The sequence below is a fragment of the Acartia tonsa genome, chromosome 2 (genome assembly GCF_053477335.1).
Source record: "Acartia tonsa isolate MP-2025a chromosome 2, ASM5347733v1, whole genome shotgun sequence".
Lineage (NCBI taxonomy): Eukaryota > Metazoa > Arthropoda > Copepoda > Calanoida > Acartiidae > Acartia > Acartia tonsa.
The window spans coordinates 51,541,915-51,686,093 of NC_137261.1; the positions used below are offsets into that span (position 1 = coordinate 51,541,915).

General features: G+C 32.8%; 5 protein-coding genes across 5 annotated transcripts in view; 2 read left to right on the top strand and 3 right to left on the bottom strand.

The window, feature by feature from the left end:
• Nucleotides 1–14,019: 14,019 nt before the first annotated feature.
• LOC145312602 (uncharacterized) lies at nt 14,020–17,156 on the top strand. The gene is made up of 3 exons (XM_080151859.1): nt 14,020–14,116; nt 14,754–16,774; nt 16,815–17,156. Exons 1-3 carry the CDS (start codon nt 14,020–14,022, stop codon nt 17,154–17,156), a joined length of 2,460 nt encoding a protein of 819 aa, XP_080007985.1.
• Nucleotides 17,157–22,958: 5,802 nt separating this feature from the next.
• Nucleotides 22,959–24,188, top strand: LOC145312603 (uncharacterized). The gene is made up of 2 exons (XM_080151860.1): nt 22,959–23,609; nt 23,976–24,188. Exons 1-2 carry the CDS (start codon nt 22,959–22,961, stop codon nt 24,186–24,188), a joined length of 864 nt encoding a protein of 287 aa, XP_080007986.1.
• An 18,239-nt stretch (nt 24,189–42,427) lies between these two features.
• Nucleotides 42,428–86,330, bottom strand: Rap2l (Ras-associated protein 2-like). The gene is made up of 6 exons (XM_080151264.1): nt 86,226–86,330; nt 84,501–85,637; nt 45,311–45,412; nt 44,505–44,627; nt 43,329–43,409; nt 42,428–42,899 (listed from the first exon to the last, which is right to left on the bottom strand). The coding sequence occupies exons 2-6, from the start codon at nt 84,624–84,626 to the stop codon at nt 42,780–42,782; spliced, it is 552 nt and encodes a 183-aa protein (XP_080007390.1). The 5' UTR covers nt 84,627–85,637; nt 86,226–86,330; the 3' UTR covers nt 42,428–42,779.
• A 1,548-nt stretch (nt 86,331–87,878) lies between these two features.
• Nucleotides 87,879–111,118, bottom strand: LOC145312115 (uncharacterized). The gene is made up of 19 exons (XM_080151259.1): nt 111,046–111,118; nt 109,321–109,407; nt 108,999–109,068; nt 108,510–108,556; nt 107,500–107,549; nt 106,995–107,118; nt 103,929–104,001; nt 103,144–103,215; nt 102,783–102,865; nt 102,266–102,330; nt 101,906–101,962; nt 101,315–101,372; nt 99,968–100,032; nt 96,293–96,445; nt 95,177–95,280; nt 94,581–94,671; nt 90,557–90,620; nt 90,072–90,132; nt 87,879–89,379 (listed from the first exon to the last, which is right to left on the bottom strand). The coding sequence occupies exons 3-19, from the start codon at nt 109,063–109,065 to the stop codon at nt 89,264–89,266; spliced, it is 1,350 nt and encodes a 449-aa protein (XP_080007385.1). The 5' UTR covers nt 109,066–109,068; nt 109,321–109,407; nt 111,046–111,118; the 3' UTR covers nt 87,879–89,263.
• A 5,476-nt stretch (nt 111,119–116,594) lies between these two features.
• The window catches only part of LOC145312112 (serine/threonine-protein kinase DCLK1), a 37,450-nt gene continuing 9,865 nt past the window's right edge, over nt 116,595–144,179 (bottom strand). Inside the window, exons 7-23 of the mRNA XM_080151256.1 lie at nt 141,941–142,136; nt 134,813–134,878; nt 133,877–134,000; nt 129,337–129,413; nt 128,693–128,773; nt 127,995–128,187; nt 127,410–127,496; nt 126,496–126,633; nt 126,017–126,109; nt 125,474–125,671; nt 124,589–124,669; nt 123,144–123,224; nt 122,656–122,807; nt 121,779–122,355; nt 121,149–121,560; nt 117,419–120,865; nt 116,595–116,659 (exon numbers count right to left, since the gene is read on the bottom strand). Of these exons, the coding sequence (XP_080007382.1) occupies nt 122,658–122,807; nt 123,144–123,224; nt 124,589–124,669; nt 125,474–125,671; nt 126,017–126,109; nt 126,496–126,633; nt 127,410–127,496; nt 127,995–128,187; nt 128,693–128,773; nt 129,337–129,413; nt 133,877–134,000; nt 134,813–134,878; nt 141,941–142,136 (1,565 nt within the window). The 3' untranslated portion in view covers nt 116,595–116,659; nt 117,419–120,865; nt 121,149–121,560; nt 121,779–122,355; nt 122,656–122,657. The remainder of the gene's footprint in view (nt 116,660–117,418; nt 120,866–121,148; nt 121,561–121,778; nt 122,356–122,655; nt 122,808–123,143; nt 123,225–124,588; nt 124,670–125,473; nt 125,672–126,016; nt 126,110–126,495; nt 126,634–127,409; nt 127,497–127,994; nt 128,188–128,692; nt 128,774–129,336; nt 129,414–133,876; nt 134,001–134,812; nt 134,879–141,940; nt 142,137–144,179) is intronic.

Consider the following 144,179-nt stretch of genomic DNA (forward strand, 5'->3'; position numbering starts at 1 on the left):
CCTAAAACATTAATTTTGACACTAAATATATATTTTTTCATCAATTTATATAAAGGACCGATTTCTTATATATCAATTACATAGAAATCATTTCATAAAGAGCTAAAACACAAATTTAGTTTTCAGGCTTATTTTTTTATTACATTTACATTCCAGATTATGCCTTATTGTTGCAGAAATTGTATATTACCACAAACTAAGTTTTTGAGAAAACGATATATGGAATTTATATGCTTATTTTAGGTTCGAGTCCCCAACAGGAGTTAGAATCACCCGACCGTTTGATACATATAGTTTATTTATTTGATATATTGTTAGTTTATGCATGTTAGAATTGTGCTATTGATTTCAAACTTGGTACGATATTTTCTTTAGGTACAATTTAGAAAGCAAAGCAACTATATACTTATTACCAGAAAATCAGTCAGGCCATTTAAATCTTTTTGGACTATATTTTAATAATGTTCGTTTGCCTTACCGTTAAATTTGTTTAGCTTCGTTTGCATGGATATTGTCAACCTTGTTTTCTTAAAATTAAGAGCAACCTCTTACGGAAAACGATCGTCTTAAACACTTGATTGGTGTAATTTAAGAAAATTATAGAAAATATGATACTATTATTATATCTTCATTTTATAGCATTTTTAAAAAGCGAACCATTTCTACATTAAGTGTTAGTTCGTCCTTTTGTTACCAAACTTTGCCTGGTTATTCACTTTACCCCTCTCCCCAATCCAAGCCTCAAGTGCCCCTAGAGGCCTTTAGTGGCGTATTCGCTGGTATCTAGATAATGAAATGAAAATTAACAATTTGCCCATAATACGCTTGAGCAAAGGTACCAAAATATTGTTATTTATACATTTGTACATTCTTTGCATGCTTAAAACTTTTTCAACAAATGCTAAGGGGCGCAGCTGCTAGCTATTTAAAATTTTCCACTTAAATAGAGAAATAAATAGATAGATAGATAAATGTAGAGATTGATAAACAAATCGATTGATAATTAGCTAAATTTATAAGTAGATAGATTTATAAATAGATACATATATTGATAAATAGATAGATTGAGAAACAGATAGATTTATAAATAGATAGATTGATAAATACAGGGTGCGGCAAATCAGGGATAAGGGATGGGAAACGTAAGAAAATATTATTCCAGGCCTATTTTCCAACTAGGCCTAAAAAACTAGTTTCGGGATGACGCAGTAGTTAGATTTGAAAGCTATGAACAATGATGAAATAGCTATTATATGAATGCAAAGAAAAAAAGTATAGAATAGAATTCAGGTAGTTGATTTCACCTATCATAAAATATAATAAAAACTTTTCAAAGAACCAATATGTTAGTGGCTTTAAGTAGAATCCCGTTATTACTTCGCCAACCCCCCCCCCCCCCCATTTAAAAAAAAGGTTTTTTTTGAGATGGTTAAATCTGATTTATTTTCAAACATTTTAAGGGGGGATCTACTTCACCCCAAAATTTGTATATAGAAATAAACACCGCTTTAGCTCCCCAGCTTTAATAAATAAATCAAGTAGAATTGAATAAGTACATGGGTAACATTCTATCAACTAATTGTTCCATAGCTAACATACAAATTAAGAATTTAAAAAAAAAAATTATTTTACGTTAAATATTAACAGAAAAGTTCAATTAAGTGTGCAATAATTTTTACCAAAATTAGTTAAATTTTTTTTTTAACAAAACACAGTACACTTTTATTTACATATTGAACTAGTTTTGTATTTGTGTTCATTTAGATGGGTTATCAATTCCACATGAAATGTAACTTTTAAATTGTCTAAAGACATGAGTTTTTCACATTGTTCTAAAGTATAAAATGTTGAATCCTACTCGGCACCATCCCAGTTGAGGAGTGAGATTCTACCCCATCTGAAAAAATAACCCCCCCCCCCCCCCGCCATCTGTCAAAATAAACCCCCCCCCCCCCGGCATCATGTGATTTGTACCCCATCTTAAATTTTGGTCCCTGTAATTTTCAATGTATAAAACAAAGCTTGGTGGTAATAAACTATGAGTTATAGGGATAAAATATTACATATGGGGTAAGTATATAAAATATGGGGAACAAAAATCACACATGGAGGTCCAAAAATTAATATGGGGTCATTTTTTCATGATGGGGTAGCTTCAAGTGCTTATATCTGGAGAACCGTAAGAGATAGAGGCCTAGTTGCTTGACTGTGGTAACTCAGATTTACACAAGGAAGCCATTTATGCACATGGGGTGTCAAAATTTGATATGGGGTATTTTTTTCATGATGGGGTGTCAAAATTTCATATGGGGTATTTTTTTTTCATGATGGGGTAGTTTCAAGTGCTTATATCTGGAGAACCGTAAGAGATAGAGGCCTAGTTGCTTGACTGTGGTAACTCAGATTTACATAAGGAAGCCATTTATGCACATGGGGGACCAAAATTTGATATGGGGTATTTTTTTCATGATGGGGGTAGTTTTAAGTGCTTATATCTGGAGAACCGTAAGAGATAGAGGCCTAGTTGCTTGACTGTGGTAACTCAGATTTACATAAGGAAGCCATTTATGCACATGGGGGACCAAAATTTGCTATGGGGTATTTTTTTCATGATGGGGGTAGTTTCAAGTGCTTATATCTTGAGAACCGTAAGAGATAGAGGCCTAGTTGCTTGACTGTGGTAACTCAGATTTACACAAGGAAGCCATTTATGCACATGGGGGACCAAAATTTGATATGGGGTATTTTTTTCATGATGGGGGTAGTTTCAAGTGCTTATATCTTGAGAACCGTAAGAGATAGAGGCCTAGTTGCTTGACTGTGGTAACTCAGATTTACACAAGGAAGCCATTTATGCACATGGGGGACCAAAATTTGATATGGGGTATTTTTTTCATGATGGGGGTAGTTTCAAGTGCTTATATCTTGAGAACCGTAAGAGATAGAGGCCTAGTTGCTTGACTGTGGTAACTCAGATTTACACAAGGAAGCCATTTATGCACATGGGGGACCAAAATTCGATATGGGGTATTTTTTTCATGATGGGGGTAGTTTCAAGTGCTTATATCTGGAGAACCGTAAGAGATAGAGGCCTAGTTGCTTGACTGTGGTAACTCAGATTTACATATGGAAGCCATTTATGCACATGGGGGACCAAAATTTGATATGGGGTATTTTTTTCATGATGGGGGTAGTTTCAAGTGCTTATATCTTGAGAACCGTAAGAGATAGAGGCCTAGTTGCTTGACTGTGGTAACACAGATTTACACAAGGAGGCCATTTATGCACATGGGGGACCAAAATTTGATATGGGGTATTTTTTTCATGATGGGGGTAGTTTCAAGTGCTTATATCTGGAGAACCGTAAGAGATAGAGGCCTAGTTGCTTGACTGTGGTAACTCAGATTTACACAAGGAAGCCATTTATGCACATGGGGGACCAAAATTTGCTATGGGGTATTTTTTTCATGATGGGGGTAGTTTCAAGTGCTTATATCTGAAGAACCGTAAGAGATAGAGGCCTAGTTGCTTGACTGTGGTAACTCAGATTTACATAAGGAAGCCATTTATGCACATGAGGGACCAAAATTTGATATGGGGTATTTTTTTCATGATGGGGGTAGTTTCAAGTGCTTATATCTTGAGAACTATAAGAGATAGAGGCCTAGTTGCTTGACTGTGGTAACTCAGATTTACATAAGGAAGCCATTTATGCACATGGGGGACCAAAATTTGATATGGGGTATTTTTTTCATGATGGGGGTAGTTTCAAGTGCTTTTATCTGGAGAACCGTAAGAGATAGAGGCCTAGTTGCTTGGCTGTGGTAACTCAGATTAAATTAAGGAAGCCATTTATGCACATGGGGATACATAAATTAATATGGGGTCATTTTTCTCTGATGGTGGGTAAAAATTGAATATAGGGGCCAATTTTTTATGATGCAGTTGGGGGGTGAAATCAGGTTAGGTTAGGTCAGATCAGGTCATGTTAGGTAAAGTAATATTAAGGGAAAGGGAAAGGCCCCCTTGCAGGGGTTGGGTTAGGTTGAAATGGGTCAGGTTAGGTTAAGTTAGGTTAGGTTAGGTTAAAATGGGTTAGGTTAGGTTAAGATGGGTTAGGTTAGGTTAAGATGGGTTAGGTTAGGTTAAGATGGGTTAGGTTAGGTTAAGTTAGGTTAGGTTAGGTTAAAATGGGTTAGGTTAGGTTTAGTTGGTTTAGGTTAGTTTAAAATTGGTTAGGTTAGGTTTGGTTGGGTTAGGTTAGGTTAAGTTAGGTTAGTTTAAGATTGAGTAGCCCTGCAGGGCTACTCAATATTACCTAACCTAACCTAATTACCTAGGTTGGGTTTGGTTCGGTTAGGTTAGGTTAGATCAAGTTAGGTTAGTTTAAGATTGAGTAGCCCTATTAAATTTCAATACCCCATGTGCATAAATGGCTTCCTTATGTAAATCTGACTTACCACAGTCAAGCAACTAGGCCTCTATCTCTCACGGTTCTCCAGATATAAGCACTTGAAACTACCCCCACCATGAAAAAAATACCCCATATCAAATTTTGGTCCCCCATGTGCATAAATGGCCTCCTTGTGTAAATCTGTGTTACCACAGTCAAGCAACTAGGCCTCTATCTCTTACGGTTCTCAAGATATAAGCACTTGAAACTACCCCCATCATGAAAAAAATACCCCATATCAAATTTTGGTCCCCCATGTGCATAAATGACTTCCATATGTAAATCTGAGTTACCACAGTCAAGCAACTAGGCCTCTATCTCTTATGGTTCTCCAGATATAAGCACTTGAAACTACCCCCATCATGAAAAAAATACCCCATATCAAATTTTGGTCCCCCATGTGCATAAATGGCCTCCTTATGTAAATCTGAGTTACCACAGTCAAGCAACTAGGCCTCTATCTCTTACGGTTCTCCAGATATAAGCACTTGAAACTACCCCCATCATGAAAAAAATACCCCATATCAAATTTTGGTCCCCCATGTGCATAAATGGCTTCCTTGTGTAAATCTGAGTTACCACAGTCAAGCAACTAGGCCTCTATCTCTTACGGTTCTCCAGATATAAGCACTTGAAACTACCCCCATCATGAAAAAAATACCCCATATCGAATTTTGGTCCCCCATGTGCATAAATGGCTTCCTTGTGTAAATCTGAGTTACCACAGTCAAGCAACTAGGCCTCTATCTCTTACGGTTCTCCAGATATAAGCACTTGAAACTACCCCCATCATGAAAAAAATACCCCATAGCAAATTTTGGTCCCCCATGTGCATAAATGGCTTCCTTTTGTAAATCTGAGTTACCACAGTCAAGCAACTAGGCCTCTATCTCTTACGGTTCTCAAGATATAAGCACTTGAAACTACCCCCATCATGAAAAAAATACCCCATAGCAAATTTTGGTCCCCCATGTGCATAAATGGCTTCCTTATGTAAATCTGAGTTACCACAGTCAAGCAACTAGGCCTCTATCTCTTATAGTTCTCCAGATATAAGCACTTAAAACTACCCCCATCATGAAAAAAATACCCCATATCAAATTTTGGTCCCCCATGTGCATAAATGGCTTCCTTATGTAAATCTGAGTTACCACAGTCAAGCAACTAGGCCTCTATCTCTTACGGTTCTCCAGATATAAGCACTTGAAACTACCCCATCATGAAAAAAAATACCCCATATGAAATTTTGACACCCCATCATGAAAAAAATACCCCATATCAAATTTTGACACCCCATGTGCATAAATGGCTTCCTTGTGTAAATCTGAGTTACCACAGTCAAGCAACTAGGCCTCTATCTCTTACGGTTCTCCAGATATAAGCTCTTGAAGCTACCCCATCATGAAAAAATGACCCCATATTAATTTTTTGACCTCCATGTGTGAGTTTTAACCCCTTGCTTCGATGTTAATATCATAGCATTGTTTGCTACCCCATCTGTGTTTCTCAACCACTAATTATGTTTGATGACATCCAGAAAAATGTATTTTATGTAGTTCAATAATCTGCCACTAGATGTTCCTATTTCAAACAAACTATTGTTTTTTTTTCTTCAATGGAGCCAAATTTTTATCTTAAAATATTAGGTAAAGTAAAGTATTAGAATATGTTGGTGATTTAGTATAAAAAAAGTCTTAAAAGAGAAATAAAAAAAATAAATAGAGGCATTTTTAAATTTTATTCAAAATATAGGAAAATATAGAAGAGTGAAAGGCATAGCTTCACTACAGTGGAGCATGGTAGCTTTTGCTACCCTAATATAAATTCTTTCGCGCGAGGCTCACCTCGCAAACCCCTCTAGACTCTCCCCCCCCCCACCCAGATTTTATTTCCCCTTCTGCCAAACATGCCCCCATCTATCAAATCAGACCCCACCTTCCAATTCTGGCCTCATCTTCAAATTTAGACCCCATCCTTCATTTTTGTCCCCTGTTCAATAATTTATCCCTTCTCTAACATTATTTTGTTTCTCTTGGAGAGGAACAAAATATGAAGATGGGGATCAAATTACATGATGGGGACAAAATCACACGATGGGGTATAAATTTCATGATGCTGGGGGGGGGGGGTTTATTTTGATAGATGGCGGGGGGGGGGGGGTTTATTTTTTCAGATGGGGTAGAATCTCACTCCTCAACTGGGAAATTGCCATCCTACTCAGTCTTCAAAAAACGATCTCTCAATTTATGTTTTGCTATATGGACATTTATTAATGTGTAGATTTAATAATAAGTTGATGTGATTGAACATCATATATATTGTTGTCATTCTAATAGCAGAAAGTTTCCATTGTTGTTTTTCTAATAGCAGAAATTTATGTTTGGTTGAATTAATTTAGCCAATAATGAACTGGGGGACGCGTTTGTTATTAATTAATTGGTTAATGCTAAAAGCAAGTTTCAGGCTATTGGATATTGGCCTACAGCCAATGAGGAACTGGGGGAAATGAGTTGATTTTATAGGCAAAAAAGAAAAGTTGCCCCATCACTTTTAAAAGGAGGCTGAGACCTAATTTTCGGTCAGGTTTCCCATCCCTTATCTCTGGCGGCAAATAAATCGGGACATTTTTTAAACGGCCATGGCGCGAAAACTACTTGACCAATCAGGACGTTTGACCCCACTATAGAAAGCTTAGATAATGACCTTTTAGCACAAAAAATTCTTTGGGCGAAGATGGGCTTGTACTCCGAGCTGGCCGCGCATATGTTCAACATGGCAGATTCCAAATGCGCCGTTGGTTTAATCTGAGCTTGATCTTTAAATCATTTTAGTGGTGATTTAAAGATCAAGCTCTGGATTCTCGACTAGGGCCCACTAAATCTAACCTCAGCCCATCTGTAGGTGAGGTAGAGTTATGCAACTTGCTGGGGATACTGTTAGATACATAAGTAAGACACTAGAAAAGACTAGAGCTCTCTATCTGAAATGGCTTGGCCGTAATACTCCAGCAAAGTGAAACGGGGCAGATTTTGAGATATAAAAAACGTCAAAAACCGTGAAAATTCGTGAAAATTTCTCGGTTCTTGACTTCAGGGACCCATATTGGACTTTAAAACTCATTTTAGACTATGGGTTGCGCTTACAACCCTAGCTAAAACTTCATGCCATTTCCAAAAATGTAAAGAACGTCGTTCTTGCTCAACTGTGGTCCAAATAAGAGCCTCCGTGTCTAAGGGTAGCTTGAAAGTTGGGCGAATTTGGATCCTGCGGTTACTCATGTTCCTAAGGAAATGTGGCCTCCCAGCAGCCCGATTTTAATTCAATGGACTTTTGGGCCTAGGGCTACTTTGAAACATGCACCAATAGACGTGCCCATACCACAAAGACCTCCCTCATTGCCATTATCAAGGAGAACTACGCTAGCGTGGACAGGTACATTTTGATCTGGAACTGCCGGCGGTTGAGGAGGCGGGTAGAGGCGATGATTGAGGCTAGCGGCGATTTTATTGAATAATCTACTAGTAATATACCTATTTTGCTTCCCAGTTTTAAAATCCAATAAAATCTTTAAAATTGACGATTTTATGTTCATTTCTTTAAAGATTACAAAATGTCCCGATTTATGTGCCGCACCAACCCTGTAGATAGATTGAAAAATAAATAGATTGATTAATAAATAGATAGATTTATAAATAGATAGATTGATAAATAGATAGATTGCTAAATAGACATATTGATAAATAGCTAGATAGATAAATAAATAGATTGCTAAATATATAGATTGATAAATAGAAAGATAAATAATTAGGTAGTTAGATCGATAGATAAATTAACGATTGAATTATAGTTAAATAAATAGATAGTGAGCTAGATGAATAAGATTTTATAAATATGCTTCTCTTTTTTGTTTCATTAAATGAATTAATCCAAATTAAAGCATAAATCCTATTAATTAAAACAAGTCATTTAAAGGGACAAACATAAATTTAAATTTTTGTGAAAATCTTTGCCATTTAAAAACTATGTAATGCTTCAAAACCGATTAATATTTGCTGAATTCTCAGCCATACTGAAAAATCATGTATAGAATATAATTTCAGATTATTTCAACGAATCATAAGAATAATACTATTTTTGTTAACCTGGGCTTTCTGCCGTTCGGGGCTAACAAAACAGGTTTTAATCTTATATTTTTTATGCCTGAGGAAAGCTGTCTGTAATACGATGCAATAAACAACTATTATATATTTGTCAATATCTCACTAACCACTGAACCGATAGAGTTCTTAATTTTAAAGAAGCTTCATATATGTTAAATAAAAGTAATCGCAAATATACTTAGTAAATAAAAGAGTTTCTTTTTGAATTAGAAAAAACACAACGTTTTCTTTGTACCGTCTTTTAAGATGCCTCAAGATAAAAATATATCATTATGTAATAGCAAATCATCTCTAAAATCATCTAGGGGCTCTGTAGCCTAAAAACATCCCAGGACCTATGTCAATCCTCCCTATATTTGAAAATTCAATTGGTTCAGAAGTTATCGAAATTTTAGGCTACTTTATTTTAGATAATTAAGTATTATTAGCCTAGTTACTCTACATAAAGCAGGGTATACAATACATACGTCTGTACAAACCACAGCTTCGGAAAAATAACTGATTTTTCATTCAATTTTTTTTTAAGGGTGTGCATTTTTTTCTTTAGGTGGTTAGGGTAAAATAGCTTAAAAACCTCCGCACGGCCAAATTGTTTATTTTTACATGCCCACCGTTAGTTCATTTTGCCACTTAAGATTTTTTTCGTGCTTCGCTACTTTGGATATTGCCATCCTTCCTTGTTTTACAAACAATTATTTTTGTCTCTTCTTTGTAAATTCAATCAATTAATATCTTAACTAAAAATCAATATATGGTCAAATTTTAATCAATTTACAGTTAATGTTAATGTTTTTAAAATTTTAGGAGGGAAGGGGACATTTTAGACTGTAAAATATACTGATTCCCAAAGTAGATGTCTGTCTAAAGCTTAAGATCTCGGTATCCGCTGAACCGATTAGACTCTACTCTCTACCTGTATAATTTACAATTAAATAGCCGGTTTCTCTCCTTAAATATGACATCATTTTAATATCCTAAATTTTAAATAATGAATTACCTACTGACATAAATTATGATTTTATTTAAGACTTACAATTTATAATTTTAAGATTAACAAAATATTTTTGAAGTGGCCGATTAGACGCCTACTGAAAAATACAAAGTAGAACAATGTCCGTCTGTCTGTACCTCCGTTTTTCCCTTAAAATTCCTCAAACCGCTAAACTGATTATTACAAAATCTGTATATAAGAACTAGATACACATTAGGTGGATTATAACATCCCACACCCAACTAGGAGCTTTGTCCCTAGAAGCTATGGGCAAAGCTACAAGTATATTTTAATATTCTGTTTATTTTTTTTTCTCAGTAAGGCTTCGAAAACGATTAATATCCGCTGGAGTAGAATAGGTTCTAAGACACACTGAAAAATAATGTATCGTTTTATATTCAGTTTTCTCATTTTTACCTCATGCGTTTTCTACGAATATAAAAATATATATATCCATAGAAAACTGTTTATAATACACTGCGATAAATAACTATTATTTCATGAATAACGATATAACAAGAAAGATTAATTTTTCGACAGCAAAACATCTAAGTTTTTGGTCGAGTAATACATCCTTATTTTACAGTAACAGGATGTCTCTATTTGTGTGTCTATCTGTTCTGAAGATTCTCGCTAGCCGCTGGACTGATATGGACCTCCTTCACAGTGAAGTTTTTTCATTTAATACTATTTTGGGGGAGGTTATTTCCATTCCTATAATAAAAATTGGCCCTGGAAAAATATCCTCTAAAAAAACTTTTTCTTTAAATTTTAAATAAAAATATTTTAAAATTTATGTTTAATAAGACACACTTAAATAAAAATTTTAATATTTTAAATATGTTTCATTAAAATGTACAGTATAACATAAAACAATTAACACAAGACATTTTGTGATAGACTATGAAAATATAATCGATTGATTTTTTTTGTAGAGGTTCGGAGATTATTTTGATACATAAAAAAACATGATTATATATACACATACAGTAGGGTGGGTCGATTTTGGACATTTTTTTTCTGAGGCCAAAGCGGGGATCTGCACTCAATTTATATAGATATAATACACCTCTGGATGATTTAAAATTTATCCTAAGTCTTAAAACCGCTGACGACCAGACATTCAATTGTAAAGCTATTTGTAAATGGGAGTCAAAAATTTATTGAATCAGAACTATGGCTTCATGGTGCTCCCTGGTAAGGCCTTGAGGAGCTGAGTCAGGAACTTTTGTCCGTTTCAAAAAATCTCGTTCCTAGCCTGAGAAAATCTAAAAAACCTCTACAAATTGGACAATTCTCAATAAACCTTAAAAAATTGTGGTTTTTTAGTGATTTCTAAGGCTAGGAACGAGATATTTTTAAACGGACAAAAGTTCCTGATTCAGCTCCTCAAGGCCTTTCCAGGGAGCACCATGAAGGCATAGTTCTGATTCAAAAAATTTTTTGAATGTCGTCTTTGCATATTAATAAGTAACGAATTATATTTTTAAGTGGTCGTGTTCTAAAACTCAATTTTTTTAAATTCTTTTTCGGTCAGAAATGTTTTCAGGGTTAATTTTATCTGTTGCATATCCCCGCTTTGTCTAATTCCGATATGAACCCGCCCTAACATACAGGTAGGGAGAAGACAATGAACGGGAAATTACAAAGTTTTTAAAAACATTCTCGTTGGAATGAAACAACTGGGGACTCAGTATGGGTAATTTTGTTCATCAATATCGGGGGTGTACATTAATTTATCGTCCATTGTCTTATCCTTTAAGATACCAGATATTTGATTAGGCAGAAGGATTATTTCTTACTCTGGCATCTGAAACATAAAAATCTATATAGGACATGTAGGAATATATTGACAGGACAAAATTAGTCGTTAATTCAGCTTGCTAATATGGACCTCATTTATTGGTCAGTTCATTCTTCCGGTAGAAGGGGAGAGAATGGGGCTAAGGGAGTGGATGAGAAGTCGCGTTATTTTAGCCAGCTACGAGCATATATATATTAGGGTGGGTCGATTTTGGACATTTTTTTTTCTGAGGCCAAAGCGGGGATCTGCAAATGATTTGTATGAGTATAATACACCTCTGGATGATTTAAAATTTATCCTAAGTCTTAAAACCGCTGACGACCAGACATTCAATTGTATAGCTATTTGTAAATGGGAGTAAAAAATTTATTGAATCAGAACTATGGCTTCATGGTGCTCCCAGGAAAGGCATTGAGGAGTAGAATCAGGAACTTTTGACCGTTTCAAAAAATCTCGTTCCTAGCCTGAGAAAATCTAAAAAAAACTCTACAAATTGGACAATTCTCAATAAACCTTTTAAAAATGTGTTTTGTAAGTGATTTCTAAGGCTAGGAACGAGATATTTTGAAACGGACAAAAGTTCCTGATTCAGCTCCTCGAGGCCTTTCCAGGGAGCACCATGAAGCCATAGTTCTGATTCAAAAAAAAATTTGAATGTCGTCTTTGCATATTAATAAGTAATCAAATATATTTTTTAGTGGTCGCGTTCTAAAACTCAATTTTTTAAAATTCTTTTTCGGTCAGAAATGTTTTAAAGGTTAATTTTATTTGTTGCATATCCCCTCTTTGTCTAATTCAGATATGAACCCGCCCTAATATATATATATATACCCCTTATATCTATAATACAAAGTAATAAGATGTCTATCTGTCCGTTTGATGCTTTGAATCTCGTTAACGGTTGAACCAACCAGGTTATGCTTTAATTTTTTTTAAAGGGATAATCTCAAGGGAGGGAGGGGACATTGGGCTATTTATTACACAAGTCCTCAATGTTTTACAATAAAGGCTTCTAATTCGTTAGAATTATAACTTTAGAGACTCTTAATTCAATTTTGATTGGTTGGTTCATTTAGTTGTCCATACGTTTCAACCACTAATTGTAATCTACAGAAGGACAAATTTTGTGTATCATCATTGGGGATGTACATCTATTTTTCGACCATTGTCGTATCTCTTTAGATCCCTGGATAACCCCCTTAATTCACAAATTTATACCTGATTTCAACACAACATATTTGGATATGAACCCAACTAGCTTTCGTTTAGCATAAGCCTTGGAATGATCCTTTCTCAGTAGGAAATACAGGGGGAGGGAGGCTCCAAATGCCCGCTCAATTGCCAGATGCAACCAATCATACAGAAATGCTACAACAGTCTTCCAATTTTCTTCCAAATCCATATTTTTCAGAAATCTAATTATCCCCATAAAGAATATAGATACTATGATGACACAGAGACCGACAGCATCTAGGTTATAGTTGGCAGCTTCCACATGATCGTGATCATTTCTAACATCTTCAGTGTTGTTATCATTAGCAGCTGTAGCGTCACTTGCTGGTCTAACGTGTATAATTCTACTAGTAGGGGCAGCAGCTTGATTCATATTGTCATTCCTTCGTTCTAATTCAAAATTATCTCGGTCACGTGAAGATGACTGAATAAATGCTCCAATTTTGTTGTTTCGCCTCCAGACAGTTATCTGAACCTGTTGTCGGTGCTTTCACATAAACTGCCTGTTGAGCACTGATAACTATTCCCCCCCCCCCCCCTTATTTTTAAATAAAAATTTTTCCCAAGTCTAGCCCCTGCGAGGAACCCTTAATATAAACTGACCTAAAGTAATAAACAAACAAACTTCACCCCTACCTCCTTTTATTTATATAAAATAAAGGTTATGGAGGTGATTATCAATTATAAAGGTACTTTATGTGAAAGCCCCCCTTTTTCTTTCTGTAGCAGATGATAGTTTTGGATATAAGAACGGATAAAAGTGCCATTACACACAGGACCAGTGAGTGTAGGGCACCCCCTATGTTGGTTATGAGTAAATGGAAAAGAAAAATTGGTAAATTTTCAAAATTTTCTTAGAGGTACAGATACATGGTACTACGTCAAACACTAGATACATCAAACAGTAGATGCGACAAACGCTAGACAGACAAACAGTAGATGCGTCAAACGCCAAACACACAAACAATAGATGCGCCAAACACTAGACTGCAACAAACAGTAGAATTTTCAATTTCGCGACAAACGATAGAATTTCTAAAGTGCGACAAACACTAGAAGCAACATACGCTAGAATTTAAACTTATAAAATATTCATAGATATTTTCGTTCATAAATACTAAATTCAAAAATCTATCAATGCAGGTATCTAAAAGGATAATATAATTGCCGAAAAATCTATGTACATACTGTAAAATTAGTGGTTGAAACGTTTGAACACTCAAATTTTTTAACCAACCAATCAAAATAAATTCACGTAACACAAGTTTTTTAGTCAATGAATAAAAAAACGTTCGCAAAAAACTTTGAGGACTAGTGTAATAAACAGCCCATTGTCCCTTCTCGCTCTGGATGGCATGGTGCATAGGGGACTTGTGGAATGGTTTCGCCTCCCAGGGGCACAAGTGGGGAACACCGATGGCGTGGCAAAGAGAACCAGGAGGCCGGAGAGGCAAGTGTGGACGGGTACTGCGAGAGCAAGAACTTCCAGACGCCTCTTTTTTAGGCAGCAGAGGGGGGAGGGATCAGCCACCCCTGTCCTCTCTATAAAAATCTATTGGCGAAGGCCCAACAGGGCTGGCAAGGAGAAGGAGTCGGAGTCGGATAGAAGTAGGAGGGCTTACATATTGTCTAAACTATGGACAATACACCCAAACCCAGGACCGGGGATTAGGAACAAAACGGAGGAAGGAAAAAGAGCAAGACGTGAAAGAAGATATGAGAAAAGGAGAAGAAAAAGAGAACAGAGAGAAGACACAGACAACAATGGACAGAAAAGAAAATATACAATAGTCACCTGGAATGTACAGAGAAGGTCACTTAGAGACAGACAGAAAAGAAAAGCAAGACGAGTAGCAGAATATACATCAAGACAGAATTGGGACGCAGTTTTACTCAGTGAAATTAAAGCAGACAGACCTGGAGTAGCATGGCTGGGGGAAGGAGAAAATTTAGCAGCTATTGTTCACTCAGAGAGAGCAGGAATACTACTGAGAGGAGACCTACTTACAGGATAGAACAAGGAAGGACAGAAATGCAAAGTATCAGAACGTTCGGTGTCAGTCAAGACAAGAGGACTAGCTCTAACTGCAACATATTTACCTGTTTGGAAAGGAAACAATGACGAGGAGATTGAAAATACCAAAGATAAATTAACAGAACACTTAGGATGGGCGAGGAAAGAGGAAATAGTAATACTGGGCGGAGATTTTAATGCACATATTGGCGGCAACAATGAAATACCTGGAATATGTGGAAAATATGGCCTCAGAGAGTCAAATGAGAAAGGAATGCAACTAGCTCAATGGTGCGAAGAAAATAACTTGGCATATTTAAACAGCTTTTATAACCACAAAAAACGTGGAACTTGGTTCAACATAATGAATGGGCAATGGTATGAGTTAGATGGTTTTATGATGCAGAAGGAGAGGAGACACAGACATGTAAGAAAATTAAACACCGTAGGAGAGATGACTATTTCAGACCACAAACCAAAGAAACTGGTTATTGAAATAAAGAAATGGCACTGGGACACAGAACAGAAAAAGAGAATTCCTAAAATAAGATGGGAAAGGCTTAGAAACCCTGAGACAGCAGAGCAGTTCAAGATAAAGGTTAATGAGCTGTTTGAAGAGAATGAAGACAGAGAAAGAGGAGAAAATGAGACAGGTTGGACAGAGATTGTCAATACTTCAATAGCCGCAGCAAAGGAAGTATGTGGAGAGGAGGAAAAAAGATTGGAGAACCCATGGATGGTTGGAAAGGAGGACAGATTACAAGAACTAAGTAGCAGAGTCAGTGGAGCAGTGAACAGGAGAAACGAGATCAGAGAAAGAGTAAATGAAGGAGCAGAACTTGACAGAGCCAGAGAAGAACTTAAGTCAGCAAGAAAGGAGATGAAAAGAGAACTCAAGACTTGGGAGAGACAGTGGTGGGAGGACATCATAAGTAAATGTAAAGAAGCTGGAGAGAAAGGAGAGTTTGGCACTGTATACAAAACCTTAAAAGAACTTGGAAAACGTGACTGGAAAGGACCTGAACAGACAACAAAAATAACTACAGCTGAATTTAAGACATACTTTGAAAAAGTTTCAAAGGACAGATTTGAAAACACTCCTGAAGAGATAAACGAAGTTGTTGAAGAGGTCATTGACATTAGCCAGACAGAGAAAGCCAGAGAATGGAGAGAGATGCTTGATGCAGTTCCAGACAGAGAAGAAATAATTACACAGATGAAGAAAATGAGAGAGTCGGCACCAGGAGGAGATGGAGTTCGGTTGATATACCTGATGAGAGGAGGAGAGAGAATGATAGATAAGGTCATAGAGACAGTACAATATATGTTTATGAATGGACAAGAGAATTGGGAAACAGACCTAAAGACTGGACTGGTGATACCACTGCACAAGAAAGGCGACAGAGACGATCCCAACAAATACAGAGGTGTGGTGCTGCTGGCAATGGCCAGTAGGATTGTAGCTCGTATCATGGCTGAGAGGATCAGGATTTGGTCAGAGGAAATGGACTTACTAGATGATGATCAGTGTGGATTCAGAAAAGGACGTTCAACGTGTGATGTAACACAGATGATGGTGAGAATGAGAGAGGATACAGTTGACTTGAGAAGGAGAATGGAGGAAAATGAGACACCACTTGACAGAGAGGATGAACCAGTGGCCAAACTTCTGGACTTACGAAAGGCCTATCCCAGAGTAAACAGGCCTGCACTCTGGGGAATACTCCAGAAGTATGGGATTGGACCAAGAGCCCTTAGAATTCTTAAAGACCTACATGAAGCAACGATGTATAGAGTGAGAGGAAGAGAAGGAGAAAGTGAAGCTTGGGTACCTGAAAGAGGTCTCCGGGAGGGTTGCCCATCTTCACCTGGTCTTTTCAATATATATCATCAAGCAGTGATGAGATCAGCAGGAAAAGCCAGAAAGAGAAAAGCGGACGAGATGGACATGGAGCCAGGACTAGCCTTTAATTGGGTACCAGGATCTTCATTCCCAGGAGGCAGCACCTGGGAGAAATACAACTCAGAGTCTAAGAGAATCAGAATGGACCAAGGACTGTTTGCTGACGACACAACTGTGATTGGAAAGAGGAAGGAGCTGACAGTTGGACTAGCAGAGGTAAAGAAAGAGATGGAGATTTGAGGAAAGGAACAACGAGGATAAAGAGGAGGAGTTGGTGTTTGGAACGGATGAAGGAGACAAAATCAGAGTCCTAGGGAGCTACCTGGGACCAGCAGAGGACGTGAGACAGAGAATCAAGAGAGCAGGAGCAGCTTGGAGCAAGGTAAAGGCCCGACTAAAAGGCTCAAAGCTGTCCAAAAAGACACAAGCACGGGTGGTGGAGGCTTGTTGTGAAAGCACTATGCTGTTTGATTGTCAAGCTAGAACTTGGCAGGTCAGAGAGGTCAAGAAACTACAGAGTACAATGGACCGAATGTACAGACATGTTTGGAGCAGAAAACACAAACAGCCACTCAGACAAATGCAAGAGGAGAACTAGAATATGCAGGATTTAAGGAATGAGCTTGGAGTGAAGTCTGTCAGGTATAAAATAGAAAAGAGGTGTCTGGAGAGAATTGGTCATGTCATGAGAATGAGTGATGACAGAAAGGTCAAGGCTGTGACACTTGGATGGCTTGAAGACCTTGAGAGTGCGCCTAAGATGAAAGGAAAGAAGAGAAAGACTGTATTATACTGGAAGAAGCTATTGAAGGAAGGAGGAATAGACTACACAACTATCGGAAAGGAGACTTTGAACCGAAAAGAGTGGAAAAGCAGAGTCATGACCAGGATGAAGCATCTAGAGAAGTGGGAGAGGAGAGGAGGAAAGAGAAACACAGAAGAGAGAGGAGAGAGAAACCAGCTCCGAGAGGAACCAGAGACATACACTTGCTCTTGGGAAGATTGTAGGAAGGTGTGTATGTCAAAAGCTGGACTAGTCAACCACACCAAACGTATCCATGAAAAATCTAGTCAAAAAGTAACATTTGAGTGCAATTTATGTAACCAAGTCTTTCAATTTGAAACCAACTTAATAAACCACAAAAAGTCATGTAATGGGAAAATGGAAGAGAATCAGGATTTAAGAAAATGTGATAACTGTAACAAGTCAATAAGTCGCAGCAATTATGCAAGACACAGAAGAAACTGTGGAGAGGGGCAGGAGGAGAGGGAGGTCAGAGCCCCGAGAAAATACAGAGCCGAACGAGGAAGGTGTAGCTTCTGTAACGGAGAATTTGCAAAAACCAATATGGCCCGACACCAGAAAACTTGCCAGTCCAGGAGGGGGGCAAACCTCTAGCGGAGGTGAACGCCCTGGAGAGAGAGAGAGAGAGAGGTGCATAGGGGTTGGATATTTCAGGAAAGATTAGTGCATTGTATTGTAACGGGTTTTCCTTACCACTTACACCTTCCCTATAAAAGTTTATGTATATACAAATACTAGAGTTGGCTCGATATAATTATCTCCCTATTGGCTAGTTTTCTATATGCATATCTATTTCTCAATAAATCTATTTTCCTCACCCGGCATTACTAACTAAAAGAAAGTAAATATTTAATAATTTAAATGATTTTAAAAAGATTTTTTAAATTATATTTTTTTCTTTACATTACCATCACCAAAGGGTTAATAATGATGATTACAATTTTAGTTTAATATTTGAACACACAAAATGTCGCCACAATCGAATTCTTTTAAAACAGAATTTTCTTAAATTTATTATATTATAAGTTAAAATTTTCTTTTTTATTATTAGAAATTAAATACATCAATATAAGGTAAATAGCAACATGAAATTAAAAAAAGGAATTTATTTTTAATAAAGTAAAATAATGGGTCTTATAGTTCTGGGCAATGAGAGTTTATTATGGATTATTGGAGCACTATGAGTTTTAAACAAATATTCCTTGGAAAATTTGAGCTCGTTTATAGACATTTATTTCCTATATAGATCTAACGTGGATCTTGAAGCAATTAAGCAGGCCGTTTTGTACATGTTAAAAATTGGAAGATTTCATTAAATAAAAGTTATCGCAAATATACTTAGTAAATACCTATCATCCAATTTTTAAATCCATTCACCCTTTACCTTTGTAAAGAACAATATCCACCTCAAGTTTCAGTTTTTTAGTCAGCTGCGAATTCAAAATCTTTCCACAAAACGACTCAGTCCACTTCTCCAATGCAAACAGGACCAAACAAACAAGGTTGAAAATATAAATTACGATCTTTAGAACATTTTCATTCCAGTTGAGAAATGTGCTGGGATAAGCAGTAAAGCAGGCATGCAGCATTATTATCAGGATAATATTAATCAGAAACAGCCAATGGGGAAAATCCGCATCAAGAATAAAACAAACCGCTGACGGATAGCTCTCCAGCATTCCCAGGCTCCAGGTGGTCATCAGGTTAAAAAATATTGATGTAAACCAATGCGAGAGGAAGATGAATCCATAACAGACAGTTAAAACTTTCATCAGAAAGTTGAGGACAGTTTTGTGAGACATTGGGATAGAGTTATGATATTTGAAGAGGAGGAGACAGAATACTTCTGTGATGGAGAATTCAAGTGTGTCTATGAAGACGTTGTAAATGCTGGGCTGCAAGGGGGTCACCAGGATGGCCATCATGTACAGGAGGTACAGCATCACCCAGGTAAACTTCATTGTAGTTGGAATTTTTTTTCTTTTGATATCTTAAGCTTTCATTTTGATCTAAATCAAAATGTGTGTGCGAATGGGGCGTTTGTCCATATTTAGGTATGGAGACCGCTCTTCTATGAGTACTACTAAAACCTAATTTTACTGCAATACACATAGACATTCTCATCGTCGGTTCGCTTGTTTAGAATGCTTAACCTTCTATTCCCACAAGTATAATACGAATTTGGTTGAGCTGGTGGAAGCTCAACAAAAGACCCACGCGAAGTATTATGTTGCTTTAACCTAAGAATAAATGGTTGGTTTTGATATTCGATTAGAATTATATAAGCATATTAAGTATTAAGGAAGGAAAATGTTTTTATAAAGTGTATTTATATCACAAGTGCATAAGTTAAGTATGGAAATATTTACAGGATAAGTGTTAAAATTATAAGTAGAGTAGGACAGAAATGTGCCCTAAGTCCCAAGCAGTGAATTGTGCTAAGTGTTAGAGTTCTAACATAAGGCCTGAGCTCAATTCATGCTAAGTACTAAGGGGCCTAAATTTAAACTACAATGCATGCCAAACAACTAAGTCATTACCTTTTAAAGCCAGAAAGAGAAGTTGATAGTAGGAGAGTTAGTAAATAACTGAATAAATTCAAGAGGTACATGCTATAACATTAGCTCTGGACCAGGATTTTAGTGTTTGTCTGTGCAATTAAATATCTGTGTGTTAATATGTGACGTAAATCAGGCATGGTTGTAGGCATACATATATGTACTGGTTGTTTATATGATTACATTAACTATAAACATAATATCTTTAATAAACATATACTATTAGCAAATCACATACAGATTACCATGAATAGGCTGTCGTTACCTGTATATGGTGTCATATAGGTAGAGACAGGCCTATGAATGCATAAATTGATACAAATAATGCCTTGGGCCTAGCTAAAGTAATTGTATCTTGCCCCTGAGTGCTACTAGTTAATTGCAGGGCACGTGTCAATCAAAGGTTCATAATATGATCTATAAAGTGTTGATTTTATATCAAGCGTAGATAGATAGTTGTGGATGCGAAGCATTTCTATAAAAGTCTCATATGTACGTTCAAAGAATTTGAAAATTGAGGATCGCATCTCCAATGGGGGTAAGTTGTTAAAAAAGAAAAAAGAGAAAAAGAAAAAGTTTAGTAGTCCCAGTATATAGGCATATATAATAAACTATAATGTATTCCAAGCTAAGTTAAATACGCTTTCCATTAAGAAAGTATGATTTGCGTAGTTTCATAGCTGGGTATACAAGATGATAAACCTCCCAAATAGAATACATTCTTTTCTTGAGGGGTTTAGTTTTATCTAACATTGTCACATCAATAAATGTTTTTGCGTTGGTTGTTCTGGATAGTTCAGCTTCTTCTGATGATGAACTAGGTGGTGAAGTGCTCTCGTTCGAAGTGTAGGTTGAGGTTGGGGGTGAGGTAGATATGTAGCCAAGGGCGTCCACTTGTGCTACCTCGTTTCCATTCTCGTCCAAGGTGATTGAGTGATTTTCCAGGTCATAGTAGAGTTGGTTGAGGTCATTGGTAGAGAGGGACAGTGTGCTGCTGGAGCTAGTGTCACTATCGGTCTCCACTCTACTATCTTCTCTGGTAGTCAGGGCTGTATTTAACAAGAAATTCCTGATGGTGATGGACAGGTTCTCTGAGAATCCATCGTACTCTGGTGTGGTGATGATGTTGTTGTTCTCGTCTATAGTGTCAAGGTGTTGACAGGAACACAACCGCAATCCGTCCAAGGTAGGGTGGTGGTAGGGCTCCAATACTCCATGATCATCTAGGTTATCTCCAGGCTGGTCCATGGTAGATCCTAAAAAGAGTTAGTGCGCGTGCTCCAACCGGTTCCTTGGGGTATCCTGGCTATGGTAATCTAAACAAAAGAAGTTTTAATAATCTTTTATTAATCCTTTTATCCCTGGGATATTCTAGAAATTCTTTCGTTACAGATAGACCTATAATGGATTGGTTAGTTATCTCTATTTCTGTTAAATATAACTGTTTCCTGAATATAAACAATATTTTATATAAAAATGTATAAGTACAATTAGTATTTACATATCGTATTATTTTCTTTGGTTACATTACTCGTATGTATGTAAAAATATAAGATTTTACTAACAATAGTTGGTAACCCTTTGTTTGTATATTTTGTATATGTACATATGGTTTATACCATTGTTGGTATTAGCTGTATTTATGTTATTTTTAATCATGAATAAATTTTAATCATTTTAAAGACTAATATCTTACATTACGTCGCTATCAAGTGTACCTTTTAGACTTAATATCTATAAAATATATCGTTCGACGTCCGTAATTAAATTTTACGTAACAATAAGTTGTCAACCCTTTGTTTATGTTTGGGCGGTCAAAAGTGATAGGGTTTGGATTTGAGCGAGGTTATAAAAAGCTGGCGGCCCAGTAATTATGCTCATTTATATAATAATTGTCTTTGCGAGCGGAGCTTGCGTTCGAGTGTTTAATTTTACCGCTAAATTCCAAGAGAATTTATATAAAAGTGATAAAATATAGTAACCCGTTTGTTTTATATGAATGTTTTTATGTTATAGATTGTTGATATGCCCATTATTGCATTCGTTAGCCGCTATTTAAGACTCAAGAATCTTATTTTCTTCGTCGATAAGGCCTTTATCACTGTGTTTTTAAACGAAAGTGGGTTAGAAGCAATATGGGTACATCTTCAATATATGACAATTTTATTCTATATAATATTTGTAGTTTTGATAGGACATATCTGAGTCATCAGGTAAATTGACGTACCTTGTTTTGTTTACGTTTTCCGTCTGCAAAAGTTAAATTCGTTCATCGTAAACAAAACTTATATTGACACAGATATGTTCCATCATTCTATTCGTTTTAACTTTTGATTACAGCGTTCCCTTTTTATAATCAAAACTTATTGAGTCCTGATTCAAATCTTCTAAAACAATTTTACTATAGGTTTAAAAATAAGATTTTCTTTTTACTTAATTCAATTATAATGACGTTAATTGATAGGTTATTTATGTTACGAGTAACTCAACCATATTATAAAAAAAAATGGTCGCTTACAAAAATTATATTTAGCTAGCTTTATCGAAAGTGTTTTTAAAACATCAGTGAAGATACTCAGATTTAGCTAGTATATAAGTTTTTAATTGCTTAATACATCATAATGAATATGTTTTTTGATAGCTCAGCGATAGCTATTTTTAAGCATTGAATCATGTAAAATTAATTACGTATTCTTTAACTTAATTGAATCTAATAAAACAAAGTTTTAATGTTTGAATAGCTTAACGATAGCTATTTTCAAGCGTTGAATCATGTAAAATTAATTACATATTCTTTAACTTAAAGAATTTTACTTTTAGATGATAAATCAAAGTTTAATGGTTAGGAGGTTCAACCATAGTTGCTTAAAATACAAAAAAAAACATTCGTGTGTACAGTCTTTTTCATAAAATTAACTTTACTATATTGCCTTTCAGAATCACTAGTCCTCTATTTTTAAATTTACATTTGCTCATAATGTATGTGCCTGACAGCCTGGACGCGCATCAGAATATTAAGGAAAGATTCGAGGAATCAATGAGGGCGGCTGCGGCCACTCTTTCCAATTCCTCGTTTCTTGAAAACTCCTTAGACGACTCGAGTTCAGTGTACAGCGACCAGTCTGGGATGCCAAGCCTTGCTGATGTCGATGACTATGGGGGTACAAGTACTGTAGAGTCCGAAAGGGATCAAGGGGAGATGTTCGGCAACGAGCATCTCTCACTGATGCTTAGTAGAACGATACAAATCATCTGGTCTCTCCTCAATTCGGTGATGCAGAACTCCTGCGGTGACATTGGTGACGATGTTGCCGGAGGCGATTCTGGGTCTGCCGAGTTGGGGAGAGACCAGAAGACGAGTCTGGACACATTCAACATGGATGGCTTAATTAACATGTTGTTGGGTTTAGGCTTGTTTTCATGTGCTCTTATAGTGGTCTTCTTCGGCGCTGTAGGGCTTGAGACTCTTACACGTATTGACAACACCTCAGACAGGTCGCTGGCTTGCTGGATAAGAGATGTATGTACGCGCCTCCGAAACATAGGCGTCAGGACCATTGAGCTTCTTCACTGCAGTAACAGGACCAACAGGACTAGATCTGGGGCTATGTCGCCAACTGCGGAGCCGTCGGACACCATGTATGAAGCCGCGTCCTCTGAGATTGATGATATTCTGTCGGATACACAGGTGAGTTTTCTTCTGTTGTATATTTTCTTTTTTTTTGTTTTGTATAATTTTTTTTTCTAGCCACCCGTTTTGTCTAATAAAGCATCATGTTGTTGCAGGGTTGTTCTGTCCTATTCTCACTTCCTCAACGTTGACTTTCGGCTCTTCCATATATATCGCTCACCGTTTGTCGTCGTTTTATGTCGCCAGAGAAATCTGCTCGGTTACCGCAATTAAGTTGAGATACCAGTTAACATTTACTAAAATCTTAAGTAGCAACCTAATATTATTTCCCTCTGGGAAGGTTAAGAGTTTGCTCGTGCCGTACGTTTCTCATTGGGGGTTTAAATGTTAGATCAAGACTTTAATGTTTTCCTTTTGTTTTAGGCTCCCTCTGCTAGTCCATCGACTCCAGCAGAAGTAAGGTCCAGAATTGGCCTGTTTGCCGTACACTGTTTGTCTGCCACTGAGGATCGGGTTACTGGAAGAAATGTGCCTGCGGGCTTGGAAACCTCGACGGGAAGTCCTGGCTTCCGTCCGTTGATCGTTGATCAAACAGAGCGTTTACATGTAAGTATCCATGCTTTAGTTTTCTATTAATTTTTAGAAAGAGGCTGTATATTTGTACACGTATCTAGAGGTATTTGCAACTAAAATTCTTTTATTGGTAGAATATTAATCTTAAGATGTATGGTTGCATAAGCATTTTTGAACCGATCTAGGATTTTAATTCTAGTATAAAGTGGGTTGAATTGCTACCTAATCATATAGCTTTACAGGATTTTAGGCATTCTCATTTCCTGATTTTCCTAGATTCTTTTGTTGGCATTGCGATTAAACTAATAAGATTTATTATATTTTAGGCGACCAACTCAGTCAATCTGGAGGAACACTATACAAACATGCTAAGGTTTAGCCCACCCGGTTCTGGAGGGTCTGCAGAAGGATCCAGCTATAGTTCATCCCTATGCTTGAGTCGAATTGATTCCCCATCTGCAGCGGACCTTTCAGCGGTAAGTTTGCTACCTTCGTTTAATATTATTAGTCGCCAAAACTACGTGACGTGAGGTAAAGAAGTTGGTGACTTTAGCTATGCGTATATACAATAAGTTATTTTAATCATGGTGCTATTCCCGTTCCATTGGTTAGCATCATGACTTTAGCGGAGTTAATAAAAATTTTCTAAAAGTATCAAGGCTGCTCAATTATCTATATGGGTAAACATTATTATACTTCTCCCTGATTATTTGTTAAGATTTTCTATTTTAACTAATATTTACTTCCCTATTTTAGGAAGCGGAAAATACCCTTCCTCTGGTGAACGTGTTCGAGATCGATATACCATCCAGCCAGTTTGGTTCCATGGGTAGTGAGATTCGGTTCCCATTGCCAGAGAGAATGGTTGGAGGTTTAGAGCGGCTGCGTCTTACAGTCGAGACTCCCACCCCATCTCTTCCACCAGAGACTGCCTCAGAGACTGCTAGCCTGACCTCAGTTGCGCGTTCGTCGGACAACAGCAGAGAGGAGTCCGATGCTGAAGGTGTCCCTCGGCGACGGGGTTCTGCCGGCCCTAAGCGTACGCGTTGAAGTGGCGAATGTTAGCTTGGTCATAGACATTGTAAATTTTATTAGACAAAGACTGCTCAGACACGTGTGACAAAATTCTTAATCTATGTAACTAGTCAAAATAGTGATTACTATTCAGTAAAATATTAGACGTTATGACTTTCATACTGTACAAGACCAAATAATTTACACCATTGTTATTTTGTTATACCATTACATGTTAGCTTGTAAGGAACCTAGTATGTAAGGAAATAATGGTATAAGGTTGTATTTTCTTTCCCCTAATTTAAAACTTCGTGTAATCTCAATCACCTTCGTCATAGTTGAACTAAATTTCTTTTCTCAATATTATATTAACAATTTTAATTTCAGCCTTATATCACAATTTATTCAATCTTGTTAGCTTTAAGGGTTATGTATATAGATATTTAATCGAACTTGCGCCTCAGTACCTTTTCTCTGATCTTTCATTTATATCCATCCCTGTGCATTAATCGTGAATTTTAATTGTGCTGTGATATATATAGAGGACCTGTAAATAGCGTATATTTTTTGTAACCAATATCTAAGTAGACTGAAGGACTGACGTTAGACAAAGCTATTCAAATATGCTTTATTCAAGTACTTATAAGAGAGATATGTAAAGACTGTTTGTAAATTTTAATATTTGAGCAATTAGAGTAGTTTCATTGATCGGGTAATTTTATTGAGGAAGATTATTTAACTTATTAAGGTTTAGAATATATATCATTCCTCTTCAAACTATAGAACTTTACATCCCTTTAATTCTTACTACAATAGCCGTAAAACTTAAGTTTCGGGGTAAAATTTTCTTAGGCCTGTCATTAAAGTTAAATCTAAATTTTTATTTCCACCAAATAGAATTTTCCTAATTCAAGTAGAGTCGTTGATAGGCTGTGTGCCTATATATATATATAAGTTTTTGCATTTATTGCTCAATTATTTTTAATGATCTCGGAATTTTTCTTATGTGCCAATATACAGCTTAAGTCCAAAAAAATATTAACTAAATTTGTTAAAACTTGTCAGAAATCTTTCTTATTATCACAATTTTGTTTTCCAACGATTTTGTTAAATGAAAGTTTATATTCTGTTTTCGAAATTGTCTTAACTTTATAATTTTCACCAAAGAGAAATATTTGTCAAATTTTTATACCTTTTCTAAAGATTATCTACTTTTGTTAAAAATAAATATAGAGATTTTTAAGTAACATACATACTTTGTTAATTATTGGTTTAACATATGTTGTGTAATATTACGTAGCTTACTCTATAAGCGTTACTTGTTTGTTTGTCACATTAGTAGTGATAATAATTAAATTAAATTGTTACTTTTATGAAGCGTTTAGCCTAGTTTTAAAGTTTGCTTATTTTATAACAATTAAAATGAGTAATAATATTACCTACTATGTTCTTTTGGTATCATAGTTACTATATATGTGGTTTATTTTCTTACCGTTTCTATCATTACCCTTTTAGATAACTCATATAATAATAACGTGGAGATTTTTATAAGAAACGTACAAGAATACAAGTACAATATTGTATAGGTAACTACGAGAGTATTATATTTTCCGTTTGGCAAGGTCTTTTATATCATTGGGAATGTCCGTTAGTCTTTCCATCTGGATGCATTAGAAGTTAAGTCATAGGAATCATGTTAACTTGTATATTTATCTAACTATTCTGTTTGAGTTTCTAGGTCGATAACTAGCGGTAGTCGCGGCGGGGTGACCTCTCCTGCCGTAGATTACCGTTAGGTTATGATGATGTGCATCTGGTCGTTGAGGGACAAGCGTTCTACCGCGTATACGCAAACTCCTCTGAAATACTCTTAATATTCTTTTCAAGAGTCTGACTAGGAATGTAGTGATCCTGTCTAATATTATGACCATGATAATTGTTATTGACACGTATATAGCTATTTCTTCTATATGAGCGAAGATAATTCTAATGGTCAATGGTTCTTTAGGTTTTGGTGGGCACAGTGCTTCTGACGCAAATGGTAAAGTTCGTGCCGTGGACTGTCGGTCATATCCTAATGCGAACTGTGCAATCGTATCTCCCAATGTGAGATTATATGATCCTCCTGTTATAATAAAAGGAGTGGATGTAATAGTTATTGATGCATTCTCTAAACTGCGATTAGTATTTTCGCTCAAGCTAGTAAAGACAATTCCATCTTGCACATGAGCGTAGGGATAAGTCTGTTTTGCCAAAGGGCAGTGCTTGGTTATCAATGTTTCATTAACGCTAAGTAGTCCCTTAAGGCACTGGTCAGCTTCAACCGGTAGATAAGCGTTATAGTAAGATTGTCTGTAAACTCTTTTGGTTTTATCCAAGTAATAAATGGAATCGATATAGCACTCATCAAAAGGGATTGGTGCGTATCTGTAGATTTTTATTGGCTCAGAACTTAATTCCATGGATAGGATAGTGGTGAATGATGTGGTACCACCACTTAAACGACTTTGGACTTCCAATCCAAGATTGTGAGTATAGTCCAAGTTAAGTTCTTGCCTTACAAAAGTCTTAATAGAGTCTGTGATGTCTGTCTTTGCAAGATCTTGAATTAGAGTAAGTCTGAAGTTTAAGTCTGCTTTAAGCTCTTCTAAGTTCGTGATGGCTAAGTTGCTCAAGCTATCAACATAAGAGTATTCTGCTGTTTGTACAAAGTTAGCTGCTTTGGCATGAAGAATTATACCACTTACAATTTGTGGTACTATCTCCGCAAGCAATAACTGTGTAAAATCAAACTTATCATGATCTAGCTTATAAGAAAGTTTATTTACGTTATTAGTCACTTCAATGCGGTTAGAACTTATTAAAGGAGTTACTGTTTCAATAGCTTCCTTGATTTTGCGGATAAGTTTTATTACTTCATTAAGCAAGTCCTTAATCTTTTTGGTATATAACTTGCCTATAAGTTTAGTTTGTGCTGAAGTGAATGTGCGTCCATCGTAGCTAATGTCTAATTGAGTCTTCAGGCCATCATAGATTGCTATTTCAGGCGCTGTATTGTCTACAGATATATCAACTTGAATGGATCGAATTGCTACAGCTGTGTAGCCTATATATTCTCCACTTTGATAGTGAGTGGGTATCAAGTCTGTCATTGTGTCCGCTGTTGTACTATAGTAGTACGTACTTAGTATTATTAATATTATCTTAGAATACATTGTTAAACAGTTAAGTTTATTTAATAGATGCTTATATCCACAATCAAAAGTTACTTTTCTGACTGGTACACTTACACTAATAGTTAAGGTCTTCACTGCTTGGAGTTCTATGATAAACTAACTTATTTTTCCAAAATCTATTTATTATCCCACTTTCGCTACTGCTAGATCCTGAGTGGGCGTTTCCGGTTTCTAACTATAATTAAAGTTTTTGACATATTTTTTTTGTATGTAGATTGGTTATAAGCTTAATAACTAATCAAGTTCATCTCAATTCAAGGCATTTATATATAGGTTGTCTAATAATATTTTTATGCTTGTGTGATTTACATAGAAGTATTAGATATTTTAACTTTTAACTCAATTTTGTATATATTGGGTTACGCAGTGACATGCGTATATTTGTACAGTTTGTATTACTCGTTTGACTCTGTTTAGATTATACAGATTCAAAACTTATACATATACAATTTTCCTTTTATATATTTTTGTGTATAAATATTTTTGAAGGGATCGACTTATTTAGTCGACATGTATTGTATATGGTTGGTCTCCCCCTGTCAAGAGAGAAGACGTAAATTTTACCACTGGATATATAACCTTGAGTGGGAAAATTCTACATAAATTATGATATCTCTGTTATCAGATTAGAATAACATACTATTATATTGTTCCCGAGTTTACAGGGTAAACGGAAATGCAAGTGATTGTTATTGGATTTGATTTATATTTCTCGAAATTTGATATTATAATTTATGTTTAATGTTTTATAGATATGAATTCTGTACGTGTGCAGAATTATAGGCTTTGTATTAACTAAATTTGCGTTTTGTTATAATGATAGTCATTATGCTGCTTATTTGTGCATAAAGGGATGACTGTGCACATATTTTTAGTCGCAGATTTTGCTTTGGCCAAACTTATAAGCGGAAGCGTCTCGTTTAGTTAATTATCTTTTAGTCCATGACTTTATTGTAAGACTTTATAATTACTCTTTTGTATTCTCTGTGAAAGTGTCAAAATATTAGCCAATTGGTTTGAAACTCTTTGATTTTGAAAGGGTATTTAACTTGTCTGTATTTATATCAGATCTCCTTTCAACCATGTTTATTTTGAAAACTTGCAATTTATTAATACTGTGAGAGGGTTTGGTGATATTAGGATTGGTCTTACGTGGAAAATATTTAGTTAATTCCATGAATTTTCTGTAAGTTTACCTTTATAATTTTTCTTGTGATTTTTAGTTATAATCTTATCTTTAATTAGCAATTAAAACAGGTTTTGGCATCTTTTAAAATAGATATAGGGGAGTTTTATTATTTAAACTTTTAAATATCCCTGTTTTATCAAAAATTGCGTACAGCATATAATATTGTGTAAGGAAAGAAGAGCAATCGTGTTCCCTTCTTATAGTATGAGCTATAATTAGTTCATATGGTTTATAACTTAAATATTTTATGGCACCATTATTAGTTGTGTTGTTGTTATAGCAGTTCAAATCTAATTTGGTTAGTATTGTAATATATCTGTTAATCATTTGTTGACAAGATGCATTGGTATTTGGGTTATATTATAGTTCTGAAGTTTTAAGTTTTAAAGAAGTCTGAGTACAATATGCAAGAAAGAAAACTTAATCTTGTTTGATTGAAATTTTCTTTGAGGGTAGGCAATGGTTTTTGCTTAATTACTAGATTTTTAAATAAAATCATTGATGGGTGAAATTGTGGCATATCACAATATATACTGTTGCTGTGTTCTTAAATAAGAGCATTAAAGATATAGTTTTTGTCTGTATCACAATTATATACAAATTAGATGCACTTTTGCCACAGCATGGTTTTGGGTACATGTTTCAGGCATTATTAAAGGCTGATGGGTTAAGTATCCGAGATGTGTTTCTTAGACTTAATGTTAACTGCAAGGTTACTTGGGAATTATAATTCATAGGGTTTTCGAGATAATCAAAGTTTAAATTCAAGCGATTCAATACTGTTTTCCCTTGCTTGCAAATGCAACGATAAGCTTGGTATCTTATCACCAGGAGTGATATAGTATTGTATGCTTATATAAAGATTAGATCAGGTGGTAAAAGTGGTCTGTGAGTTCTAATAATGCAGTTTTATAATAAGACTATTACATAAAAGCTAGAGGTGGTACTAGCTTTATTTGACAGGGTTATTTTACATGTCAATGTGCTAGTTAATTCTACCAAAATTGGTCCAATTGCCAAACTTTCATAGTGTCCTCTAAGTTTCACCGTTGTGCTAGGATTGAGACAAAAGTTCATCCAACCCGAAGGTATAAGTGAGATCGAATGTGCTATTGGTTCATTTATGCCTATTGTTGTGAATATGCGCATAAGAAGTTTTTTTTGTAAAATCTGTAAGTCCATATATCTTTTGAAAACTGCTATGCTTGTTTTCAATTTATACTGCAATAGACATGTAAATCTAGAATTAAGGAAAAGTTACAACTTTTCAAGGTAAGTGTAATTTTCTCAAACTAAATTTTCTATCTTTTATGTGCGTATTCTCCACAACTTTCTTCAGAATATTCAAAATATATGTTTCAGTAATTCTGACTTCGTTTTTAGATAGTTCAATCAAGTTAATGATACTCCCTAAGTATACTGGGCTCCTGGGGTGGAGTGTACTATCTAGGTCATGTCCTTAATATATATTTTTGTTTTACAATTTTGTCTTGTCTGTCTTAGGATGAGTTTTAGTGTAAAGTTTGCTTCACAAGTAATGATAGTCTTTTAGACAAAGTCCCAGTGGTATTTTGGCACTGTTGATTGTTCAGGACCTTTTCTTTTGTCTACACGTAAATGTATGAAGATTTTAGAATTATGCCATAAAATATTAGCTATATTACTATTCAAGTTTCTCTCTCTTTTTTTTTTGGAATAGTAGTGTGTGAGATTTTCAATTTTGACCATACACCTTAACCTAATTTCTACATCATCATCTATATGTTCAATGAATTTACTGTATTCAGGAGTAGATGAGACTGGAGTTTTTATTTAGCATTAAGATGATAATCAGATTAAGATCACTCATGATATGTGAGTGCCCTGTTTGATAGCTGTATGAATTAAAGTGTATCTATCAGCTTAATAAGTTAATCAATGTAATAATTGATTTTGTGTTTCAGATTGGTATAAGAGTATTATTGGGTTGGCTACTAGTAACTAGAGTGATCTAATTAATAGCTGGCGTGTTTCGTGCTATGGCAAGTTGATCCAATTCGTCATCAGATTCGTCTACTTCTGGTAGCATAGGTAGTCCATATATGAATGATCCTGAGAAGTCAAAATCAACGACTACCTCTCTGACAATAGATTGGTCGCTGGACTCTATGTAACCAGTGATAACTGTGTTGGTGATAGTGTGATCGGAGTTGTTGATTATTAAAGCTCTGCCACTGAGTTGTCCATCATCATTGATAATGAGTTGTGTTTGTCCAGGTAAGATTTTGATTCCTGCATTTTCGTTTGAAATATGATCGTCGCTGAGGATTACTTGTGTTCCAGGTGCTAGGTTGAAAAAGTGGTTGATATTCATTACTATCACTTGGGTTTCTTTAGCTTTGATCTTTTTAACTACTCCTGTACAGAGCTGGAGCTCAAGTTCAGAACAGAAGATACTGCTCAGCGGTCCTTCAGGGTGAAGAATAGAATACAAACACGGTGCTAGCCGGTATTTGTCTGTGACAGGCGTCCATGTTAGCTGTAGGCTTCTAATACCATTTAGTCCAATTATCATAGGTGCGACATCCTCATGGCCTTCAGCTACAATTGAGAAGGGAATTGGGTAATGACGGCTTGAGAATGATGTGGGGCGAATCATGAGAGTTACTTCTCTGGGTTCGGGGATCTTGTGATCTGCACGTGTAACTGGTAGATCATGACTTTCTTCCAGCTGATTTTCATCATCGTTCATTACTATGCCGAACAACTTGCTATAGTATCTGGCTGATATGATGTTTTTATCTGTTGCTGAGTCAAGTAAAGCTGTCATGCGTACATCATAGTCATATTTACAATCTATTTCTTCTGGCATACAACCAGAGCAATGAAGGTACAATTTTCTTTCTTCCTCCTTTGCTGGTGTAATGTTATCTCTTACTTGATCTTTAGGCTCATTGGGGACTATTTCTGCTGTGGCAGTTGTGATTCCACTGAGGTTACAATCTCTAGATGATTCCTCAGCATTGGCTTTAGCCCAGTCTTCATATGTTTGCCTGAAGATACCACTAGGTTTCACCTTACCACTATGGTATAATTCCATCATGGCTGGCCTTCCAGGACATAAGTGTCGAGAATGGTATAACTCTTTACCATATGTCTTATAACAGTTTGTACAGAAAGCTGATGTCAATACAGTTGGGTATAATCGCCCTGTATCATCACATAATAATCTACATCCATCAGATATGTTGTGAGAATATTGTCCACATGCTACACAGTAGCGTCCAGGTGATAACCTATAAGAAGCCTGATAATCCCGTTTGGTATTCCTCTGAAAATGCCTGTCCCTGTTATCCCTGTGATGAGGTTTGGGATTGGGTGACTTTGTAGCCATTTCTTTAACGGTGGATTTTCTTCTATGATAATTTGAGATGGCCTCTATTTTGGCAATTTGTCTGTCTCTGTAGTTAGCTCTTCTCTCTTTAGATTTCGAAGTGTTGGTGGTGTGGATTCTCTTGTGTTCTATACTCGTTGTACAGTTTGTGCAGAGATGCCTTCCAACTTCAAGTGAACCACTCGTGTTAGGTCTACCAAGTTGTATTGTGTTCAGTTTCTGCGAGAGTAGAAGTTCTTCTGCTGGTTCTGCTACTTTTGTCCGCCTGTGGGAAACAGTTTTCCATGAGTCTGATAAGTTAGCTTGTGTTGATAGTGAGACCAGAGATATCGCATTCACTTCAGGGCTCATATTCCTCTTGCCAATTTGTTCTGATTCTTCTAAATTGGATATTTGTATTTCCTCATAAGCATCGGAGTCTCTAATGTCTGTATTAGCTGAAGGGGTGTTTATACCAGGTGTTGTCGAGCGTCCCCGACAAGGAGTGGTTTCCTTACCAGCTTCATCATCCTGCTGGCCTTGCTTGCGGGCAGATGACATGATAATAGTTGTAAAGTCTTAGAACTAATTGTAAGTTCTTTTAGATGCCAGTGGAATGTTGTACTATTTTTATGATAAAAATAGCGGAAGTTCGAGAGGATTACAAATAATGGGTATAGTTTAAAACAATCAAGAATCTGTTTAAGTTAACAATTCTTTGCTTTAAATTGTGTTTAGCTATAGATGGGTATGATATATGCTTCACCTATAGTTGTTTCTACGTCGTATATACGTACGTGTGAGCTTTTGATTGATATTCTAAAGATGTGCGCTAATGCACCCTTATCCTTAATTAGGCTCAACTGTAGAAACACTCCTACTTAACTTTTATATAGTTTTATTTATGGAGTCAATTTGAGCTAGTTAGCTATTCAAATTGGTTATTAAGTTAAGTAATGTTTGCAGCGGAGTTAATTTGGGTATGCTTATATACTATCGCAAATTAACTTTATTTTGCTCAGGAGTCGACTTTCCTAGCAAATTATGGTTGTCGAGAAAAGAAACAGCAATTTATAATCCTTGTTGAACTCTTACTTCACTCTAAGGATATGTGTTTATAGCCTACGATCTACTTATTCCTGTAAGGCTATTATGAATATAACTTACTAAGGTTCACTCCCAAAGGATCGTCTATATTCTAATAATATTGCAACAATTTTGCCTGAATGTCAAAGATCTCGCCACCTCTTACTTATAGTTGTATTAGGGGTTTCCTTCCAATCCTATAACGTAATTTGCGCAAAATTGGGGCTTCACTTATGACTTCAATTCTTATAACTGTAGTGGGATATACAATTTAGATATACCTATATTTATATATGTAAAGATTGTTTTCAAAATTATCCAACCGGATGTAATCTAATTATAATTAGTAGTAATACAGTATTCAAGTGCAAGTTTACTCTGAGGAAGTGTGAGATCCTACACTAGGTGGCCAACCTATAATGTGGAGGTTGTCAATCAAACTTCAAAGGAACCTATCAACTTTGAATTAAGCAATACTTATACTTTTTTTCTGAAAACTAATCTTACTGATTTTAGTGCACTTTTTTTTTTTTTTACTTATCTAAAAGTAATTTATTAGGTTATAAAAATTCTGGGCTATATGTAGACACACTTTTATGTTACTTGGTTATAGTCTATGTGCTAGTAAGCCTAAGTAAACATATGTTTCTCGATATAAAAGGTTTATGATTCCGGATATTTAAAGACAGTAGGGTACTTTTTCCGTAGTACTTCTGCTACTTCTTTTTAGAGACGTCCTACTCTCCCAAGGTAGGCTGCTGCAACCTCCTGCTGCGTTTGGTGTATAGAACTTTGTCTCTTAAAGTGTGCTATTCAGTACATATAGGGCCTATATTGTTGACTATACTTTTATATCACTAATGGTCACTATCACTAGTAATTAACTTGTCTTCACTTTCACTGCTGAATCCTGGTGGTACATGAAATAGAAATGTTAGCATTAGCAAAGCAAGTAAAAATTTAGTTTTCATGTCCTACTTATTGTTGAGTGAACTGCTTATTGTATTTATATATGTGTTTGTAAGGAGCATACAAACAAAAAGATTTTCTAAGTTAAGATTGAATTAAAAACTTTCTAAGTCAAAATAAAATAGAATCACTCTAAGTCCAAAGTTGGAAAATTTTGACTAAGTCCAAAAAGTTTCTAATGAAATTATTCTAAGTACAAAATCAATAAATTTTGGCTTAGGAAAAAGAAATCTAAAATTATCTTAAGTACAAAAAGTTAGCAAATGTTGACTAAGTCAAAAAAAATTTTCTTATTGAAATTATACTAAGTACAAAATTAGTGAATTTTGACTAAGTCCAAAATCTTTCAATGAAATTATGCTAAGTACAAGATTAGTGAATTTTGACTAAGTCCAAAACCTTTCAATGAAATTATGCTAAGTACAAAAATAGTGAATTTTTCTTGAGACAAAAGAAATAGAATTACTTTAAGTCCAGACGTGGAGTATTTTGTCCGAGAAGAAATTTCCTAACAGTTCAATCACAAAGCTACTTTAAAGATTGCCTATAAGTCAAAAGAAATAGAATCACTCTAAGTCCACTGTTGGAATATTTTGACTAAATGCAAATCTCGCTAAGTTAAGGATTTTAAAATTATAAAGTATTAGAGTGTTAGAATTATCCTTCACCAAAAGAAATAGAATCTCTCTAAGTCCATAATTGGAATATTTTGGCTAAGACAAAAATACTCTAAGACAAAATTTTCTTTTAAGTGTGGAAAATGAAATTTGTTAATCTAGTTGGAAAAAACCGTAATTATTACAAGTCCGAATTTTGGTTAAATTTCCAACCAAATTCACAATTTTATAAAAATTACTATAAGTCCAGAGATTCGAGATTCTCTCTGTAACAAAAGAAATAGAAACGGTGCTAAGTCCAAAAGTGGAATATTTTGCTCAGAGTCTCAGGAAGTCTCTGGAGTTATTTCTCTGATTGCATACAGCAATTTGTCTACACTTATATCATTCCAACCGGTCGATGTTGAGAATATCTTTGAGACTTTGAAATATTTTGTTTAACTCAAAATTTTAGAGGCTATAGTTATTTTGATACATCCGCATATAAATCAGAATTGCATTAAGAATATAAGTCCTAGGCATGTATAAGTAAGTGCAAATCTCAGAAAATCGGTTCTAACGGCACCAAAGTATTAGTACAGTTTAACTTGAGTAAAAATGCTACAAGTTTGTAATAATCTTTTGGCCCTTTACTACGACTCAAGAGTACTAACTGCTTTCGGCATATTGTTTCAGAAACATGGCTCCAAAGACAATATGTATCCCAACTAACAGTGTTTCCCGTGTTCTATAGGATTTGCTCCTAAGTTTTCATTTAATAAGGCAGTTCAAAATGGTCCTTTACAAATAGTATTTTGATAGCTTATAAATGAAAAGTTACTCCATGCTTGATTCTTAATAAGTTCTGGTTTAAGTATCAAAGATTCAAGTATTTCAACACTTAGAGAATTTCCGAATAAGTAAAAATCATACTAAGTCCGAAGATTTATATATATACTCCGCCACCTAGCACAACTCCTAAATTTCAAAATTCTGACTAAGTCCAGAAATCAAAATTTTGCACATAGCTCAATCATAGATTATTCCAAATCAAGTGTTTTTACTAAAGAGAGGCGGACATGGAGGTGCCGGTGTGCTGGTATTCTCTAGGGCCTCTAGAGTGTCAACCAGTGCGAGTGTCCTTATAGGGCGGCGACCAATGGCCACAAATATGCTAGCATTCTCTAGGGCCTCTAGAGTGTCATCTAGTGCAACTGCTCGTACACGAGGCTCTCAATTGCATTTGTGTCGTGCCTTTCAGTCCCTATCTCTTCAAACGCCTCATAGTCCTAACCTTGCTCTCAAATAGTATCACAGGTTTTGGTAAATCCGATTTTGCCATAGCTACAATTATTCGATTTTGGTAAAAATACCTGCCTTAGGCGGTTCGGGTACGGTAAGGAAAAAAGAAAAAAAATTTATGAAGTAAAATTTTTCTAAGATACAACCGGTAAGTTGCACCATTGTGTGTGCGAATGGGGCGTTTGTCCATATTTAGGTATGGAGACCGCTCTTCTATGAGTACTACTAAAACCTAATTTTACTGCAATACACATAGACATTCTCATCGTCGGTTCGCTTGTTTAGAATGCTTAACCTTCTATTCCCACAAGTATAATACGAATTTGGTTGAGCTGGTGGAAGCTCAACAAAAGACCCACGCGAAGTATTATGTTGCTTTAACCTAAGAATAAATGGTTGGTTTTGATATTCGATTAGAATTATATAAGCATATTAAGTATTAAGGAAGGAAAATGTTTTTATAAAGTGTATTTATATCACAAGTGCATAAGTTAAGTATGGAAATATTTACAGGATAAGTGTTAAAATTATAAGTAGAGTAGGACAGAAATGTGCCCTAAGTCCCAAGCAGTGAATTGTGCTAAGTGTTAGAGTTCTAACATAAGGCCTGAGCTCAATTCATGCTAAGTACTAAGGGGCCTAAATTTAAACTACAATGCATGCCAAACAACTAAGTCATTACCTTTTAAAGCCAGAAAGAGAAGTTGATGGTAGGAGAGTTAGTAAATAACTGAATAAATTCAAGAGGTACATGCTATAACATTAGCTCTGGACCAGGATTTTAGTGTTTGTCTGTGCAATTAAATATCTGTGTGTTAATATGTGACGTAAATCAGGCATGGTTGTAGGCATACATATATGTACTGGTTGTTTATATGATTACATTAACTATAAACATAATATCTTTAATAAACATATACTATTAGCAAATCACATACAGATTACCATGAATAGGCTGTCGTTACCTGTATATGGTGTCATATAGGTAGAGACAGGCCTATGAATGCATAAATTGATACAAATAATGCCTTGGGCCTAGCTAAAGTAATTGTATCTTGCCCCTGAGTGCTACTAGTTAATTGCAGGGCACGTGTCAATCAAAGGTTCATAATATGATCTATAAAGTGTTGATTTTATATCAAGCGTAGATAGATAGTTGTGGATGCGAAGCATTTCTGTAAAAGTCTCATATGTACGTTCAAAGAATTTGAAAATTGAGGATCGCATCTCCAAAAATATTATGACATAAAACTTAACCACAAGAGGTTTCCTCAGGGACCAGAGTCGCCGACCTTTTTTTCGAAAAAAAGGAACGAGGGTGGGTTTCTTAAATTAGTGTTTTACTTTAGGTTGGGTTAGGATATTTTATATTAGGAACAGGGTAGCTCCTCAGTATTAAGGCACCGCAGTAAAAGGCCCAGCAGGGTCAGGGCTTCTACATGCATAACCCCCCCCCCCCCCTCCTAGTTAGTATTCCTTGTTTAATTAATAATCAATATCATAGAAAATCTTTTCTTATTGAAGTAAAATAAAGAATATTTTATTTTAATTAAAATTAAAGAAATGGTAACTAATTAAGATTTTTATATATCCTCACTCATTGCATTTTAACTACTAACCTAATATTTCACAAAATTTTTAAATAAAACAGTATTAGAAAATATTAGGAAATATAACTTTTAAATCTCTTTATAAAACTATCAAGATCTGTGTCTGTCTGTACCTAAGTAGCTCGCTAACCGCTGAACCGAAAATTTTCTTCTATGCAAATTAGGTTCTCATAGGTCATAGAAAAAAATTACTCCCCTAAAGGATTTTTAAAAATTGACGTAGAGACCTTCTAGTAACTAAAATAAAGTCGCTACGCTTTCTCAATCGTACCTTTTTGTTACAGCAATCATAATCTAAAGTTTGAATTCGATGGGTCAGTTCTAACATGCCTAAATTAAGGAAAAGAGCTTACCGTTACACAAAGACAGATGTTCAGTCAATTTTTGCAGAAAGATTCGCTTTAAAAAAAATAGATATTTTTTTCAACAATTTATTGATAATAGCACGGGTTTCTTGGTACATGGTTCAAGGTTGACAAAATATAAAAAAAGGGGGCACTGTGGAATATTTTCATCAGGTTAAAAGTCGTGTCATTTGAATAAAAGTAAAATTCAATTCTCCAAAATTCACTTATTATTATATTTTCGATGACAAGCAAAATCAAGGTCCGATTTTGAACAGTATATATTCTGTACTTCTAATTTTTTAGTTTTACAAATATTAAAATGTAAAAAATTACTAAGAGATACTTAAAAAACAAATTAATTTTATTATTAGAAGCAGTATTGTAGTGGTTATATTTGTACTTGTACTTTTAAAATTGCGTACATTCTCTAACCTACTGGTTATCTGTCACCGAATTATGAAAATACTTTAATCTAAATGACACAGCTGAAAACCTGGTGGTCAAGCCCACAGTTAGACAGGGATCTGCAGGGATGAGACAATGGACGATAAATTGATGTAATTACCCAATGATTAACAACGAAATCTCCTATCTGTAGATTTTTTTGTTGTAGAAAAGTTTGGGCACCGCTAATAAGTGAACCAACTAATTAAAATTTAATAAAAGTACCCAAAGATTTAGAGCCATTGATTAAGATAACATGGTTATAATACTTTTAGGTACCAGTAATATTTACAGTCCAATGTCCCCTCCCTCCCTTTGGGCAGAGTTAGCAGTTGTATATTATAAGTGGATTGTTCAAGGCATCAAGTTTTTATAATTATTTGCATATATAGGTTTCTTATTTGGGTTTCAATTGCAATACTTTTAAATTGCATAAATTTTAACAATGAAATAAGTTTAAATAAGGAAAAATACCAAAGATGGATTCTTAAAAAAAATTTGCCCCACTAATCGCATAGTGGGAAAAAATTGTTTTCGTGAAAAATCCACCAACATTAAAAATCTATAAATATTTTTTAAAAATTATAGAAGAGTTATTAACATAAGATTTTATTTAATTTTTGTAGATTTTTTATGTGACTTTGGAGGATTTTTCACGAAAACAATTTGGCCCCTCTAAGCGATTAGTGGGACAATTTTTTTTTAAGAATCCACCTCAGGGTTCTTAGGGGATAAGACATCTTGTTAATTTTATATTGGGATACACCAAAAGCCCAAAACAAATAAAAAGTGAAAATAATACATACAAATTCTTTCAATATTATAAGAACAATCATAATTTTTATAAATTAAGCTGGTTTTACTAACCATTTTTAACAATAATAAACGTAATGAAATTCACTAAATTGATACATTTTTTGTAGAAAAATTAGTTGAAAATTAGTTCTATTAGCCTTTTTTTTATTTGTAGTATTACTTGACTAATAAACTATTGACTATATAACATACTAGCGGATACGCCCCCTAGAGGCCTCTAGGGGCACTTGAGGGCAAGGGGTAAGTTGATCCTGCTTACTTTAAATTTTCCTTTGAAAAATTTTTTGAATAATTTTTAGGGGCGATTTCTCTAAGGAGCGATTGTGATACCCTTTCCAAAAATAGTTTTGTACCTTCCCAGGAGAGCTACACAGTAAAGAAAAACACATGGGTTCAGCGGTTAGCGAGATCCTTCGGTACGGACACGACAGGCAGACAAAGATCCTGTTACTTTTATATAATGATTACCTACATTATTTCAATTAGTAAAATCATTGAATTTAAACATTTTAAAGTTAGATTCAATTTTATCTTTTACAATTTTTCTTATATTAATAAAATCTTAATAAAATACAATAACGGAAGAACTCTTATTTTGAATTATAATATCTGTTAAAAATATAAATATAAGTTTTTTTTTATTTTATTATCCATTGATTTGTTATTTCAAAAGCTCCGTAAAAATAACATTTTTTTCTTATCAGATAAATATATTTTTTTCTCAAAATTTCAAAGGGATAGTTAGAGTTAAGACAATGGAATTCATTTCCCCAATGATTATAAACAAAAAAGCCCCTTCTGTATTTTAATATCCTTGATTGAAATGTTTGGATAATGCTTGTTAGTGAAAAAAATAAAGTACCCAAAGTTTTTAAGCCAGCATATAAGAAATGTGATTTAAAACTTTGGATACCAGTGTAAAGTCTAATGTCCCCTCCAATCCCATCGAAATCTGGATAAAATATAACATTTTTGTATTAAAAAATTAATTGTTCAAAGTTTGTAGGTATTGAATTTTATATAATCCAAATTTTTCCAATTTTGAGCTTGAATAGGTATACAATGTAAAAATATAAATTTGACTTTAAAAAAATATAAATAATAATAATAATAAAAGATGTAGTAGTGTAGGTAGATAAGCAAATGCAAAAAATAAATCTAAATATCAAATAGAATTTTAAAATAAGGACAACTATATCAATAATTAGCGCAGCAAAAACATAAAATAAAAGTTATGTTAAAATTTCTTGGATTTTAAACAACGATAAATAAATGTACGTCCCCAATGATGAAAGACAAAATTACCCCTTCTGTAGATTAACAATATTAGTTGAAACGTTTAAAAGGTTTTGAAGCCAACAAATATGAAAGCGTGATAATAAAACTTGGGGTACTAGGTAATTATCAGTCCAATTTACCCTCCCTCTCTGGGTATAACTATGCTTTACAATCACTCATATTACTTCAACATGCGGACTGACGTATAAACAAATGTTAATTATAGAGTAGCTGCGTTACTTCTGGAAAAATATCATTCTTTGTTACTTTCGTTGTAATAATTCCTTAATAGTTCACGTTAAGCTCCTTATAACAAAGGTCTAAAAATTACAATTTACAAACATAATCTAAACTGTTCTCTAAATATCAACGTAGATTAATTTTAAAGAAGGGGAGGGGGAGGATTTACTTAAGAGATCCCGTAAAAACAAAGTGTTTGGTACATTAAAAAACACCATAAAAAGGAAAAATTCATGTATAGCTTCTAATAAACAGATATTACAAGATCTGTTTAGCTTTTTAATGCTTTTGATGTTATGTTAAGAAATTGTTAAAATTGAACACATATTACAATCAAAAATATTTTTTGACTTAAAAAAAAAAAGATAAAAATATATTTTTGGTTGTCTAGGATGTTTGGAAGTATACTAAACATTTTGTTTTACGGTATATAATATATCCAACCCCCCCTTAACATTATAATATCTATTTTAAAATAATATCCTTAGCAATCTATAATATCTCGTAAGATTATTTTTAATAAACAATACCTAGGTAATAAACATCTGTAATCGATAATTCTTCAAAATACTGGAGCTTAAGTGTTGAAATAATTCTTTATTAGATTTATTAAGTTGGATGAGTGGTGGGTATGATATGAAATTTTAATACAACTTTTATTTAGGTCTCATACAAATACACAAAAAATCATTTTTTTAAAGATCACGTAAAAAGGGTTTTTAAAGTATTTTTATCATTATTACGTATTATTAGAAAACAATTTGTATATCTATATAAGACCTAAACATTATTAATGTTATATGAAACAAATATTTTTTTTATAAAAAAAGTTTTTTATTCATAAAAAATGCTTTTTAAGTACAGCTTTAAATAATATTTGTAGCTGTACAATAAGCAATTTACAAGATGACTTTTGAATAAATCCGCCAATTAATATATTATTAATCCACGAATTTTTATTTGCCGTTTACAACAGCTTTAACAGCTCAATTAGCAACAGTTTCTCGAGAGATAGAGAGAGTATGTCATAAACAACTTTTAAGAATGAATATCAAAATTTATAACAGAGTTTCTTTTTTGTGCTTCATGTTTCAAAATGTTTAAACACAATAATAACCACTTGGGTAAAGAAAACCGCCGCAGCCACCGAAGTCCACATTGGAGGAGGGCGGTGGTTATAATATCGTGCAGCAGGTGCAGATGATCTCTCTGTCCTTAGTGTCAGGTCTCATGTTCATCTCGCGGACAGTCTCCGCAAACACCTCGTTCACGTTCATTCGATTCTTTGCGGAGGCCTGAAATTGTTAGAAATTTCCTTTAATTATAATTCTAAGCGACTAGTTAATGGAAGATAAATTGATTATATACCTACCCAATTATGATAAACAAAAGTAAACTTTTGGTCAAAAAGTTTAGAAACTTAAGGTTTAGACAGTCTAATTAAATTTGTAAGTCCCATTACCCCCCAAGCAAATTTTACCCCAGGAAAAATATTTTTTAGGGGGGGGGGGCAGAACTTTTCGCGTACCATTTCCGTCCAATCCCTAAATAAAAAAGATTGGACGTCCTTGAAGTAAGGGTTAATATTATTTTCTTTATTTCATGGGGATAAACAAATTTATCGTCCATGTCTTATCCCTTAAGATTTCGAGGGAAAACCCAATCAATATTTAATAAAAGTTAGAAAGTAATTTTTCAAAGTTTGCACCCTCCAAGAAAGTTACCTCTACGAAAGGGCAGCTCCATTGTTGGGCAAGGGCCATGGCTTCCACCGTTGACACCTCTCGTTGACTTTCCAAATCCACCTGCAAACAAAAAATTAATCATTGAGAAACGGGGGGGGGGGGGGGGCGTAATCTCATTTCTGTATGTAAAATACAGAGGGATTAATAACTGAATTTTAAAATCTGGTTATTAAACTGAGAGTTGAAATTCCCCATTCTGGAGTGCAGAATTGCCGACAAACCTGGCAGGATATTCTACGCACATCTCCCTTCCATCCTACCCGACCAAAAAATTAATAAAATCTATAAATCATTAAAATAAATTTTGGGTCATGGAAAGAAAATGAAGTTGCGGGTTTCGTCGCATTTTCACAGTAGCTTTTGAAAGGTTATTTTAGGTTAGGTAAGTGTTAATGATTGTCCTACAGGGTTAACAAATAGGCTTTGCAGGGTTAGAGCCCTCCCACAGGGGCTAGAAATAGGAGAACAGCTACTTTGAAAATGCAACGAAACCCGAAACTTGGTTTTAATAAACATCCAAATTACTAATTCAATAACGAACCAAATTTGGTCATCAATATCTTGCTAATATTGTAAAAAATGTATTAATGGAAAAAGTAAAAGCAATACTCTTGTTACAAAGGCATGTCTTATTCATTTTAACTTATGTATAATCATAAAATCCAGCTACTTAAAATAATCTACAATATAATAAAATAATTCGGTTTAATACAATAGGATTAACTAATTGTAAATTTAAAATATGATATTTGACTTATTAGTAAATTAGGTAAGTTGTTATTAAACTAAGAGAGTTTTTATTTAAAATGAAATATGATTTTAGTTTTCCAGTTAGGTTAGATTTTGAATTTATGTTGAAGACGACGGTATAAAATTCAGCATAATTCAGTATAAAATTTGATTTCAGAGAAGCTTAATGCAATGGCCGATAAATGGATGTTTATCTCCAATGATGATGCACAAAATTACCCCCTTCTGCAGATTACAATTAGTAGTTGAAACGTTTGAACACTCAACTTAAAAACCAATCAACAAATTTCAATAGAAGTCCCCAAAGTTTTTAAGCTAACGAATAATAAAACATTAGTATAAAACTTTGGGGACTAGTTTAATAAAGAGCCCATGGTTCCTTTCTTTACTGGAGCAAAATCCTACCTTATTTCCGACAAGGAGGATAGGTACCCGGTCTGTTCCCTTGACTCTGACAATCTGGTCCCGCATTGTCTTGATATCCTGGAAGGTCTGGTGATTTGTTAAACTGTACACTACCACGAACCCCTGCAACATGTCATAATATCAACTTACATTCTATATCCATTACTAGCGGCTACGCCCCTAGAGGCCTCTAGGGGCACTTGAGGAGGGGGGAGTCGAATTTGATAACCCAATTTCTTATTTTAGATTTTAAAAGAAAAATTTTTATAATTATTTTGGGGGGTTGAAATTTTTTTTTTTTTTTTGGGGGGGGGTTGCCCCCCATCATTTTTTATTTAAGTTAAGAAACGAAAAAAAAAATTTTTTTTTTTTTTGGGGGGGTATTTTTCATTTTTTGGGGGGGTTGGGGGTGTCCCGACCCCCAAAAAAATAGTTATAAACCTTCCCGGGACTTATGAGAAGCTACCCTGTTAAGGAGAACCCGATCGGTTCAGCGGTTAGCGAGATCCTTCGGTACAGACACACAGACAGACACACAGACAGGATTATCTTAAAAAAAATTACCTAGCTGTCTTTCCCTAATAACATGTGAGTAATTCACAGTTTATAAATAGAATTGCAATGTCTTTGAGAGCTTGACCGACAAACCGAAAGACCATAATGGATTGCATAGGCAAGGGAAATTTTCAAATAAAAATTTCTGCCCTCTATCTTAATTAGCAGACGAGTAGTTTACATTTCCCTTATAGCAATTTAAACAGAGTTAGAATATGATAATTTTAAAGGTTTAAAAAATGTTTGTTCACCTGTCCGTTTTTAATATATAAATCTCTCATACTGGCAAACTGTTCTGTGCCCGCAGTATCCAGGATCTCCAGAACACAAGGGTTGCTGTCCACCTCAATTTCCTGTAGAAAAATAAACATTAGGTATTAATTTAAAATAGATTGGAAAAAATTCACGAAACCTAACATATATTTGTAATAATGAAAAAAAATCACGAAACCTATGACACCAAAAAATCTCCCAACCTTTAATTTTCAATAAATAAATTGATGAGACATTATTTTTATGTGATTAACATTAACAACCTTATTGGTAAAAAACGTTTGTACTACTGAATCTAGACCCTCCTTCTCTGGCAATATATCCATAAAATCTACACATAAAATACGTATAATCAAATCGTTTAAATTCGCTTCGTTTTCACTAGGGAAAGAAATTATGTTCTGAAAACTAACTCTAGTATATTTATCACATTAATTTACTAAGATTTTAATGTAACAAAGCTTCTCCTTAATTCACTTTGCCCGTCAGTTAGTGAGTAATGTGAATTTCTCGGCTACGATTTGCACATTTAGCCTATACATTATTTTGTCTGTCTGTCTGTCTATCAGTCATGCATCAAAAGACATAATCCTTTGAAATTTTGAATATTCTCTCTTTTTTTTCCTTGTTATGACAACTGAACAATTGGCTTATGACATACTTTGTCCGTTTGTCAATTATATAGTTTCTTGTGCTTCGCTACTTGTGTATGTTGTCATCCTTGTTAAATATTTTATCAAGATTTAATATAATGGTAAACGATACTAATAGATATAGTAGATCTAAATATCTAATCAGTAAATTTGACCAATAGGATAAAAGTGTAGACCAGTTATTTTTCATTTCATCTATCCTATTATTTAAATAGTAAGCTTTTTTGTCTGTAGCAAAGGATCTCGAAAACCACTGAACCGATATGGTTCTCTTTTACAGTAACCTTAGGTCCTGAGATGGTTTTAGGCCATTTTATTTTTGTAAATAAGTCTTGCTATGGTTTTAGGCTGTTTTTCTGCCCTTCTATATCCCTTCTAAAAAATTAGCTATGAAAAGTTGATTTTCTTAGGAAAAAGCTAGCTGACGGGGAATTAATTTCTTTGCTCGTATCTTTGCATTGAATGACTAAATATAAACAAAAATTATAATCTGCTTAAAGATCCCTTTAAAGTTGGACGGATTATTGTGGTTGACAGACCATCTAAGGTAATAAACCTATTATGATACTATTTAAAAACAGGTTAAACCAATTTCAAAGTGCACTTTTAAAAGCATTTACATCTTAATATCTCATAAAAAACGCATTGAATTTCAACCGTTTTGAGTTAATCATTTAAAGCTTTTTTTGGTATCAAATTAAATATTATATCTTTCAGCGACTTACTAAAAAGGTCTTCATAAAGTTTATTTTACTCGGGGAGGGATAGGACATTAAATTGTAACTTATACTAGTACCCAAAGCTTTTACACAAACAAGCAGATGACAAACCATTAATTTTAAAGAAGTAATTTTGTTTATCTGAATATATGTAGAGCATATTTAAATATTTCTTTAAAAAATACTTATTCTTAAGTTAATTTATTTTTACGTTTTTTATTTCAGAAGGCTACACCCCAAAGTTTTATCCGTTGAATCAAAAATAAAGAAGAGGTAATTTTGTTCATCATTATTGGGAATATACACAAATGTATCCATTGTCTTATCCCTTAAGATCCCTATATCTAGCCCCCACTGTTAGCCAACTAAATATTCATCTATGCCTTGGATCATATGTTATCTCTGGTTTTAATCTATTTTATGAACCGAGATCATTGTCACGGTCAAAGCTCGAAATTTACAGGGATTAAAAGGGATAGGACAATGGCTGATAAGTTGATGTAGACATCAAACTATGATAAGCAAAACTACCCTTTCTGTAGATTAAAATTATTGATGGGAGAGTTTGGACACTGCTAGGTTGAACAACCCTATTATGATCTAATAAAAGTATAAATATATCATATAAATATTAAGTACTAGTAATATTTACAGTCTAATGTCCCCTTCCTCTCTGGTAATCGTATCATTTCAAAATTATTCTTTTTTTTGCTTTGTACTTTAAGGAATAAGTCAATGTTAGATACCCCAATGATGTTAAACCAAATTAAGTACCCAATGTTGTCAAGCCAAATTAAGAGATATCGTGTGCATATAAACTTTAAGGTCCTTCCCTGCCCATAGACGTCCAAGGGTGGGTTTAAAGGGGCGTTTACCTCCCTCAAAACTATGAAACCCCCTACAAAATTTTTTAAAATACACTAGATTACCTCTCTCAAACCATTGAAACCCCTCATTTTATCCCCAAAAATGCAAAGCTTGGACGTCCATGTCCTTGTTTATTACTAAAAAACATGAACACACAAATATTGTGTTTAAAACCGAAAAATCATCCTGAATTTATTCTCTTTCTGTGGTTTTTACGGTTTCCTCTGGGAACTTTCTGTGTGTATTTTATGTGTAGTTTGTGTGTGTGTGTGTGTGTGTTTGTGTGTGTGTGTATGTGTGTGTGTGTGTGTGTATGAATGTTTTTTTATGTTTAGTTTGTGTGTATGTGTTTCAATTATATTTATGTGTGTAAGTTTATGTTTATCAGGCCTAAAGAAAAAGTCTTCTTGCCTACGCCCCTAGAGGCCTCTAAGGACACTTAAACCTCCCCTAATTGTAGTTTTAAAATAAAGAATTTTTAGGGGCGATTTCTCTTTGTAAAATTGTTATCATCCACTAAAATAATTATTAGCCTTCCCTTGACCTATGAAAGCTTCACTGTAAAAGAAAACCATACCTATCGTTCAGCCGTAAGCGAAATTCTCTGATACAGACAGACAGACAAACATCCTGACCGATGTTTTTTTGTGTGCAAATTTTGATAATTTACTTTTTCCTATCCATGATGTTAATGGATCATAAAAATGTAGATCATGTGCAGACAAAAGAAAAGTCAAGTTGGTAGGTAAATAGGTTAACCCTTGTGTAATAACCAGGGAGGGAGGGGATATAAAGTTGAAGGTAAATATGTTAACTCTTGAGTAATAACCAGGGTATATAGGAGGGGGTATTGCATTGGAAAATATACTGGTATTCAGGGAGGGAAGGGACAACGGGATGTTTATTACACTAGTCCCTAAAGTTTTATAATAACGTTTTCTTATTCGTGGGGTAATTTTGATTATTATCATTAGGGATTGATATCTATTATCTATAAGATACCAGTAAGATCTATAAGTAAATTAGACCGACAGACATTCTACAACTGTTGTATTAGAATGAGATAATTTAATTTTGATATAAAAGAATTATAACAATTTTCTTGACATGAAAATAATATAGTTTTATCTGGGGTGAGTTATGTTGAGACGCGGCAATCATAAGCATATGGTATATTTCAGGGATCTTAAGGCCAAGGGATAAGACAATGAAGGTTAAATTGATAATTTACGTGTTTTATTGTAGCTGTTCATGTAAACAACATTAATCCACCTTTAAATCCTATTATATAAAGAAGTTATGTTTTTTGTTTTTCTTTACTGAACCGTTTGAATTTTCCATTTTAATCCGGGGGGAAGGGAGAAAATTTGTATAATAAAATTCTTTAGCTAAAAACTTTTTTAACCATGTTATCTTAATCTTTGGCTTACAAACTTTGGGTAGTATTTTTGAAATTTGATTGGTTGGTTTCAAACTATAGTGACCATACTTCTTACAAATAATATTAATTCACAGATGAAAAAAATTTGTTTATCATCATTGGGGATGTTAATCAATTTATCGTCCATTGTCTTATCCCATAAGATCATGGTATTTAGGTTTTTTGTTCTCTTACTAACCACTAGACCGATTTATTTCCCATTTTATTTTTAAGGGAGCTTCAAAAGGGTCCTCGGATGTTTTTAGGCTATTTTCAAGTCCTCGGATAGTTCCCCCTCCACCCCCTAAATGCCAGGGGTACAGAGTTGCTAGTATTAATATTAAGAGATGGATAGATGAAAACCCCAAATGAGATACATTACAATGTAGATTTTTAATACATTAGCTTGTCTGTAACAATTACACATGTGGGCATGTAAAAAAAATGGGGTAAAAAGTAAAATCAATTGCTTAATTTTTTCATGGTTTAACGCACAATTAACTTTGATAAAAAAGGAGTAAAATTTTATAATTTAAAATTGTATTCAGATTATATTTAGCCCTTTAGTTTGCATATTATACGGGGCGAGGGGTCAATTCCCTCTTTCTTTCAACCATCATTATTAAACATTACTAATAGACTGACCATCAATATTTTTATATGCCAGATGTTGGCCTATATTTTTGACTTTAGCAAAATTACCAAGGATAAGACAATGGCCGATAAATTGATGTACATCGCTAATAATGATAAAAATTACCCCTGTAGATTACAATTAGTGGTTGAAACGTTTAGACACTCTAACAAAAAAATGAACCAACCAACCAAAATTAAATGAAAATCCCAAAATGTTCAGCCAATGAATAAGAAAACGTTATTATAAGATTTTAGGGACTAGTGTAATAAACATCCCATTGTCCTCTCCCTCCCTGAAAATTACTCCCTTTGTAGACTAAAAATATTGTTGGAAAAAGTTTATACACTGCTAGTTTGTCCCCTTAGTTTTAGGTCTAAATGATTGGTAATTTTGTTTATGTTGATAGGGGAAGTACATTAAATGGTCGTCCATTATCTTATCCTTTTAAGATCAGAAGCAATAAAACTTAAAAAAACAAGGATGACAACATCCATAAGTAGCGAAGCATAAAAATATGTATAAGAATTTAAAGATTAGTTGTCAAAAGCATGTATTGTATATTAGGAAATAAATCACGAAACCTTTTCAAAATTTGTTTTAATTTCATAATATTTATATTTCAGTAATACGACTAACAGACTGACGGTCAAAGTAAATTACATACTGGATGCTCAAAACAACAGGAAATTTAATTTTGATATTTTTTAACTACAAAAATTTTAAAAATCGGACCATAAACACCAAAGATATGAGGAAAAATGTGAAAAATATAAAAATAGCCAAAAACCTGCAAAAAGGCAGTCTGACCACCATTGATGTTTTCTTGAAACGACAGGAAATTTAATTTTGATATCTATAACTGAAAAAAATTTGGAAATCGGACCATAAACACCGAAGATATGGAGAAAAATGTGAAAAATACAAAAATAGCCTCAAACCTGCTAAAAAGCGGTCCTATCGCTATTGATGTTTTATAGTTAATTGTGCTCCTTAATAATGGGAATGTTGTCAAAAAATTTCAGCCTTTTATCTTTTATAGGAGCCGAGAAAATCACGTTTCCCCCAAACTAAGACATACGGACATACGGACATACAGACAGACGGACATTTCAAATTATAGAGTAGCTTCGCTACTAAAAACATTTAACTTGTTTTAAAAGAGAAAAATGTGAAGTCTATCATAACTCTAAAATCCAACTAACCAAAACTCATCCAGACGTTCGCTCAATGGTTTTTCTAGCTCATTAGTTTTGACCCCCCTCCCCCCCCCCCCAGTAATACTCATTTTCCATTTGAATCAAGAATAAATGTATGGTTATATACTAAAAACTGTAGTAATAGGCAGAGATCTTTATGGATAAGACAATAGACAAAAAATCTATTCAAATATAATGATAATAGACAAAATAACTCGTTTTGTAGATTAAAATTATTGGTTTAACTTTTAACAAAATAGTAAAGATTTAATAAGAGTTATCAATGTTTTTAAGCCAATAAATGTGTAAGGGGGTTTATAAAACCAGAATAATTTACAGTCCGATGCAGGTTTCATTTTATTAGGGAACATGAAAATCTAGTGTAAGATCCAATTATTTTATATATATATACATTGGCGGTATACAGCTTTCTTCTAGGACACAAAAAGACACCCTCTTTGTAAAAGTATAATAAATGAAGAAGAAACCAGTCAGTAGAAATGCGTACTTACTCCTGTTGAAGGTTGGGCATTTCAATTACTCTTACCTAAAATAAAATAAACATTAATTAGAGAGATTATTAGTTAGGTCGTCTTTGTTCGAAAAAAAACCAAAAACATTGCCGTCCGTTTAACCCATGCATTTTCTTGTAAATTGTTTTTTGGTGTATGAGTTCCATGCTACTTCACCAGGATCTTAAAGGACAATGGACTAAAAATTTATGTGCATCCTCAATTATGATAAATAACAATAGGAATTTGATTGAAAAGATTGGACGCTGCTAATTAAAACCAACCAATCGAGATTTCATAAAGTACCCAAAGTTTTAGACCTGACGATTGAAGGAAGTGTTTATAAAAGTGTAATTTATAGTCCAGTGTTTCCTCCCTCCCTCGAGATCTTTGATACTTGACCAGAGGCGAATATATGAACTCAATAACTAAGCATAATTAAAAATTTCTTTTTAAATACTACTAGCAGCTACGCCCATAGGGGCCTCTAGGGGCACCTGATAGAAGGATGGTGGAACCTTTCAAGTTTCATCAAAATAGTTATAAACCTTCCTAGGATAGATGAAAAGCTTCACTATAAAGGAGAACCATATAGGACCAGTGTTTAGCAAAAACCTTCGGCATACACAAAAAGACACATATCCTGTTAATTTTTTATATAAGGATTAAATTTTGCTAAAATATTTGCAAATAAAAATATATTGTGTAAGTATTTTAAAATTTAAAATGGATCTTAAAGGAGAGACAATGGAGATAAATTGATGTAAATCCCCAATCATGATAATTAACCCGATATGTTTGGACATTACTAGGTTGAACACATAGATACAAACGTTAACATACGAATGAAAGAATAACGTTGATTTACAGTCAAAAGAAATGGATAATCATTTGACTGTAAGTTATACTGGTACCCAAAGTTTTATAAGTACATTGGCTCAAATCTTGATTGATTGGTACTAACTTTTCAACCATTAATTTTCATCTTTATTTACATTAAATTGTCTTGCACCTGGTAGATAAAACTACGACAGTAACAACAAGTTTTATACCTAGAGAAGCTACGACTCTAAAGAACAGATGTATTATCCTAGATGTCGATCAGATAAATTATATGCCTTAGGAATTTAAAGCAAACTAATACTTTTTTTATATTTAGCCACATATTATTTACTTAATAATCAAATAAAATGAAAAAAAACCTGTCCTTTCATACCAAAATTTGTACACTTTCTAACCAATATTATAACGGGATTGTTACTACACTGTGTTACTATTGGTCCAGTTAGAAAATAGAGAATCTAGACTTCATATATTTGTTGTTAATAAAATTAATTATTATGTAGATGAGTATAATTACTTGGAAATTATTTGAATACATGAATATTCAATTTTTCAGGCAGAACATAATATCTCAAATTCTATATTTTTTTTTATGGTCAAATTTATGGAGGGTTGGGGAACATTTATTAGTTAATTACACTAGTACCCAAAGTTTATATGTACACGGTTTATTATCAGTTGGGTTAAAAACTTTGGATACTTATTTAATTGGTTGGTTCATTAAGTTATGTGACAAAACTTTTCAACCATTAGTTTAAATCTACGAATGTGGAAATTTTGTCTATCTATATTAAAATTGTTTAACTAGTTTTGAAAATATTTATTTATCAAAATGTATAAAACAAATGTAATGGGAAAGTTATTCATTTAGACCGATTTAAGTCTAAGAAAACCTTCTAGAAACCTTACTAAAACGGGTAACTATATCGGTCCGGCTGTTAGCGAGATCTTGCAGTACAAACCAACTGACAGACTCGCAGAATGATAAGGCATCCTGGAATTTGTATATTTAGGTTAGTAACAGTCTTTGAATCACACTGTATTAATGTTTTGACTAATTTTTTCATTTATTATTGCTGCGCCTTTATTGGTTGATTACAAATGATTAATCAATCAATCATTACTCAAGTGCACGACTGCAGGGGTCTTAAGGGATACGACAATTGACGATAGACATCCCCTAAAATTTCAATATAAGTTTCCAAAACTTTTGTGCCAACTTTGGGTACTTGCATAATTTACAGTCCAATGTCCTCCCCCTCCCTGGTACGTCATTGACCAATATTTGATTTATCGACTATTTTTTATTGTTCAATATATCATTACTCTATGCCAGGGAGAGAGGGGACATTGAGGTGTTTATTACACTAGTCCCCAAAGTTTTATATCACAATTTTTTTATTCGATGGTTTAACAACTTTAATTTCATTTTAATTGGTTCATAAAGTTGAGTGTCCAAACATTTCAACCACTAACTGTAATCTACAGAAGGGGTAATTTTATGTGTCATTATTGGGGATGTACATCAATTTACCGGCCATTGTCTTATCCCTTTAGATTCCTGATTCTAGGCGGTCAACACTCATGGAGGGAGAGGACAATTTAACAATAACAATCCGAAGGCCTTTCTCTATATTAAAATAATGTCAAAGAAAAACAATGAAGAGAACAATTTTAATTTTTAGCTTTATTTAGAAATCTGAACATAGATTTAGTATTTCTATCCAAAAATATAGGATACATTATATGAAGATACAATCTAGTAGTAGTCTTTTATATATTTATTTGATATGTATCAGGGAGGGAGGGGACATTTGACTGTAAATTACATTGGTACCGAAAATTTTCTAACTAAGTTATCGTATTCATTGACAAAAATGTTGAAGATTTTCATTAAATATTGATAGGTTGGTTTCAACTTTTCAACCAATGATATATTTATTACAAATTGGTAATTTTGTTTGTCATCATTAGGAAAGGTTTGGGTTATCCATATATCATCCATTGTCTTATCCCTTAATATCCCTGCTATGTATTGATGAAGCATTCAAAAATTCTGTATTCACGTGAATGGAAATCAAGTAATATTTGAAAAGACGAGGGACAAAGAAAAATCAGGGATCTTAAGGGATAAGACAATGAACCAGCGTGTCGGAGCCGTTTGATTTTGGTGCGGCTCCGGCTCCTACCTAAAATAAAGAAAAACTCGACATATGTTTTTTCTCCAAAGTCTAATTTTGACTTTTGAAGGTTTTAAAAATTCAATCTTTGATAAAAATGGACTTGAAAAACTTAAAAGGGGCATTTGCACATGAAAAAACAGAGTTACCAAATTATAATTTATAAAAATCTCTTTATTTATCTAGTCCGGAGCCGGAGCCGTTTTTTTAACGAAAAATACGGCTCCGGCTGTAGCAAAATATGGCGGCTCCATGGCTATGGCTCCAAAACACTGCAATGAACAATAAATAAATAGACATCTATAATTTGATAAAATTTCTGTTAAACAAAATAAGTTAAGGGCAACCTAATCTATTCAAAACGAACGAATGAGAGATCGTGTTTATAAACTTGGTAACAAGTTACAGATCAATTCCCCTTCCTCCCTGGGTAAAATATTTAGAATATGCTCAAATCAACAAGTATTTCACAGTAGTTTTATTATTTTATTTTTATATATCTTGCCCTTTAAGACTTGTGTGTTGATATTCTATCAACAAAGTACTATATTCAATACTAGCGGATTCGCCCCTAAAGGCCTAGGGGCACTTGAAGTAAGGAAAGGGAAGGCGAATTATACATATATTTTTTAAATTATGGTTAATATTTTCAAAGGACGATTTCTCTTGGGAGGGTGGTGGTATCCTCCCCCAAAATAGCTATAAACCTTCCAAAGACCTATGATAAGCTTTTTCTGTTAAGGAGAACCATATTGGTTAATCGGTTAGCGAGATCCTCGGTACACACAGACCGACTACAGACATCCTGTTATTTTATTATTAGGGTATCCTTGTCAAAATAGCATCATATAGCCAAATCATAAACTGTATTTTTTTAAATTGCATAGAAAGACCCAGAACTTTCTATTGATAGAAACCAGTAGATAATCTTATAATACCATCTTTCTGCTAATATAATATTACTTAGTAGGTACGAAATCAGGGAATCCTCAGGGATAAGACAATGAACGATAAATTATGTACATTGTACATCCCAAATATGATAAATTTGAGTTAATAGTTAACTCTGCTAGCTAGTCTAACCCAATCAATATTTTATAAAAGTTTAATTTTAATCAAAAAAATTTAGGGTTGTATTCATTGCTAATGCTATTGAAATAATTTGACCCATGCTACTGCTAATGTTGTTGTTAAGTAAAAAGTTATCTCTGCTCCAAGCCAATAATAATATTCAATGATAAACAGACGTACACCAGGGATAAGACAATGGACGATAAATTGATGTAAATACAAAATTATTGGTGTAAATCTTTAGACACTAATCGTGTGTAAGTATGAGAGAATGTTTATATAAAAATTAGGCTAACAGCCCAATGTCCCCTCCCTCCCTGGTAGCTTCTCTTTATTTATCTATCCTATTTTATTTATCTATTTTTCTCTATTTTATTAAGGATTAAAGGTATATTTTATTTTTGAAATTTCTCTTTATTATATTTAATTTTAAAATCTTAATTGAGTTTTACAAATATAAATCAGCAGAAGGGGGTAATTTTGTTCATTAATATGTGGTTGTATACATAAATTTATCGTCCATTGTCTTATCCCTTCAGTTCCCTGCATTGATGATCATAGGCACTCAAAATCTCCATAAGAAACACCAGACAAAATAACCAGTCTTCAAGCAAAATTATCTCACCTATTCTTTCATGTATTTAATTTAATTATTCAAATACCTACACAATAAAGATACATGTAAATGTTGATTTTATAATATCATGGTCAATTATAAGTTCTATGAACATTCTTTAATTAATATAAATGTAGTATTTACTGAAAGAACAAGCATTTCTTAACTTTTACTGTACTAGAGTTTACTATGTTGGTTTTATCTTTAATCAGATAACTTAAGGGTAAAGACAATAGACGATAAATTGATGGACATCCACAATAATGATAAACAAAATTACCCCTTCTGTAGATTAACATTATTGGTGGAAAACTTTAAACAAAAAGGGTATATTCAACCAAATTAGATAAATAAATTAGTTTTTAAGCCAACAAATATGAGAACGTGTTTATAAACCTTTAGGTCCATTTACTTTATAGTCCAACTATGGGCCCTGTTTCCAAATGTGTAAACAAAGGGCAAAAATAGCCTCAAAACATCTAAAGACCTAAATTAAAAATAAAACAACCTAAATCCATCCGGGGACGTATGTGAAGCTTCTCTAAATAGTAGTCAATAAGTAAGCTTGTAAGCTTCAGATATAAAACCTTACTACTTTATATTAGAGGGTGTCCCCTCCCTTCCTGTCTTTCTTGGCTAAATATATTATTGTCAAATAAAAATATTTTAAAACACTGATCAAATTTAGAATAAAAACCATTGCTGATGAATTAGTATTACTACTTGCTCAAGTAGGTAGGTAGTGTTTATGCATTCATACAAATAATTTTGGTGATGACTCCTTATTTCCCAGTACCAATGAGCATAAAGTATACAATTTAATTTGTCTTTTTGTCGCCGATGCTTCAAAAACATAGATACTTATTTCTAAAAAAGATTTAAAAAGGTGAATATTTGACTTTTTTTGACTGAACACCTTCTCTAACTAAAACTCAATTTGTCCGTTTGTCCACCCAATGAAAATAAATCTCAACTTAGTAATTTAATCTTGTGAAAAATGTAGTTAACCAATTTAATCTTGTCTGCCAAAGATAATGAAACAATTGATTACCAATTTATTCTTTAAATTAATCATCATAAATAATGTTACTTTAGATTGTACTAACGTAAAAACCATCCACACTCCATTTTAGTTTTTTTTTTTGGGGGGGGGGAAGGGTTGTATTTTTTTTTCAGTGGACATTTCTCCTGGGAGGGTGGAGGTCCCCTGGACCAATAAGAAGCTTCACTGTAAAGAATTCCATATCGCTTGGTAAGCGGTTGGCAAGGCCTTAAGTTACAAATAGACACACAAAGTGTTCTTTAATAATAAGCTCACAATAAATTAAATTTAAGTTTCCTCATAAGAGTTTTGGCAAGATTTGATTAATCATAGCAACAAACATTGATATGTATCTATTTTTGGAAGCACGGTTAATGTCTTTGAGCATTACAGGTAGACCGACGTCCAAGTGAGTTATAAAACTGACCAAGCTTTATTTGATTGATTCACTTCACTAATTGATTGATAATGAAATTTTTTTTCTTGAAATATATTTTGGAATGATAAAGTAAACTTTTTCCTGTTAAATTTGGTTGAGAAAGATTCCTAACTGAATGAGTTATGAAGAATTTACTTAGTAGTGAGCAAAGTTAGACCCCTATCTTAGATGACAACTGAGAAAATCCCGTTTTCCAAAAAATATTTTTTGTTAGTCAGACAGAAGGACATTTCGAATAAAAGAATAAACAAAAAACATTAATGATAATCAAGTTAATTATTAAAATATTAATTAAATTATAAAATGTGAAGTTTAAATGATCCAAATCATGAAGTAAAACATAACAAAGATGACAACATCCATAAGTGGCCGAATCACAAAAAAAACTGACAAAATGAGCTGCCATAAGAAAGAAATGAAAAAAAGATAATATGCAAAATTCAGAAAACCTTTAAGAATGAGGTTTATGTCTTTTAAAGCATTGCCGACAGACACACAGACAAAACTTTGTTTAGAATAGATACGTTAATGTCATTTAATCTTCACTGAAAGTTTCAGCTGTCTATTTGCAATGGCAGCCGAGAAAATCACTTTTCTTCCATAAATGTATCTCCCATCGCACTGTCTTTGTGCCGACTCGTAATTGGGACAAAGAAAATCAACCAATGGTGTGGTGTGTATTAGCACAGCCAAGTAGCAGAAAATAATTTGGTAGCAGACGAATAAGGTCATTAAAAAAGAAAGGGAGGTAGTTATCTGTATATACATCTTTACTATAGATATGTTGCATTACGTTCTGACTGACTAACGGACAGACAAAGTGAATTATATAGTAGCTTCCCTACTACTAATGCTAGCAGCAAGCTATCATGACTAAAATATTGAAATAAAACAAAAAACCAGAAACTTTATCAAATGTATCAAAACATTTTGACGTTTTTTACAAGAAAATTATAATGAGTAGAAACTGCTTTGAATCATTTGGACCTGCTTCTTTATTACAAGATTATTTTATGATATTTATTAATAAAACTTTCTTGCTTAACAACTTTGGGTACTCCTAGCATTGCTTAGTTTGTAGGTTCTATAAACTAGCAGAACCCTAACTATTCAACCAATAATTCTAATCCTTGAAAATGTATATAAAATTATCCTCAATTGTCTTATCCCTTAAGATCCCTATATCCACCAAGCGCATCTTGTTTAACTCAGTTTTAATTATCTTACCTAAAATAATCAAAACAAACATTAAAATATATCAATTGAAAGAATTTTTAGTATTTACTACTCTATAACTAATTTTGTCTGTCGGTCAGATATGCTCTATGAGACATACATTAAAAATCTACGGGCTATGTGTCATTTCTCAGTTACTATTTAAATAAGATGTCAAAATTCTGATATTGGGATCAGTATACTAATTAAAATCGACTCAATATCTCACTTTTTCCATCTGTCTTTCAAATACACTCTTATTATTATTATAAGCTAAGATTCTTAAGGAGGTTATAATCCTTGTTTAACAAGATAATACGCAACAAAACTATATAAAAAAAGGATATATAAAGGTCTAAGTGATCTAGCAGAGAAATTGAATTAAGATTGTTTCTACCACATGTTTAGTAAGGGGAAACCAAGGATAATAAGGGATGGAATCTTTTAATCTCTCCCTTCTTGTTAGGGTGGGGAGGTGTTTTTTCTAGGGTTGATTACATTTGGAAGGGTTGGGGTGCCCTACCAACAAATAGCTAAAAACCATCCCTGGACCTCTAGAAGCTCCACCGTGAAGGAAAACCATGTCGGTTTAGCAGTTAGCGAGAGCTTAAACTACAAATAGAAAAGCATACATACATACAGGCAGACAATCGGTTACTTGAATTTTAGCATTGTCCATTGCCATTGACCCATCCCTAAACCTTGGGAGAAACATATTCAAATATGAAAATTAAATTCCTAATTCAAGGCAATAATTTTGATTCTCCACTTCCGGCCATACACACACATACAAACATATTATCACACATAAAATTTAAGACACATATAAGGATGACAACATGCATAAAGGGGAAGCTTAACATTTATTTATTACTATCCGAAAAGTCTGCATAAATATATCCAAAAAAGTCTTATAACAGCTCAATATATTATGGACATACTTTCATATAAGACTTGGTCATAGAGATGCTTCGCTTAAAACATTAGACCTAATGGTCCTAGGAATCCATAATTCAAAAATCAAGTGAAAAGGATGATTGTATCATATCAAATAATATTTTTGACAACAGCCAAAATTTATCACGTTTAAAACAGACAATGAGACTATCGAGTAATGATTATAGAGTTACTAAGCTTTCAACAAAATTATAACTTACTATTACAGGAATCTTCATGTCAAATTTCAAATCGATAGGACAATTCTAACATGCCTAAATTAACGATAAGAGCTATCCAATACAGATGGACGTTTATATACCAACACCAAATGTAAAATAGCCTCGCTCTCAATGATGATACCAAAGGGGTAACTCTTGCGTTTCAATTTCGTACTTAACTCTCACACACACACATATTAAGACAAAATATTAATATTTACACACACACACACACACACACACACACACACGCACGCACACACACACACGCACATGCATAGAACACACACACACACAGATTGTCAAACATGTTCTACATAAACATGATTTGATAAAATTGTTGTGAAAATAAAATTTCATTCATAAATCAAATATTCATAATCATGTTTAAATGAAAATTTTGCCTATATAGGTTTATTCAGGAAGGGATGGGCCTTTGGATTGTAAGTAAGACCAACTACACAAGGGGGGGGGGAGGAGATTAATGCAACCATCTCGTAATCAGTGATTAAATGGCACTTAGAATTCGAATTTCGATCTGAGATTTTGCATGAATAATTCTTGGTAGGTCTATTTTCCCAAAATCGAAGAAAAAGTTGGAAAAATAACGGCTAACGGCTGGCGGCTCAGCCGTTTTCCCATTTTTTTGGATATCTTAAAAGCAAATTAGTCCCGAAACCTATCTCCACAAATTCCCTATCAAACGGATCTAGCCGGTAGCTGTTGGTACAAGAAATATAAAAAAAAAGGCTATTGCTATCATTTAACATGAATTGAAACAAAAAAATGTTTTAAAAAGTTGATTCCTACGTAATTAATGATGAATTTGCCCTGAAAATAGGCAAAAAACAGCTAAACGGGTAAGTCGCCAGCCATTATATTTCCAACTTATTGCTCGATTTAGGGAAAATAGACCTACCAAGGATTATTTAGGAAAAATTTCAGATCGAAAATCGAATTCTAAGTGCCATTTAATCATTGATTACGAGATGGTTGCATTAACACCCCCCCCCCCCCCTTATTTCAATCTAATGAAAGTCATTTATTTTATGAATTTTTTGTTCATTATCTTATCCCTTAAGATCCCTGTATTTTTTTTAAAAAATTAGAACTAGATAAAGGCTGCTGTAAATTTGAATCATTCATTTTGTTGCATTTTTATTGCACTAAAAACAATAAGAATAATAAAACTGTAAAAATAGCAATAAATCGGAAATTTCTATTCTAATATTTCTTTTCATAAAATATCAGTTTTTCATCATTTTAAAATGAACAAAAAGATTTACATTGATTTGCATATTTTTATTTAACTTTTTTTATCAGGCTTTAACTAAACAAACACAAAAGGGGTAATGTAATTTTTTTTTAAATCGGAGAGTACATAAATTTCATGTTCATTGTTTTGTCCCTTAAGATCCCTACTGAAATTATCTGTTTCAAAATTGACTAGGTAACTAACAAAGAATTTTTGATTCTTCAAACTTAACGCAATAAATCCTTTTCTAAAAATCAATTAAGCCTGTTTTTTCAAACAATTAACAAGATATTTGTCTCGGTAATAGATCTAATACAATAGATGTTCAATCAAATTTATGATCTTTTGGATAAAAGACTTTCCTTATCAAAACTTTAATCGAAGAAATACATGTCTTATTATTATTTTTTTGTAGCTTAAGATTTCGATAACTTCAGTTTAAGGAAGATTCACATAGGTCCAGGGAAGGTTTAAGGCTAATTTAACTTAACTTTCAGATTTAAGTCTTGGGATGTTTTGGGCTGTTTAATTGAGCATCTAGAGTGATGCATCTTAATTTATACAACTAATTATAATTATGTAAATCCTTATCAGCTTAGTTTTGTAATCTCTAGCTTAATAAAAACTAAATGAATTTTAACTAAATTATTTATGAGCATAAATTCTTAGAAGTTTACATATAAATATTTTTAAACAAGAAAAAGTATGACCATGATTAGCAACAATAACAACAAATTGTGATGTTATATTAATGAATATTCAGGGATAAGCCAATGGAGATAAATATTCTCATTGGTGATAATAAAAATCACTACTTTTGTAGATTAAAATTAAGGTTGAAAAGTTTGGACACAAATAGTTTGCAACCAATCATTATCAAAGTACCAAACTTTTTACATAAAATGACGTTGTTACAAAACTATGGGTACCAGTGTGTATTTAACATTCAATTGGGAATAATTTAAATACTTTTTACTCGCCAATAAAACAGGAAGATTTAGTCAATATTCCTAAATAATTCTGATAAAGTGACATACAGAACACCCAAGAATAGTATAGCTTCGTTACAAAAAAATATGATTTCCTGGTCATTTATCATCAATTAAATCATCATTTTTAACAATGGTCATATTTGGACAATATTAAAATTTAATAATAATCTATAAATACAATATTTGTCTGTCTGTCCGTCCGTCTGTCTAGACGAGGTCTTTAAGAAATATACATACAAGTCCCCAAAGTTTTACAAAGTTATATAAGTTTCGCTATCATAAATCCATGGTACCTACTTTTTTCAAATCTTAATTGATTGGTCAAATTAGCAGTGTCCAAACTTTTCAACGAATATTATTGTAATATTTGGAGATGAAATCATTGTCTAATCCGTTAAAATTAATCCATTTGATAAACTGATTTTTGAACCAATGTTAGCCAATGTATATTTTTGAAGTTATTGCAAATGAAATATATATTAAGCTAGTTGCATCCGTAGATATAAATTGTAATATGATGTACATATAATTTACAAATCATGATTTACTAAACTTTTATGGTTGCAATCTTCGGTGGCGGGGATAGACATTCTGAGAGGGGACTATCCACGAGCAAGTGATTCTAAGCACCTTCCAGCAGTGATTCTAAATGTTTTTTTTTGGCGAATATACTAGAGTTATGTTTAATGTCGTTATATCGATTTAAAAAATTTAGTTTCACCATAGTTTTATATGAATAAAACTTTGAAATGTTATTCACCAAAAAATAACATTTAAATTCACTGCTGGAAGGTGCTTAAAATCACTTGCTCTTGTTCGTGGATAGTCCCCTCTAATTCAATGCTGTTGTTTAACCAACATTTGACTATAAATGTAATCATTATAAGTAGCGGGATCTTAAGGAATAAGACAATTGACGATAAATTGAAGTAAAGTCACAATTATGATACACAAAGTATAATCCAATTTAAAGAAAATCTAAAGGTGGGAAAGAATGGAGACTTCTAATTTATACAACACAATCTAGATCCCAAAAGATGAAAAAACGTGACAAAACTTTGGGTACCAGTATAATTTACAGTCTAATGTCTCCTCCCTCCCTCCCTACCTTCTTGGGAGAATATTTTTATTAGAGATCATTTTTACATAAATCTTACATGATTTTAATGACCAAATAATGTTGACACACTACAAGTTAAAAATAATAACATATATCCCGCGATGAAAAGACAATGTAACTTCTCATTGGTCCATGGAAGGTTTGTAATTATTATGGGGGAGGGTTCCACCAACCTTCTAAGAAAAAACAATCTCAATTGAAATGACCCCCTCAAAATATTTTTTTTACTATTTCTCTTTCAAAGTCAAATGAGATCTACTTCTCACCTCAAGCACCCCATATGCGCCTGGGGGCATAGCCGCTTGTATAGAACTACAATAGTATGGGAATCATTATATTTCTATTAAAATTTTATAGCCTTATAAACCTTTTCATGTTTTTTTTATTTGCAAATAGTTTAGAATAAAACCGCTCCCTATCAATGGCTGCTTGAAAATATGAACTTGGTTGCAATCAAAGAGGCACATCATAACATTACCTACCCCCCCCCTCCCCTACACATACATGGAATATCATATTTTTTTATGTTTTCTTGATAAATTTTTATCTTCTTCAGTTTTGACCTTTTATGTTTGAGGTTACTTAATAAATTAAAGGGGTTGCAAGTACAATATAACTGTTCATTACAATATGATTATTTCAGCAGGGAATCAAAGACAAATTTCGTGTAATCAAAGGGTTGATTGCCTTTTGGATTAAATTGAGTAATATCCCCTACCCCAAAAATATAATTAAGATTTTTACAACTTAAGTTACAGGCGTAGCGGCTAGCCACTGGTAATAATTTTATGCATGAATTGATTAATATTAATAATAAAATTTACAGACATTGTTTTATAACATTATTATTTGACATATTTTAAGCAAAATATAACTTCTTACATAAAACTCCGAAAGACCTAATATATAAAATATTTTGTTAAAAATATAAGATTTTGCAAATTCAGCCAAATTAGAATAGACGTTTAGTTTTTGTTTTTAAATAGCAAGTGAACACAAAAATTTGGAGTATTTCCTTTTTATGTCTTCGGTCTTATGTCGGGGTTAATTAGGGTTTCGAATTTGTACAGTATATCATTCTTACATGAGGCTTTAATCTTTCCAGTTTTAATTCTTTTATTTAAAGTAGTAAGCTATTTTTTTCTGTAGCGAAGGATCTAGCTAACCGCTTGACCGATTTGTTTCTTCTTTACAATGAAGCTTCTTATAGGACCAGGAAAGGTTTTTATCTATTTTAGGGGAGGGTATCTCCACCCTTCAAATAAAAAAAAATTCACTAAAATACTTAAAATAAAATAGGGGGAGATCGACTCTTCAAATCCTCAATCTAAAGTGGCCCTAGAGGCGCAGCAGCTAGTTTTAATAAAATGTATGAAACAAAAGTTCTAAAACCAACAATTAACTGAACTTTAAAAAGCAGTATTTTAGTGGTTATGTGCCCATGTACTTTTTAAACATGTGTACATTCTAAGACTACTGATTACCTATCATCCTTAAGTCCAACTAAGAAAACATTGAAATGTCTCATTGTCTATGTCTACAGTATTTTTAGAATTTTTTTTATATTTTTATAAAAGATTAAATTAACATAAAGTGCTTAATTTTATACTGAAACTATATCAGAGAGGCAGGGAGGAGACATTGGACTGTAAATAATAATGGTACTTTCAGGTTCTTAAATTCGTTGATTCATATAAAAAATCTTCGTTGTTTGGCTCAAACTATGGGCGTTCAAACTTTTAAAGCAAATATTTTACAGATCAATTTTGTTTATCATCATTGGGAAAGGAAATGTATCATTCCTTAAGAACCTTGCACTTTCAGATATATTTGAAGACTTTCTTTTATAAATCTGTTACAAAATTAGTATGAAATAATACAAATAGAATACTATGGAGAAAGCATATATCCATATAGATATTTAGAGTAGCTTCGCTACTAAAAATACATAAAAACAATGCACTAATATTAATCAATTGAAACTTGATGAATCATACAAAAAAAGTTTGCATATGATGTAAAATCAATTCTAAGAAAAACATGTTTCTAGAAAAACCGTTTTGCAGATTTTCAATTTTATGGCTTCAAGATTATTCAGATAAAGTTATTACTATTTATTGAAAGCCTTAACACATTCTCAAATTCGTTGGATTAAAATTTTAGGGTATTTCTATTAAATATTGATTGAATAGTATAAATCAGCAGTTTTGAAAACAATATATTTAGAAAAATCAGCTCCCCCCAACGGGGCAATCCCCAAATTTTGAAATCCATGTGAAATGATAGGACATATTCTAAATACAGAAAAGCTTTGCTTTTAATAGATCTACTTTCAATATAAAACATTGATTCACGCCAGTAAAATTATGATGACGTAGAATTGTAAAATGCTGCTAAACAATCTTCTATAAAATTGCAATAAAAATTGTGTAAATCAATGAAAAAAGTAACGGGTGTGTTTCTGTACCGAAAAAGCTAGCAAAACGCTCAAGTCAAGCATCTTAAAGGTCCAGTTATGCGTTTTAAAAACTATTTGGGGAAATATAGCCCTCTTAGCGTAATCGGCCAAAGAATCGCGTTTTTGTAACTGCTCCTATATTATTATAAGCATAAAACCAGCCATATCAGAAAAATTCGCCGTAGGGGACAGAAAATAACAAGGATAACAACATCCATAAGAAGCGAAAAACCAAAAAAAAACATGGATTGACAAACAGACATTATAAATAAAACAAATGTTCAGTAGTCATAAAAAGAAAGTGAAAGAACGACATTAGAAAAGATATTTAGAATGGTAAAAATTTCAAAACCTGTATTAAAAATATTTTGCTATATCATTTCCCCCATAGCGTTATGGACGGACGGACTTGTCGGACATACAAAGTGAATTATAGAGTAGCTTCGCTACTAAAAAAATGAGAGGGGAAGGGGGGAAAAGTAAAGAATTTGGCAATGAGTCATTTTTTGCATCAAGTAAAACTCGAGGATTTTTAGGGATAAGACAATGGACATAAAAATGAATAAATTGGAAAAATCCACGAATGGGAAATTGTGTTTATGAAACTTTGGGTACCAGTATAATTTTCAGTCCAAATGACCCCTTCCTCCCTGAGTAAGAGATAAAGTATGTAATTGTAAATCTTTATAATACAATGACCTTTTTATTGCTAGCAAATATTTTCTATAATTAGAGCTTGTTCGACTCTATACTTTCGTCTGTAATGGATAGCACTTATTACAAATCATGTTATGTTCATAACTTACTTCAAACTTTGATGATGATTTCTAACAATAAGGAAGCTAATCATCATAAAGGTCATACATAACACATTATGATGTTTGTACATGAACGATAGAATTATCCTATTTATTTGAATCTCAATTTGTATGGACGAGAGCAAGTGTATTACTTTTTCAATACAGTAATATTTTCATTATCGTTTTAAATACGATAAATTAAAGTAAATGTTAGGATAGACAGACAGACAAACAGATATCGTACTACTTTTTGTTTTACTACCGGTTTCGCCCCTATCCTCTAGAGGCTTAACCCTAATTGGTAATTTAAAAAAAAAATTATGGTGCTGCCAATTTATGTGAAGTAACTGCCTAAAAATTTTTTTGAGGGGGAGGGAAATTTTCATTTTTTGGGGGTTTGGGGGTGTCCCACCCCCCAAGAAAATAGCTTAAAACAACCACAGGACCAATAGGTATATACCCTGAAGAGTAGAATCCAATCGGTTCAGTGGTTACCGAGATCTTAAGCTTCAGAAGGACAGACAGACGGACAGGGAGATAACGTACTACTTTTTGTTTTATAGAAAGTCTTTTTCTCTATAGTTATTACGAAATATTTTAGTACTGAGTCATTCAATATTTTATATGTCCAAAATAGAAAATATGACAAGTAACATCATGATTCATAAGGATAAGACAATGGACGATAAATTGATGTACATCCCTAATTATCTTATCAAATCCTTCTATAGATAAAAAAAACTTCAGATTTTGATAATTAAACCGATTTAGTTCTCCTTTTCAGGGAAAATTGACATAGGTCTCGGGATGGTTTGCTATAATTATGCCCTACTAATACTCCTACAGAGTAGCTAGATGCTAGGGGCGCAGCTGCTTGTGCAGTTAAAAAACATAACATACCTGTAAAAAAAATAATAAAGTATAAGAGAAGAATTTTGAAAATAACAGCCAATTTACTGTAATGAAATTAATCGTTCTTTTTAGATTCAAATAATTACAAAAAAAAACAGAAAAACAAAACATTTATGACGTCACAAAGTTACCTAATAAACAAGGTTGACCACATCTATAAAAACGTAGCGAGTGTCATAACTTAATAAGAATATCAATTTAAAGATATACACAAAATTGTATATAAACTTGTTGTAAAATGAGGATTCTGTTAAAGGACATACTTACATTTTTAGAACTTGATTTTTGAGATACTGAGCTAAATTATTGTACCTTGTTGTACTATGAATCAGATTAACAAAATAATACAAAAAAGAATGGTCAGAAAGTTAAAAATCAGCGTGTTTTAAATGGACGAATTAACTCTCTGCGGTAACTATTATTGAGCAACGCTTTCTTAATTTTACCTAAATGTTACAGGAGTTATCTTCAAAAGTTTGAAATCGATTGGTTTATTCTAACATGTCCAAGTTAATTAAAAGAGTTAAGTGTTACGTCTATACAGACGGATGGATGTACAGACCCTAATTATAGAAAAGCTGCACTTTTTAAAAATCCAAAAATAAATCCTGGTTATGGCTATGTACAATTAAACCGTTGACCAAAACTGTAAATAAAAATTTAAATAGAAGATGATAATTTTATGGTGTCAAAAATGCGCAAAAAATTTAAAAGTGTTCTTTTAAAGAAAAGATTTTGCTTGTTGATAAGTTTAATAATACCTAGTAGAAGGTGCTACATTATAGATAAATTATGTAATCTATTGAAAAATGACCTTTTTTAAGTTAAAGGGAGTTTGTTTTTCCGAAAGGGGACAGGGGCGAAATTGGTAAGTTTCATTCGTTGGCTTAAAGACTTTTATTAGATCTATATCAGAAGTGGATTCTTAAAAATCGCTTAGTGGGGCAATTTTTTTTAAAGAATCCACCTCAGGTTTGACTAGGTATAAACCTTCTGTGTCCAAATTTTTCCACCAATAATTTTAGTCTAGAGAAGTGAATATATTTGGGGTGTGTAACCATATTATTTCCATTGATTGTTGCGCTACTTTTGGACAAAATTGTCATTGTTCATATAATATTTTGTATCAATTTCACAAATTTTTCATATTTGTAAAAAAAAAGTGTCTTGTAGCTGTCAGGCATATTTTCATTCAGATAAATTATTCCGTCAAAATTTCAACATTTTAAAAATTTTGAAAAAATGTTTAAATGCAAATAAAAAATATAAATTGTTATTTCTTTTTATATCTAATCAAATGAAGCAAGTAAAAATTCTTATTGTATGTTTTGAAAACTAATAAACGTACTTCCTTTGTTTCTAAATATCCTAATTTAAAAGTAGATATGGATCTCACTAGAAAAAAATTATCCCTAAAAAAATTTTCTTGTCTCTTCTTTTTAAAACTTAGCCACTAGTATTTAATATAAAAATAATGACAGGAAAATTCAGGGCCCGATTTTGTACAGTACATTCTATAAGCATGGGGTTTTCTCGAGTTTAAAAATACTTTTAGAAAATTTTTTTTTTACTAAAATGAACAATATAATCATCCAACTTAATTAGAGAGGTGAAATTACAGTTGGTATGTTTTCTTGTACTTTCTAATTTTGTGTACATTCCCAGACTACGGGTTATCTGTTACCGTATAAACTAATCCATGGTACAGCAAATGAGACTCATTAGATAAACCTATGGATTACCTAAATACACATATCAGGGAGAGAGGGACACTTGAATGTAAATTAACTGAAACCAATAGTTTTATTATATTATTTTCTCTTTCACTATTCTAAATGAATCTTGATTAAGTAAAGAACAATCATCAATGTTGAAACTTTTCTTCTAATAATATTCATCTACACAAGGTACGGTGTAATTTTTGTTAATCATAGTTTATTCATTATCCATTGTCTTATCCCTGAATATCTGAATATGAACTATATAATTGTAAGACCTATAATAAGCAAGATTTAAGGGTGCATTGCTTTGCATTGAATGCAGGGAGGGAGGAGACATTGGACTGTAAATTATAGTGGTTTTATTTATAGGTTATCTTATTCTTTGGCTTTTATTACATACTTATTGTTTGAGTTGTAAAAACTTTTCTAACAATAATAGTATCTACTTCAGATGTTATTTTGTTTATTGTCTCATCCCTTAAACTCCCTGAAAAATTCTGTGTTTGTTAAGTATGAAAACCAATCTGTTTTAAAAGAGAACATTTATGATGTGATTATTCTAATTTCAAATCTCACAATTATATTATTACATATTTATGTATGTATGTGGTAATGGGATCTTAATAAAAATGAATAAGAGCAATTATCATATAAAACTTTAAGGACCAGCACAGGGGCGTCCAAGCTTTTTTTTTTTTTTTTGGGGGGGGGGGGGTAAAAATTTTTTAAGGGGAGGGTGATTCGTTTTTGGGGGGTGTAAAATGGCGCGCGAAGCGCGCCGCAAGTTTTTTTTACCCCCCCCAAAATTTATACCCCGGGGGTAAAATTTGCTTGGAGGGGGGGGGGGGGTGATTACCCCCCCTGAAATCTGTTGGCAGGGGTAAATTTGGTTTACCCCCCCCCCAAAATTTACCCCAAGGGTAAAATTTTTTGGGGGGGTAATTTAAATTTTATTAAATATAATAATATAAAATATTAAATATTAAATATTAAATTGTTTAGGGGGGGGTAAATACCCCCTCCTAAATGGTTGGGGGTAAATTTTAAATGGGGGGGGGGGGGTAAAATGAAAAAAATTTTTGGGGAGCCTATGGCACCCCCAAAATTTTTTTGGGGGGGGGTAATCGCCCCATTACCCCCCCCCCCCTTGGACGTCTATGGACCAGCATAATTTACAGTCCAATGTCCCCTCCCTCCTTGCAATTATTACATGTGTTCTATGTATGTAGTAAAAATCAGGTTGGAAAAGAACAATTAAAGCTGAATTAATAAAAAAAACATTTTACTCAATATCTTCGAATTTTATAACACTTAATATTTTAGATTTTTATCAATTTTGTTTTTTATCATTAGGTAATTAATCTGTAAATTCAATTTTCAAGTGCTGGTTTCGAATATTGAAAAAATGGCAATTTCTTCTCTAATAGATACTTGAAATAAGGTCAATGTATGGAAGTTTAAGTTAAGAAGGTGAAAGGAAACAATTCTTAATTCTTAAAATGTTCCCCTCCTCTCGTTTCTTCAGAAAGAAGGGAGTTGTAGATACTTTTAGCTTAAAAGGACTCTCCACAGAAAAATCAACTTTGGATTTTTGAAACTCTAACCTGAAACTATTATTCTCTGTTCAATTTTAGGCATTTTTTGTTTTTGTGGCATCGCGATCGAAGGCCTTTGAAAATTTTGTCCGCCGCCTATTTGCACTGCCGCTATAACAATATATACTACACTTTTCTCCACTCAATATGTGTTCGCCGCTAAAGAACATTTGCTCCATTGCAACCGGCCGCTCTACGATTTATCCTCTTCCTTGACTGGACAATCCTGCCGCCTCCATTTTGTGTTCGCCTCCGCCAAATATAACCATCTTTTGCCGCAGTTGCCGCATACATCGCCCTTCTCCGCCGCTACTCCGCTATACATTGCGTACGTAGCTATACACAACACCCCCAGCCTCCATTTAATTTCTGAACAAGGGAGAGGGGAGCATGTATTAAAAAGCGACGTACAGCGGAGTAGCGGCGGAGAAGGGCGATGAATGCGGCAACGGCGGCAAAAATAGAAGCTAAAAAACACTAAAGCAGCACAAATTAAATGGCGGGAGGATTCACTTAAAGGAGGTAAAAATTTTCAAAGGGCTTCGATCGCGATGCCACAAAAACAAAAAATGCCTAAAATTGAACAGAGAATAATAATTTCAGGTTAGATTTTCAAAAATCTAAAGTTGATTTTTCTGTGGAGAGTCCTTTTAATGAATAGATATTTTGAGTATCAAGAATGTTAAATTGTTTATAAAATGCATTATTTTATAATTACATTACGACTGTGCCCGTAGCACCTAGACTGAAACCGCTATGTAAAGTGGAAGGAGAGTCAAAAAAAAAAGGAATAAAACCACCCTAGGAAAAAAATATATAATATATAATGGCACTTATGTGAAATTTCCATAAAATAGAAGTCATTAATTTCAGTGATTAGCAAGGTCTAAAATTGATTAAAAATACGTCTGTACACCATGCTTAAAGACGTATAAAAATAGGGGAATATTTAATGGTTGAACAAATCATAGGTATTTTGTACATATTAACTTTTCTCGAGTTTTACAGACAATTTTAAAAGGTTTATTCGCTAAAATTTTCAAAACAAAGATATCTGCTAAGAACAGTGTTTCAAGCGGTTATTTGCCCTTGTACTTTTAAAACTTGCGTACATTCTAGGTCTGCTAAGCGCCAGTCATCGTAAATAAACATATATAAAAGAGAGAGAGAGAGAGAGGAGACAATGGGCTGTTTATTAAACTAGTCTCAAAAGTTTTATAAGAACGTTTTCCTATTCGTTGGCTTAACAACTTTGGGAACATGAGTGAATTTTGAGGGGTTGATTCATTTTTTTATTTCAGCAGGGGTAACTTTGTGAATCACTATTGGGGATGTACATCAATTTATCGTTCATTGTCTTATCCCTTTAGATCCCTGAACATATATACGTATTAGTTTAGCTGACCCCCCGGGCAAAAGAAATGCGAAAATATCCTTGAAGAATTAAATTCTCATAATTATGACATGAGATATCTTACACAGATATAGAGATAGGACACTAGAGATAACAAAAAGATTTTACTCAAATAAAGAATATCTTTTTAGTAATAGCTATCCTTATAATAAAGTAACAGGATGTGTGTTTGTCTGTATGTTTGTCTCTGTGTCTGTACCGAGGAATCTCGCTAACCGCTGAACCGATAGGGTTCTCCTTTACAGGGTAGCTTCTCATAGGTCCTGGGAAGGTTTATAACTATTTAGGGGAAGGGTACCACCAAGAGAAATCACAAAAAAAAAATTTTCATTTTACTTTTCTCGCTTTTAAGAAGAGAGTTCAACGCAACATAAACGTCTACGCAACATAGGCATATTTAAAATATAAAAAAAAAAAACATTTTAAGTGCCAATAGAGGACTCTAGGGGCGTAGCCGCTAGTATATATATAAGGGAGGGCCCTGGCCTGGGATATTTGAATGTAGATTAATTTATCTCTTATTGTCCCCTCCATCCCTGCAAATATTACCTAAGCACAGTGGTCATTTATACCATCACACACACACTGAGAGAGAGGGTGCAATCTGCTCACAGTGGAAAATTCATATTTAATCTTGATATTTAAATCAAAAAGGAGAAAGGTGACAGTATATCTAACGAGTACCCGTAGCTTTATAAAAAAAATCTCATTAGTTGGTTTAAAACATTTTATTAATATATCTTGTTGGTTGGTTAAAACTAGCAGTGTCCAAACTTTACCACAAATTATATTCACAGAAGGGGTAATTTTGTTTGTTTTCACAGGGCATGTACATCAATTTATCGTTCATAGTATTATCCCTACTAAAACTTTTCCAAAGAACTTTTTTTATATGCTTGAATTATCATTTTAAAATATCTATAGAAATTCTAATGTTATTAAGGAAATAACAGGATATAATATGGTGGGGGGGTGGTGGGTTAAATGGTAGACCCCCACCTTTAAGAGCTTGGGAATGAAATAGATCAAAACTTTCATAATTTAAAATTCACATATCATTTCTATTGCTAATTACATTCTTATTTGATTATAGATACCCGGTGGACCAAGAAAGTACGCAAGATTCAAAGTACACGGGTATATAATAACTAAAATAATAATGATTTTTAAGGTTGAATTAATGTTTTGTTATAGTTTAAAGCATTTTAGCAAATTAACTCTTTAAAAGATAAACTCGAGATAAACCCATATGTACAAAATATATACTGTACAAAATCGTACCCTAAAAAGGCTATTATCTTATGATAATATGTAGGTATTAACTATTAAATTTTCAATTGACAAAATTATAAGAAAATATTAAATCAGTAGGTATATTTGTTACATAAATAATCCATGAGAATGACAAACTTAATCGGTTCAGTGGTTACGAGATTGTAAGAGGCAAACACAAAACCTTACACATTTATATAATAAGCATTGTTACTGGTTATCGGTCTAATAATGGATGTTATCGTTATTGATATTTAACAATTTTGAATTTCAAGAGGCATAATGAAATAATTTACTTACCTTCATAGGTAAATAAAATCAGGGATCTTAAGGGATAAGACAATGGACAATAAACTGGTGAAAATAAATACTTCTCTAGATTAAAATTATTGGTTTGTACAATCCAATCATGTTATATTTTAGTACCCAAAGTTCTCATAGCAACCAATGAGAGATAATGTTATCAAAACTTTGAGGACCAGGGTTAATTACAGCCCATTATCCCCTTACTCCCTGTATATATGAAATATATATTAGTTCGTGAGTGTAACAAGATTTATAGGAACAAAAAGTGTTCTTTTTATCTTTAATTGTATTTACCTACAGATTAAATATGTTTTTGCCGCCCCAATAATCTATGTATTATACTTATAAAAAGCGAAGATTTTCTACAATTAGGACTTGCTCCTCTGTAACAGATTGGTACCTCAGGCAAAATAATATTATATGTAGCAGGTTGATTTTTAACATACTCTTAATTATTATTGGAACGGGTATTCCTATCGAGATAGGTACTATGTATCAATCGAAGCATCTCTATAATTATGTCTGCCTACAAAATTAAGTCAATTATAATCATCTATCTTTTGTGTGTTATTTTGTCCGTCTGATTTGCTAAGATTCGCTGTTGACATCCTTGTTCTTATTCCTATTCTACAGTTGGTTTGTCTGTTTGAACGACAGAAAGGTTTTGAAAGTATTATTGTAAACTTTTCAACTTAAAATGTCCCCTAGCCTCTAGGATATCTAGAAACAAAAAAGGATATCTTCTTTAACATGTATAACAATCCTATTGTTACTTAATCCATTAAGGGGGGGGGGTTTTAATGCAACCATCTCGTAATCAGTGAGCAAATGGCACTTAGAATTCGAATTTCGATCTAAACTTTTGCATGAGTAATACTTGGTAGGTCTATTTTCCCTAAATCGAACAAAAAGTTAGAAAAGTAACGGCTGGCGGCTCAGCCGTTCAGCCGTTTTTTGCCTATTTTCAGGGTAAATTCATCATCAATTACGTAGGAATCAACTTTTTAAAACATATTTTTGGTTTAATTCATGTTAAATAATAGCAATAACCATTTTTGAAACTTCTAGTACCAAAAACTACCGTCTAGAACCGTTTGATAGCGTTTTGGAGTGGCAACGAGAATAAGGTGGAGATAGGTTTCGTAAATAATTTGTACTATAGATATCCAAAAAATGGCAAAACAGCTGAGCCGCCAGCCGTTAGCCGTTACTTTTCCAACTTTTTGTTCGATTTAGGGAAAAAAGACCTACCAAGGATTACTCATGCACAATTTCAGATGGAAATTCGAATTCTAAGTGCTATTTGCTCACTGATTACGAGATGGTTGCATTAAACCCCCCCCCCCCTTTATTTACTTCCATTTAAAGAAAATACATTTCTTTCAAAATTCTAAGCCCAAAGCAAAATACAAAAAAAACTTTTTCCTTTCACAAAAACTTTTCAAGAAAATGTTAAAGTTTGTCTAGGTATGTATTGAGGAAAAAGATTTTAAAAGAAAAACATTTTGTTGAGTGCCTATAGATTTTTAAGTATAAAATACAAGTTTTTAATAGCAAAGCTACTCTGTTTTGGATAAATATTTTAAGATATCTTCAAAAAAAAAAAGGTTTTAATTGTCTACTTAATAGTTATTTATCGCTTTGTATTATAGGTAGACAGACAGCTTTCCTAGGATGTTAAAATGAAAAAAAATTATAAGAATAAAACTGGTAGGTATGGTATTTTTTATGATCTTTATTTTGATATTTGTAGAAAATTGTCTGTAATACAAATGCTATACATGATTTTTCAGTATGTCTGAGAACCGGTTCTAATCCAGTGGACATTAATCGGTTTCAAAGCCATAAAAAAAAATGTTTTCTGAATGAGGAAAAAATTCTAAGAAATCTTTTTTAACAACAATGATATCGATTTTTAAATGCATGTCACAGCATAAATTTTATTTATGTTCAATGAAAAAGGAGAGGTGTCATTTTTGTATGTTTGAATGTGTGTGTATGTATGTTAGTGTGTGAGTGTATGTATGTTAGTGTGTGTGTGTATGTATGTTTGTGTGTGTGTGAGTGTATGTTAGTGTGTGTGTGTACGATTTCAATATAAAATCTATAAGTTTGCAAGAAATATAACAAGAATGACAAAATCCCAAGAGCTCAGTGATTTCACAATATTTGAATTTCTTGATATAAAAAAAAACCTCACTGAAATAACAATAAAGAAAATCAGGTTGCTGTCATATACATAAAACTGTTATGAGAATAACAGGAAGCGTTCGTCTGTCTGATTGTTTATGTGTTTGTTTTAAAAGATCTCGCTAACAGCTAGACCAATACTATTTTAACTCTCTAAGTTTCTTAAACTTAGTGAAGGTTCCTGGATTTTCAAATAAAAATAAATCTAAATTGGTGGATTTATTATTCAAAACTCCAAAAGCTTTCCAACAGGAAAAATAGGAATGACGGACATTTCTAATTATTGATAAGCTTTAATTGTTAAAAAATGTAGCGCGCCCAACTAGTCCTAGAATTCCACCAGCCAAAAAAAAACTGGTAACTATTGCTTCCAGCCATTTTATACATCAAGTAAGAAGATGGGATACAAGTCAGGGATCTGCAGGGATAAGACAATGGAATATAAATTGTTGCACAACCCCAATTATGATAAACAAAATTAGACCCCCTGTAGATTAAAGTCTTGGTTTTTATAACTAAATAAAGATTTCATCAAAGTATTTAAGCAAACGAAATAGACAGATAGTTTGTAATATTTTGGGGACCAGTTTGATTTACAGTATATTATCCTATACTTCCCTGGATCTAAGTGGGTACAAGGAAAATCGTTAATTTTCAATATGGGCAAAAGAAACCCTTATACATAAATATACTTCGTAAAAAAATATTCTAATTTGGGATATTAAATAATTTCTAATTAACCTCTAGGAATAAAGTATTACAAAACCTTTTAAAAGTACACTTTTAAAATTCTCAAATCTGGTAACCCATTCTGAGCCATAGAGGTTAGAGGCTAAGCCCCTACTTAGTCTAAAGGTAAAACTTAAAAAAGTAATATATAATTTTTCTCTCTCCAAATTATAGGTAGGTTTAAAACAGATATTTTAAACATAAAGCTTATCAATATATCATGCATTAAAATATCAAGTTTCATTTTTTTATTTCTAAATAGGTGTTAGTATCTTTTTAAAAGCTGAGCTTTTTTACATATAAGGTCAGTCTGTCCGTAATCATGTTCACGTTTAGGGATAAGACAATCGACGATAAATTAATGTACTCTCCTACCATAATTATTAACCCTTCTGTAGATTAGTAGAATTATTAATTGAAAAGCGTGGATACTGCTAGTTTATACTACCCAATCAAGATATTTAATAAAGCATCTTTTAGAATTGAAACAAATTTTGTACCAGAAAGATAGAAATAATCAAAATACGCACTTAATCAAGTAAAAACATCTATGAAATGTATAAAAACATGAAATTTTTCAATGTACAGCATGACCCTCGAAAAAGTATTTTTAAGCATCTGTAGCCCTTATTTCTCAATGAATTATTAAAAAATGCATATGTCCTTGTTCTCCATAGTATTCCACGTAAGTAGATATAAAAATATTTTTTTTACCTCCATTAACACCGGAGATTTTTAGAGCTAAAGTTTTGAAAAAGTGACTGAGAAAAAGAATTTTTTTTTGTTTCTCTTATTTTTTGGATGGTTATATTATGTTTTTTGGCAACTGAATAATGAGACACAAAGAAAAACAAGTTAACTAAATATTTCTTTTTTATTCCACCAAAAAATATCAATTCTTAATGGCAAAAAAATAAAATACTACTGAATGAATTGATTATTAGCAAATTTTAGGTTATTTATTACCCCTTATTTATAGAAAAGGATTTATTATGACAGTTGCTCCGCCTACTTTTCTGACATCTCAATTATTTAATAGGGGGTAAATAAAGCTTTTTAGACTAAAAAATCATTATGTTTATTTTTATTTTCTTTATAACTTTTTTGTTATTAAAGTTAGGATTATGAAACAAAAACAATTTTCCTGCTATATTCATAGAGATTTATTTGTTTTTTTAATCTTAAACAATTTTGCCTAATAAGTAAGTTTTTCAAAATATCATTAAACTAAAAAGACTCAAAAAATATGTGTAAAAAAATTCTTTTTACTCAAAAACTAAATTTTTTATTTCATTTTTGTATAAAGTTTCTGCTAGTAACAAAAATAAAAGAATTTCTAGCTTAATTTTGCTAAAAAAGTCGTTTCATGTTAAAAGTTACTTTTTCCTCAGTCACTTTTTCAAAACTTTAGCACTAAAAATCTCCGGTGTTAATGGAGGTAAAAAAAATATTTTTATATCTACTTACGTGGAATACTATAGAGAACAAGGACATATGCATTTTTTAATAATTCATTGAGAAATAAGGGCTGCAGATGCTTAAAAATACTTTTTCGAGGGTCATGCTGTATAAAGAAAATAAAATTGTTTATTGGCACAAAACAATGCAACATTTAATAACAAAGCACAAATCAACCATGAACATGTTAAATATTCATATTCTACGTGATTATTATTACAGTTTTCTTTTCTTTGTAGCACACAGGGATCTTAGGGGATATATCATATAACAATGGTCGAAAAGTTTGGACACAGTTAGTTTGTTCAACCATATCATGATGAATTTCAACGTTGTGGAGCCGGAGCCAGGAGCGCCATTTTTTTATCGTTAAATAACGGCTCCGGCTCCAGGTGAGGTAAAAAAGAGATTTTTTATTAATTATTATTTGGTAGCTCTGTTTTGTCGTGTGCAAATGCCCCTTTTAAGTTTTTTTTCAAGTCCATTTTTATCAAAAATTGAACTTTTAAAACCTTCTAACGTCAAAAAAATATGTTGAGATTTTCTTGATTTTAGGTCGGAGCCGGAGCCAAATCCGGAGCCGGACCAAAATCAAACGGCTCCACAACGCTGCTTTATTTGATTCCTAGGATGGTTTTAGACTATTCTATTTTTAAAATGGTTTCAGATTATTTCTTAGCCCCCCCCCTTTTCCTTCCTTCGAATACTGATCGATCCCATAGATGCTAGGTGCGCAGTCGCTTGTGATTACAAAAAGTTTATAACGCATTAATTCTGCTGCAGTTTTTGCTTGTTCAATAATTGATGTCCCTCTAGGCTTTAAAACTTATAGTCCCAGGTGGTCAGGGATATGCTAATCCAAGATAAATATATCTTTTTTCAGGCATCCAGGGATAGGAAAAGGGCATCAAAGTAATATTCTCATAACTGCTACCATTCCATGTAATAGCAGGGATCTTAAGGGATAGGAACATAGATGATAAATGTATGTACAATGATGATCAGCAAAATTACCCTTACTATAGATTAAAATTATTGTTAAAAGGTTTGGACACTACCTACTACCAACAAATCAAAATTTAATAAAAGTTTCTAGCGTTTTTAAGCCAAAGAATAAGATAGCATGGTTATCAATCTTTGGGTACTGCTGTAATTTAGTTTAATGTCCAATCCCTCCATGAGTTAAAGATACATATTAAGTTGAAAAAAAGGGTTGTAAATTAATTCAACCAAAATTATACTACCTACCTATCTATTCCTTCCTTTCCAAAATTCATAAAAATGAAAAATATCATTTAATTTCCATTCAAGTATCACTGTATATCTGATTAATGCCCAAGGCGCATTTTTGTACTATTTTAATACAAGAATTATCAAGAAATGTCCCAACAACAATAAAAACAAAATGCTCTAATAATACCCTTGGCCTTAAAAACGGCGCTAAAAAGTTAAAAACAATTATTGTAATTTAGGATTTTTGTTTTTGTTTTTGAATTTTAAAATAATATTTTAAGATTGTAAGTAACTCCAAAGGTTCAAAGAGAAAAGACAATGGACGATAAAAATTTTCTGATAATTGGTTAAAACTATCATTACTTGTCAAAGTTTAAAAAAAATAAAAAAAGATTAATGACAATTAAATTAGCTATCTAATGTAGATGCCCTTTAATGACCATATCTGCTTAATTTTAGCTTTTTTTGTCCAATAGGTATTGTATTTTAATTTCAGCTAAATATTGAAACAATTTACTGTTATTTATTTATTTCTGAATTTATTTTGGATAAATCTGTCCTAGTTTTTCTTCAAATTGTTTACGTAATAAGTTTTAGGTTAGTGTTCAAATTAAACTTGTTATGACTAATACAGAAATCCAAGAAGGGCAACAGGCTAGGTACAGCTTTTGGAAAGGTAAAAAATAAATAAGCAGGGAACTAAAGGGATAAGCCAATGGCCGATAAATTGATGTACATCCCCAATGATTTCATACAAAATTACCCCTTATGTAGATTAAAATTAGGGGTTAAAACGTTTCGATACTAAGCTTAATGAACAAACCGATCAAATTTCAATAAAAGTATCGAAAGTAGTTAAGGCAGCGAATAAAAAAAGTCAATATAAAACTTTGTGGACTTTTATAATTAACAGCCCAATGTCTTCTTCCTCCCTGACAAATAAGACTATACTTACGACTAAAAGGGGCCATTTATTTTTATTATCATTAATTGGGGTGAAAATAAACATATCTTGCATTGTTTTATCCCTTACTCTCCCTGAGTTGATCTACTTATCTATAAATAGAACAATAATAAGAATGGACACATTATAGCTTCAAGAATAATAATAATAATGTCATTACCACATAATTACAGATAAATAAGAATACGATCAAGGATGACAACATCCATAACAAATAATCAATCGTACAAATGAACTTAAAGAACATCACTTTAAAAGTTTAGGATTCATTTGATGTTCAATGCTGATTTTGAACCTATTCAAGGATGTAATTATAGATTTTATTAAAATTAAATTTTACCCCGAAAAGTTTTTATTCTAACGAATAGTAAAACGAGCTGATAACGAGTAATTTTCAGTCCAAAGTTCTTCCCTCCCTGTAAAGACAAAATATTTTAATTAAGAGAAAAAAAATTGGGAACTTTTGCTTAAAAGGAAATTAATATGATGCATAATATTGAATTTGTGTGTGTTTACTGTATACACTGCATAAATATTCAGGGAAATAAGGAAAAATTGAACTGTAAATTACACTGGTATTCAAAGTTTAATCAATGCGTTATCTTAGTCGTTAGCCTAAAAACTTTGGGTACTTTTATTGAATAGTGATTGGTTAATATGAGTATCCAAACTAAATCACCCAATTATTTTGATCATTTTGTAGGAATAACTATTTATCCTCCATTGTCTTATCCCTTAAGATCCCTGATACTGTATGGTTGGTGGAAGGGGAAGATTTATAGGGAGGGGGGGGTTACAAATTTAAGAGAATTTAAGGAAACGAATATGTAAAATATAACTTAAGTTCAATCTATACTACAAAGTAGTATTGTTTTTCTTGTTAAGATATTAAGATTAAGCACAGAACCGATTGAGTTCTCTATTAAAAGAAAAGCCATCTACAGGTTATGGGATGGTTTAAAACCATTTTCTGCTTCCCCGAAACCTTCAAATATAGGGCCTCTAGGCCTATGATTACCAAAATCAACACAGAAAATATTTTTCAGTCTTTTTGATCAATTGTTGTAGGTTTGTTTTATTATACATATAGTTTAATAGCTTCAAGATTTCAATTTGAATGTTTTCAAATACACATTTTTTAACTTGATTTGAATAGGTAGTTTTTTCAAAGTTTACGCTTCTTCACTTAATGACCTGATTTAATTTTTATTTACCTATGACTGAAGCCATGAGGAATAAGATGGGAGGAGAGAGTGAGATATCCAATTGGCTTGTATAACATACTAAACGACGGTGCTACAGAATAATATTTCTCGTATTCATTCGAATCCGGTGGATAGAAACCGGTTCTCATCCATACGAAAAAACTATGTCTAGCATCGTATTATATCCAGCTTTCTACGAATATAAAAATGTACAATCATAAGATTAAAACTAGTTTTTTTAGCCCATGCCTTCGGCACCTCGGGGATATAAAAACTGGTTTTAATCTTATAATTGTACATTCTATATCCGCGGAAAGCTGTTTATAATACGATGCGAGAAATAACTATTTCAATTCAAACTTTAAATATTTCAATATGTCACTACCAACCCAACAAAAAAATTAAGTGTCAAATGCAAACAAGTTTGACTCAAATGGCACAAAATCGTCTAATTTGGCGGGAAGAAAATTGAGGGAAACGGAAGTTTTCGGCGGCTGCGGCAGTTCAACCTCCGTTTTTTCAAACTTCCATATTGTACCTCATTAAAAACAACTGTAGCGCCAAATTTGAACTCTTTTTTGTTTGTTTTAGTTCCTTTGCTTTTTAGGTTTGGATTATAAAAGTATCTAAACCGCCCCTACATTTTGAATCACCACCCTATTTAATATATTCTTGCATATTTTAATAATTGATGGATCTATCTCCCTCCAGGGAGGGAGGGGACATTAGGCTGTTTATTGCACTAGTCCCCAAAGTTTTATAGTAACGTTTTCTTATTCGTTGGCTCTACAACTTTGGGGACTTTGATTAAATTTTCATTGAATGATTCATTAAGTTGAGTGTCCAATCGTTTCAACCAATAAATTTTAATCTACAGAAGGATATTTCTTTTGTATCATTTTTAGGATGTACATTAATTAACTTTGTCTTATCCCTTCAGATCCCTGATCTCCCTCTCTGTTTCTCTTATTCTCACAAATTTTTGGCGGAACGATTCTAGATAATTCCAATTAAATTTTGAACCTTTATTTTTACTGTAATTTTCATTCCTTAGACGATTAGACATTATATTTTCAGCGATGCATCTCTATAATCAAGTCCAGAAGGTTAGTAAGAACATGTAAAGTATCCTTTAGGTAGTTAAGTAAGCATATTTTGAAACTTAGCTGTCGCCTGTAGGGTGTTTTGGGTCGCACTGTTAAATTTAAGACATAATAATCTTATAAATTTCCAAAGTTTCATGTTGATTCTTGTAGTCATGAAGCGACGCATTTGAATGGTAACTAAAAGAAAGTCAGTAGGTAAGTTTGTTTTGAACTTTTTTTATTTTGAATTTTAACCGAATGGGTTCAGAAAATTGTTAAAGTTCGAATTGTTTTGCATTAAATATAATGCTAATTCCTACTTACAATAGCAGTAGGTACTATGTCAGATGTGTGACTAAAAAAATCCTAATTTAGAATACAGACTAAGTACTAATAAATCTTTTCAAGAATCGTGTTCATGATCTAAATATGAGTTGTGTATGTATAATAGATTTATAACACTAGATTTGCTTCCAGACCAGTCCACAGGAAATATTAGCAGATTTTTGTTTATATCTCATTTGTTATTTCTTTTTCCAGAAACCAGACATATTCTGTGAAATGCTATATGTTTTAAATGAAAAATAGCTACTTTTTCGAACCAAAATTACACCGCTTAACCAATAATATATCCGGATTTTTACTACACTGTGTTCTTATTTGTCCAATTTACTGATGAGGTATCTAGATGCGCTATATCTATTGTGTGTGTGTTTACATATTGCATAAGATTTCTCTTCAACATCCAAGGATCTTAAAAGAATAAGACAATCAACAATGAATTAATATTCATCCCAAGTGATGATAAAAAAAATAACACTTTTGTAGATTAAATTCAATGGTTGAAAAGTTTGGACACTGATCAAACAATCAAAATTCAATTTAAGTACCAGAAGTTTCGGTGCCAACGAATAAGATGACGTTTACAAAAAACATTGGGTACCGGTGTAATTTCCAACCCAATGTCCCCTCCCTCCCTGACAAGATGAAACAAGAACAAATAGATTAACATTTCAAAGGATGAATAATGAATTAATTTAGAGGAATTAGAACATTGCAGTAGAAAAATCATATCATTCAATCAATATACATAAGTAATCAAAAATCATATTCTAAAGCGTTTGAAACTGTATATGTCTATATCAATTCGTATGTAAATATCTTATTTAAAAGCCCAATTAAATACCAATATAAAGCTTCCCTAAAATTATATTTTATTAAGGGATTGGTTTGAGAGATATAAAGGAACAGACATCCTTCCAACCACTTTATATTAAAATAGCTTTCTTCTTATTATCACACATTATTGTTCACTGAAGAATTTTAAAATATTAGGTACATATTTTATAAAAAAATTCTTAGGTACTTATCAAATGATCTTAAGGGCTAAAGACAATTTAATACTGATAGTCTATGATAAACAAAATTGTCCTTCTACAGATTAAAATCATCGTTGGAAAAGTTTTGAAACTACCTGTTTTTAAAACCTAATCAAGATTCAAAAAATAATACCAAAGTTTTTAATTAAACGAATAAAAGAACATGTTTATTGTTTATGAAATACATTCCAATGTCCCTCCCTGTTTTTTTAGAAATATATATAGATATGTTTTTGTAAAGTTAAGTTTTTGCTTTTTATAGCTAGGTAGGTACCTTATTGAAAAAATGTTAATACTAGGGTGGGAGGGGACTTTATGCTGTAAATTTTAAGAATACCCAAAATTTTATAATTTTATTTACTACCTCAAGAACTTTGAATAGGTATTTTTTAAAAATCTAATGAGTACCTAGGTAATTTTGTCTATAATAATTGGTGATGAAAATCAATTTATCGTCAATTGTCTTATACCTTAAAATTCCTGGTTCCTACATAGAATAGGTATTTGACCTACCTTTCTATAAAAATCCTCGATGGTAGGATCATACTTCTCCATGAAGTGTCCCGACACAAACTGTACGGTGAGGGCGGACTTGCCAACCCCCCCGGATCCCAGCACAACCACTTTAAACTCCTTCATAGTTAGGTTAGGTAAGGTATATTAATCTTTTTTTTTTTGCTTTTCACTATTAACAATAATCACTCATAACTAGATCTAACTTGTTGTCACAATACTAGATGATGTAATGTACAGATTAAGGCACTTACTAAACAGCTTTACTCGCCAGAAAGTGTGCAAACCAAACAGGAAAATGATGATAGGCTAAAGTTGCGCCATTTTTTGTACTCATGGCAGCAGTAGCTATTTTATTTGCAATGCTTTAGCACACATATAAACACTTTAAGTAGTAAGGTCACTAGAACCTTTTTTATCATACAAAATTCACAATTTTTAATTCGTTGTTAATTGCTTCTTGGATTTGAGCTATGGATGGGAAAATATTTTCTTAATGTTGAAGTATAAAAAAAAATATTTTAGAGGGAGGGAGGATCTACTTATGATATCCCGTAAAACTAGGTATCTAGGTAAGAAAATGGACGATAAATGACAAACATCTCTAATGATGTTATAACTAAAATTATCCCTTCTGTAGATTCTAGTTTGAAAACAACGAATCAAGATTCAATAAAAGTACCCAAAGTTTTTAAACCAACTAACAAGATAACATGATTAAAAAACTCTAGGTACCAATGTCCCCTTGGTCTTCCCCCCCTTTTTTTTTATTTAGGTAGGTATTTTAGGGGAATTGATGAAAAAGAAAATATAATCCATCCCTTAATAATTACAGTTGTCAATCTTCGTTTAATTATTTTTACAATTTGTGTTTTATTGTTGTTGGATTGTGCACAAGTACCACAGCTGTAGATTAACGTTGTTGTTGCAGTTGGCTGTTGAGAAAACTTTTTATTCAGAGAAATCTCATCCACACAACAACAATTGATTATAATATTTGCAACCGCAACAACAGTTGACAAAGGATGTTGGATGTTGTGTAACTGCAACTGATCACTTTGTCAGTTGATTGGAAGTTGTTGGGTTGATTCACAGAAATTGAAGAGGGAAGTGAATTCTGTAGGTTGGGGATATAATCTGAAATATAAGAACTATGTGAGCTAGGGTGGGGTTATATTCTTAAAAATGAGAGTAATATTTGTAAAAAAATAACCATAAAAGTATCTGTAGCAAAGGGAATTCGATTCGGTTTTTTAAAGGGGGGGGTTTTTAATGCAACCATCTCGTAATCAGTGAGCAAATGGCACTTAGAATTCGAATTCCGATCTAAACTTTTGCATGAGTAATCCTTGGTAGGTCTATTTTCCCTAAATCGAACAAAAAGTTGGAAAAGTAACGGCTGGCGGCTCAGCCGTTTAGCCGTTTTTTTGCCTATTTTCAGGGTAAATTCATCATCAATTACGTAGGAATCAACTATTTAAAACATATTTTTGGTTTAATTCATGTCAAATAATAGCAATATTCAATAGCAATATTCAAAAAGTGCCATTTGCTCACTGATTACGAGATGGTTGCATTAAAAAAAACCCTTTTATAATTCAAATGTTTCAATTACTTTTTCTAGCCAAAGTTAAAAATCTGGTTAAAAGCTAGAATTAATCTAACAATTCCTTTAGGTATATTATAATTTATAGAATTTAACGTGGAAATATAAATTTTTCATACCTATAATATAATAATATTTATATATATTTGTTTATGTTTCTTCAACAACCAAGGTTTATCACAGATGAAGGCTTTGCTTTATTCTAATAATCATTCTTTTTGTCTGAAAATCATGATAGTATAGCTTCTCTAAAATAAATGTAAGTGATTAAATACAAAATTACTCCTTCCTTAAATTTAAATTGGTGGATGAAACGTTTGGACACTCAACTTAATGAACAACCCAATTAAAATTCAATAAAAGTCCCCAATGTTGTTGAGCCTACGATTAAGAAAACGTTATTTAAATCCTTGGGGACTAGGTATAATAAACAGCCCATTGTCCTCTCCCTACCTGCATGCTGAAAAGTACAATTAATTCAAACTGCCAGTTTCTGAGAGGTATAGCTTCAAAACAAAAAATAATTGTACTACTTTATATTGAGGATAATACAGTTAGATGTAATTAAGTTATAATACTGAAACCAGCATAACAAAGTACCTGAAATTACCTACAGGATCAGAACCTGTAGGCTTTTCTACCTTCCAAGCTTACAATTTTTTCATTCGTTGGCTTAAATAATTATTGATTGGTTGGTAGAAACTAGCAGTGTCTTGTACAAACTTAAACTCTACAGAGGTGGCAATTTTGTATATCATATTTGAGAGGAAGTATATAAATTTATCATACATTGTCTTATCCCTTAAGAACCATGCCTACCATTTCAAAACAAATTAATACCTACATATTATACATATTTAAGGTAAACTGAAATTTTGAAAATCACTTACTTAAAAAAGTACAGTTTTATACCATAACACTTAATTATTCACAAATATCAAAACACTTTTTTAATTATTTTTATGTTAATTGTAAATAAACTTGAATTAATTTTGAAAAGTTAGGTCAAATGATTGTTGTCTCAGCAGTAGAGCAGGACACTTCTTTTCTCATTAAGCACAAGCAGAAGCTTAGCTGCTGTGCGCGCACAGCGCACTCAATAACACACACACACGCACGGCCAAACAACAACACATACACACATATATATATGAATTCCTTCTCCCCCTACCCTATTTCAACAAATTCCCCTTCCCCTGCTCCATCCCCTCGCCCCCAACCACGCCCCAGGTAGCAGGAGGGGGCGCGCGCGCCAACTCTTAATCTGTTTTTGTCGCCATTTTAATTTTACTATTTTCATGGTTTCTTTTCTTAAAATAATTTCGCGGATTTTTTGTTTTGGAAGAATTTTATTTGTTTGTTTTGCTGCAATAACATTGCCTGTAAACGGCAAAATATTTCTGCAGATTACATAACAAAAAGATCAAAATTTCTCTGCCAACCTTTTATTATAAAACTGAACCAACACCTCTGTTTACTAAAGTAGAAAGATTTTATTTCAAAAGATCCCATGTACAGCTGGGTCCGTTAAGGTTAATGGGGAAGCCGCAAGCGAGTTTAAAACATATGTATACAGAAATAAAGCTTTATTTTTCATGTTTATATTGGCCTAAATATAAATGTGTTGGTGACTTGTCTCCCCTTCTCTCTGGGTCCCCCACTCCTCTTTTCGGCACAAATTCTATGTGTACACTTTCCCCCCTTATCATTCTGAGGCACTGCAACTTTTATTATCCAATGAGTCAATTTATTTAGAGTTGCTGCAACTTTTAACATTATTTATTAATGACTCAATTTTATAAAATATTATGTAAAATTTTAATATCAATGAATTAAACTAGCAGAAGCATAAAATTTATCCTTAATTAATATTATTTTTGACTTACAGATTAAAAGGACAATTATTATAAGAGATATTATAACATTAAATCATTTCTTTATTAATTGTAAAAATTTCAATAGACAGATTAATAATTTTAAATTTTCTTAAATATAATACACAACGACGCAGAAGTGTCAATTAATAAAACAAATAAAGAACTTACTTTATTGATACTTCATTTTTTAGTATGGCTTCGTAGGCCCGACTAACGTTTATACTGGATTAGAACCTGTTACCAGCCATACTAAAAATCATGTATCGTATCACATTACAGACAATTTTCCATGTAAAATAAAATAATCCTAAAATAAATGATGTCTTAAAAACATAGTTTGAAATGGTGCACGTTAATCATATATTTTTCACTATCCGTGGAAAACATGTCTATTACTACTGGTTTTACAAAGTTACACTTTCATCCTTCTCTTCTATTTTACTAATTAACAAGGATGACAACATCCATAAGTAGCGAGGCACAAAAAATCATAAAATGGAAAAGCGGATTCAGAAAGTTGTAGAGCAGATGTTCAGTTGTCATAACAAAGAAAAGAAAGATAGAGTATACATAAAAATACAAAGAAAATCACAAAACCTTCAGTAAAATTTTTATGTCCTTTGAAGCATGACCGACAGACAGACAGACAGACTTAACAATATATAGAATAGAAGCGCACGTGCCACAGGAAACTTCAATGAAAATTTCAGCTGTCTATCTTTATATCAGCTGAGAAAATAACATTTCACCATTTGGGGTGAATCATTAGTTTGAAATTCACCCCAATTATGATTAACAAAATTATCCATTAGTAGATTAAAATTAGTGGTTTAAAAAGTGTGGTAATTTTTGTTTGTACAACCCAATCTAAATCTAGTAATAAACCCTTAACTGAAACCAACGAATAGCAGAATAAGTTTAAAACTTTAGGGGTTGTTATCTATTTACAGTCCAATGTCACATCCCACCCTTTAATAATAAAAAAACAAAATAATATTTGGTAAATCTATCTTTTCTTTCCTCCAAGACTTTCCTTTTTAGATTTAATGACTTTTATACAGGGAACGAACAATAGATATAATTTTTTTATTTTTGTCATCTTTGACTTTGGGTACTATTCTTAATTTGTTTAATATGAAGACTTTTGATACCAGCGCAGAATGCCATTTAATTGATATTTTTCTAGCAGACCAAATCATTGAATTAATAAATACAAACACGAGCAGTCAATAATTAGATAAACATTGTATCTGTATAAACCTTTTTAAAAAGCCAGCTTGTTAATTATCTTTTTTCTTGAACAAAACTGATTTTAAAGCATTAAGAACAGAAAATCCGGTGGTCAAAGGTTTGGTTTTTCGCATCTCCAGGTAGTCGGACATGTAGTCAGCTGTTATCCTGCTCAAAATTATCATTCAATTGCAAAATAATGCGATATTTGTTAACATCAAATGATGAGCTATCGCTCGATCATTTAATACCTTAGGATGTAAATATCAATTTATGCTTAATTTTGTTTTATTTAATAACTCATTTGATCAATAAAATTCTAACTTGTTTTTAAATGGGGTATTCCTATCCAGTTTTTTGTTTAGGAATAAAAAATATTCATTCCTAAACAAAAAACTGGATAGGAATATCATTCTCATTTAAACAAAAACTCATTTTTATGCTAAAATGTGGTTTAATTTTGGTTTTTAAATTTCATTTATTACTCTGGTATCATTTTCTTTCTTTTAGTAATTAGTAAAAATTCTAAAATTTTCAAAAAAAATTAAAAATCTTCTAAAAATGATACCAGGGATATAAATGATCATACCTGGGAAATAAATGAATATTTACATCCACTATTTAAGGGGTCGTTTATATGGGAATGAATCTATATCAAATATCAGGGATCTAAAGGGATTAGACAATAGACGATAAATTGGTGATAAAACAAAATTACCCCTCCTTCATACATTAAAATTATTGGTGAAAATTTTGAACACTGCTAGTTTACAACTGTCATATAAAGATTTAATACTTTTTTAGGTAAATCTATTGTCCCCTTCCTCCTTTATTTGCTGTTTAAATTAATAATAATTTTCCTGATATTAAGAGCTTTTGCCGTCTTTAAAGTTTCATCTCCTGATTTTACTCTTTCATTCTATTAAATTAATTAAAATACAAATATGTAGGTATTAATCAAATAATTAGTCTACAAATAACCCAGATCAAATATTGAGAAAATTAAGATTGTTTGTTAAGTATATATGAAACATATAAAAATTAATTTTAAATTTTTTTTATTATAAGGAATTTAAATAGGAATAAGGCGTTTTCCCACAAAGTGCATTTTCAGGTATAGGCCCCGCAGGGATGAGAGCAAAATAAACAGATCCATAGTAATATAAGGTGGGAGGGTTAAGTGCTTAACTTGCACTCTGAGGTAAAGCATAAAAAAATAAGCAGAAACTTTGAATTAAAAGATAAATGAGTTAAGCCTGTTAATTGGCCAAGACATTTCCCCGTTTCCAAAAAGGTCAACAAAATGTAATAATGATCCTAATGATGATATAAGTAAACTGTACCTGAGTTAGAAATCTAAGCAATGCCTCAAAAGATCTTGATTTGTTATAGTCACTTCCATTATGCCTAAACACACATTTTCTCTTACTGTTGTAGCGGGACAAACTAACTTAGAGAGTAGTTATGCTCCCATCGATAAAAATGTTCTTGTGTATAATTTGCTTGAATAAAGAGGACTATCCACGCACAAGAGCAAGTGATTCTAAGCATCTTCCAGCATTGACCCATAGTATTTTTTTAGTAAATATACTAGGTTTATGTTTAATATTTGCTTTATCGACTAAAAAGTTAGGTTTCACCATTATTTTATATGTTAAGCATTGTTTGGTGCAATATCATCGAATGTTTCAAATGAAAAACTAGAAATTGTTTTCATCACCATTAAACAATATGAGGATTTAAATATATAATAACAGATAATACACAAAAGATTATTCCAATTAGATTCTTCAAAAAAACTAAGGATTACTTCCATGAAATAGAATCGAAGATCTCAGAATATATTAAATTCGCCCCTAGTCGCTAGAGACATCGCCAAAGAGGTGGTGAAGGTCCCTCATTTTAGATTTGAAAAAAAAATATTTTTTTTTTTGCGGAGAGGGGGACGTTTGAACATTGGTAGTTTGTACCAAGAATAAATAAAGAAATCAAAGCAACGAATGAGAGAACGTTTGTTTTGTTTACCAGTATTATTTACCATGGATCTAAAGAGATAAGACAAGCGCCAATAAGGGGGGGGGGGGTTAATGCAACCATCTCGTAATCAGTGAGCAAATGGCACTTAGAATTCGAATTTGCATCTGAACTTTTGCATGAGTAATCCTTGGTAGGTCTATTTTCCCTAAATCGAACAAAAAGTTGGAAAAGTAACGGCTGGCGGCTCAGCCGTTTAGACGTTTTTTTTGCTTATTTTCAGGGTAAATTCATCATCAATTACGTAGGAATCGACTTTCTAAAACATATTTTTGGTTTAATTCATGTTAAATGATAACAATAACCATTTTTAAACTTCTAGTACCAACAGCTACCGTCTAGAACCGTTTGATAGCTTTTTGGAGTGGAAAAGAGTATTATGTGGAGATAGGTTTCGTGACTAATTTGCAATATAGATATCCAAAAAAAGGCAAAACAGCTGAGCCGCCAGCCGTTAGCCGTTACTTTTCCAACTTTTTGTTCGATTTAGGGAAAATAGACCTACCAAGGATTACTCATGCAAAATTTCAGATGGAAATTAGAATTCTAAGTGCCATTTGCTCACTGATTACGAGATGGTTACATTAACCCCCCCCCCCCCCCCCTCCTTAATGCACAATCACATCCACAATGATTACCCTTTCTGTAGATCAAAATAAGTTGTTTAAAAGTTTGAACACTCGACTTAATGAACAGACCAATCAAAAGTCCCCAATGTTGTTAAGCTTAGACTTTGGGAACTAGTGTAATAAACACTACAGCCCAATGTCCCCTCCCTCCCTGATTATAAATACTCTTAATAGAAGTAATATTTAATCTTCTTCTGATAATATATATCAGTATTTAATTGTTTCTTCAACCTACACAATCTAAGGGGGGGTTTTTTAATGCAACCATCTCGTAATCAATGATTAAATGGCACTTAGAATTCGAATTTCGATCTGAAATTGCGCATAAATAATCCTTGGTAGGTCTATTTTCCCTAAATCGAACAAAAAGTTGGAAAAGTAACGGCTGGCGACTCAGCCGTTTAGCCGTTTTTTGCCTATTTTCAGTGCAAATTCATCATTAATTACGTAGAAATCAACTTTTTAAAACATATTTTTGGTTTAATTTATGTTAAATGATAGCAATAACAGTTTTTTAAATTTCTAGTACCAACAGCTACCGGCTAGGACCGTTTGATAAGGTTTTTGGGCGAGATTATGTATTATGTATCCCAGCAAGACATTTCGCCGTGGAGTCGCCTTCGAGCTCGTGCAATATATGTACCGAGTCCTATGCTACCTCAAACCCCATTCGCCTTGAATTAACACCTAATTTTTGGGCGATAAACGTTGGAAAATCGTCCTTTCAAGCAAAAGGTAGCATGCGAGTTCGCCATTGATATCGTAGCAGAGTATGAGGCGAAGTCGCACAATAGTAGCATAAATTAAAATGCGTCAAAGGAGATCTCGACGGCGACTCGAATCATTTCTTATACGAACTCCTAAATGCTCCAAACTCAGGGGGAAGCTATAATTGTAGAGAAAAGTGGAAGGCGCATGTAGGAAAGGGGGGCGAGAGAGAGAGATAGAGACAGAAAGAGAGAGGAAGAAAGAAAGAATATGTCATCCTCATTCATGTCTCTCAATTTATTCATGTATTAACTCATTGCTTAATTGAATAAATTTTCAACTTACCAGAAATCATACCATTCTCAGCTTAATATAATGATCATTAAGATATGTTTCTGTAATTGATGTTGTTTAAAAAAAAGAATGTCTTTTAAAAATAACTTTTTTCACCAAAAACTATCAACACTCTATAACATTACCTATGTATTACCATTTTTTATTGTTTTCAGTTTGAAAACAGAAAGATTGATAGAGTCTTTAAAAAATTATTTGAGTCCCTAGTGGCAAATTTATAAACTATATTTTTTCCCTATCAATTTTGATCATGGGTTGATTGTGTGTTTGATGGATGTGTGTGTTAACACTGTAAAATGCTACGTTTGAGCGACATCGCGTTTTTTTCTTCTGCTAGTATTTTCGAGGTCGCCAAAGTTAGCAGAAAAGCTAATAATTTATGAGGTAGCAAGCTACTAAAGTAGGAGCTCTAAAATACTAGCTAGCTACCATCTTACGAGCTCACAAAAGTTCGCCAAAATGCTACTCTTAGAGATATCGAAAAAGGTAGCATGCTACCTTTTTTTAAAAGGTTTCGCTGGGATTATGTGGAGATAGGTTTCGTGACTAATATGCTATTAAGATAGCAAAAAAATGGGAAAACGGCTAAGCCACTAGCCGTTAGCCGTTACTTTTCCTAGTTTTTGCTCGATTTAGGGAAAATAGACCTACCAAGGATTATTCATGCATAATTTCAGATCGAAATTCGAATTCTAAGTGCCATTTAATCATTGATTACGAGATGGTTGCATTAAACCCCCCCCCCCCCCTTATTTGTTTATGATTACAACGTGTATCACCAACAAGGTAAAATTTATATAATAGTTTTAAACAAAAGCGGCAAATTAAGATTGCTCTGAGTCTTACAGCTAACGTTATTAATCAAGACTCGGCATCCGCGCATCAGCCGCGACTAGGCCTCAAATTGCTTAAAATTTTTTAAAGAGGATTTACCATATTTGGATAACAGGATAAAAAAGATGATATTGCTGAAGCGCGCCTGCAGAGCTCTGTTATTTATGGTATTATATGATTTTTATAAGGGAAATCTACATAAAAAATTTGGGTGGTAGGGGATATTAGGAATTTTATAACACTAGTCCCCAAAGTTTTATAAAAATGTTTTCTTCTTCGTTGGACTATCAACTATGGAGACTTTTATTGGTTGGTTCATTAAGTTGAGTATCCAAAGGTTTCAACCAATAATTGTAATCTACGGAAGAGGTAATCTTGTGTATTATCGTTGGGAATGTAGATCAATTTATCGGTTACTGTCTTATCCCATTAAAGTCCCTGGATACAATAATGTAATATTATTTAAAAATCTACACTAGAAAATTCAGACTTATATCTTTGACGCTAAAATTAATGCTCCCTACTGCTAATTTGCACGTTTTCCATCCCTTGAAACATTTAAAAATACGACAACATTCTTGTGTAGCGAGTTTTATACAGATGGACTTGAAATTATAGAGAAGCCTCGCTGCTAACAAAATCAATCATAAGAGTAGATTCGCTTCTAACAAAATCAATTATAGAGTAGCATCGGTGCTATTAAAATCAATTATAGAGTAGCTTCGCTGCTAACAAAATCAATCATAAGAGTAGATTCGCTTCTAACAAAATTAATTATAGAGTAGCCTTGCTGCTAACAAAATCTTACTTGAGATTGAGTTCGATTAGATTTCTGAAATAAGATTCTGTTTTATATTTTTCTGCTCTTGCGATGACAGGATCAATCTCCATAAATTGTACTGAAAATCAAACAAAATGGTAAACATCGTTATTTTGGCAAATAAAGCTTTTTGGCTTTTAGATACCTAGTACATGAGCAGAGCATAGTTCATGAATCTCGGTGATAAGTTCTTTTTAACCAATCTTTAAAGGCAAGGCACTTTTTGGAAACGGAAATATACGTAGAAAACGCCAATGTCAAGTAGAAAATCTAATTTTTTGATTGATGACAATTTAAGAGGTAAACTCTTCCTGAATGACTATGACCCTTAAGGCATCTAGGAGCACTTGAGGTGACGGGGGGGTTGAATTTTACCATCCCATTTTATTTTAGCTTTAAAAAGGAATATAAAAAATCGTGCATTTATGTGCGCTGTGAGATAACGGTTCATTATTGAGTAATATCAATCCTAATTTATTTAGAGACCTTGTTTTGTCGGTTAAAACTATAAGTTCAACCGCTTGGCCGCTAGCAGTATTCAAAGTTTATAGATTTCACTGTGAACTGGACCTGATCCAATTTACCTAATTGTGGAAGCTCCTCTAGAAGTTTTTCAGCTTGTGTCTTATGTTCATAAGAGGCAGAGAAGAATAATGCCTCCCATAGTGTTAATAACAAATACACATCCCTAAATAAACAAAAAATTAAAATATGAAGGGGGGGGGGGGGGGGAGGGGGGTGGAGCTGATGTTCACAAAGAAACATAAAAACAGGGTCATTTTTTGGCGTATTTTCCATAAAGTCGAAAGTGCTTATTAAGTCAAACTGTTCTTAATTATGACCAGATGTATATACAGAGGTTGTATTACAAGCTGTGTCCTTTGAGTTACAAGCTCTGTATGGTCATAATTAAGACCAGTTTCACTTAAATAAGAGCATTCGACTAAAGAGTAACACACAACTTTACGGAAAATACGCAAATAATGACACCCTTTTTATGCCGTTGCAAAGCAGATGCTCTAATGTGAAGTGGAACTTTTAAGAAAAGGCGACATAACTATCATTAACGCCTAAAACTGCCTTTAAAAGTGTAAAAAATTAAAGTAAGTGTAAAATGGCGGTTTTGAGGGTTTCCGCCGCGGCCTTTTTTTTAACTTCTACATTTTACTCCAAGAAAGCAATTTCTCAGTGAAGTAACTCTTTTTTTGATTGACTTAATCAAATCAAGTTTTTATAATAGCGACAAATCTGCCTCCTACGTATGAATATTAATATTTGATATTTGGCTGCTACTTAGAAAATATCTTAATATTTGTACAGAAATATTTTAACTAATATAAAACAAAGAATTTCTTAATAGCTATAATTAGCTCGATATTTAAATTGATATTTATTCAATTTAATTAAACTGATTTTCTCGGTTCCATGGATGTTATATAAGTAAGTACTCAACACTTTTTTGTGAGATTAATATTCGATGGATCAGAACCGGTTCTAAGCCGTACTGAAAAATTATGTATCGTATCATATCATTATCCAGTTTATTACGAATATAAAAATGCATAATCATAATATTAAAACCAGTTTTGTAAGCCCGTGCTATCGGCATCTTCGGTCTAACAAAACTGGTTTTAATCTTATAATTGTACATTTTATATCCGCGAAAAGCTGTTTATAATACGATGCGAAAAAAACTATACCTGTGTTCCGAGGCCAGCCTGAGGCTTCCACTCTTGAGCGCGGCTAAAAACTGGTTTTCCCTGCGCAAGTTGTCCTCGATGATAAGTTTACAAAATTTGCGGCATTTTGTGACTATTTGCTGGGTGGCGGGAGCAGACACTACATTTGTCTTCCTAAATATATTTATATGTAAAATATCAGGGGGAGATGGTGGTCTTTTCACTATAAATTACAATTGTTCTCTAAAGATTTATAATCAGTGTATTATACAAGAGGATACTCCCTGGGCTAACATGAGATTGAGCAAAGCATAGGTTGACAGTACATTTAGTTTGCATATTAATTGAAAGGTTTCAAATGCAAACCTTAATTGTGGTTCAATTTTTAGCTATATTTGAGATTTTTACAGGGATAAGACAATGGAATCCCCTTATGTAGATTAAGGTTATTGGTTGAAATTTTGAAAAAAAAACCAATAAAATTCACTAACAGTACTAAAAGTTTAAGAGTAAAGTAATAAGATATCCTGTTAATGAAACAATGGGTATTTGTGTAGAACAGTCCAATGTCTCTTCACTCCCTGGATTTTTAAAACTGTATATATCTCTGTAAAGGATTTAATATTTGGTTACTAGGTATTTCATTAAATAACAAATATTTTTCATATTAGATATTCAATATTGAGATTTCTTAAACATGATATATTTGCAGTAAAAGAAAAGTAATTGAAGGTTGCTTATCTAAAAAATGATTTAAAAAGAATCATTTTTCAATCTTTACAACCTCATTTGTTTTTTTTTATAGTTTAAAAAGCCGAGAAAAATGAAAACCTATTTACCAGCAGTCTTGTGTGCATTAGTTGTTTCTTTAACAGGTAATTAATGTTTAAATTGCAGGTACAGAACTCCCCCTTAATTTTGAAGTGAGTTGAAAGTAGGGGGGGGGGGAAGGGGGGTTTTTTATGCCTTGTCCCTTGCAAAGGGGGGAGTGGACAGCTTAATAATGGAGGATTCATCCATTTTAATATCTATAATACAAAGTAGAACAATTTCTGTCTGTCCCTGAAGATCGCGGTAACCACTAAACCGATCGGATTCTACTCTTCAGGGAATATACCTACTGGCCCTGTGTGGTTTTAGGCTATTTTCTTGGGAGTGGGACACCCCTACCCACCCCAAAAAAAACAAAAAATAACTCCCAATTTATAAAAAAAAATATGTTTGAAAATAGTGGGTGCACCTCCAATTTTTTCATTTCTTAAAAAAAATATGTTCGAAATAAGTGGTTGCATCTCCAATTCATTTTTTTAAATTATCTATTGGGGCAAGGCCCCTAGAGGCTATGAATTCGAATGAATTTGGGATACAGATTACCAGTTTAGAGTTTTAAATGAGTGGTAATTTAAAACTAATTATGAAAAATATTTCAGAATTGCCATTTATGCCCCGAGTTTTGTCTTTCATGATAGATTTCTTTTCAACAATTCTTTCACTAACTAGCGTTGTCTTTATCTTCAAATACTATGGATCTTTGTCGGTAACACAGAAAACAATAATATCATCTCTGATGAGGGTCTTGATGGTAACATCAGGGTTGCTTGTAACTTGGTTCATGATCATAAAATATGTTCATATACTTGGGGATGATCAAATGAGAGAATGGTACACTGAGGAGCCTCAGCTTGCTTGCTCCCTACTCTCATTAATGGTCCCTAACATAATCTGTCTGACCAATCTATTCTTTGTATTATGTGCTAAATGTTATATGATGGCTGATACTATGAACTATCTAAGTCTAGATCATGACAGGCTATCCAACATTATTCTCTTGTTATTGATTACTCTTGTAGTTGGTGAAATAACATTTCTATTTCTCATCTATGGAACCCTGTGCCCAAAGCTAAAGTTGGAAAAAATCAAGGAAGAGTTTGACATTGCACTACCAGAAAATATAAAGAACACGCCACCTGTTGTCATGATCCATGAGCTGTCTCTTTTAGTACCAGAATGTATTTTTCAGCTTATTAAGTTCATGAAACAACGCAAAAAATCAAGGTATAATAAAGAGGGGGGGCGAAAGTGACACTTTTTGAAACCAAAACTAAAAGTCAAAGGAACTCAACTAAAAAAAGAGTTACAGGTCTGACATTTTGCATGGCAGTTGCTTTATAGGGGTACAATATGGAAATGTGAAGAAACGGCGGCGCAACCGCCGAAAACCGCCGAGAAAAGGCAACAAAAATTACGGCGGGAAACGGCGGTTTTCGGCGGTTGCGCCGCCGTTTCTTCACAGTTCCATATTGTACCCCTATAAAGCAACTGCCATGCAAAATCTCAGACCTGTAACCCTTTTTTTAAGTTGAGTTCCTTTGTTGACTCTTAGTTTTGGTTTCAAAAAGTGTCACTTTCGCCCCCCCCCCCCCCCCTTTATTACACTATAGGGTTAAATGCATACACTTTAGAAAGAAATTTCACCAGAACAAAGAATTTTATGTTTATGTTTATTTGGACTTATTTCTTAGTTTTTTTATTACTGATTTCATACCTATACATAATAAATAGCAAAGATTGTATAATTTAGACCATTTAATAATAGGGGATTCCTATATGGATATCATACTAAGTAATAAGCTAAAATAAAGCACATGCAATTTTCCTTAACATACACTCTCTATATAATTAGGGTGTATCCAGTGAAGAAATATCTGCACCAGCCAACCCCTGGAACAGATAACATAGCCGAGAGTTCTAGAGAACCAGATGAACCCAATGGGCCTATCACCAACTCCAGAAGAATGCCATCACTAGAAAACCTGGTCCAAGTGAAAACAAATCTGACTGTTGGCATTGGTGTTATATTTTTCATCCTAGAGCTAATCTACCTGGCATTAAATGCGCAACTCCAGCTGAAAGAACTTTTGAGTGAGGTTATGAAGATAGCTGTCAAGGTCTTCTACCTGACAATTCCCCACATATGGATTCTCAGATCTGAGGAAATCACAATGTATGTGAGGAGGAAGGTTAGGGCTGCTTATGACTTTTATTTTTACAAATATTGAAACAGAAAAAATGTACCTATATTGTCAAAAGTTACTTTTTTATATTTTATCTATGTTGAATTTCTTATATTTATAGTTTTCCTAATACAAAACACATTTTTTTGATATATTAATTTTGTTAGAGTTATTATGTTATTAATACTTAATACAATTTTTGGGTATAGTCCTTTTCACGACATCCCTCCATAAGGAGCGATTCTTCGTATTTTTTAAATGGCTTTTTATAGGTTATTTTAGGTTAGGTTAGGTTATATTGTGTTAGGTGATTGCCCCACAAGGTTAGGTAATTGGCCCCGCAGGGTTAGAGCCCCCCGCAGGGGCTAGAAATAGGAGAAAAGCTACTGTGAAAAATACGAAGAATCGCTCCTTATGGAGGGATGTCGTGAAAAGGACTATACCCCAATTTTTTTATTATTTGAATATTAGAAATACATATTCTATATTATTAACTATCTAAATATTAGGAATAAATATTGTATTTTAATAGCTATCAATTTCTGTTGGTAAGGTGTTGGTACCTTGCCCCATAATAATTATAAAACTTGATGCAGACAGAATGAAAGACATCATGTTACTTTTACATAAGTTAAGAATTTTGTTTCTAAATATTAGAAATAGTAAAAGATTTAGTTTTCACCTGTCTCCCATCAAATTTCTGTAAAAATCAACAATCTGAATCCAGGCATCCAGCTTCTCATCATTCTGTAATTACATTTATGTATCAAAATTATTTAATTTAATTGTTAATAGATGATTATGACTTAATATAAGGAAAAAATGAATATTGTGTGGTTTTAAGTTTAAATTGAATCAATCTATTAAGTAAAGTTTTATATATTTTTACTAACTGAATATTTTATCCTACCTAGTATATCAAAATTTGCTAAGATCAAAAAGTATACCATTTCAGCTAAATTTAAATATAAATATGCAATATTTTGCACATTTTTAAGGATTCGTATGCTAAAATCATTAGATAATACAATTATAATGTGCCTAGGTAACTAATTTTTAAAGTATATACTTGATATGTTGCGCATTTTTGTGGATTCATATTCTGGATAAATTTGATGATCTCCAGGGATTAGGATTTTCAAAATTGGCGTGATAATCCGGATTAAGGATTAGAGTTTAAATTCCAATATCTTTATTGAGTAATTTATGTACCTTTGACCTAATTAAAGTGTTTAATACGTTTTTAACCCTTTTAGTATTTTGCAAGGACAATGGATCAGGATTCGAAGTGAAAATTGCCCCCCCCCCCTCCCCTTCTTACCCATATCCCTGTAGTAACAGTTCAAAAAAAGTTTTACACAAACATTACCTACCCTACAAAGTATAAAATTTTCGGCAATTTCAAACAAAAATTAATTTGCTGAATTACGGCTACTGGTATTTTATTTCAAGGGGAATCCATCTTTTAAGGGAAGGAGGTACCCTACCCCAAAATATGTACCAGTAATAGTATGCAAGGAAACCAAATACGATTAGCGAGATCCTTAGGGGCGTCGTAGCTCAGTGGTAACGCACTGAGGTACGGTGATGAGAGTTCGAATTCTAGTCCCCATGTGGCAACTCGAATTTCTCAGTTGAATACATTCACGCAACTTCCCCTGGTTGTGTAAGAAGGGGATTATTGAGTAAGTTTGGATACTCAATAGTCACGTACATAATATCAGTACTACCCTTATCCCAAGCTCCTCTGCGGAGAGCGTCATTCATTACGGTGACCTAATTTGGGACACCTGCCATACTCGGCGAGGGTGAGGTAATAATGAGTAGCTCTCATGAGATAGCGGGTCAAGTCATAATGTGCTTGAACGTGGAGCTTGATAGCCCTAGTAGCTATACAAAGGTGTCTCAGCATACTCCATGACTACTTGGGTCCAAACCCTAAGAAACTATGGCTAATCAATCAAGCGAGATCCTTCGGTGCAGACAAACAGAAAGACATGTTACTATTATAAAATTCAAATTTTTTCACCTGCCATCTTTTAATTATGTTTCTGAGTTTGATTTCGCAGATTTCTTCATAGAATTGATTCCTATGGTATGTAAATCTAATTATGCATGCATTCCATTTAGCCTTGAATTTAAATAGTGAAGCTTTTCTACAAAATGATTAGGTCCGTGTTACGTCCATCCGACACGGATAGCTCTAATCGTTTATTTAGTCATATTAAAATTGTTCTAGATCTGTCATTTTCAAACTTAGTATGTTGATTACTGAAACATTAAGGTTGAATGTTCATTTATTAGATAGTTTGAATTAAATTGATTACACGAGGTAGTTGTCCAATTATCATAATTTTGAAAATTGCGATTCTTAGGCCAATTTGGCTTAAAACATCCGTAGATATAAAATAGCCTGTGCTAAAGTTATTTAACGACATATTTAATTTACATCGAATTAATATTCAGATTTGAAAATAATTTTATTGGTATGTTTGTGAATGTATGTTTGTCCTTCTGATTTCTTGAGCTTCGCTCTTACGGATGTTGTCATCTTTGTTAGGATAAGAACACAATTGAAAATTATAGTAAATGAGAGTAACTAATTTCATATGCATAAAATTTCCTAATGGTAAATGGTTCTGGAGTCATTTTGAACAATAAGTTCAAAGATTCTGTATCCTGTATTTTTAATTAAATCATTTACTTTATTACCTAATATTTAATATCAAAAGAGAAAAGACCTTTAATAAAAAAATCTCTGAATCTAATCTGGATTTGGTTGTACAAACAAGGAGTGTCCAAACTTTTCCACCAAAATAATTTTAAAGTACAGAGCTTAAGGGATAGTTTTTTTTATCATAATTGAGAATGATCTACAATGTACATCAATTCAACGTTCATTGTCTAATCCCTTAAGAGACTTAGTGAAAGTCCAGACTGCTAAAATGGAAAAAAAATCACAAGAATATTTTAAATGATTTCCTCAGTGGTGGAAAATAGTTGAACAATCGCTTTAGCAGCTTCTGTCCCTGGAGTCAAACCATTCTGCCATCAGAAAAAAACATAGTCATAATTATTATATAAAAGTTAAAATATTATTGTATTTTTAATCTTTAATGAAAGGGAGGAAATCAATAAATCACTTTATTTAAAATATGGGATATAGTGCAGTTCAGGTTAAATGTGCCTGCACTGGTAACGATTATCTCCAAAAATCTATGAACTTTAAAGGCTGCTAGCTGCCAAATGGCTGAACATTTAAGCGGCATAAGAAGGCCTAAAAATAATCTGGAATAGTTTAGACAAAATAATACAGAGGGAGAGCTTCATTGCAGAAAAAAAACGCGTTTATATGCACTGCGAGATCCCTGTGCCGTGCATCGCTGTGATTTGGTTACATTGAACCTTTTTCTTTTCTACCGTTTAGTTTTAAATCAGAAGCAAAAACAATAGGTACCTATTAAAATATCTAATTCTAATTTTGACATATTTTATTCCTTGATATTTTCAAAATAAAAGTCCAGCACCCCAGTTCTATCTTTCAGCATTGTCAACTCTAATATTTTGACATCCAACATCTCCTGTTCGCCAATTTTCATGTTTTTATCAGTATTAGACCCCTAATCAGTAAATAAGAACACAGTGCATGAAAAATCCGGCCATATTATTGGTTAGAACGTGTACAACGTTTGATATGAAAAAGCAGTTAATAATGTTCTGTTCACTGTCTCAAATCAGGAATAAGGTATAACCAACAAACCAACAACAACTGAAAATCACGTATCGGTTTCGTGATTTTTTTTCAAATTAATTTCGTTGTTGGTATAAGCTGGTCTCAAAATAACTGAAAATAACATCCCTTTTGTATTTCTATTGGAATCTCTTGATTGGCAAGCACATCCAAGTCAGAATTATCCTCATGTATGTCTTCTAACAATGATAATATAATAATTCACAAGTAGTAGTTTATACTATTTTTTATCAGCAGTTTTATTCGCTCCTAGGGTCTAAGGATTTCGCCCTAAGAGTCGAGAAGTGTAGGGTATCCTTATCACACCCCTTCCCTAAGATTTGTTTTGTTTTAAAGAAAAGGGGGCAATATCCCAACCTTCTTACTCACTTCCCTTTGATTACAACACAAAACAAGTTTTACGCCAATATTACCCCACAAAATTTTCAGCAATTTCAAATGGAATTGATTTACAGAATCACGGCACCTGTATAACTAATCTCAGGGGATAAACATGATACTTTAATGTTTTTAATTAAGATATTTTTCTCAAAGAAGATAAAGTATAGAATTTAAAGCCTATAATATTTCATGAAAAATTGGAGAAAAGTTGCGCCTACGTCATGAAAACATTATTTAGGTTTGGCTCATAATATAAAGTTTTAACCCTTTGTGAATTTGACAACCATCGCTGAATGCCAGTAATTCTGGATTTTAGTATATTATTAAAAAAGGTATTTATTTTTGTTTATTCTCGATAACTAAAATCATGTGATTTTACTAAAAGCCAGAAGCACTTTTTGGTCTTTCAAAAGTTCCAATTTTATTTTAGGCTAGCCAGGCAGAATCTTCTATTTGGATTTTATTGTATAGTCTATCTTCTTTAATTTATCTGGATCTATTTAATATTATCCTGGAGAACTAGATGATTCGATTTCAGATTCTTTTTCTTCTATTGCTTTTTGCTGCTGTTTTTCCTTTAGTTCCTGATTAAAACACAAAGTTTAATTTTATATTAGGAATCTGAGTGAGAGGACAAAAGGGCCAATAAATTAATGCACACCAAGATTACAATCAATAAAATTAACCACCATAAAGTATTGATGGAAATGTTTGGACGCTGCTAGTTTGTATAAATATCCCCATCAAGATTGTACAAGAATCCATAAAGTTTTTAAGCCAACGAATGAAGAATATAAGATAAATCTTTATAAAACAGTATACTACAGTCCAATGTCCCCTTCCTCCATGCAAAAAAAATAGTAATTTCAGGGTGGCCACAGACTTTTTTTCAAAATAGTATAAAATAGTATGCAAAAAAAAAGTAAATAGTATGCAATAGTATGTAAAATTTTTAAAAATAGTATGCAATAGTATGTAAATTTTTTAAAAATAGTATGAAATAGTATGCATTTTAAACAAAATAGTATGCATTTTAAACAAAATAGTATGAAATAGCAAGCATTTAAAACACTATAGGGCCTTAAAATGTTGGTTAGCTATCAGTAATTTGAAATGTCCGTCTGTCCGTATGTCTTAGTTTGGGGGAAACGTGATTTTCTCAGCTCCTATAAAAGATAAAAGGCTGAAATTTTTAGACAACATTCCCATTATTAAGGAGCACAATTAACTATAAAACATCAATGGTGGTAGGACCGCTTTTTGGCAGGTTTTAGGCTATTTTTGTATTTTTCACATTTTTCTCCATATCTTTGGTGTTTATGGTCCGATTTCCAAAAATTTTTCAGTTATAGTATCAAAATTAAATTTCCTGTCGTTTCAAGAAAACAACTATGACGGTCAGACTGCCTTTAAGCAGGTTTTAGGCTATTTTTGTATTTTTCACATTTTTCTCCATACCTTTGGTGTTTATGGCCCGATTTCTGAAGTTTTTCAGTTATATATATCAAAATTAAATTTCCTGTCGTTTCAAGAAAACATCAATAGCGGTCAGACTGCCTTTTTGCAGGTTTTTGGCTATTTTTATATTTTTTACATTTTTCCTCCTATCTTTGGTGTTTATGGTACGTTTTTAAAAATTTTTGTAGTTAAATATATCAAAATTAAATTTCCCGTTGGTTTAAGCATCCAGTGTATAATTTACTTTGACCGTCAGTCTGTTAGTCATAGTACTGAAATATAAATATTAAGAAATTAAAAACAAATGTTGAAAAGGTTTCGTGATTTTTTCCTAATATACATGCTTTAAACAACTAATATCTAAATTCTTATTTATTTGTTTGTGCTTCGCTACTTATGGATGTTGTCATCCTTGTTGTTCATATATAGGACAATCCGGTCCAAAAGTATGTAGCGCAGCGATAACACTAAATACTGAAATAAAACTGATATACTAGATATGGCATATTTATTTAAAGTAGATCGACACATTCCAATAGTATACAATTGATTCTAAATTCTTAAAACCAGCCTATCTATGATTAGAAAGTACGTAGCATTTTTAACATTTTTCATATAGACAGTAGCGGCGCTATTTCAAGTTGTGTATGTTCAATTTATACTTTTTACGTCAATATATTGTCGCGACAGGTTATGTTCAGTGTCAGTATATTGTTTACCTTTACTACAGCTGGGAGTTTTTTTAAGTGCTGCTTTTCTATAAATAGGTTCTCATGTATGTCCGTCCGTACGTAACGGATAGCTCTTGACGATAATTTAGGTATGTTAAAGTTGTCCTATTGTTTTCAAACTGCATTATATGATGTCCGAAACCGTTAGATACTTTATAATTATTGTCAGTATGATTTAATTATGATTCAAAGGAAGATTAGCCACAATTTTATGAACGATTATTTTTAGTTTAATTTTTATCCTATAATATAAGTAGTAGGTAAGTTTGTTTTTCTAAAGCCAAAAGTATGTTGGTCCTAATCGGTTATACTTTTCAGCTAAGCTCATAAAAAACTTGGTTGGTTTTAAGCTATTTTCCTGAGGCGAGGGGCGAAGCAACAAGTGTTATGTAATTGATAAATCAACCCTATCATCTAATTGCAAAAGGGGGGGGGGGGGGGGAGAAATGTGGTGACTCGTCACATGTGACACAACATACCAGCAATTTTATTTTGGGTGCTACTCCCTTAGTTTTAGAGATAATTGGGTGAAATCTTTTTGGTTGTGTCACTAATTACCCCAAGTTTTGGTATCTTTTAAAAAAAAATCTTTACATTGAATGTAGAAATACCAATAACTTTCAATAAAGGTACAACAATCTGAACTGAAAGACTACTTTCTTCTGGAAAAATTTCTAAAAAAAAATTGAAAACAAAGTAGCGATTTTGCCGTACTTTCACAGTAGCATCTGATAGGTTATTTTAGGTTAGGTAAGTGTTAATGATTGCCCCGCAGGGTTAGAGCCCCCCGCAGGGACTAGAAATAGGAGAACAGATACTGTGAAAATGCGATGAAACCTGCTACTTGGCTTTCTTTTCATGATCAAAAAAATCAGTTTGTTTTAGTTACCTAAAAATTGAAGATTTATCTGAAATCCAAAGAAATAGTGGAAATAGTATGCAATTTTGGACAATAGTGGAAATAGCATATTTTTTTGGAATAGTTTGCATAGTATGCAAAAATAGTGGAAATAGTGGAAATAGTATGTTTGTGGCCAGCCTGTAATTTTTATTCATAACTAACTGCATCCCGAGCCTCCAGTTGCCTTTTTTTAAATTTGCGCAAAAAATAGCCTTAAACCACAAAAATAGGAAGATAGGACTCTGAGATCTCAAGGGCACTTAGCGGAAGGGTGGGGAGGGGGTGATCCTCCACAGAAAAATTTTAGAAGGTCCTTTTTCGTAGGGGCGATTTCTCTGAACAGGATGGTGGTATTTTTTTCCCAAAAGTTATGAACCTTCCAAGTTATGAAGAACCATATCGGTTAAGCAGATAGCCACGATCACACATCACACAAACAGATAGACACACATCCTGTAACTTTTATATAAAGATAAACTTAACGTACCTGTTTTTCTAGTTGTCTCTTTTGATGGTTGGTAAAAGCTTGTTGAATATAATTGTTGATATGCAACATCTTGTTCTTGTTTGTCGTCACAGGAATCATTACAAACTTCTCAAAGTCTTCGGTTCTGACAAGCATTTCAATATTATATCAGAGGCGCGCAGAATGGGGATGTAGAAGGGTGTATCCACCCCCTTGGCAAACTTAAAGGGGAGAATAAACTCCGAGCCTACACTTATCTACATCCCCCTTGACAAGGGTCTTCTACACCCCTATAAAATAACTAAAGGGGATGTAGAGTTAAAATAGTCACAAGCTCCACCCACGTGGCAAAACCTCGTGCACGCCACTATATTATGTGATAGGATTAATTATGGCCCAATTTGTACAGTAAATATGTATACATATTATGGATCTTTCTTAAATTTCACAAAATATTTTTTAAAAAGTTTTTTTTGCAAAAGTAAGTTTTATCTGATTTGAAAACTTTATTTGTTTTGTACCTTACCTGTCTTGAGAGTTGACAAGTGGCTGCAGTTGAGAACTAAGTTTCGAATCCTGTAAAAAGAAATATTACTTTTGTAAAAGGTATACTTAGGGCGGGTTCATATCGGAATTAGACAAAGAGGGGATCTTTTCTGACCGAAAAAGAATTTTAAAAAATTGAGTTTTAGAACGCGACCACTAAAAAATATATTTGATTACTTATTAATATGCAAAGACGACATTCAAATTTTTTTTTGAATCAGAACTATGGCTTCTTGGTGCTTCCTGGAAAGGCCTTTAAGAGCTGAATCAGGAACTTTTTTCCGTTTCAAAATATCTCGTTTCTAGCCTTAGAAATCGCTAAAAAAAACAGATCTTTTAAAGGTTTATTGAGAATTGTCCAATTTGTAGAGGTTTTTTAGATTTTCTCAGGCTAGGAACGAGATTTTTTGAAACGGTCAAAAGTTCCTGATTCTACTCCTCAATGCCTTTCCTGGGAGCACCATGAAGCCATGGTTCTGATTCAATAATTTCTTGACTCCCATTTACAAATAGCCATACAATTGAATGTCTGGTCGACAGCGGTTTAAATCATCCAGAGGTGTATTATACTCATACAAATCATTTGCAGATCCCCGCTTTGGCCTCAGAAAAAAAATGTCCAAAATCGACCCACCCTAATACTTAATACATATAACTTTAACTTCAACAGTTGAAAAAAATATGAATTTGGTTATAAGTATATAAAGATGGGTTGATTTCTAATGAATATACTTACATTTTTTAAATGTAATGCAGGGCTCGGCAGCCGCGCCTCAACCGTGCATAAGTCTCAAATGAAAACCCACTTATGTGCAAAAATAAATTCTGAAAAAATGGATTGTCTGTTTGGGAAAAGGTTTTAGATACACAGCTGCCGAGCCCTGATTTAATGTGTCTTAAACTTTTTTTAAAGTACCTAGGACCCATCAAAGGACGAGAAAGCAATAAAAACATAATGTACATTATTTGAAAACAGGCATAATAACTTGCCTGATGTTTTTCAGCAGCCATTAAAAGGAAATAGGCGGGAAGATGACCTAGAAAAATAAAATATATTTTAGACTGGTCCTTAAAGTTTTATAACAACGTTTTTTTTTAATTCATTGGCTTAAAATCTCACGGGTCTTTTATTAAACCAAAAGAATCAAAACTTTTTCTCTTATACATTAAGATCCCTGAAATATTTATTCAAAATATACAAGATTTTGCATTTTAAATGTATTTGAAACTGTTTGTGTTCAGACTTTACTTCAATTGATGTTAGCTCTTTATTGCTGCGCTAATCATATTTGTCATATTTAATCTTCGTCGTAACTAACTTAGAGAAATACCCGCGACCGTAGCTCAACCTAATATCAACCAGTGGGCGTTAGGGTATTGTATCTAATTGCAAGCGAATGATCCCCTCTAAATTCTCTAAATGATCACTTGAAATCGAAGGAAGAATCCCGCCCGAATTAGGTACTAGGTGAAACTAACCTAAAGGATGATCTAAAGAATGGAAATACTGTGACTGAGTGCGCAGATGGTAGATTGCTGGTTTCATTTTCTAACAGGAAAAATCAATCATAAAATTCCTTTAAAACACTCAACATCTGTTTTTTATGGCTTACCCGGCTCAGTGGTAACGCACTGGTTTTACGGTGTTGAGAATTAGTTTGGATACTCAATAATCAAGTACATGATAAAAGTGGAACCTTTAGCTTCATTGGAGAGCGTCATTGATTAATTAAGTTGATTAAATTTGGGAAAATGCCATACTCGGAGTGGTTTTAAATAACTTTAAATTTTGATTGTTTTCCTTTTCAGTGGCATTATTTGAGATATAAAACCATAGTCTAGAAATGTAGACACACAGCTCCTTGAAAATTGCTCCTTCTAATTCACTCTGAAAATAAAATATAAAAATAGTTATTTCTCGCATCGTATTATAAACGGCTTTCCGCGGATATAAAATGTACAATTATAAGGTTAAAACCAGTTTTTTAGCCCCGAGATGCCGAAGGCACGGGTTTAAAAACTGGTTTTAATCTTGTGAATGTACATTTTTATATTCGTAGAAAACTGGTTATAATACGGTGATAGACATAGTTTTTTCGTATTGATGAGAACCGGTTCCTATCCACCGGATTCGAATGAATACGAGAAAGATGGTTATATTATCCTTAAATTTGTATGTTAGCGTTTGGTCAAATGTGCTTATTAAGTCAAACTGTTTAATTTTTACCATTTCATATGTATATTTGGTAAAAGGGGGGGGGGGGGGGTTAATGCAACCATCTCGTAATCAGTGAGCAAGGGGCACTTAGAATTCGAATTTTGATCTGAAATTTTGCATGAGTAATCCTTGGTAGGTCTATTTTCCCTAAATTGAACAAAAAGTTGGAAAAGTAACGGCTAACGGCTGGCGGCTCAGCCGTTTAGCCATTTTTAAACTGTTTTCAAGGCAAATCATCACGAAACCTATCTCCACATAATACTCTTTTCTGCTCAAAACGTTTTCAAGCGATTCTAGCCGCTAGTTGCTGGTACTAGAAATCTTTTTGTATCATTTCACATGATTTAAAGCAAAAATATGTTTCAAAAAGTTGATTCCTAAATAGCTGAGCCGTTAGCCGTTACTTTTTCAATTTTTTGTTCGATTTAGGGAAAATAGACCTACTTACCAAGGAGTACTCATGCAAAATTTCAGATCGAAATACAAATTCTAAGTGCCATTTGCTCACTGATTACGAGATGGTTGCATTAACCCCCCCCCCCCCCCCCCTTATAAAAAAACACCCAACTTTACGGAAATACGCGAAAAAATGACCCAGTTTAGATACAATATTATTCATAAGATTTAAGCTACTCCCGCTCAGCTGTAACCAACAACTGAATAAATTTGGGAAAAATATTTCGTATAAAAGTCTGGTTTCATTCGACAAGGGGGAGGGGGAAGTTTTGACACATTTGCGTAAACCTGGCACCTTGGCTTTATCTTTGGACTGAGAGGATAGGCTATTAATGAAAAAATCATTCTTATATGATGAATTTTACGAAAATTTAAGATTTTTTGGATAGGCCTCCAGGTTCCGGAGCTCCAGGCCTCCAGGTGGTCTCTGTACAGGTAAATATGAAAAAAAAAAATTTTTTTTCAAAGTTACAGGTCAACTTATAAAACAAAATATGCATCTTTCTTAATATTATTCACATATGTGAAGAAAAAAGATGCATATTTTGTTTTATAAGTTGATTTGTAACTTAAACCTGGAGGCCTGGAGCTCCGGAACCTGGAGTCCTATCCAAAAAATCCTAAAACTTCGTGAAATTCATCATATAAGAATGATTTTATCATTAATAATCTATCCTCTCAGTCCAAAGATAAAGCCTAGGTGTCAGGTTTACGCAAATGTGTCAAAACTCCCCCCCCCCCTCTTAATCAAGTCTGGATGAAAAGTTCCTGAACGTTTATTTTTCTGTTCCTCTGAAGTGTTCTCCTTCGCTTTTGTGTATGTTGTCATCCTTGTTATTTTACAAAGCTAACCTGATAAATATCTTGGTCTATGTTTCTAATAAAAAGGGTAGTTGCTGTAGATAAAGAATTAAGACTGGATGAAAAGTTTCTAAAAGTTCGTTTGTCTGTTCCTCTGAAGTGTTCTCCTTCGCTTTTATGTATGTTGTCATCCTTGTTATTTTACAAAGCTAACCTGATAAATATCTTGGTCTATGTTTCTAATGAAAAGGGTAGTTGCTGTAGATAAAGAATCCAGACTGGATGAGAAGTTGGTCTTATGCCACTGTAGAGCACTTAAACTAAAAATAAGAACTATTATTTTCTCAAATAGTGCAGCAATGGCATCATTATGCTGAAATAAAAGTAAAATAATGTTTTTCCGTGTGTTTTAAGCTTAATATCTCGCTAACCGCTTCACCAACATGATTGTCCTTTACAATGAAGCTTTTAATAAGTCCAGGCAAGGTTTTTAACAATTGTTCTGCATTTTAGGGAAGCTTTACATCTTTACATTGGTAATGTAATGGTTTTAGGCTATATATATTTTAGATCTAAGCATCGGTATGGTTTTAGGCTATTCTATATTCAGAACTAAGCCTCAGTATGTTTTTAGGATATTTTTCTACCCCCTTCTTACCTCTATGAATAGAGAGCCCCTGATGCTAGGGACGCAGCCGCTAGTTTATCCAAAAGACATAATAAAATTACCTGAGGAGGAAAGAAATCTTGCATTTGATGTCAACATTCTGATCTGTGAATAATCTATTCAACATTGTCTCGTAGTTCTCATATTGTAAACATCTTCAAATATATTTCAGTTAAATCAGCTTTTATCTTATAGTGCTTGCCCTAATAGTGCTTCTTTAGTACAGAACTCCCCCTTAGTTTTGAAAAAAATTAACATGTAATTTATTTTATATAAATTGAATTGTCCATAGCTATTAGGGGCCTCTGTGCTTTAAGGTTTTATAACCGCCTTGTCGTTTTTTCCTTTCTTCTTTTAGCCAGGAAAATAGCTGAAAACCATAGCACAACAATTCCATGAATAGAACTATTGGACGGACCGAAATCCCCTCTACATTATAGATAAGTTTCCCTTTTTTTAATGGGTAGGCAAGGAACATTAGAACTGTTAAGTGTCTTTATGTAAATTACACTTAGTGGTTGAAACGTTTGGACACTCAACTTAATGAACCAAACAAATAAACTTCAAGTAAAGTCCTAAAAGATGTTAAGCCAACGAATAATAAAACGTTATTATAAAACTTTGAGGACTAGTATTATAAACAGTAATACTACAGTATTAAAGTGCTATATGGAAAATAAAAGGCTGACTGTAACTGCCTTGGAAAAGATTCAATGAATTTATTGTCTCCACCAGGATGGTAGGCAAGACTGCGGGTCAGCTTGGCCACAGGTTCATGCATTTCAACAGGTATACTCTGTTCCTAGTTAAACAGAGAAAAATATTATTGATAATTTATGAAAACAGTCAAGTACAAAATTCTTTTTTTAGTTTTGTGAAAGCATAGCTGAGATGTTCTTCTTCTATTTCAAAGTTAAAATGCTGTCCAGTTCCACAGACTATGTTAACCATGCCTGTTCCTTGTCCACTGGAGCTGCCTGCTGAAGCAGGGCGGAAGCAACCCTCCTACAAATTCCCAGGTTGCACATATAGCTTTAAAGTGTAGTAAAGACTAAACTTTGAATAATGTTACCTTATCTGCTTGTAGTTTAGCCAACGCCAGGTAAATCTCAATATCTTGTAATGAATGTTCTAGTTGACATCTCTTGGAAAAATTGGATACCAAATTAGATCCTTCATTTCAACATCACATTTATTATTACATAGAACCAGAAGTATTATGTCCACAAGTAGCATATTTAAAGGGGGGGGGGGGCGAAAGTGACACTTATTGAAACCAAAACTAAAAGTCAAAGGAACTCAACCAAAAAAAGAGTTACAGGTCTGACATTTTGCATGGCAGTTGCTTTATAGGGGAAAAATATGGAACTGTGAAGAAACGGCGGCGCAACCGCCGAAAACCGCCGTTTCCCGCCAAAATTTTGTTTGCCTTTTCTCGGCGGTTTTCGGCAGTTGCGACGCCGTTTCTTCACAGTTCCATATTGTACCCCTATAGAGCAACTGCCATGCAAAATGTCAGACCTGTAACTCTTTTTTTTTTGACTTTTAGTTTTGGTTTCAAAAAGTGTCACTTTCGCCCCCCTCCCCCCCCCCTTTCTTAAAACATGAAGAATAATTGAAGTATATTTTAAAAATAAAAATATGTAAAACTAAAGGCTACTCCCAGGGAAGGAGGGGACATAAGACTGTTTATGTCCCCTTAAGTTTTAAAATATCATTGGCTTAACAACTTTGGGGACTTTTATTGAATTTTGGTTGGTTGGTTAATTTAGTTGAGTGTCCAAACCTTTAAATCACTAATTGTAATCTAAAGGGGTAATTTTTTGTGTCATCATTAGGGAGTACATCAATCAATTGGCCATTGTCTCATCCCTTTAGATCCCTGAGCAATGCTTCTAGAGACTCTTTAAAGAAGCAGCGAAAGAGGGAGGATGGTTGAACCTGAATTATCAATGTTTTTCTATGTTAATTTCACTTATTTAGGTGTTACTATACTTCCCAAAAATAGTCTAAAGAACACTAAGAAGTTGCTCTGAGAGCAAACCGGTTCGGGTGTGAGATCATTCGGTCAAAAACTTACAGAAAGATAGACAAACATCCTCTTACTTTTAAGAAAGGATATCAAACTGTGGATGTAATGTGCCTGTGTGTAAATCTTCTTTAATGCAAGTTTCAAATATCTGTAAGAGTCTCCAAATTGTACTGACATATTTAGCTCTGCGTATAGGTATATGTATCTAAATGTAAACAAAGATCAGCTGATAGTAAAACGTGGTACTGGTATGTGATTGCTGCATTCAATTATGTAAAGTAAAATGTCTTCTTTTTCGTTGAAATTAAATTACGAATTTATAAATCAAACAGATATAATTTTGTTATATTCACATAAATAGCTCTATGTACGTACACTGTACAGGTATATGTATCTAAAGTAAATATATCTATGTTAATAATATCAAATATAACAAGGATCAGCTGATTGTATAACGTGGTACTGGTGCCTGATTGCGTCATATAATTATGTAAAGTAAAATATCGTCTTTTGTATTGAAATGATATTAAAAACTATAATTTAAACAAATAGGATTTTGCAAAATTAAGATTCTTTGAAAATAACATTCTATTTGGATTAACATTTAAGATCTTTAGCTTGAGACGAGAAACCTTACTGATTTATATGATACTAATGTATGTTTGATATTTAATGATGATTTGAAAACGATACCTTCTCTTTATTTTGTAACAATTTTTCAAACTGCATTAGGATCTGCAGAATATATTGATCATTTTTATCCTTAGTCCATGCTGTGTATAAAAGTGTGTTGGGGAAATAATTCTTCTTTACTTTGTTCTTGTCATACTGTCTAAAAATGTTTTTTTTTAATTACTTAAGAAAAATAAAAAGAATAATATAGCACTCTGACAGGCAGAGTGAAAAAGTGAGACTTACAAACAAACAGACAAACTTTTTGGAGACTATAGTTTTAGACATCCCATGGGTCTACTCACTTATATAAAAAATTTCCTTGCAATGGTTTTAATTTTTTAGATTTTTTTCATCGCCATATAGTCGAAAGACAGTAAACTATACTATAAACTAGGATGACAATTTCCATAAAAGGGAAGCTCAACACATCAGATGGTTGGACAAACAAACATTACTAATTACAGTGTGACACTGCAATTAATATTCAACATTATTTTAAAATCTAAACAAAAGTTCTTTATCAAATCTAAACTAAAATTACTTAAATATAGTATGCTTAATATAGACAAACTTCCATTTATGGTTACGGGCGTACAGACAGCACCCTTAATGTAAAAAGCTTCGCTTTAATTAATATTAACTGTATAAAAAATGCTTCAACATCCAGAATATCAGTTTTTGCCTCGCAGCATCGCAGTGTTAATTCTAGAAAATAAGTGGACATTTTAAGTAGCATAGCTACTCTATAATCATCTTTGTTTGTCCGTCCGTAGCTCTATAGGGTACGTGTGATTTTATTGACTGCTCTAATATAAATAGATAGCAAACTCTCCTGTAATTTTTTTTTTTTAAGTTAACTTCAGTTTCCATCGTTCTACTACTGTTTTTAACTTATAACACATAACCTTTACTGATTTTACCTGAAACTTACCTCTCCCTTTTTCTACCTGAAATATTTTTAACAGAGGGCCAAGCCACTGGATCATCTCTCTTTTGAAATATCAATTTTGATATTTTGCCTGGGGTGCTATTTTTCTTGTCTGAAAATAAGGAGTATTTCGAGAATATTTGGGGAGGTGTGGGATTTTGGACTGTAAATAATACCTACTGGTTCCCAGTTTTATTAAAATGTTCTGTTATTCATTATCCACGAACGAGAGCACATGATTCTAAGTACCTTCCAGCATTGATCCTAAGTATTTTCTTTCAGAATATAATAGGACACCATATATTATTAATATATTGACGAGAAAATTTATGTTTCACCATGTTTTTTAGGTATTTTAATTGATTTTGAAAACTTTTATGAAGCTAATTCTTTTAATAAAAGGGATATTTGATGATGCATATGCAAATACTCGTGTTATATAGATTGTAAATTAATCCATATTAGCATTAATTTAAACGTACATATGAGATATAGTAAATGTGTTTTTGACTTTTTTTTATTTTTATTATTTGACAACATGGACAATTAAAGACACCCCGAGCTCAACAAAACGTTTGATAGAATTTTAACAAAAAATGGTGGACATTTTTTTACTTTTCTTCAATTTGAAGTGGTGAAACATAAATTTTTTCGTCAATATATTATTTATTGATAGTGACCTATTATATTCTGAAAGAAAATACTCAGGATCAATGCTGGAAGGCACTTAGAATCACGTGCTCTTGTTCGTGGATAGTCCTCTTTTGATTATTTGTTTCAAACTAAGGTACAATTTTTCCAGCTAATTTCAATCTAAAGATCATTCATTGGAGATGTAAATCAATTCTTCGTCCATTGTCCTATCCCTTAAGATCCTTAATCATGTAGCACTAAGCACTTATTCCAAACTCGGACAGCGTTATTCAATAAATTTACTTAATTTGGAACACCTGTCATACTAGACAAGCGTGAGGTCATAAAGATGTCATACTGTGCTTATTCATGGAGATTAAGCTGGTCCTATTGACTATACCAGAGATGTATAATTTGTATAAATTTTTTTTTAAATATGGGTATTGAAAACATTTTTTTCCTCTCCTTAGGGGGAATTGCTAGAAAAATATGTGGAAGGGGAAAAAATTTATAAAATAAAGAGCACTAAAAACTTTTACCCCTCCTTAGTGAATATACACCGCTGAGCTATACAAAAATGTGTCATCCAACTCCATGACTAGTTAAAATTTAAGTTCATTTGGAAACTGTGGCTACACACACAAACAAACAAAAATAATGCCTACCTATTGAACTTTCTTTAGCTTGTGAGGTTTTTAGTCGTACGAAGTAATTCAATGGATAGTAATATCTAAACGTAAAAAAATATATTAGTTACCTAGTTAATCTTTAAAAAATTGGGGATGCAATTGCTATTTCCAGCCAATTTTTTTGTAACTAACGGCTACGCCCCTGTAGGCCTCTAGGGGCCCATGAGACTAGGGGGAAGTCGACCCCCACTTTCAATTATAGTTTTATAACTAAATTTTTTTTTTGGGGAGGGTGGGTTGTTTTTTTTTTTTAGGGGCGATTTCTCTTGGAAGGGTAGTGGTACCCTCTCTCAAAATAGGTATAAACCTTCCCAGGATGCTACACAGCAAAGAAGATCCTCGCTACAGACATAAAAAACTTCTTACTTAAAATGGGATTATTATGACTGGGAAATAACGGCAGGAGTTATAGAAACGGCCTTCAAAAAAGAGGGACTTACACCAAAAATCTTCTTAGATAATTTTTGTTTTAACATGTAAGAAAATCCAGGGAAGCAAAAGGCTGTAAACTTTACTGGTACCAACATAGACGTCCAAGGGTTTGGCTAAAGGGGTTTGAACCCCCTCAAACTTTGAAACCACCCTTCAAATAAAAAGCTTGAATGTCCCTCTCTCATTTGTTGGTTTCAAAACCTTTTTGTACTTATAGTGTACAAACTTTTCTATTCAATTAAATTTTTAATCTACAGGGGGAGTAATTTTGTTTATTACTATTAAGAATGTACATTAAATTATTGTCCATCTTCTTATCCAGATTCCTTAGACAGCCCAACCAATAATAACTTTTCTGGAGTACCTACCTCTTATTCAAAGAAATAATCATTTTATATCTACAAAACATTTTATTCTGTATGTATTTCTGAAAGAGATTAAGCATGACTTAAAATTTATTATTCAATCAAACTAACTGTTAAAAAACATTAAAATAAAGACAGAATCAATTAAGGTTTAAATTTATTTTCTTAAATATGATCAATTATTAAGTCAACCTTATATTCAACTTTTAAATTATATGTTTCATCTACATTTACAATTTACCAGAGAAAATTGAACAAAATTAATGACAGCTTTTTGGATGAAAACTATTTTGATAAAACAAAATATTACTGCTATTTTGATGTATTTTCTTAATAATATGTACTAAAACAATTTAGGATATAAAACTGTCAAATAAATATAAAATTTTCCCATTTAATATTAAAAATTTAGCCTTCACCTTAACTCAACATTTTTGTGACTTGATAAAATGAGTGATAGAGAAACTGGATTATAAAACACAGGATATTTGGAACCATTGTCAGATATAATAATAAATAGATTTTTTAATAATCTACATATTTTCAAATGAATATTGGAGAAGAAAAGAGAATATTCATGTATGTTTGATATAAAACTAAAAAATGACTAATAATCAGAAATGCAATAACTTTTGGCAGAATGAATAACAAAAAAATAATTGAGTTGTCCTTAAAATTAATAATTCTTTTCTTCTCTTTCCAATGCAAGCATATTAAGGTAAATATTAAACTAACTAAAGCACTCCTAACTATTACAAAAATATAATTAAATTACGAAACAAGTTCCACTATAACATTTTTTTAATGTCATAGGCTTAATATGATAATACAGTTGCAGAAGATTTTTTATAACAAATTTTGTCGATTTCACACAAATTACCTTAATGAGCACTGATTAATCTCCTGCCACCATTATTTTTAAAAAAAATTGGGGGAGGGTGTTAGTTTCTTACTTTAGGTCAGATTAGGTTAGGTTATGCTGGGTACATACCCCGCAGGGGTTAGGCAATAGAAATCAAATTACCCCTTATTTTCAATTAATATAAAAAAATTAGAGAGGGGGGAGCTATCAGTGCTCATAATGCACTTTGTGTGAAAGCCCCAAAATTTTAAATTAGAGCATTATAATAGCACAAAATTTTCCAAGCTCCTTAGAATTCTACAAAAAAAATTTGCAAATATTTATTGCTCGTTGTTTGTTCTAAGGTAACCTATTTCTCAAGGTGGTGGGAAGACACACTGGACTTGAAATTAAAATAGTACCCAAAGTTTTATAAACACTTTTTCTTATTCATTTGCTCAAAAACTTTTATCTATCTTTAATTGGTTTGTATTCAAACTAAAAAACAACAAAATTCAATCTACAAAAAGGGATAATTTTGTTTTTAATCATTGGGGATGTAAATTACTAAATAACTTTAACATCCATTGTCTTATCGCTTCAGATCCCCGACTTCTAGCAGCAAAATTTTCAAGTTTTGTGATCGTTTTTGTTAAATATGGAAGAATTAAAAGGAGAAAAATGTAATCCTAGTCCGTAAATAATATAAATATTATAAAATGTGGTTTAAAAATTCCGTTTAAGTACAATTTAATGAAATCATTATAGTTATATGTTCAGGTAACTTGCAAAGAAATACAAAAATCCATGAAAACTTATGTACCTAGGTAGTTTTTTTGAGTTTCGCGCCATATATTTAAAAACAAGGATGACAACATCCATAAGTAGCGAAGCACAAAAAATAAAATCATGAATGGTAATACGTACAAGTAGATTTAAAGTGTATTTATTAATTGATTTATTGGAGAAAATAAACACGAAACCCTGTTTTATTTTGTATAATGATGACGGTCAAAGTAAATTACATTAAAGATGCTCATAACAATGGGAAAAAATTATTTTGATACTGATATCCCAATTTTTTTTTTTTAATTTAAAAATAGCCAAAAACCTGCAAAAAGGAAGTCTGACCGTCATGGTTGTTTTCTTCAAACATCAGGAAATTTAATTTTTGTATGTATAACTGAAAAAATTTTGGAAATCTTACCATAAACACCAAAGATATGGAGAAAAATGTGAAAAATACAAAAAAAGCCTAAAACCTGCTGAAAGGCAGTCTGACCGTCATAGTTGATTTCTTTCAAGGAGAGAAAATTTAATTTTAATATCTATTACTAAAAAAATTTTGGAAATCGGACTACAAACACCAAAGATATGGAGAAAAATGTGAAAAATACAAAAATGGCCTAAAACCTGCTTAAAACCAGTCTGACCGTCATAGTCGTTTTCTTTAAACGACTGGAAATTTAATTTAGATATCTATAAATGAAAAAATTTTGAAAATCGTACCATAAACACTAAAGATATGGAGAAAAATGTGAAAAATACAAAAATAGCCTTAAACCTGCTAAAAAGCGGTCCTAACGCCATTGATGTTTTATAATTAATTGTGCTCCTTAATGATGGAAATGTTGTCAAAAAATTTCAGCATTCTATCTTTTATAGGAGCTGAGTAAATCTCATTTCCCCCATAGCGTTACGGACTGACGGACGGACGGACTGACGGACGGACGGACTGACGGACGGACGGACCAAGTGAATTATAGAGTAGCTTCGCTACTAATAAAAATGTATACCTTCTGTGTATAAAGGTCTTTAAATTCATTCTAAAAAGCATAAAGTTCTAAATATGCCTAGTTGAAGAATATATGATTTAATTAGTGTCTTTTAGGTATAATAAAACTACGCAATAATTTGTTATAAAAATAAATAACATGGTTTAGAATTAAAAACAGAAAAAAAATATTATAAACTATAAGATTGTTAATTTAAAAGATTTGTACGATTAAAATGGCGAAAAATAAATCTTAGCTGGATTATTAAAGTAAAGATAAGGCGATTTCACTCGAAGTGCCCAGACGAGCACAAAAACCCACCACCCTTATTTTGAAAAATGAAAATAAAAGAGAGCTAGGTAACTTTAGGCTTGGTTAGGTTAGGTTATATTGGTTACAGGGTAGCCCCGTAAGGATTAGGTAAAAGAACAAAATGCCCACCACCTTTATTGACATTTTATTTATTACGCTCGCTAGACACTTAAAGGTAAATCACCAAAAATAATAAGTACTATTAGAGAAACACAACTATTAGGTAGTCTTAATTAAATTAATATTATCTAAGCAGAAAGGTCTATAATGAACTATTATTTACTAGGTACCTAGTTAAATTATTTAAAATTGTTTAATTAATAAAACTAGGTAGGTACCTAGTTAAATCATTTGAAATTGATTTTTAATTAATAAAACTAGATAGGTACCTAGTTAAATCATTTGAAATTGATTTTTATTAATAAAACTAGGTAGGTACCTAGTTAAATCATTTAAAATTGAGTTTATAATTCATATAACTGAGACTCTAAATGGTAATCACAGGAAGAATTAAACTTAGGTCTGGTAAAGATAAAACAAGGATGACAACGTCCATAATTAGCGAAGCACAAAATAAATCAAGGAATAGACAAACGGACAATACGTGTTATATAGCAGATGTTCAGTTATCTAGCAAAGAAAAGAAAGAGAGAATTTGCAAAAACTGTTAAAAATCACGAAACCCTCAAAAAGAAGGTTATGTCCTTTGAAGCATGACTGACTGACGGACAAACCAAGTGAATTATATAGTAGCTTCGCTTTTTAAAAATTTTGCATTCAAATCGTTTTTCAATTCTTTTAAAACCTCTAAAATCTAAGGAAAACTTGCATTTATTAAAATTGCTAAGGAGTTATCTAAAGGTTGCTTCTTTAATATTACACTATCTCAAGGAAGGGAGGAGACATTGGACAGTAAATTACACTGGTACCCAAAGATTTATATCAACGTTATCTTCGTGGTTGGCTCAAAAACTTTACCTAGTTACTATCATTGAATTTCAATTGGTTGGTTCCAAATTATTAGCGTCAAAACTTTTCAAAAATTATTAAAATCTACAGAATTTAATTTTGTTTGTATTCATTGGGGATGTATATTAATTTATCGTCCATTGTCTTATCCCTTAAAATCCCTGAATATTTATATCTCTCTCTACAGGGCTTTGGTAGATTAAAAGTATATAACAAGTATTTATATGGCAATTATTATTATACAGAGTCTGTATAACAGGTAAAATCGATGATAGGGAAACAGAGGACCGAAAATGTACACTAGTTCATAAAGTACAAGGGCAAATAACCACATACATACTGCTTCTTTAATAAATTTATATTTGGTGTTTAAATCTCTTTAATTTGTACATTTGTAAGTACCTAGGTAATTCTTTTAGAAACATTTGTAAAAATCGAAAAAAATCACAAATGTACAAAATCGGACCCCGAAGTAGCCTATCAACGTTAAAATCCTTAGGATTCAAATTGAGATTACAGGATTTAAGCATTAGTTTACACTACAAAGCATATTTGTTAATTTTAAAGCTAAGGAAAAATATTATTATATGAGAAAGGATGTTAAAAATAGGAAAGCTTAGTTTTATTATTTCTATGTTCATAGAATTTTTTTCTCGGGGAGAATGGGGGAGGGGGGGTATGATATCATAATATGAATCACATGTTAATAATCTTGATGAATAATATATTTAATATACAACTCTTTACAGTGACAGCACGTTTGTCTGTCTGTCTGTCCATTTTCCCTCCACTTGATAATATTTCTGTTTAGGAAGTTAAGAACCCTTCCTTATGGATCACATTTAGTTGTAGTATAGGTTTGTATCTTGTCTTGGATAATACGAGGTTCATTATAATCCACACACACACACACTGGCTTCTAAATCATTTTGCTTCATAGCATTTAATAATAAGACAATATTCACAATCTAGGCTTAGGTGATGTACTTTCTTTGTTTCAATTTCATTCTTGTTATCAATATTTCTCTTTTTCACACCATTAACTATTAAAAAAACGCTCTATAGGACCATAACAAAAAAAAGGATGTTTTGGTATTTACAGGAAGGGAGAGGCAATGAACTGTAAATTATGCTGGCCCCAAAATTTCTATCATTCTTAGACTTAAAAACTGTTAGTAAATCATGATTGGTTTGTACTAGCTAACAGTGTTATATTTTTTTTTTTTAAATTCAAATATTAGGATTGATAATATACATTTTGTTTATCAAAATCGGGGGTGTATCCAAAGTGTATTAAAAAATTATAATTTCAAAAGAAATAATCAAACACAGAGCATTCATTCCTTTATGGGCATGGTAGAGGGTTGGGAGAAATTGATTTTCTATGGTTGTCCTTGTCCTTGTGCCCGGGCATCAGCATCCAGGGATGAGAGAGGATCTCCTTGGCAGAATATCTCTGCAGAGGATCAACCACCAAACTCCAGGAAATCAGCTCCTAAAATTTAAAATGGTAAATTTTTCGTTCTGTTTATATTTTTTCCAATAAAAAATTTTTTTTGTATAATAACCAAAGTTTAGTATATATCCTTTCAGACTTAACTACCCACTAAACCGATTGAGTTATCCATTTTTGGGAAGCTTAATATAGGTCTCAGAATGGTACGTTTTGGGATGGCTTTAGGCTATGCGAATATAGAGTTCCTAGATGCTAAGGGTACAACCGCTAATTCATGAAAAATATAAGATACAATTCATGTTTAAAGTTTAAGTTTGTAAAAAGAATATTTATAAAAGCAAAAAATATCAAAAATAACAAAAAAAATGAATTTACCTTAGCTGGATAAGAAACAGTATCCCAGTCAGGAGAATTGAACTCGAAGAGTCCAGACAAGATCTGGTCAAACAGCTCTTCCTACAAAAATAAGAAGAATTAGAAATTGATTATAATATTGTCAAAATTCTTTTGTTAAAGGGATAGTTTCACGAAGTGCATTTTAAAAAAATAGTGAACTGTAAGTTTTTTCCATTTTAAATAACGTAGTAGTGCATAATATAAAGTTATTGATTAAAATTAAGAGATTTTAACAGGGATTTTCCTTAAAAAATGAGTTTTTCATTTTTATTTTCAACTTCGTTGCGTGTTATATATGGCAAAAACTTTTTTGTCATAAATACAACTTTAGATAGCATTTACTAGTTAATAAAACTTTAAACTTTTTATACAACAAAATACACATAACAAAGAATGACCAATAAAATATTCAGTATGGTACTTAGAGTAGTGATCTTTTTATATGTCTTAGTAGAATATATTAGGCATTAGATAGATATGATTGTGATAAAGAATTTTAACATTGACCTGACCAAACTTTTTTTATTTGACAATATCTTAAAGAGTTAGTGATTTGCAACATAAATTACATGAGAATGGTCTTTTTATATATATATATATGTTGTATGGTTAGTTGGTATTTCCGCGTGAGATAATGTGTATATTGTAAGTAAACCGGACGGTTTTCTTTATTTTTTTTAAAAAGAATCTATAGAAAACCTGTCCTATAGTGAACCGGACGTTATTTTTTATGTTTTTTATGTAACTTGTCCCAAGGGGAACCCCTGTTCAATTTTTTTATAACTCTTGTGAAATATGTGGAAAAAGATTATCTAAAATTGGTGTTTTGGCTATACATATTTGGAAAAAATAGACCATTCTCATGTAATTTATGTGGCAAATCTCTTTAACTTTTTTCGATATTGTCAAATAAAAAAGTTTGGTCTGGTCAATGTTAAAAATTCTTTAACATATAATCATATCTATCCAATGCCTAATATATTCTACTAAGACATATAAAAGTTCACTACTCTAAGTACCTTAACTCTTTAAATACACTTCATAGAACTATCCCTTTAAAGTTTTTTAGTTTTTAAATACCTTGGTAGTTGATATTTTTCTTTCATAAACACCTACCATCTATTCAGAATAGTACATTGGACTAGTTTTAAAATTTTAAAAACAGGTTCTATTATTCATTGTTTTAGAAAAAAAATTCCGATATAGAGAAGGGTAACTTTAGTTTACCATAATTTAAGGGTCTGGAACCAATGTCTCCAGATCTGTCCACCATTGCGGTGCAATATAGTTGTAGTAATAGCCAGAACAAAACTAAATTTGCGGATTTTAATCAACTTTTTGACGGATTTTTAAGCATTTACTTTTTTTGAGTAATATATGATCATACTGTACCTGGCAAGTTGTGGAGGAATTAAGTTTGTTACCTGATTATTTGATCTGGATGAAAAGGGAGGGTATCCACACAAAAGAATATACAATATCACACCAATAGCCCATATATCAACCTTAAACAAATAATATTGGATACCTATAGGATATACGTGGATATTTGACAGGGGATAGGGTAAGGGGAGTGGGTGGTCAGTACCGTTATTTAATCCAGCTACATGAAAATCTGGTGCAAGAACACAGTAATAGTATATTAAACCAAATAATTCTTGATTCAGAACTTTTGTAAGTACCAGAACTTATGTCTGTTAGTTGCGAAAGACCTCACTGACTCTTTCACAGTGTAGTTTTTTTTTTATAATGTCCGAATTAAAAATTAGTAAGAGAAATCATCACGCCAAAGTTTATCTCAAATAGCAGCCGAGTAAATGACAAATCCACTCTTAATTATACAGACTTATAAACAGGGTTTCGGATCCGCATTTATTTTTTGCGGATCCGGATCCGGATCCTCAAAATTTGGTCAGTGCGGATCCAGATCCGGATCCGGATCCTACCGGATCCGATTCCGGATCCTTGACAATAAAAATAAAATCACTAAACCTTTCAAAAAATATTTATTCTTAATTCGAAGTCAAAAATACTTTTAATTTTCAAGTCTTACCCTAAACCTTAAAGATTGGCTCTCATCAAGAGAAGGTCTGAGATTTTATATAAATTTAGGTAGATTTTTCCATTTTTTCCGCATTTTTTAGAGTCCAAGGATCCGGATCCGGATCCGCATTTTTTTGCGGATCCGGATCCTTGGACTCGAAAATATGCGGATCCTTGCGGATCCAGATCCGGATCCGAAACCCTGCTTATAAATATAGAGTATCTTAGCTATTAAACTTTATTTATTGAGGTATGTAAAAGTTTACCTTAACTCCATAACCGGTTTCAGCAAGAATTTCCGGCGCCACGTAGGTCGGCGTGCCGCATACGGTGAACAGCGGCTCCCGCACCGTGACGGCCAGGCCGAAGTCGGCCAGCTTCAGGGACTTGGTGAACTGTTTGTCGATGACAAGCAGGTTCTCCGGTTTGATGTCACGATGGCAGATCATTCGGTCATGTAAATACTAAAAATATAATGTTTTATTTAAGGGGGGAAGGAGGGGAGAGGACAGTTTACTGTTATTTTACCGGTTAATAAAGTTCAAGAAACTACTTTTCTCATTTAGTTACTTTTTAAAAATCGTGATTGAGTTTTCAAACAATTCCACTTATAATTCAAAACTGCAGAAGAGGTAATAATTAAAATTGACATGAAATCAAATTACATTTTATGTTTTCTAGGCAAAAATGGACTATGGATAGAATGTTAACTTGTTTCCAGCTAAATCCATCAACTTATACAAAACCGCCAAAAAACCAAATGTACAAATTCTGACTCTAGATTATCTGAATCTGTCCCTATGGGTTACCTGTAAGGCATCCGCGAGATCTTTAACCATATCTCTGGCCACAGATTCTGAATATTTAATATCCGCTGCTATGGCATCAAAAAGATCTCCGCCCTAAACAAAATGTTTTAAGTTAATCTTTAGGAACAAAACTACTAAATTTTTTGTCAGAATAAGATTAAGGTTAGGATAGGTAAGATTTATCAACAATGCTAAAATATTTAAAAAGAAACAATAGAAACTAACAGTTTTCTTTTATTTTTCAACTTTCAAATTAATGAAGAAGTGATTATACTTGGATGATACAACAGATTTTAATGTTCTCTAATAAAGTGAAACATGCAACAGGCTAAAATAACGATACCCCCCTTCCCCTCTACTGGAAAATGAACTGACAATAGATAATGTTAACAACCTGAATAGACGAAAATTTTTCCCCTGTCATAATATCCAAGTATAACTATTATATATTCATAATCCTGTCTCCCTAGGGTACTTACCGAAACAAATTCCATGATAAGGTATTTCTCCTCTGGGAAGTCGAAGACCTCCTGGAGCTTGATGATGTTAGCATGGTCCACAGAGGAGAGGATAGCTATCTCACTCTCTATCATATGCTCCTTACCCTGACACCTAGCCTAAATATACAGAATATTATTATTTATTTATTTATCTCGATTTTGTTCTTTGTAAGAAAGCTAACGTGGGTACCAGAATGATTTTAGCCTATTTTCTGAACCCTTCACTATATTTCCTCTATAATGGTTGCAGCAACTAGCAAAATAACAACAAAGTTTTATAGACAGGTTCTCTACTTCGTTAATTTTTATCACATCTTGATTGAGTAATAAAGGGGGGAGGCGGATGTGCCACTTTTTGAAACCAAAACTAAAAGTCAAAGGAACTCAACTAAAAAAAGAGTTACAGGTCTGAGATTTTGCATGGCAGTTGCTTTATAGGGTTACAATATGGAACAGTGAAGAAACGGCGGCGCAACCGCCGAAACCGCCGAGAAATTGCAAAAAAAAATTCGGCGGGAAACGGCGGTTTTCGGCGGTTGCGCCGCCGTTTCTTCACAGTTCCATATTGTACCTATATAAAGCAACTGCCATGCAAAATCTCAGACCTGTAACTCTTTTTTTAGTTGAGTTCCTTTGAAGACTTTTAGTTTTGGTTTCAAAAAGTGGCACATCCGCCTCCCCCCTTTACAGTGTCCAAAATTTTCCACCAATAATTTAAATCTACAGAAAGATGTTCTAATTTAATGTTCAATTTAACATTTATTAACTTATCCCTTGAGATCCCTAATATCATCTAAACAAAATCTTCAAAATTATGTTTTTAAAGTTTGTCATTATATACCTAGGTACTTAGGTATGTAATTGAAAAATATTTTTAAAATAAAATAAATTACCTTGTCAATAACCTTGGCTGCATATTCTTTTCTGTTGTCCTTAGCATAACACAGTCTCACCACTGCGAAGTTGCCATGACCGATAACCTGAACAAAGGTTTATCATTAGTCCTTTTATACAAAAGTAACAGGATGACTACTATCTACTGTCTGTTTCTTAATGTTTATAGCAAAGGATTTCGCTTACCACTGAACCAATATGGTTCTCCTTTACAGTGAAGCTTCTTATGGGCCCAGAGAAAGTTTGTATGTATTTTTTGGAAAGGGTAAATTTCCCCTTTCCCTAATTTGCCCATAGAAGTAATCTAGGAGCGTAGCCGCAAGTACTAATACTTAAATAGTAAGGTTTATGTCTGTTAGTTTTGATCTCGCAAACTACTGAACCAATTGAGCTCACTATTTTAGGTAATCTTCAAATTGATTTCAATAGGTTCAATATTTAATTGCAAAATGAAAGTCTTGGGATGGGTTTAGACTATTTTTACCCTTGTTCTCCATCAAGTGCTATAGAGTAAGTCCCTATACAACATAATATTTAAAATACAGTAAAATAGAGATCTCTACTTAATCATTAATGATTTTTACCTGTTTAATATGATATTTATCCGTGACCTCTGGCGGATAGGTTTCAGAATCCTCCTGAATACAGTCCTCAATACTATGGAAGCTGTTGCCGTTCTTCAAGCTGCCGCCGTGATGACCGCCTGCACCGCCATTTTGGCGGGATTTAGAACTCGCCCGCCGACTTCGGACAACCCGACTCAACAAGAACTTTTTCCTGAAAAATGGATCCTTATAATAAAGAAACAGGATATCTGTGTTTCTGTCTATACCAAAGGCTCTCGAAAGATCACAGAAAAACTTTTTAAAAAAGGATAGGTATATTATTACTTGGATATTACACCATATTTTAATATTCTCTAATAAAATGAAACTTGCAGCGGGCAAAAATAACCCTCTTTACAACATCCCCCTCCCACATTTTCTCAATATCTTTGTAGACATACGCGGCGAGGGTAAAATAATAATGAGTAGCTCTCATGAGATAGCGGGTCAAGTCATAATGTGCTTGAACATGGAGCTTGATAGCCCTAGTGGCTATACAAAAGTGTCTCAGCAGCCTACTCCATGACTACCTATATTCAAACCCTAAAAAACTATGGCTAATCAATCAAAAGACAGATAAAAAATGTATAGATAAAGTAGCTTCGTTACTTAATATATTGCAGGGTTTTATTTTTAGATTTTTTAAAAAGACAATTTTCTAAAATTGTTATCTTTACCTGCTTGATTTTGGTGATGCATGGGCAAACTTTTCATACTTGAGGTCAAGCTTCTGGGACTTCAGGATAGCTTGCACATTTCTATTATGTTATAATTAACAAACACATTTTTTACAAGGTCAGAAATTATTTAGATTCTTATGCATTAAAAAACCAGGAAGGGAGGGGACATTGGACTGTAAATCATAATGGTTCCCAAAGATTTATAAGCATCTTATCTCATTCGTTCGCTTACTAATATTAGGGACTTTTCTTATATCTTAATTGTAGACAAACTCGCAGTGTCCTAATTTTTTCAACAATAATTTACCCTAGGTACATAAGGTGTAACTTTGTTTTTAATAAGAAAGCATGTACGTACATACAATTATCGTCCTTTATCTTTGGTTTGAGCGTTAAAATCAACAATGACATAATTTGGGACAGCTGCCATACTAAAGTTAATAAGAACAATTATGTTCATAGGCTGCACACTCTTGGAAAAAAAGAACAGTAAACTGTTATCTAAACTATACAATTAAATAAAATGTTAATTAAAAATAAAAAATTATTCTAAACTTTTAATTTGTGACATAGACAAGAACGTACGGACATTATTTGATTATAGAGTAGCTGTATGAATAAAAACTTGTGTTTGTATGTTCCTGAATTCAATAAGGTCCAGATCAAAATCATCCGGGCTACACTTGTCCACTCCGTAGGCTATAAACACCTCCTCATCCTAAAATAATAATAAGATTTTATTAGAGCCTTCTGAAGAAATAATAACAAGATATTTATCTGTCTGTAGTTTAAGATCTCGCTAACCACTGAACTGAATTGACTCTCCTTTGCAATGGAGCTTCTTATTAGTCCATTAAATGTTTGTGTATACTTTTAGGGAAAGTATCTACTACTACCTAAACCCCTCCAAGAGAAATCGCCCCTAGAAAAAATTCATCAGAATGTCTGTCAGTAAATATGGAAAGATCTAGCTAACGGCAGGGCCAATATGACTTTCCTTTACAATGAATCTTCTTTAAGCACATGAAAGGTTTTATCTGTTTTTATGGGGGAGTACCCACGCCACAGAAAAAAATAACAAACTAATTGTTTAAATCATATAATATTAATGCAAACATTCAAATAATTCTTAAACCTAATGTTTCATTTCAACTTAAAATGTATCTAAACTTCTTTTTAAGTTTTAAACTCATATATTATTCATTAATTTGCGTAGGTAGTTACCTACTGAAATAGAAGTTAGGTGAAACTTTAAATTTTAATGAATTATGAAATAAGAAAAAGAAATACAGAATCCAAACTATAAAGATATAAAATGTATGCTAAATATTAATTTTTCGCAACATAAACACGTTCTCTCATTCGTTTGTTTAATAACTTTGTGTACTTGTATTTAAAACATTATTGGTTGGTCAAAACTAGCAACAACTGAGCAATTTTGTTGATCAATTGGGGTAGTACATTTATAGTCCTTTGTTTTATTCCATTGTTATATCCCCATTGAATTGTACTGGAAATCAATCATAATGCAACCCAAAGTTTTATAACAACATTCTCTCATTCCTTGACTTAAAATCTTTTGGTACTTTTAGAAAATGTTAGTGTGTTCAAACTAAAAGTGACCAAAATGATTTTTTTCAACCATTAAATTCAATCGATAAGAGGGTAATTTTGTTAATTAACTGGGGGTGTATATTAATATATTAACAATTGTCTTATCCCTTATGATCCCTGATATGGATAGGTGTAAAAGTTTGGGGGGTGAGAAGATGTTTATGCAAAACTTTTCAAGATTGAAGATTCAAGCAGGGATTTTAAGGGATAAGACAATGGGCGATAAACTGATAAAAATTCTGAATGATGGTTACATGTTTTGTAGATAAAAAGTTTGGGCAATTCACTTTCCCAAAGTTTTAGATCCAACGAATATGATCACGTTGCTATAGAACTTAGGGAACCTGTGTAGTATAAAGTCATGTCCACTCCCTTCCTGGAGAATCAAGTTTACTCCGGAGAAAAGGTTAAAATTACATTGATGCAAAAAGGTTGGCAAAAAAATACAAAGGATTAACAGCATCCATTAGAGCAAAGCACACCAATAAAAATAATAAAGAAATATAAAGAATAAAGAAAACAACTAGAAAAAATTAATATATAGAATACCTAGATGATCATAAATCAGAGGAATCGACTAAAAAACTTTCTGAAGCAAAAATTAAGAAATATAGCTACCCGCCGTAAAAATTATTACATAACTATAAACAACTAGAAATTTAGGTATTATGTTCGAGATAGACATTTCGAATTGATGAGTAGATTCGCTACTTTAAAAACTTAAAGTGAACTTCGGAAAACCTAATAGATAGGAAATCGGGCAGGGGTTAAGATTCAAGAATTTTATACCTATACAAAACTACAAAGCTTTATGGGCTAACCTATTGAAAACATAAGCTCATTTAATTATGTTATTCTGATGAAAAGGCAAATCATAAACTGGCAAGAAATTGAATAGAAAATATATACACATATTTAAGACTTGAGAAACAATAATAGTAGATCTAGATACCTACTTAGTAAAAGGGACCGATAAGAACACTACGAAGGAACAATCCGGCCATGATTAGACCGTATTCATCCTTATTTATACGTCAGCTATTAATAAGGATTAAGGCTTGTATTATTGTAATGAATCATAAGCTACTAAACAAAGCTGGGACGGATTTTTGTGTCTGATAGTCCATCTAAGGTTATAAATGTATTACTTGAGATATGGAACAAGATAAAAGGGAATGAATAAATGTTATTTTAGTTTCTATGCATGCAGGAATAGCATTCAAGCCCCAAGGGTGTATACAGGAATTATTAACAAGGGGAGGGAAAATGGGGCAGGAGGAAGGCAAGGGACTGTAAATAATACTGGTAGTTGTACCAGAAATATTATAAACACGTTGGCTTGAAACTTGAAGGACTTTTGATTCGTTGTACAAAATAGCAAAATTAAAACTTTTCAACCAATAACTTGAATATACCTACAGAAGTTGCAATTTTGTTTATTGTAATTGCTTACATCAGTTTATCGTCAATTGTCTTATCACTGAAGATTCCTATAAAAATTTAATCTAGGCCAACAGAAGGTATTTTGACAATCTGTAACTCTTGCCATACCGCTTTTAACAGGGAAAGCTGCAGACACGTGGCATGGTTTAGGCGGTTTTTTTTTTTTTTGGGGGGGGGGGGAATTATCCATTCTTTCTACGCCCTTGTAAATTTTGATTGCAGCAAGATTGTGCATTCAATGTTGTTCAAATGGAGAGAGAGAAAAAAAAGAGAGGTGGAAAGAGAGAGAGAAAGAGAGGGAGGAGAGAGAGAGGGGGAGGAGAAAGAGAGAGGGAGGAGAGAGAAAACAAGAGAAAGAGAGAGAGAGAAGAGGATGTATTCACCTAATCAATTTAACTACAACAAAACAAAATATATATTGTACAGATGAACGAATAGAAAAGTTAACCAGGATGGCAACATCCATGGGCAAAGAAGCACAAGAAAATCAATAATGGACAAACGGACAAAGTGTGCTATAGGGCAGAAGTGGTCACATAAACATAAAAAATCTTCAATATCAATATATAGTTGACTTTTGTAGTATGACCGACAAACCGGCAGATCCAGTAAGTTGTATAATTTTCTTTGGTAATAGGTATCTTAACATAATAAAACAGCAGTCTATCTTGAATAGCAGCTGAGGAAATCCAACTTTCCGCATACCATTACAGACAAAGTAAATTATAGAGTAGCTTCGCTACTAAAAAATCTGCGAGTTGGTTGCATTTTATATTTGTGTATAAAATATGTTGGGGGACCAATTAAGATAATTTCACGCAGCTAGATAAATTAGAAAAGTACAGGAGCAAACAAAAACAAACATTTAATATTTATACATACCAACAGTTTTAGGAAAAATAACATAGAATAAGGAGGAATAGAAATGAAAACCTCAAATATTTTAGGGGATATTGAAGAAAAGTTGCGCTTGCGCAATAAAAACATAATATAAAACTTGAATAGTACACATGTCAAGTTGGGACAAAACTGAAATAATCTTTTTAATGAAAATATATTGAAAAATATTAGATTTTTCCTCCAACTTTATGTCTCTACTGCATAGAAAATAAATTTATGTTTAACTAATATTGTTTACATTTCACCACTGTCAATGTACTTTATGACGCAACTTGCGTAATCACTCGATTACGAGATGTAAACGTAACTTGCGTATAGTTCTCAACAATAAATAAAATAATTAAAATACTTAAAAATATATAATTGGATATAAACATCTTTTACTCTCAGACCTTGAAAGAATTAAAAATCAGCTGCTAAGGATTTTTTGTAAACAAATTCACGCGCAACCCTAATACAAATGCCGTGATCATTATTTCTTAACCAAATATTTTTAAAGTCATTTTTTTATTAAATTCATGTTGAAATGAATTTTTGTTTAAAGTTTTGCTCATACTATAAGGTTTTAATCCATTGTGAATAGGACAAATATGGCTGGACGATTGGCTGTATGGCTTTTAGTATACTATTAAAAAAGGCATTTATTTTTCATATCATTTCTCGATAATATCTGAAATCATGTGATTTTACTACAAGCCTTGTAGCCATTTAGGGCTTTCAAAAGTTCCAATTTTATTTCAGGCTAGCCAGGCAGAATCTTCTACCTGGATTCTATTCTATACTTTATCTTCTTTGAAAAATAAAAAAGGTTTAACTAGGTTGTGTCTTCCAATAGTTTTGTCGCTCGATTTATTAGATTGAATCATATGTGACTATAAACAAAAATCTTCGTATGCTAGAATCTAAGTTTGACGGATTATTGAGTTTGACCATCTGGGTTAATAAATCTATTGAACTTAACTTTAAACCTATCTAAGAGTTAACATCTGATAGATTTTTTTTTCTAAATTACCATTAAAAAAATGACAGGGTGTCTATTTAATGTGTAGTTTTCTTAGTTACCTTTAAATCTATTAAAGAATTAACAGAGTATCCATCTAATGTGAAAATGTTTACCTTTAAATCTATCAAAGAATTGACGGGGTGTCCATCTAATGTGTAATTGTTTACCTTCAAATCTATCAAAAAGTGGACAGGGTGTCCATCTAATGTGTTAATATTTACCTTTAAATCTATTAAAGAGTTGACAGGGTGTCCATCTAATGTGTAAATTTTTCTGACAGCTCCTGTGTCGAGCTTGACTGTGTTGGTTAGATCTGCTAGCACCATGTCCAGAGACCGAGTATTCCTAAATAAACAAGAATATCAACATCCATAAGAAAAGCACAAAAAAAGAATAGATGTAAAAACGGACGTACAAGACCGACGGTCCAGGTAAGATGTATTCTCTAGAGAAATGGATATCTTCACATGAAAAATCGGCATTAAATTATTTAGCAGCCGTGAAAACCATATTATCCCATTGAAGACGAACGAAGTAGATTATAGAGTAGCTACATTATTAACATTTACTTCATTTAACGAATTGTTGATAAATCACATTTTTAATAGTATCAAGGTTTATTGTCTGTAGCTTAAGAATGCTTTAACAACTATGTCTAGAAAAATTAAATAAATTCTAAGATGAAGAAATTGATTTAAGTTGAGGACTAATGCAATTACTAAATCCATTTGCAACATAATTGTTTCCTTTCACTCAATCAATCAATAAAGAAAATAACCACTTAAGAAATTGGACATATGCAGAAAACAAAAAAACTTAAATATATTATTTTGATTGGTTTTTTGTATATTAAGCTTTTTTAATCTAATTGTGGCATTTTTAGAAATCTTAATTTTTATATTAAATATGATATGTGTTCCTTCTAATTTAATTTAAGTGACCATTGGACTGAAATCAAACAGGAACCCAAAGTTTAATAAACAAATTCTGTCATTCGTTGGCTTAAAAACTGTTGATAATTTTTATCAAACTTGATTGTTTATTAAAACCATAAGTATCCAAACAACCCACCGATAATCTTAAAATGCTTATGGGGTAATTTATCGTCCATTATCGTCCCTTAAGTTTTCATACTGGAATTTAAATTATTACTTTACCTGTTGTTTAATAGAACTCTGACAGCTTTCCGTGGTCTGGTTCCACTTCGCAACACTGTGATAATTCTAAAATAACAATTAATAATTAAAACTATGAAAAAAATTGTTTTACTTTTTTTTGGAAGATTATTTTGTGGCAAGGCATTCCAATCCCCTTGAAAAGATGAAAAAAAAACAAAAAAAAAATATGTGGATGGGGGGGGGGGGGGGGGGGTGAGAGAGTAAATGTAGAAATTAAGAGAACTGAAAACATTTTTTTTCCATTTTTCACCCCTCCTTGATGAAAAAAAAACTATGAAAATATGTGGGAGGGGGATAATATGAATAAAATAAAGAGTTCTGAAAATACCAACCTAACAAAAAATAAGCATTAACAAAAAAAAGTTTGTTTATGGTCCATACGCGATATGAGGGAAACCGCCTATATATAATATATATACCATATAATTCGGGCCTCTTGATACAAAATTGAATTTGTGCACAGAGTAAAGAGAAGAATAATAACAAGGATGACAACATCTATAAGTAGCGAAGCAAAAGGTCATGGATGGATAAACGGACAAAGCGAGTTATAGAGTCGATGCGCTGTGGTAATGAAAAGAAAGAATAAGGAGGATATGATAAAACAACATAAAAGCACGAAACCTTTATTTACACACCCCACCCAAAGGCGTGTTAGGTTAGAAAAAACCCCCCGCAGAAACGGTTTACACAGGATGTACTGGGACCTTATGGTGGTTTCAGAACATGCTTTCCCTAAATTGAGTTAGTACCTTCCCATAGTAGAAAATTTTAAAATTACTTTTGGTGATCAAATATTACTTTTATTTTTAGACTACCTTCACCTAACCTGCTTTATTGTCTTATTTTGTCTTTCATGTTTATCATGCAAATTCCCTGACATTGCAGTTGAAATGTCAGATATTGGAGCTTTCTAAAAAGGTCTCTAACATTTTTCTAGCTCTAATACTTTTTTAGATATCTTATTTCAAAGTATTGCTGTAAAATCATCTTTTATACAGCAAAAAGTTGAAATATGAAATTAGTTATTTTAGAGAAAATTACAAGTATCTTCATGTAAATCTTTCTAATATTGCTCCAAATTGACCAAATTGGACAGTTAAGGTGCCTAAAACTATCTACTTTCAATGGATAATCCAAATACATAGTTTTTAAGACTATATAAGCCAATAGGAGCATGCTGAAATGATTTTTAAAAATGATAAAGGAAACAAAATATTTCCTATTTTTTAAAATAAATTGAAATTTAATCCACTTTAGAAAGGATTTTAAGGTAAGTTATGGTGTATAAAGTTGTCACTTTGTAATTAGAAAGCCAATAAAACACAATCATCTGATATTTTGAACCAATAGAAACATATCTTATGAAAAATAGACATAAACATTGAAAAAAAACCAAAAATTGGTTAGAATTTTAATCATTTCCAAGCAGGTTACAAATGTAATCTACTAATTCTAGTAATTTTTTATAAGAATAGTTGATTGGCTTTTTTGATTTTTTATAACCTTATGAAACAAAATTAGTTTTTGCCATCTTAACTAAAAAAAACATAGTAATTAAAAGACTTTTATGGATGATCTCACATATAATAAAAGAAACAATTTATTCTTAGGCCACATTTTTTTGTTGATAAACACTATTAGGTACTCTAAACTAGTGCTGAGGTTTTTAAAAATAATAAATCATAATTAATTATGAGTTTCTTGTACCTTAATACTCCTTTTACATTATTAAAAATGCCTTAATAGTGATTTTTAATTAAAATTAAATTACATTTGTTTCTTTGATATTTCATTTTAGCCTTCTCCTGTTGACTTATAAAGTCTCAAAAAGTGTGTATTTGGATTGTCCATTGAATGTAGATAGTTTTAGGCACCTTAACTGTCCAATTTGGTCAATTTGGAGCAAAATTATAGTGATTTATATGAAGATACATGTAATTTACTTTAAAATAACTAATTTTATATTTCAACTTTTTGCTGTGTAAAAGATGATTTTACAGCAATACTTTGAAATAAGATATCTAAAAAAGTATTAGAGCTAGAAAAATGTTAGAGACCTTTTTAGAAAGCTCCAATATCTGTCATTTCAACTGCAATGTCAGCGAATTTGCATGATAAACATGAAAGACAAAATAAGACAATAAAGCAGGTTAGGTTAATTAGTTAATTATTAGTCTAAAAATAAAAGTAATATTTAATCACCAAAAGTAATTTTAAAATTTTCAACTATGGGAAGGTACTAACTCAATTTAGGGAAAGCATGTTCTGAAACCACCATAAGGTCCCAGTACATCCTGTGTAAACCGTTTCTGCGGGGGGTTTTTTCTAACCTAACACGCCTTCGGGTGGGGTGTGTTTATAATTTAATTAATTTATCTTTTGTAGCATGACCGACAGACATAATGAAATAAGTTGTAGATGCTCATTGTTCTCATCCAAAAACTAGCCGTGAAAATCACATCTCATCAAAATCGTTACTGGCTGACAGACGGAATGTCGGCCAAAGATGGCTATAAAGCAGCTTCGCAAACAGGTAATAATATTTGCAACATGAAAAGAATAATACAAACAATACATACAGAACTTTTTATCTTATTGCAGTACATTTTTTTATAGAAAATCATAAATATCCTAGTTTTTAATTGTAGGCCATAACGCTAACAAAAGAGGATTGACTCGTTTATGTCATAATGTATATAGGAAATATATATACATACAGGGTTGGGCAAATAAGACCGGACAAATTCTATCTTCTAAACAAATGAACATAAAATCGTCAATTTTAAAGATTTTATTGAATTTTAAAAACTGGCAAGCAAAATAGGTATATGACTATTAGATTATTCAATAAAATCGCCGCCAGCCTTAATTACCGCCTCTACACGCCTCCTCAACCGCCGGCAGATCCAGGTCAAAATGTACCTGTCCAAGCTGGCGTAGTTCTCCTTGGTAGTGGCAATGAGGTAGGTCTTTGTGGTATGGGCACGTCTATTAATGCATGCTTCAAAGTAGCCCTAGGCCCAAAAGTCCATTGAATTAAGATCGGGCTGCTGGGAGGCCACATTTCCTTAGGAACGTGAGTAACCGCAGGATCAAAATTCGCCCAACTTTCAAGCTACCCTTAGACACGGAGGCTCTTATTTGGACCACAGTTGAGCTAGAACGACGTTCCTTACCTTTTTAGAAATGGCATGAAGTTTGCTAGGGTTGTCAGCGCAACCCATAGTCTAAAATGAATTTAAAATTCAATATGGGTTCTTAAAGTCAAGAACCGAGAAATTTTCACGTTTTTTGACGTTTTTTACATCTTAAAATCTGCCCCGGTTTACTTTGCTGGAGTACTACGGCCAAGCCGTTTCAGATAGAGAGCTCTAGTCTTTTCTAGTGTCTTACTTATGTACCTAACAGTATCCCCAGCAATTTGCATAACTCTACCTCACCTACAGATGGGCTGAGGTCAGATTGAGTGGGCCATAGTCGAGAATCCAGATTAAAGCACCGGCGCATTTGGAATCTGCCTTGTTGAACATATGCGCGGCCAGCTTGTTGTACACGTCCATCTACGTCCAAAGATTTTTTTTTGCTAAAAGGTCATTACCTAAGCTTTTTATAGTGTGGTCAAACGTCCTGATTGGTCAAGTGGTTTTGGCGCTATGGCCGTTTAAAGTTTGTCCGGTCTTATTTGCCCCACCTTGTATGTGGATTTTTCGTCAATTTAGCTCGCGAATATGGACCTCATTTATTGGTCAGTTCGTTCATCTAAAAGGAGGTGGAGAGTATTAGGTTTTAAGGGGGTGGTGGATCGTTATTTTAGTTAGAAAAAAGTTTCACTTTCTTAGAGCACATGATAATCTGGTGTAAAATCCAAAAAATAATAAATACATTATTATATATAGTTGTTATAAAGTAACAGGTTTTTTTTATTTTGTTAAATGTACATGACTTAAATGAATTATTACCTTTGCTGCGCTATTAAACATAATTGTCCTTGTTGTTCTTTAGTTAATGTTCATGTTGGTTAGAAGGTATTTTAAGCAATAGCCTCAAGCACCCAGTTTATTAATTAACTGTTAAATTTTGTTCAAACAGTGAGAAACTTTTTATCAGGGCTCGGCAGCCGCAGTCGCTACTTACTACTTAAAGCCAAGGACGCAATTAGTTAAAATTTGGACTACTTTAGAAAAATAAAGCTGCAGCCGCCAAAATAGCCAACCCCACCTACGGCAATCTTTACAAGGTATTTAAAGGGATAAGACAATGGCCAATAAATTGATGTACATTCTTAAAAATAACAAAAAAATATTCCTTCTTTAGATTACAATATGTGGTCGAAACGTATAGACACTCAACTTAATGAAACAACCAATACAAATCCAATAAAAGTTCTAAAGTTGTTGGGCCAGCGAATAAACAATCGTTATTACAAAACTTTGGGGACTTGTGTAATAAACAGCCTATATCCCCTCCCTCCCTGATCCTTACGACATGTTTTTTTAGTTGAGCCGACTTTTTCCCAATTATCAGCAGCCTCAAACAAGTCGCAGCTTAGTTGTCCTAAAATGCGCAGCGACCGAGCCCAGATTTTAATAGCAATAAGAACAACTTTTTCTTCACCACTCAACAATCTTTTTATGATAATCATTTGGAAGTTTGTTTATAAGTTTGTTGAGTAAATATTTACTTGGATGCACTTTGCTCAATATAAAATATCTGTTAAATAAACTACAAGCTATAAAGGAAAAAGTGTAGAGTGAAGAATTTAGTTTTCCAGTATGGCTACGAAATCTAATATTATCCGCTATATTACAATCAGTTCTAAGTCAATCTGAAAAATCATGTATCGTATCGTATTATATTCAGTTTTCTATAAATATAAGAATGTACAATCATAAGATTTAAACCAGTTTTGTTAGCCCATGCCTTCGGCATCTTGGGGCAAAAAAACTGGTTTTAATATTATGAGTGTACATTTTTATTTTCGCGAAAAACTGTTCATAATACGATGCGATAAATGACTATTATCCAGAAGATATATTGGCTTTTTATCATTAAAAAATATTTATATCTTATTTCACCAGATGTCCGTTTATGTTTCTTTTCAACCTAATATGTTTTTAAACAAGGATGAAAATATCCATACAAACGAAGATCAACAAATCAGACAGTGAGACAATCGAACAAGCAAATTATCAAAAAGTTCTGTGTACATTGCCTCAGAACTTAATGGACATCTCAACACTATGCTTCTCTTATTACATTATGACTAAACGTCATAAGAATCAGTATCCCAATAATCAAGGAAATAAGGTAATTAAATCAAACAAGGCATCATGTTTAAAATTAAAATGGACATTTAGTTTACGTAGTTAATGCTCTTTTAAAATTGTACCTGTTTGTCACAGGAATTATCATGCAAAGTTTATAGTCGATAGTACGTTTCTAACATGCCTATATCAACGAAAAGAGCCATCCTTAACGAACGGACCAACCTTAAATATGTCAATCTTCGCTTTTAAAACTAATACGTGTTGATATTAATGATGCACCATATTTTTTAAGAGAAGCTTTTCTATAATTAGGGTCAGACCGTCTGGGACAGTTAGCTCTTTTCGATAATTTAAACAGGTTAGAATTGTCCTATCGATTTAAAACTTTGCATAATAATTCCTATATCAAGCGTAGCAACTCTAATCGTTACCAGATAGGCCGTACGTCCATTTAAAGCTTGATAATTATTTTTATGTTTGTTTGTCCTGCCGTTTCAGAGCTTCACTTTTATGTATGATGTAATGCTTGTTAATATATAGAAACTATGAGAGTTTCCTGACTAAAAAGTTGTAAGGATATTGGTCTTTTTCACGTCACCAAGTACTGAGTATATAAAAGTAATGCAGTAAAAAAATGCAAGGAAAGCATTGGATCTTTTCGATGCAAAATCACAATGGAACAAAAGAAATTAAATATGGTCTAAGATTTTTTTTGTCTAACCAATAAATTGAGAAATAAAGTAAATGAATTGTACTTTATACACATCAAGGGTAGTATTTAGGCTATTTAAAATGGAGAAACAACCATCATTTAGATATTAATAGGTACGAAAAATTAAAGTTAAATGGAATTGAAAATACATTTACCCTAAATTCCATCAATATTTGATGCCTATGTGAAAGGGGGAGTCAGAAATATATTTGCAGTCTGACATAAATCATAGGAAAACCTTGGATACTTTATGGAATACTAATACACACATTTCTATATTTTATAGTTATTCGATATATAGATAGTAGTTAGAGATATATCCTTACTTTATGTGGATTTTCACACAAAGCGCCTTATGAGCACTCCACTCCCCCCTTTTATTTCTAAAAAAAATAAAAAGAATGGGAGGGGGGCCAGGGGGGGGGGAAGTTCCAACAAACGAAGAACTGACAACCACGCTTATTTTCAATTTATTACAAAATAAGGGGTAGGGGGGTTATCAGATTAAAATTATTGGTTGACAAATTTGGTCATGAATAGTTTGAAGCCAACCACTCACACTTTAATAAAAGTACAAAAAGTTTTAGAGCCAACGAATAAGAAAACGTTGTTATAAAACTTTTGGTACTAGCATAATTTACAGTAAAATGTCCTCTACTTTCCATTATAAAAAACTTTTCTATCACATAATTTTTAAAGTGAAAGTACTACAAAAAAAGTTATAATATCAAATTACAATGATTAATTTGAGAAACGGTTCATTTAGTACCTAGGTTAAACTAAAAATAAAATCAATGCAAGGATTATCTTTTTAATAGCGAAGCTACTCTATAACTCTTTGTTTGTCCGCCTGTCCGACCATCCTAAGGGGGCAATATAATACAGATAAACAGCTGTTATTTTTATTATTGAGCATCTTGAAGTATAAAAAATCCTTGCGGTTTGAATATTTTTGGACGGTTTTTAACACCTTTTTTTCTTTAATAATGGTGTTGAGATATCTTTGGTGTTTTTTGTGTCTTAAGATAAATAAGAACAAAAACTTTTCTTGGTTTGTTTTTTCTCCTTTTGTGGGTAATGGAATAAAATTCAATTTCCAGTGATCCTGTTTTATGAGAGCCTTACCTTGGTTTTATGTAAACTTTGGGTTCATTATCCGATCCCGTTGACTTTGTCTGTCCAAAGCTCTTCGAGTGTCCCGCCATCCGGAAGTTATCCCGCCGGTAGGTCGTGCTCCCGCCATTCGTTGAGCCGCCGCCGTTGCGCATACCCAGGTAGTAGGTCTCCCGTTTTACGCGGTTCCAGGTGTGATCCTCTTCAGCTGAAAAAAGGTTGTCATAAAAAAAATAATAGCAATATTTCTCTTAAAATTAACAAAAATTGAATTTACTCTAAACTTTTTATTTGCGTTTTTAGGAAATTTAAGTTTTCTTTTAGACAATAGGAAAGACAAACAAACATCTTTCTACTTTGCATATGTAAAGCTCAGCATCAATATAAACATTTAGACTGACTCTGTTTTGAGAGGCTAGAAACAAGAATCTAAAGGTATAAGACAGTGGCCGATAAATTAATAAACATCCTCCATAATGATATACAAAACTACCCCTACTGTAAATTACAATAAGTGGTTAAAACGTTAGGACACTCAAATAAATGAACCAACCAATCAAAACTGAATAAGAGTCCCAAAGGTCCCAAAGTAAAAGAATAGGAAAAAATTACTATTTGACTTTGAGGACTAGTGTAATAAACAGCCCAATGTCCTCTCCCTCCCTGGGCTAGAGATAATTGTAAGCCAATGTAAACAAACCACCTTTCTATACCCCCCCCCCCCCAAAGCATTGATTTCAAACATATATTGCATAACTGCACTGCTGTCACCGATTAAGGGATAAGATAATGAACGATAAAATTATCAAATTTTCCAGCACATTCTAATTTTTTTATGGAAATTTAGGCCTGCTGGTTTGAACCAACCAATCAAGATATTATATGTAAAACTATCTGAAGTTTATAATCCTGAATAATTTGGGTACCAGTATAATTTACAATGCAGTGCCCCTTCCCTACCTTGAAAAGTCTATTTAAAATCTTTTTTTTCACTGCACTTTAACCCTTTATGCCTGTGCGCATCCTAACTTTGAAACCATGTCTGTATCATGCTCATACAATGAAGCAAACAAAATAAAAACAGGCAATATATGGTTTAAGAAGTTTTCCGCGGATTTGAATAGGAAAAAATCAAAGTATAAATTCTTTATTAGGTACTTAAGTAAACTTGTTAAAAAACAGCATTTACATTATTTTTAAATGCTGTTTTCAATAGAATATAATCTGACATGGGGGATGCAAATATTAAGCTAAATGAAGATGGTAGCAAAGTTTCAGTCCATTAAAATGCAGGGAGGTAGGGGACAATGACAGTTTAATTAATCTAAAAATCTTTTAAGGACCTATAAGAATCTTTATTGTAAAGGATAAGATACCGTGTTTATAGAGATCTTTTGGGATATGACAATAGACAATACATTAATGTACATCCCCAATGATGATACACAGAATTGCCCCTTCTATAGATCGCAATTAGTGGTTGAAACGTTTGGACACTCAACTTAATGAACATATATTAATCAAAATTCAATATAGGCAAATTCAATGTAATCAAACTTTGGGGATTAGTATAAAGAGCCCATTGTCCCTTTCCTTCCAGAGAAACTAGACTGTAGCTGGTCAGGTAGGGCCTGTATTATGTATATAGGAATTAGGCAAAGAATATTATTGAATTATACAAACTTTTAACTATATCAGAGTTCATCAAACCCCAGGATAAAGAAATATGTTAATAAAGTTTTTCGTATTCATTCGAATCCGGTGGATAGGAACCGGTTCTCATCCATACGAAAAAACTATGTCTAGCATCGTATTATATCCAACTTTCTACGAATATAAAAATGTACAATCATAAGATTAAGGCCAGTTTTTTCAGCCCGTGCCTTCGGCATCTCGGGGTTAAAAAACTAGTTTTAATCTTATAATTGTACATTCTATATCCGCGGAAAGCCGTTTATAATACGATGAAAGAAATAACTATTCTCGTATTTATTCGAATCCGGTGAATAGGAACCGGTTCTCATCCATACGAAAAAACTATGTCTAGCATCATATTATATCCAACTTTCTACGAATATAAAAATGTACAATCATAAGATTAAAACAAGTTTTTTTAGCCGGTGCCATCGACCACTCGAGGCTAAAAAAACTGGTTTTAATCTTATAATTGTATATTCTATATCCGCGGAAAGCTGTTTATAATACGATGCGAGAAATAACTATCATTACTTTCAGGGAGGAAGGGGTCAGT

Bases quoted from the DNA above. Each gene is read 5' to 3' on its own strand.
- LOC145312602 (XM_080151859.1), top strand. From the start codon at position 14,020: ATGGTTTCGCCTCCCAGGGGCACAAGTGGGGAACACCGATGGCGTGGC. The intron at 14,117-14,753 runs GCAAGAACTTCC...CTGTTTGGAAAG, and splicing joins TGTGGACGGGTACTGCGAGA to GAAACAATGACGAGGAGATT. The intron at 16,775-16,814 runs GTAAAGAAAGAG...AGGAACAACGAG, and splicing joins TGACAGTTGGACTAGCAGAG to GATAAAGAGGAGGAGTTGGT.
- LOC145312603 (XM_080151860.1), top strand. From the start codon at position 22,959: ATGAGGGCGGCTGCGGCCACTCTTTCCAATTCCTCGTTTCTTGAAAAC. The intron at 23,610-23,975 runs GTGAGTTTTCTT...CTTTTGTTTTAG, and splicing joins ATATTCTGTCGGATACACAG to GCTCCCTCTGCTAGTCCATC.
- Rap2l (XM_080151264.1), bottom strand. From the start codon at position 84,626: ATGAAGGAGTTTAAAGTGGTTGTGCTGGGATCCGGGGGGGTTGGCAAG. The intron at 45,413-84,500 runs GTAGGTCAAATA...ATTTTTCTACAG, and splicing joins TCGAGGATTTTTATAGAAAG to GAAATTGAGGTGGACAGCAA. The intron at 42,900-43,328 runs GTAACTTTCTTG...TAACAATTTCAG, and splicing joins GGAGCTGCCCTTTCGTAGAG to GCCTCCGCAAAGAATCGAAT.
- LOC145312115 (XM_080151259.1), bottom strand. From the start codon at position 109,065: ATGAAACCAGCAATCTACCATCTGCGCACTCAGTCACAGTATTTCCAT. The intron at 102,331-102,782 runs GAATAAAATATG...TTCTGATGGCAG, and splicing joins TTTATTTTGAAAATATCAAG to AATGGTTTGACTCCAGGGAC. The intron at 94,672-95,176 runs GTAAATTGGATC...TTTGATTTTCAG, and splicing joins AGAGGAGCTTCCACAATTAG to TACAATTTATGGAGATTGAT.